Raw genomic sequence first — 128,171 nt, 5'->3', positions numbered from 1 at the left:
AATGTTTCAAATCACACTGTGCTCTTTGGCCTCACACCCACACGCACGCACGCACACACACACATGCACACGCCCAGCAGAGGGGCCTGTCTGGCTTTCAGATGGACCCGACAAATGACAAAAGGAGAGGCGAGTACAGGGAAAGAGAATGCAGAGGATGAGAAACAAGAAGACAGTTGAAAGGAAAAGTGAACGAAATCAAGACAGTTATTGAAGGAACTTAGGAAGTGTGAATTTTAAAACAAGGAGGCGTCACTCAGGGCGAGTGGCGCTCTTTCATCATTTGCTGTATTGTGCCCTCGCTCCTTTCAACAGACTGCGAGAGATCTGTTTTCACATTTCAGGCGCAATTTTAACCAGGAAGGGTGAGTCAGGGCGCACATGCAAAAATCTTAAACAATCTTCTGTGCCGCGAGAACTTCTTCCTTTGACAGACTTCTTAAATTTGATACCTGCGATTCGACAGTTAATCCGAGTTAGAATTTAAATAGAAGCTAAATCATTGTCTTTTCCTTCCTTCCCATTCCTGCCTCAGTGATGTCGCCCAATCTCCCGCGCTCGCTCTCCCGCAGAAAAAGCCTGACCTCTGCGTTTTTTTGTCTCCTTCCTTAAGATTGGTTTTAAATACTCTGCAGATTAAAGCACAGGCATGAAAGCTCACATTAGCTATATATTCAAAAATCCCCCCTGGTCGATAATCCATGTATTTGTCAGAATCAAACACAGGGGAATAGAAAAGGGAAGCAATGACATGATGGGTAGCCAGAGCCAGACATATTGTGAAGGGGAATTAGAAGGAGCCAGAGATACATTGAGCAGAATGTGGCCCCAAGAATAAAATAAAATAAAAGTCCTTCAGGGTGATTATTGAAATTCACTCAACAATGCCTTCCTTGAACGTTTTGATGGAACCCCAAAAAGCACTGTGATGACCTCTGATGCCTTTCAGAAGCCCTTTTTTTTTTAGAGCACGAACACACACAGTTTATAGGGAAAAATGATGCATGCAGTATATGATGTGCATCTTTCACATACTCCAACATTTTGATGATACTTAAATGAGATGCTTTAACTCACTGTGGAGCGAGAGGATGAATTAATGTGTGTGAGACATGGTTTAAATGCATGCTACATCAAATGGAAATTCTTCAACGTCAAAAAAGGTGACTTGTAACTTTAATCAGTTGCATTTTTGGTCGTCTAAAGCTAAGAGATGAATAGGCCAGGACACAGAGAAGAAAGTCAATGGAAGTCTTTGCTGCTTTCAGGCCACCTATGCACATTCCCTAAGTGTCAATTCAGTGATCGTAAATTCCATATTGTAACTTTTACAAAAACATATACATATATATCAATTGCTTTTGATGATCTTAGACCTCCAAGGCTATGAAAGCTACTGGACATGAAGGTTTCTTTCCTTCTTTCTTTTTGTTCAAAAGAGAGCTGCAGTTTAACATGAGGTTACAAAACAGGCATCTGCAGTAAGTGTGGCAATAAATGAAGCTCGACAAAGAAAGAAAGAAAGAAAGAAATGTATTTTATTTTTAATGTCAACATACTAAAAGGACTAGTTGTGTGTGTGTGTTTTCCAACTCACCTCTCAAGTAGAGTAGGTGAAAGCACAGTGTTCCACAACTAGAGGAAAATAGTTTATTATCTAAAACAACATATTGTAAAAACATTTAGTAATAACACACATAGAATGTTTTGAATGAAACAGTTTGTGAAACATAAATAATTCATTGCGGCTTCCTTATGGTGTGACTACGCTCCTTGGCAGCATGTTTATACAGTCATGCGGACAATGACAAAGAGTTTCACAACCATTTTAAGTAGTAACTCAGTAAACTGCAGTAACATTAGTCATTTTGCACCGAGGATAAAGAATACATGCATCTGAGTATTGTGTTGTCTGTCTACATGTGTTGCTGCACCGTTGGTGTTCAAATATCTTGAGCTGCCACAAAGTCGCTATTTATAAACCAATCTATGGCATTTCCAATTATTTGTTAGCATAGAGCTAACTGACGTAGGTAATGTGATTTTTAAGTGTACAATGTGTAAGTCTCTTTTTTTCGGGCACCAGTGTATCATTTGTTCATCGAAGATGTATGCGATTGTTAAAATTCGAAAGGTTAACACATTTCAAGATATTTTTAGACTTCAAGTGGTGTTGCAACCAATCATCCTTACACCTTTATGAATTATCTTAAACATTGCAGTGCTGTAATAACTCTTTTTTTTTTAAAACAATGTATTTTCTGTATTCTGTTTAATTCTTGTTAAATCAAACAATCCTTCCTGCTATCCATCAACTCATCGCGAGTCTTGAGCTGGTTATTGTATCTGGGCTGTTATACATGTCGGCTTAAGACTGTTGGCCACACTAATGTGACACAGCTCTCAGGGTTACATCTCTTTCTGTTGGATTAAAAAAAAAAAAAAAAAAAAAACATCCGTCTGTTCACAATTCATCTTGTGAAACACGCACACATTCCCAAAAAGGTTAGTGAAGCCAGCCAGCCTCATCCTTATTCTCCCAATACTTGGCGGCCTCACACACGCCTTGAACCGGCACACAATGAAAAGGTAAAATCGTAGCGGTGTTTCTGTGTGTGTGAAGCTTTCGGAGACAAAGACCCCTGCTGTAGGGAGTCCTGTGGGAAAGACGTGCGGCCGGAAGATGTGAGCGCATTGGCGAGTGATAATGTCAGCTTGAGAGATACGGCGTGTCATTTTACACAAGCACGCATCAAAAGTGACAGTGTGTGTGGTGGTGGTGGAGGGGGGGGGGGGTCGACAGGAGAAGACAGCATGTCACTTGTTTGCTTTGATACAAGATCGCACAGGGGAGCGGACTACTGAGTTGCGCATCTTTGCGGGTCTCTACATTTAACCATACAAGCAACATCTAAAGTTTTGTTGGAAGGCACACGAAAACCGAGGTCACGCTGTGAGGCAGCCACCTGAGCAGCCGTGAAGGATTTTTTGAGATTTGAATGGCGGCCGATCCAGGCGTAGTCCGGCATGTCACTCAAGCGGTGACATTTTGTTTCAAGTTGTAAGATGAGGTACCACCGTACAGTAATTACTTTCTATGCACAATTTTTCTAAGGTAACACCCCCCCCCCTTCCAAAAATAAAAACAGGCCAGGCTCAAGCATTCATCCTGTGTACTCATCTGGCCCCTCCATCACTTGTAAATGTTTTCCATCACATTTAACCCAGATCAGTTTCAAGCCAAGCATCAAAGAGAAACTTTCATGGTGTATGTGAGCTTAACGGTATATGAAAACATGCACATATGGTTAAGGCATCGGGAACTGCACCAACCAAAAGCAAATCTGGTTGTTAATAAACAAATTCAAACATTGACTTTTTGAGAGAGTTGAATGAAAAAAAAGCAATGGTTTATATGTGTGACAATCAAAGTGTGTGTCAAATTTCTGTCTCTCGCCTCTGCAAGTCGTCACGCACAGCTTCAACTGTTGTGTTTGGGTGGGTGTGAGTGTGTGCCTGTCACGGATACACACACACGCACGCACACACACTCCTGCCTAGACTTTTTGGTCACAAGTGCCAAAAAATGAAGTGAGTCCTTGAGGTATTGAATGAGCCCCTCCCTCACTTTTCTTTGGCTCTCCTTGCCTGTCTGCATGCACATCTTGTCAGCACATCTATGACTTCCCTGGACCGGGACTCCCAATTATTCCGTCCTGTGGCCACTCACGTATTTTTGTGTTTAGTTGACAGAATAATTGAAAGCTGTTCTTGTCCTGTTTTGTTCACACTTCTTCCAAAGCCACATATGCATCCATGATTACTTTTGATTCGTACTTTCTCCTTTAAATCAACCTTAGCGTGATTTTGCATGGGTAGCTTGAGTTGTCGTTATTTATAAAACATGCACGTACAAATAGTTTGCTCTATTTTTTCAAATTTGTTCTACACTCTGCAGCGTCTTGCTTATTTATGTTTATCTTAGGCCTCTCCAGCTCTCAAGGCATTGTGGGACTTGTTTGTAAACATCGACAGCGGCAAATTGTGTCGTAGTGCCGCTTTGGTTTATTCCCAGAAGGCTGCTAAAGCTCACTGTTTGCTAATACCACACAAGCTGCCCGCCCTCTCCCTCCAACAACGCTTCTCAAACGCTTTTACTCTCATACGCAAACAAACAACACAACAAGGGGAACTGATTCAACAAGCGAACAGAAGCAGGGTGGAATTTGTCTTCGGAACTCATACTGGAGGGATCAGCGGCTCGGTGACACTTTGGGTGAACACTGCCATATTTTTCTTTCATTAAGTCTGGGGAGAAGAAAAGAAAATTGTAGTGGAGCCAAGCCAACTCATAAAACCACTTGTGTTTTAATTTAATTACCTGTCCACTTTGATAATTGTTCACCCTGATTAACATGGGGCAGAAAGGTAGCGGAATTCAAACAGGAAGATGAGAACGAGATTTATCAAGCTCTTCTCATCCAGTTACGCAGCCTGTTCTTGCCGAGGCGTCGTCACTTTACATCAATACATTTGAAAGGATTTATCATTGCACTGCAAAGTGTGCAAACCATTCAGTTGAGCAAAATTTCCACTGTGATTGAATAATTCTGATGGGCATGCCTAACACACTTTACACTAATATTGACCCATTAGCGACGTAGGTTGTTTCGCAGATATAAACATAATCAAAATCAAATTTACAGTGACAGCAGCAAATGAGTAAAGGATCCGGTTGGACACACTCCCACGAACAAACCCACACACATGACAGTATACATATTTTTAGCATTATTGATTATACTAATGAATGAGTTGCTGCCATCATTTTCCAATGGGAAAAGCTTCGAGAGAAAAGGTAAGAGACTAAATCCCCCATTGATAGCCCACGCCAAGTTATTCCAAGATTCTCCTTTGAGTTATAATGCACTTTTTTTTAAATTTCCTCCTCTAGCTTTTTTTTTTACCCGTCTTTTGCCGCGACAGGCATGATGTAATACCCAAATTTCTTCAGAGACAGTAATCTCAACACTGATTATTACTTCTCTGGTTCTTCTATATCAAACAAATTTGTTTTAGGTTCATTTACCTGACATGTTTCGGCGGAATCTTCCGCCTTCATCAGAGTGTCACTGATGTGTTTGTGACGCGTCTTTATCAGCTGATGGATGAAGGCGTGGCTCACCTGTCAGATTTGACAGGTGAGTCACGCCCTCTGCTGTCAGTTCACCTCTCCAAAACACTGTTCCAGGTTGTAGAGAGCATGTATGCTCCCTCGTCCCTGTTGATGGTCCTCGGGCCCCGCTTGCGGATCTCAATGGCCTCCCTGATCCAACGCTGATGTTTGTTTTCTTCAGTGCGGATGACTCTGGCCTTCTCCCAGTCCATGATGTGGTTTTCCCTTTTACAGTGGTCGGTGATGGCTGACTTGTAGTGTTCCTGTTCTGCTTGTAGTTTTAAGAAAAAACAAGATGAACCTAGTATCAACACTGATTATGCTGTCAATTAGTAAATGAATGAGGCAGTGCGGTGAGGAAGAAAAAAAGGTGGTAATAACTCTGCAAAAGGGGTTGTCAGGCTTCCAAAATACATCAAGGGCATCGTGAGCTATGCAGACAGTAAAAATTGTCCAATCACAATGTAGCTATTTGCAAGGAAAGCATATAAGAGCAGTGAACCCACTTAACCAGACTTCCCCCCCCCCCCCGTATTTGTGGAAGACTATTATTTAAAGACTGACATCAGTCCTTTACACTTAAATCAATATGCAGCGAGAGAGAATTTAAAGTTACGTTTTAGCTTCCTCTAATGCGTGCTCTCAAAATGCTGGCTGGCACCGCGTTGAGGCAATTATGTAGCAAATAGTGCCGGTGTGTCAGTGCGGAAAAGTAAGAAAAAAAATTGTTCACACAAGTGAAATGTTTGAATCTTTTTTTTTGTGGGAGTTGTTTTTCTGAGCTTCAGCACAGGCAAACCATCTGTTCTGTGACGACATAATGGCAAGACTCAGCCGGGATGCGAGGATGTCAAAAGGTCAGTCACTTCCCCTCATGCACACAGCAAGAAAAAGAACGTCATGCCAATGCTACTTTTAATCCATTTTCTAAGTACAAGAGAATCACAAAAGTTATTGTGCACTTCAATTTTTGTAAATGATTTCTAGATCTCAGTTTTCAATCCCAAGACCTCTTCATTAAAACATATTTTAGGTATTTGGACATTTTATGTTTTCTGCTCAATTGAACCCCTCAAAATTCCCCTTTGCCTCCCGAAAGAAACACACAAGTGTGTACTCGAGTGTGAACATCTGATTAAACATAATTTAAAAATGCTTAGTGACAAGAGAATAACAAGTCTCAAAGACATCACATAACTGACTGATGACCATTTTTGTTTTGAAACATCACATCCTGACAGATCAAATCTCTTATCCTAAAGGAGCACTTGGCCAAATGCCATTTGTCCCTTAAAGGGACAGTGTGTATCGTTTTCTGCCATCTTGTGGTGAACTGATAGAATGCAATGACCTAACAACTTGAAATTAAATTCCAGCAATGTCTATATAGCACCACTAGGTTACGTAAATGCTGCAGCTGAGATTCAAACCTGCAACCTCAAAACTCTAAGACAGACACGCTAACCTAACCAAAGGTAGTAGGCTACCTCGCAGGCAAGTTTTAGAATCTCGACTCCATTGTTCATTTTTATTACTTTAGTTGTGATTTTGTGTGCTTTGCGCATCATTGTTAAAGCAGAGATGCTTTTGACCTTTAAAAAACTCTTTACTAAACACTTTGGTGAAAACGAGCCGGTGAATAGACCATCTGTCGTTTTTGTTTTTGCATTAGCGATGAAGAATGCAATTGTTAAATTGGAGAAGACGCACGTAATCCCAAAGAGAAATACAGTCGTGCCGAAGGAGCGGGAGAGAGTTTCCTTTTCTAGGGGAGTTTTGAAAAGGCGCACCTGCTTTAGAGACATTACGGTAGCGCACAAACTGTCCCCGTTGCAGTGCGCACATACACACACGCGCGCGCACGCACGCCGCCCTGGTGATTCGAGGCTGATTTCCAGCGAGGGAGCGTCAGAGTGGATGGCAAAAAAAGAGCGGAGCGGCGGCGGACGAAGTTTGTGGCGCTGAAAAAAAGAAAGAAGCAATAGACAAAACGAGTGAGACTTTTTTTTATTTTATTTTTTGGACGAGATAGGGAGAGAGGGGAGCCAAGCAGAAGTTGCGCACGGTGGCACACTTTGAGCGGCGCATTTGTTGTGACTTGACTCCAGAAGCGCACAAAAGAAGCCAACAACAAGAAGAGGACTAATTCGCGAGCACGCTTTTGTCGTCTTCGCTTCTCTTCTTCCTGTCTTTATTTTATCCTCAATCGTTTTTTTTTTTGTTTTTTTTTTAGAAGTTTCCCATTTTGCCCCTGTGTGCATATCGCTCCCCTCCACCGGCGTGTGTGGCCTCTTTTTGTCGCCGAGAGAGCGAGGGGACGCGCGGGGGGCCGAGAGGAGCCGGAGCCGGAGCCGGGCTGCCCACATGCTCCAACCGCTGGCGTGAAAGTTGACTTCTTCCCAACACAAGAGAACAGGTTCATGCACAGCACACGCACGCGCACTCACCCTATCTAATGCACTGGCGCGTCCACGCTGCGAGAACGCACCGCTTTTGTCAACTTTTCTCCTTGTTTGTCAACTTTTAACTAAGTCAAACAAGCCAGGTGGAAAGGTGTCTCTTATTGGCTTCAAAGTGACCACTTTTACTCACTATCGCACGTGTCTGCAAACTTTTTCTTTTTAAATACACTCTAAAATGGAACTTTTCATTTTGTACTGCAATGGAAAATCCAAAAGGTCCCCTAACAGCTTCTCAAGCATAAAGACTTTTTAAAAATGTATATTTTTCAATTTTTTTATGTGTCTAAAAGTTATTTCTTCATAAGAATTAAGATGAACTCAAATCATCAACCCTCAGCGCTCAAGTAAGTCCAGATTTTATTTTTACGCAAATTGTAACGTCGCTTCTAATGAATCCCCACACGTCTTTTAACCATAAACGCTGACGTGAAGTTATGTGGTGATAATTTTACTACACAAGATCTTTAAAGTCCTCCTTTTTTCCCCCCAATACGAGTTATTTTTATTTAGTTATATCTCTGCATCATAACGTATTTTTAAAAGCGACCCTCAGTGATGATAATAAACGCATTGTGTTAAAAAGAAAGAGAGAAGAAGAAAAAAGCTCTCTCTAGCCAGAAGGTCAGAGAACAATGCTTTCTTTTCAAACCCGTTTTGACTTTTGGGAAATTTTAACCGTCGTGTGTGAGCTATCTGAGTTTCTTCTAAGTGATGATTTTGCGCTTGTTTTTTTTTTTTTTGCGCCGTCCATCATTTAAAACGAAATGCCTCAACACGGAGTAAAGTTGCGTCTCCACCGTTAATAGTCGAGCTGCGTTCTATTATATTGGAATGTTTTCTTGCATGCAAATAGAACAATTAAAATGCAGTCAATTATTTCAGAAAATTAGGTATTATTTTTGATTGTAGTAAAATAAAAAAGATTACTTATAAGGCTGCATACATTTTAACTGCATTTAACAACTTAGTTGCATTATGACATCCTGTTCCATGTAAAAACTTAAATTGAGTTATTATGCATGACATCAAATGGACAAAAAAGAGGGAAACATGAAACAACAATTAATTACAGTCGTTTGTTGTGTGACAACGTGATGGCCAACCTGACACCAACATCGTTGCCACTTGATTGATGGGCTTCCAGACATTTGTCAAAATTGATTTTATTTACCGTGTCATCCATCTCTCATTTTTTATCCCCTACTGTTTTGTTTCCATTTCATCTTCCGCGCTGGCATTTTTTTTTCTCTCTCTTCCAAGACACATTCTTAATTGCTCTTTGACAAAAGATGTAAAAGCTCTCAATCACGCTTTATGACCTTGTCACATTTGTGGTGTCGGACAGGCACTTTGTGGCGACTGCCTAGCATCAAATTGGAATTACATGTAGGTTGAAAAGAGGGGGAAAATGCACACATTTGCTGTCAAATGCACTTTTAAAAGTTGTACAAGTGAGATAGAAATTGTTAACTAAATTGCCATAGATTTGTGTTAATTACCTGCAGAATGTGTCAAAATTCAGCCATCTCGAAAGAAATATCAGGAATATTTTAGATGTTTTGAATCTATAAGGTGGATTCTGAAAGCTGACCATCAGTCACATTTCCGTACAAAACAGACATTAATTAGCATTTTTGATTTCACATAAAAAAAAATTGTGGATGTGATCGAGTCAAACGCCATGTATCAAACTTTAAAGATGAAGCTTTTCAGGTCTTTCTGTTTAATCACATTTTTGACATCTTTCGAAGGCAGGTACCAGCAATTTTTGAGGAGAAAAAAAAACTTTGAGGCTTACATTCTCTTGCCCATGTCCACTATTGTCTTTTTTTTCTTCTTCACATTTGCCCTCACACTTTTGCCTCTTTTCCCTTTCTCGTGTCATCTATTCCGACAGCTGTGCCTTTTCTGCGTCATGTTTGTCGTGCGCTGCCGGGCTGTACCTCTATCAGCCCGAGTGTGTGTCTGTCTGACATTCAGGCATTGTGTGTGTGTGACTTTGTGAGAGCTGTGAAAACAAATTGCAATGAATCTCATATGCGTCAAAAAAAAAAAAAAGCTTTAGCCAGATTAAAAGCCAGGCTGGCATGATTGTTTTAGTCCATAAACTCTCTCAGAGGGTCCTCTCACCTCCATCAGAAGAGCTGCTGATAAATGTGTAAATGAGGAGTGTGTACAAAAGTGCTTTTTTTTAATTCACCTGTGCTGCTCTATTGAAAATGGACACGATTTGAAGATTTAAATGTCCCGTGCGCCGGCTGTGTCCGTAATACGCTGCCCACAAGTCTGAGTGGGCTTTTGGATGCAAAGTGATGTTGAAGAGTGCCCATATGTGACATTGCAATGGTAAACATGGAAGCGTCGAGCAGCCGTAGACACTGGCAGCTTTTCTTTCGCCGGTGCCACAAAAAACTGAAATGGTAAAATTATCATTGAGGTTGGAGAGCATTAAAAATTGTTACCGTGCAGGCAGTTAAAACAAAAAAAAAAAACATTTCAAGTGTTGTCAGAACAACACTCTATTTCCATCATTGTGATTCCATCTGATCTTTTTTTCCCCTCAGCTATAAAATCATTCCAATTATTAAAACAATATAATTGACAAATTTGTTGAAGTGCAACAAGAGAATGTTCTCGTGATTGACGGCATGGTGAAACTGCCGCCACATTGCTTTTGACTGAGTCCTGATTATACATGTGGTTCAAATTGAGCTAGTTATTTAGGAGAAGTACGGAGCTCAATGCTCGTGTGTGTTTGTGTGAGCGTGCGCTTTTAATAAATCCCTGCACATTTTTCAAAGATGAGATGTGTTTTCCTGACGGGTCAGGAGGCAAGCGTTGTACTGTAAAGTTGCAGGAGAGTAAGGTGAGGAAGAACAAGGTGGGGTGAGGGGGGCACCCCGAGACACATCTTAAATAGATGCGAGCGAGGCGTGTGTTCGCTTTTGTCTTTTAAGAGAGCTGTCATTGCTTCAAACCTGTGTTTTGAGGATTATTCCTTTCAAATCTTTGATTAGAGTTAATTCAACAGATTGCTTTTTAATTGTCTTGACATGAGACATAATCCTAATTTTATCTGGGCCAGGCTTTTTTTTTTTTTACCAGCCCATTAACAGCTGATGGATGTGGGAAGGAGTGACCCAATAGTTCAAAGCGGAAGAGACAGTTTCCTATGAGCGGGTGGCGGTGAGGCGGGGGGTGAAAAGGGAAGTGAGGGACGGAGAGGAAGATAGAACATATGAGTGAAAAGGCTGGTAGGAGCGTCCAAGAGTTCTTGAGGCGTGGGTCATTACAGCTGAGGAAGCATTAGATCAGCCTCTCCAGGGTGCGTTTGGCACCTGAGGCCATGGTTGAAGCAAAGAGCTGGAACTGAAGGGGTGGGGCACGCTGGAGTGTGTGCGTGTACGCGTGTGTGTGTGTGTGTGTTTGGTGGTCGTGGTGTTGCTGTCAGTGTGAAGTCTGGAGGAATGAGAGCGAATCGGAAAGTAAAGAGGCGGCGGTAGGGGCTTTTCAAGTTTCGGCGACAGTGAAAAAGTCGCAAAGGAGCATGAGGTCAGAAGCACGCTCGGAGCTCCTCCTCTTGTAAACCAACGGGATTGGTCGATATCCATTCAAAACTAATGAAAGACTTTGAAGAGTAAAATGTACAGAAAATGATTTCGTTGAGTGGAGAGTGACATCGTTTGATTGACTGTCACTGTCCGAACCAAAATACTTTTTAGATTTTTTAAAAAGCAGCAATGAGCTGTTCGAACCAATAAGACACCTGAGAATCCATCGTGGATAATCAGAACTCCTGAATAAAGTTCGGCGCATGAAACGGTGAACAAGTTTCACCTTGTAACTCTTCACTGACCGAAAAGGCCATCGGAAGAAAAAACGACAAGCTGACAACGAGAAAATAACACACACTCCCGTTTACGGTTTGTGTTTCAAACATCGCATCCTGATGAACAATCACTCATTGGTCGTCGAATCTGCCGCTAACTCCGCATCGCCGCTGACAGCTTTATTTATGTTATGGATTTTCCTTCACTCTGTCCCGACTCCCTTTCCTCGCCTTCCTCTCCCCGTAGTCGTCTCCCCCTCGCCTCCGACCTTCTGACCTTTTTGTAAGCGTTTCATCAGAGAAGCCGTTGATGTTTTTCGAAAGCGCCGCGACAGACTGACAAGGGCGGCCGTCAAACCGAGCAGAGGAGCGAGGGAGCAGATCAGTGGAAAGCTTCACCGGCAACAACAATGTGACTCAACTTTTGCGCGCCGCCGCCACCGCCGCCGCCGCTTTAATGCGTAGCGAAGAGGATGGTAGCAAACGCTCGGTGACAGCTGCCAAGCTTTTCGAAAATGGTTTGACTGGAGAGACGATCACTTTCACGCTCATCTTCAGATTTAGTCTAATTAGTCTAATTGACATGTTTAAAGACACAATTATTTTTCTCTTTGCTCATTTATTTGACTGTGAGTCTGATTTACTGCATTGGTAGTTGCTCGGCATGGCACCGTTCCCCGTCATGGTGGACCGGTGAGGTAATAACCATTTCAATGCATCTTATTATGTCTTCTAATCCGTCAAGTATCGGGATGTTGGCGAACGCTGGTGAAAACGTCGCAGGGTAGCTCTTTTATGGTATTAGTATTTGTGGTATTAGTTCCGGTGGGGGGGCGAGGCACGGGGTGCCGACTTAAGCTATTAGCATGTGAGGCGCCGTGCGGGATGATCCATCCCTTGACAGGACGAGCTGTTAGCCAGTGTCGGACTAAATCACAATAGGCGGCCCGGCTTGACGGATTGACGGAGCTTTTGACACCCGTGTGGACCGCCCTTTTCCTTCCTTCTCTGCTGCTTGTAACCTCACATGGGAGATTAGGAGAGGCCAGTGCTTGGGAACTTGGAGGCTTTCTAAATAGTTTGCTTATCTCCTCTAGGGGGAAAAAAACAAAACAATGAAAGACTTTTTTTTTTTTTTACTCCTGCTTTGTGCGTGGTTTTGCTCCTCAAGGTAAAGACACTGGGAAGGATTTACTCGGTAGGGGGCTGCTTGAGCCACTATCAGGAGTCGAGGGGATGCTGTAGATACACTTATTGTGTGCGTGTGTGTGCGCGAGCACATTCAATTAACTGTCAATCACAGCGTGACCCCCCCCTGCCCCCCCTACACCCCGGACTGAATTCCTCTGGTTTTAGGTTCTGTTTTTCGAGCGGCTGTGACGGAGAAAAAAAAGCAAACAGGTCATCAGTTTTCTAAACTTGTATGTATTCTTTAGGGCACTTCATCACTGTGAGGAGATAGTCTTGTTATTTTTAAAGATGATTTCATCAGAGCTGCAGATGAGGTTTGAAGGCTTCATTGAAAGAGAGAGGATTGAGATCTTTGTCTGATTTTTTTTTTTCTCCACTTTGGTGTGCTTGTGCTTACACATGCGCGACCGTGTGCGATGGGCATTGTTGGCCGAGAGACATCTGCCACTAGATTATTCCCAGCTGTTATCTAAATAATTGTGTAATCCCCTCCTCCACCTTCCTTGCCCCCCCTTGTGTCCTCTTCGTCCACTTGATTGTGAATGGTTGAATGTTGACAGGCAACTGGCCTCTCTTCATTGCAACTGCTAAGAATATATCTTAAAAAAATATAAAAATAAATCCAATTCAGACACGAGTGGAATAGAGGAAGAAGAAATAATCTCTTGATTGTATCTCATTACATTGTGCAGGTGTTGCTGTTGTCACCGGTCATTTTCTGACATTTGGGTTGAAACACACTTGCACACCTGCCTGTGTCTTCACTCCGCCCCCTCCTACACTCACCCCTTGGCTCTCGGGGAAATAAAAGTATCCTAATCCCGGCAGATCAAGATTGCTGTCCGGCGCAGTTTTGCAAGCCTGTGAATTAGAGACAGCTCTCATGTTCCTAAGGAGGGAAGGCCATGTGTATTTGTGTGTGTCGCTGTGTGTGTGTGTTTGGGTTGGTAGGCTTTGAAGACTTTCGGGATTGAAAGGGGATGTGATAGGAGGGCTCTGGAAGGAAAGGAAAAAGAAAAAGGCAATTAAAAAATACGCGTAAATAAAATTGCACATGGTTCATTCCCCCTTTTTTTTTTAATTTCAACAATTCGTAGGTATTTATATTTATGTATTTATAACACAGCTCTTTAATAGCCAATTGTTTCCTGCTGATCTTATTGCTGGCCAAGCTCCGTCCGGTAGGCCACCTTCACGTTGAACATCCATCGCTCCCCTTTCCTCCTTTTCTCTCTCGGATTGGCTGTCAAGCCTGTTGTCTCTAATTATGGCGGCTCTGCGTTCCCTCCCAGCCTCTTCATTACATCCCGGCTGTCATCACAGTTTACTTCCAACATTTGCTAGCTCTCCTCACGCTTGTTCAATAGCAATCATTTAATTCTCTCGCAGTGATTTGACAGGAATGTGCCGCAAGGTCAATCAATCATACCCTTCAACAAATTCAACACAATGCAGCTGAACCATTCAAAAATGGAGACATTTCATACACATTCCTGTCCCGTTTGTTAACAAAATATTTTCATGCGCCGCCGTCACCACGGGTAAACACACATTTCTCATTTAGCTGCGGCGTAAACTCCTGTGTATGCTTTCATCGTATAAAAATTGCACAAATTGTGTTTGCTGGTCTGAATACACTGCGGGCTGAATGAACATTTTGTCACTACACCTGCTTGTCCCTGAAATAAATTAAACGGTGCGCTGACTATAGAGAAGAAAATCCGTTTTACTCCTCCTATTAAGTTTGTCGTCAGTAAGTAAAAGTGGAAAGCTGCCTTGAAATGCGCCCATTGGTTGGCGAAGGTCGGAGCTGCCGCGTACAATCTGTAGTCTGCCGCAATTTTGCGTTGTCTAAAAGGTCATTTAGGAACATTTTATCGGGGATGGAGAGTCGTTAAGAGCATCTCACAACTGACCCCCCCCTCATCCTTCTCTTTCTCATTCACTCTATTGCTGCATTTTGTGGTGTGAATTTGCGGAATTTCTTTGACCGATCAAATCACCTGGGCTACACTGAGTGCTCTTTGACCTCCAATGAAAAGGTCAAGATGGTTCCGTTGAGGTGTCATTCACTTCCTAAAGCGGAGAATGGTGAGAGGGTGAGGAGTGCCCCAAAATTTAAATGTCTCATCTCCTGACCCCCCACCACCCCACCACCCTCACACACACACCCTCCCACAGGGTTAATTGAAGGGGAAATTGATAGTTGTGTGCAGTAATTGTGGCTTTAAGAATTGTGCCGTCTCCCAGGGAGAAAGATGAGGACAGCTGGAGTAAAGAGAAAAAAAAAACGAGGGGGGGCGAAATCGGGACAGATGGAGGTACCGACAGCTCCACCCTGGAGCTTTAATGGGGGCCGACTAGCTGATGAGGGGGAGCGCCTTGATTGGTTAATCTGGAAATCTGGCCACATTCTAATATTCATTCCATTGATGATCCAATCACAGAAATATTCCATATTCCTCTCTTTTCGACTGATTCTTCCCTCTTATTCTCCTTCTCGTCACCCCCCTCCCCCAACCCTAACCCCCCCCCTCTTCTCCTCCCATCTTTCTTCGTCTCCCTGAGGAGGCCGGGATGGACAGATGAGCCGAGTGCGCGGTATCTGTTCGGTTCTGCTCTGCTGATCGCTGAAGTAGAGAGAGAACTTATCTTCGTCTGATGGCACTGAATGGACTTGCCCCCCTCCCCCCACGATAGGGGCTTTCCTTTGCCAGGGGCTGGCTGAGATTTTATAATTAGTATTCCTCCAGAAATAGAAAACCAGTTTTCTTAGGTGAAGTCGCCCTCTGATGAGTAAATCTAGCGGAAATGAAATCTATGTCAAGGAAGTCTATTTTTGGTGACTTCCCGTGTTTGCCAAACATATCGGCATCTATCGATTTAATCAATCGATCACTATGTCTATAATATGTTAAAACGTGATTTTATTGCTGCCATCGGCTCCCATTTCCCCCTCTGCCCCTTCTTCCCTCCACTGCCCCCTTTTCTCCCCTCCCCTCTCCTTTTGCTTTCTCTGTTCGTTAATGAGAATGTGTTAACGAGAAAGAAAGATCTATTGGGTGTAGCGCAATTTATCAGTACAGCGGAGGTTCGGAAGAGGGGAGAGAAAAAAAAAAAAAAAGACGTCGGCGGCGGGCCCTTCAAAGAAGTCCTATTCTTGTACTGGTGAATGTTTGATGAGACTGTGAAAAGTTCCCCCTCTAACGTCATGGTGTCTGAACAGAAGAGAACAGAACCGTTCTAATCATGCGGCACTGAAAAGAAAAAGAAGGGGAAAAAAAAAGACTTCTTACCCGATTTAATTAACTGATAAGAAATGGCTTCAAATTAATTTTTCAAGGATGTTAGATCGTGATTAAGAAAATACTCTGAAAAGAAACAGATGAATAATCAATTTTTCTAATCAACCTATATCAAATTTTAACTGGTTAATATGATAATTGTAGCAATTAAGGCAAATATTGTTGCATCCAGTTAATATATTCATATCAAATTATTTCAATCATTTTTATTTTTTTGTCTGTGCCTCTCAGTTGTACCTTCCTTTTTTTTTTTTTTTTTAATTCTATCCTTACATGATAAAGCGATAAGAAATGAGAAAGATGAAACTTTCCGAGATGTGAATGGGGCCTTTCATGCACCTTAGGAAAGGAACTTGCGCAGAATGACTTTATTTCTCTTGGTTTTACATTACAAGGCTGAGATGGATCTTTAGATTAACGTCGCTAATAGTCGCTAGCTTCACGATGTGTGCGTGCGCGTGCGTGCCCTCGCTCCCTCAGAAGCAGGCAAACGTACTCACCACTTCTAATCCGTAAAGTTTAAATCGTCTATTCAGTGAGAGGAAAGAGGATAATCGGATCCAGTTTGAATGAAAGATTGCGCTGTTGTTCACCTGCTAGTGGCCATCAAATGTGACACTGTGTATTGCTTCGGCAGTATAAAGGAGGTGAAGAGGGGCCAGTTAGAACCAGAGAAAGTGCTGGCAGGGGTTTGCGGGACTTTACAAGAGCTGCAAGTTCTTGACTTCAAAGATGTCTAATAGCCAGAGCAAACATAGACACACATGAGGTCCCTCTCTTTCCCTTCTCATGAGATGAGCATCCATCTCATCCTTGCTTCAGTGTGATCTTCGACTCAAGGGCAAAGTGTTTGCTGACTTTAATTACATGCTGCTCATATGATACACGCTGATTTCATTTGGCGACACTCACACAAGAAGGTGTTCCTGGCACAAACGACTGGATTGAGCATACATATTCAATTAGCCAAACTCATTACGAAAACTTGGCATTTGTTGTTGTTTTTTTACCCCCCCCCCCCCCCCTCCTTACGCCCGCTCCTTGCTGCGCAGAATTAATGGTTTTGATATGCTAATTAGTGGCTAATTTAATTTCAAAAGGCCTCAATTAACAGCAGCGTTGTGGACATGAGGAAGTTAAGCAGCGTAATCTAATTTGCATTAGTAACGAGCGGGGAGTAATTAGTTTCTAATTAGCCACTTCAGACAGCACTTGTGTTTACTTTCCTAATGAAGTGGAGGGCCTTTTTTTTTTCGAGGCAAGCTTGTGAGTAAGCAAGCGTCTTTATGAGGCGTTTGCATGGAGGTGTCAGTGTGTGGCTGGCGGGTGCTACCACACAGGAGCTCACTAAACACGCACATACATGCATAAACAAACACCGTCCATCAAATGAGCGCATGAGGATGAGCTCGCTTACACATGGCGCTATAGAGTGATGCGTGTGTTGGGTTTGGATGATGTTTGAGTGTTATGCAACAGATAGCGATGTCTACAAAATGCTGTCATCGGATATTTTGGCCATCATTAGTCAGCCACGCTATTTATTTGATGTGGTATTTTAATGGCCAAATATTCTATTTTACATTGAGTTTAAAGATTGTGCTAAACCCAGTCCATCGTCATACAGAGCCAAATTGCTTTTTTTTTTATAATGACCCTTTTCACCGCTGTCAATATGTCTCGCAAAACATTAACGAATAGGACACGATAAGTTTACTCAATGCAAAATCAACGTCCACAAAGGTTTGTTTAGAAATGGTGCGTGAAGGAATAACTAGTTACATTTCAACCTGTTGCCATCCATTTTGGTCATGGCCTGGATACGGGTTTATTTTTTTTTTACCATGTGAGACCATTATAAGGAGGCACACCCTTGAATTATACTGACAGCATCACTCTGGTATTCGTCTTCCATTAAACTCCTAACTAACGAACAGATGAACAAACAACCCAAATGCAAAGCCTGGAAGAATTGTTTTCTTTTGTCTTGATAGTTAAACATTAGTAAAGCTCGCTCTCCTTTGTGGCCTTTTAGTTTTATGGCATTGCTAAACCTTCAAAGTTAACAGTGGCCCAAGACCAAATGTTTGTCCATTCAATACATACTCGTATAACCTTCCAAAATGTTTGGATGATCTTGGCAAAGTCGAAAATGTATCTGGTAGCTCAAGAAAAACACTGGACACATTAAACATTTTTCTATCAGCAACGGTTTCAACTTTTCCATTCACAGACGCATCAATAAGAATTTGAAAACAACATATGTCCTGCTGGGCTTTATTTTTTTTTTTGCAAGGGAGCAGCATAGCAGACTTTTAAGAGAAGGGGGGCAGGGTAACCAGCAGCTGCCCTATTAGCCCAAAATCTGTTGTTCGGAGGAGGTGGGAGGAGGCGGAGCAACAAGGACTGAACGTTCACAAAGAGGAAGCACACAGCATTGGGCGTCTTTTAGTGTACTTTTTGGTCACACTTCCCCCCAACCCTAACCCCAATCCAACGCACAGGATTGGCTCTATTCTTGACAGAAAGGCGTTAGGGTTAGGCGTTTTTTTTCCTGGGAATAATGAGAGAGGTCAGAAAGCGAGGCAACTTCCTGCTCCAAAGTGCTGGGTCAGACCGCCGGTTGGCACAAGTAGAACACACACTAACACAAGCACACAAAAACAACACAACCCAAAGACATCAATAAATATGGAGGATGAAGTCGTCATTAATTAAGAGTCTGTTTTAGGACACTGACCTTGTCCAATAAGCAGCAATTTATAGCGGCAAACATCCACACAAATGTGCACCTACCTTTCCATATAAACACTCCAAACACATCCATAAATAGGCAACTGATTTACAAATGAGCTGACCTGTATGTTGGCCCTGCGCTCAGATAGGCCCACCCCCCCGCCGGGATGCATAAATCACAATGGAAATGCATATTCATGAGCATCTGAGGAGGTGGGGGATAAGTGTGTGTGCGTGTCTGTGTGTGTGTGTTGCGCACCATTGAGGCTTAGTTAAGTGCCTTTTATTTCATTGAGTTAAAGTTAAGGGCCGTGGACGGGCCTCACTCGGCCGTGTTGCTTTTGAATGGAAAGAAAGAGAAATAAAGAACTCTTAACTTTCACGTTTTAGTAGTATCCAGGGATGGCGGTAATGGAAGCGAGATGACGTTTCATGTCTCTTGTGTTTCTAGCAGAAGTGGTTTTGGTGTTGGACCTTTGCCTGCTGCGTGTGCGTATGATGTGAGCTGCTTTAACCTCCGCTTGTTTTATGGACTTATGCGAGGCTGTGGATGTGGCTGCTGCTAGATTAATTTACACAGCACTCACACTCGCTTGCCAAATCTCCCGCTTCTCTCTGCTGTCTGAAGACAGAGCAGATATTGCCCTGCGAGGTAAATAAATTACTTCCATCGATTGCTGTAGTTGTCAAGTGACTTTATCTCGGGCTGACTTGTCCAGATACGCATCGGCGTGTGACAGGGGTGTCTTTTTTTAAATAATGTGCCACTGTGTCTTCTTTTACATGTGTTTGTACGGGTGGCAGGGTAAAATCAGATCTTCCTGATGGCTATCTCGGCTTATTTAAAGCCTCCGCTAGAGTTACGTGAGTCTGGCTGTAGTTTAATGGAAACATTCCGACGTGTGCATTTTGGAAAGTCGGTGAATTGGGCGCAAAATATCACAGAGGGGTTTTGGGTACTCACCTTTTATCTCCGCATTGGTCACTATGACGACGTTGACACGCAGTCAATATTTGGGAATCGAATCGAGATCACCTCAATGTGTATTTTTATAGACTTTGACGACGACTATGCGGGAACGTTAGGGGACATTTTACCGCCCAAGCCCAGATGTGGCGGCGAAGGAAGAGGTTAGAAGTTCAGTGTTGAAAAGCAGAGGGTGTGCGTGTGCGTGTGTGTGTCGGCGAGCCGGGCCGGGCCGGGCCCACATGCGGTTTTAATAGACGCTATGCTGACATGACTGCAGAGGCCAAGAAGCCACCGTTAAAAAGTTTTGGAAAAAGTGTGAAAGTATGCCTCATCTGTTTAACAGTGGAACAACTGACCAGTGAGGGAGAGGCGCTTGTGCTCATTTAGTCATCACATTTTATTTCATACATGATCATTCTTGTGTTTGAGGTTGTGTGTGTGTGTGTTTTAGGAGGCTTTTTTTTTTTTTTAATGGTACCACAGTTTTGAAGCTATTTTAGTAGCTATTAGTCCATTAATCAAAATTCTCCGCACTGTAAAAAAATACAAGTTGTATTTTAGGGAGGCTGAAACAGTCATTTAAGATGGAAAAACTTTCAAATATGGATTATTGACATTTATGGTGACCATGTTAGTTAGCACAACAAAAATAAGAAAGTTGTTTGCTCATAACAATTTGGTGAGTTAGTTTTACTTGTAGCTTTAAGTTGGGGTACATAAAGTTGCAAATTCTTTGTTGAATTATTGATTTTCACAGCAGCAGAACTTCAAATTTGATCCAAGTGTGTTGCTTTGAACGTTTGAGTTCACCCAACTTTTTTTTTTCTACAGTGTGAGGTAATAGCAAGTCATTGTCTTTTTGTGTCTTCCACCAAAGTTATGTGGAAAAAAAAACATCATTCATCTCTGAATACGTTATTAATCCCAGACATATTTAATTTTGCATCAAAATGAAGAAAAAGTTTAAGATGGGTTAACTAAAATAAAGAATAAACAAGACAGCAACTTGATTTTGACAGGAGCTCAGCATTTCATGCTAATTATTCCTTTGTTTAATTTGATGAGATTCATCGAGATGAGAGCCGCATTAATTTCACATGATAACAGAGAGCAACAAATCGTGCTTTCTAAAGGAAATGTGTGGAAAAACATAAGGGTGTTGTTCAGCGAAAGCTAGCCGAAATGATTAATTGAATTGCATAAATAAGTGATGAAAAACATCATGAAACATAAACTCAATCTTAAGGGCTTGTTCGGCCTCCTTATTTATTTATTCTGTGCTTAACTTTTATTGCTCTGATAATGAAACTGGCCTAACCTGCATTTTTCACTTTAGATTTGCTTGATGGCCGCAGGGCGCTACGATGCAAATGAGTGGTGCGTAAGCAAGTGGAAAACATAAAAATGTAAAATAATGCTTAAGATGAAACAATAGTTGCATTTGAATGTTGTTCTAATTGGGGCAAATGGCTGACTAAATAAACTGACTTGAGTTGCTGGCTTGGTAGATCTTCTTCCTATCTGTGCTCTGGTTAAAAATTAAAATCCCAACCGGCATAAATCAGCGAGGAGAGAAAATTAATATACAGCGAGGAAGATTAATCAGATAGCTGCGCTTTCATTGTCATTTTCTCCTTTGTCCTCAAGTGTGACAAAAACATTATTGAACATCTTTACCTTCGCTTCGTTCAGCCACTCAGGCTCGGCGTGCTGGCTGTGAACCTAACAGTGTTTTAATATTCCCGCTTGTATATTCTAACCCTGACAGCACTTGAAATATAAGTCCTTTGCCTATTTGAAATCATGAATGTGAAATTGCATTAAGGCAGAAGTGTGTGGGCATGAAAGCTGGGATGTTAAATGGACATATGAATGCAGGGGTAAATCCGGACCTATTAAGCACTTTTCTTATTATTTCTGAAAGTGGAGCGTGATAATTAGTTTGGTAGAAATCCTATAGCGGGGTGGAGGTAAGGGTCTCAATAGTTGAGCCAAATTAATTTCTTCTGTCACCTTGAGCATACGCTCCTCTTAATAGGTTTAATCTATTTCACGGTGATTAACTTTTATTTTTATTTTACCACTCGACTGTGATGCCTTTTTTTTTTTTTCCTGCGGATTCCACTCTGCGGCTAAATGGTGTCTCGGTGCGGACACCCGATATAGACGCATGGCGTCATTACCGCTCGGCTCCCGACTCGGCGTGATCTGAGGGATGGCAATGGGCCGTTTTCCCAGGGGTCCTTGCAGCTGCGGCCCGGTTGTCATGTGATCCGAGCGTCTGGCCGGATCGCCCTTTTCTTCTCTTTTTTTTTTTTTTTTCCTCAGGAGTCACTCCAAGCCTTTTTAGTGCTAAAAGTTAACAATCATTCCTGATGTTAAATCCATCAGAAACCTTCATGTGCCACGAGGTTGCTTTAATAATCCCCCCTGTGTGTGTGTGCGCGTGTGTGTGTGAGTGTGTGCGTGTGTACGAGTAGAGGTTAGGGTGGGCCATGGGAAAGTGGAATACCTGAGGGGATTAGAACGATCCCAAAGACACTTTGTGTGGGACTCCAATCAAAAAGTCAGTCCGCATGAATTAAGATGTGTTTTGTATCAGCTCACATACGATGAAATCTTTAGCATACTCTGGCCATATGGCTGATTGTGTGTTTTGTCCACCGAAAAATATCGCCCGAAAAATGCTTTGTCTCAGTATGTATGCTTTATATTGTACTTTGCCGGAATGGCAACTTGGTTTCAACTTACACTGGTAAATTACACCCAGTCACTGAAATTACATCCTATAGACGAAGTGCGTGTGTGTGTGTTTCCCCTCATTGCTGACATCATCTCAAAGAGCTGTACTCCATGTCAGCTTTGATTAGCCTGAATGAAGTCCAACTGTTTTTGTGTTTTCGTCATTTAGGGGAAGAAAAATGGAAATGCAGCTGTTTTCGTGTGTGTGTACGTGTGTGTCGGAACGGATGGGTGTATGTGCTGGCGGGAATGGCTGAGTTGTGTGCAGCGCTGAGTGCGTAAGAGTGGTTGTCAACCAGGAATATTTAAGGTAAGGAAAGCTTGATGGGACAAAAGCCCCCCCCCCCCCCCACACACACACACACACACACACTCACACACAAAAAAGGGGAGGCTGTAGTTTGCCAATTAGCGCACCGCAAATGTGAGTTGTTGTTGGCTTGAGATCCGAACAAATAGTTGCAACACTGCGTGGACGTCGTCTACTGTGGTAGGTTGGAAACAACCACCATCTGGGACCAGTTGCTTTCTTCGATATTCTTCTGGTACCTGCAGTATTTTTCTAAGTTCTGTCTTTTGGTTGACTTTTTCTTTTTTTCTCAGCTTTTTGGAAATGTAAACACTCCTAAAATACATCCAGATGTTACCAGATGTGCCGCGCCACCACAAACACTGGGCAGGGAGCATATACGTGTGTGTGTGTGTTTTGTGTGTGTCCATGTGCCTCTTTGCCCAGCCATTCGCTTTTATGCCGACAAAATGATTGCCGGATTTTGCCACACATCTTTACTTTTCAAATAGTTTGTGTGCAGCCTGGTTGAATTAAATACGCTTTTAAGTGCAGGAGAGTCAACGTGTGACAAAGACAGCAATTTTGCAAAAATATTGACCCTAATGGCTGCTCAATTATCTGTCTCTGACACACACACACACACACTTTGGCATATCCTGTACATGCGCGCAAACATTAATGCAGCAAGGCAAACATTTTGTGTGGCAAAGCTCCATTTGGATTTGTCGCTACAAGAGGTTGGAGTGAGTTCAAGCGCTTTGTGTAGGCGAGGTTGAGAAGGCTGTAATTGTGGGGAAAATGCTCTAAGTGATTGTTTACCACGTGTCCACACACAAACACACACATACACATGCACAAAATAATATCATAACCATAATTAGGCTCCATTTCACTCACATGCACACATTTCTACCTTGCGATTTTTCAGCTGTCAGGATGCTATACACACTTGTACTATGTGTGTGTGTGTGTATTTGTTTACATACGATGGTCATGTCGAAAACCTTGCTCCTGGGGGAATAATTACCGATGAGGTTTTCTGGCCGTTTTTTCCTCATTAGTGTGAACGTGGTGAGAAATTGTGGAACTTCAGCTGGCATAAGCACATACACACCCACACACACACATGTTAGCGGCAGCTGATGCTACGACTGTACCAGATATACACGGTGTACTTGCCTCACCGCAAGTTTATTTTGTCCCGTGTGTGCGTGAGCAACATCTGGTCCTCTCCTTGGATTCAAACGTCACCTTGTTTGTTTGGCTTCGCCCTTACAAACACACCATTAGCGCCGCCCGACTATTCCCGGCCTCGGCCTTAGTTTAGCTCAGGCCTGCCGCCTGACTCACTGGAGGTCCCTGCAGGCAAACCTCAGTCCTACCAGAACCGAGGAAGAACCGAACCACAGCGCACCGCCCAACCGCCACAATGTAACCCTAGCCTGTATTTGAAGCTCCACTGTCTTGCAGTATGCGTGTGTCCTACGGCACCTCTGATCTGTAAAATCCACCTTGTCCGCTTGCAGACATACTAGTAGGCCCGGTTTATGGAAGGACATAAAAGCAGGAGACGTGAAGAAAGGAAGGCAAGCGGTGGTTGGAAGAGGGAGAAAGAAAACAACAAAGGTGGTCAGGAGTCAGGACAAAAGCAGTATTGTATCATTGCAATGACTTGTGAGTTGAAAGGCTGAAATGTCCTCCCCAGAGTTCGCTCATAAAGCCTGGAGGACGGGCTTGGCAGCCGAGTCCAAAGCCAGACAGTTTTGGCGCTCCAGTGCAGAGAGATTCCAGTAAGAGGAGATGTAAAAATCAATTTGCAGTGGGGAAGGTAAACAATCGCAAATGACAAAACGCGACGGTTCTTTCCATTGCGCGTTTGCTTTTCTTCTCCTCTCGCTACTTTCACGGTTATTAAATAAGACAAATGCAAAGGCGAAGCGAGTGACTAATCAGGAGTGTTGCGGGAAGGGAGCCCGGTTTGAGTTTTACCCCTTCAAATACCCGAAACAGATTTTCCGCCACTACGCACGCTCTGTATGCGGATCCTCTGAAGTTGGAAAAAAAAGGAATAAGCGCCAATTGAAACAATAATGTAAGTGGTATGAAATTTTAAAATATTTTGAAGTACAAATGAATTTTTGTTGTTGTTGTAAAGTCATTAGGACTTTACAGTGGTACATGCTAAATTGAATCGTTGAAAAAACGTGTTCGCCACCTTGGAGATGAAAAATTACGCTATTCTGTTTTTTTTTTGTTGCTCAAGAGTCAACCCGGTCGAGTTCCGAGGGCCCTCTGTGCTTTTGACAAACGAGGAAGTGTGGACGGTCCATTGAGGCTGAGGTCAATACAATTGTGTAGCTGTAGAAACAATGGAGGGATGACGGTGAAAGAGATTGAAAAGAGAACGGCAAAGCGAGTCCTTGGGGCCTGTTTGGTGGTTAGGGGCCATCGGGGCCCCAGCAGAGACCTCCATTAGTGGAACGATCTAACCCCGGGGGAGCCAGCGCCGTGGCGGACCTCTGCGGCGAGGGCCGTCTGTTTAGCAGCAGTTTGTCCGCATTGCTCATAACATCGATCGAGTGTGGCCGGCCGAAGCCGCGGGAAAGCTCTTTGCCGCTGAATAGGCCGAACGGCGGCGGCATCGATAAAGTCGAGTAGAGCGCTTCCGGGCCGTGCACCTCTTTGGTCATTTGGTGAAGACGGACACATCTTATTCAATACGTACGCCACATGGCTGCCTCAAGGCACGTTGAAGCTTTGGCTGTATATGAACACACTTGTGTGTGTGTGTGTAATGATTTGTGTCTTACACACTCTAATCCTCTTTACGTCCTCCTCTTGTGTGTCGGATGAACAGATCCGCTTTGACTGGCTGGGAACAATATGAAAGAGAAAAAGTGAGGAAACAAACATGTTTCCCAGGCTCACGTTATCCCTTCTTTCACTGACCCGGAGATCTGTTCTCTTGCCCTCCACATTCTCGTTTTGTACTCTCTGAAGTCACATTCCATAAAATCACCGACTGCCACGAATGGCGGTAATGAGAGATAGGACGGACGTTAAAACTATAATGCTGGTTTGCACGTAACAGCTTTGGAACCTTACCAAAGCCCTCCTTTTTTAAAAGTCGATTAATGACGATAATTGTAATAACGATACATTCCGTGTTTCAGACGAACACTGATATCATATTAAGGAAAGAAATAGGATGATATAACATATCAGAGTGCAGAATCTGTCTTCCTGCGCCCAGTACAAATTCACCAAAATCGCGCCACAACTTAGACCTGCTTTTACCTGGTCTAAAGTCTACTTTCTGTCACCAGATTGTCAGGTGCGCCCAGAAGGGCAAGATTCCCAAACACGGTAAATTAGATATGGCTCGAAAAGGAAAAACAACGTGGCGATTTTTACGCCAAATGGTCATGCGTATAGCTACGAAAATATCTGGACCTTCTGAAATTGAACAAAAAGAACTGTTTGACCAATTGACAGTCAGGGCGCTTTTATCGGCTGTATTCTGATCTCGTTCACAATTGGCGGCATTAAATACAGTCAGATATTTCGAGGAGATGTTCGATGTCCCCAGATGTGAATTGGTTATAAATATTGATATTCAAAATTGTTGGTTTTCTTATCAGAACAAATCCACACTTAACACACCTCAGACCAAAAGATGGGCTCATCTTATAAGGCATAACATAAATCGGTGGACCCGGCCTAACTTAATCCACTCTGTTTTTATTTATTTTTTTCTTGTGTGTGCTTTGTGGTTTTGTGTGTAAAGCATTACACTGGCAAACAAACCAGTTTAATGCTTTTGTACAGAAAGCATCAATTCTTAATGGGATAATAACATGCTAAGTGACTCGCAATAGCAGCAGCAGCTCTGTTTATTGACAAAGCCAAGCCACAAACAATAGGCACACATTAGCATTAGCCTTGATGCGCATCACGGAATATGACAGACACATATATCCAGCGAGTGTTTCGAATGTCGTTTGAAACCAGACTCCCTAATAAGACAAGAGCGCTGTCTGTGGCATTTCTGACTTTTCCACTGGAATCATCCATTCATCCAACCCGTTTCCTGCCCCAGGGTCTTCCTCTCAGCCCGGCCAGGCGATGAGAGGGAAACCTCTGTCTCCCGCTCGTCCACAGTCCCGCCCCTCCCCTCGCTCACCACATCCTTTTTCATCACTTTTCCTTTCCCTTCGCTCTGTTGGGGTCACTTCTGGTAGGGCGACTGGAGTCTCGTCTTTGCTGGATTTTGCTTGTCTGGCTCTGGAGCTGACACGGCGGGCACATGACTCACTGTGAGTCACACTTATTCAGGCTCTTTGCTGAGGAAACGTTGCTGAATAGGAAGAGAAGTGGCTTTCTCAGACTGGTACCGGAAAGCACAGTCATACATCTGAACAAATACCCGTGGATCAACTTTAAATAAAGTTTTGAGGGAGGAAAATAAATAAATAAATCACTTTAACCTTGAAACGTCCCCTCGCCCAGGCACAAGCTCCCTCTTTTTTTTTTTTTTTTCTTTTTCCTCATCTGTTAAATGTTTGAGTGTTTGATAGTTTGAGGTCTATAGCAGAACCCGCCCGGGAATTAATGTCATTCATATGCCCCGCGGAAATTACTTTTGAAATGCATATAATCTAAAACATGCAAATGAGGCTGACTTTGTGCACCCCTGTTTAATATGAATTATCATTTTCTGAATACCTATTATTACTGCGTACATTTCTCCAATTATATTGTTCCTTTTTGTCACTTTTGGATATTGACGCACATGTGCACATCAGGAACGCCGAAAGCATGCACATGCCCGGTCACTTGTGCTCACACACACGCGCACGTAGAATAATGTCTTTGTGAGAGTTGTATTTTAATGAGGAGTAATAAGGATGGTAATGACCCCGTCCACGTCTGCCTATCTCTCTTTCTCTGCATTTTTTTTTTTTTTACATTCTGCTATACAGCTTCATCTATTTTTATACAGGAGATCATTCTGGTTGAAAAGTAAAAAAATGCAATGCATTTTGCAGATTGTGCACAAACGTCCCAATCAAAAGTCCTTAAACAGCAAATGAAAATAACAAGGCAGGAAGTACAAGTGTTTCTCATCAATTTTTTACCAAGGAGTTGAAATATTGATGTGTTTTAAAAGTGAGCAGTGCGTGTTTAGTTTGTCGCTTCTTTTTCTGTTCTGGTGATAGAGCACTTATTAATGTCCTTGTCTGAGAGGCTGACTTTATTTTTTGTCTTAAATTGAACGGAAACCATCGCTTTTTTCAAACGAATTACTCTATTAATTTATTTATACAGCGCCATAAATTATTCTATTAATATTAGTATGTTCCAAATTAGTTCGACTACTCTCAGTGTTCCTTTTACTTTTTAATTAGGATGCTTGTCACTATATAACAAAGATTTTCTTTCCTTCCCATTCTGTGATGAATTATAAAGAAGTCATTTTTTTAATGCAATGAGAAACGGCTACGAAATTATTCATCTTATAATATAATGCAGTATAATATGTGCAATGTGAGACTAAAAAAAAGTGACGAAAAGAGCTAGAGGAGCAGAAAACTAACAAGTTATATTGAGTCGTCTTTAGTTGGTGTTGATTTTTACTTTCCATGCTTGTCTGAGACTGTTATTTGTGCACAGTGCGCGATATTATCTTGTTTTACTACTTTTGGATAGCATGTCAATTAATTACCTCAGCTTGGTCCAAGTTCAAAAGTAGTGAAATTCAATTAATTTGAAAAGTGGACATGCTATCATTTCCTCTCCATGTCTCCTTTTAACGTCTGGCCTGTTTTTCTTTTTTTTTTTTTTTTTACTGTGCTCTTATTCAATTATATTTGATTAAACTTGCTCTGATCCAATCTATTAATTAACTGAGAAATGCAAAGTGCCCCGACTTGAAAGCCCCGCGTATAATATTATATTATGTCCACTTTGATATTTATTTATTTATATACACCGCACTGTTTTAAATCCTTTGTAACACTTTATGACTGCCGTCGCCCCTGCGTAGGTGATATTAAATCTACTCGACTCATTGTCCTTGTAATGCAAATTCTGATCATAAATTGTGTCACCTAAAGGCAGGGAATGGGCCTCCTTGGCAAATAAAGTTCTTCTTTTTATCTCTTCCGCAATTTAATGCTTTCACGGAAGGAAATATGAATTTTCATATCTAATTTAAGTGTTCCTTTGTTCCGTGGGATTCATATAGCTCAGGTAGGAATCCATTTTTATGTTTAAAGTTTTGCAAAATAAATGATGGACTGCAGAACTTGGAGCAGTTGACTAAATTTCCTTGATTGGCATTTGTTTTAGTCATTTATTTTAGCTTTTTTTTTCAGAATGTTCTGAACTACTGCTTGCATGCAGTTGTGGTACGGAGCAGAAATGACCATTAAATAAATAAATTGGAGCAAAATTACCATTCAAAGATGGCATAAAGCTGAACAAGAAACGAACGTCACATGCAAGAAGTAATTCAAAAAAACATATATATCTTTTTAAATATTTGTATATTTTTTAATATTTTTTAAATATAAAAAATATTGAAATTGACTCTATAAGTGCAACTGAGACATTTATGTCATCTAGTGGTAATTGGTGGTATTACAACTAAAACCTATAGTCTACATATCCACCTACATATCCACAATTCAGTACCCGAGAATTCACATATTTGCATTTTTATTTTTTCATACTATGCAGAACATTCAATGACAATCTACAGAATTTTTAATGATCAATTCATCAATTATATTGACCATGTCTAGTGCTGTTGTTCAAAGATTGAAACGCATCTCTCCTAATGTCTTTCTTAGCCCACACTCCACCATTTCAACTTCTATATTCCTGAGTGGCCGAGTTTCATCAGAATTTCTTTTCCTCAGCCAACATCACCCCCTTCCCTTCGCTCTCCCTCCTTGCCTTCCTTCCATCACAGTTGAAGGTCATCCTAATAAAGCGCTCTCTCAGGACGCGGCGGCTAATTGCTCAGCTGCTTTCACATCCAAATAAAGGCACACGGCCTTTTTCTCAGCCCTTCATTCCTCCGCCGCCTCACCTTTCTTCCACCACTCTGAGCATGAACCTGACCTCCGTTTACTTCTCTGGTAAGATGAAGGGGAACTTTCTTTTTGTTTTTCCATTTTCATCCTCATGATCACTTTACACATGAACTTTACCTCTTTTGGAATGTGCAAAAACCTCAGATAAATGAGGTGTGCATGAAGTCCGTTCCTTCTACAAATATTTGTGTGTACCTTTGTTTCTGTAGTCACTGTTTTAAACCGACAGTGGCCGTCGAGCTGGTAAATCACTTACTGCTCTATGAAGGAAGGGCCCAAGAGTGTATGTTTGCCCCGGTCACACAAACATACACACACACGCCAAGCGATCTCATGGGTGCGGAATGCTCTGCGTGTTTACCTATGGCTCCAGAACCCACCTGACCGAGGGAGGCTAATCTTTATGGGCTCTGTAAACAGGGACTTTGTCTTCACAAAAATACACCATGCACACAAATGCACAGATAAAAGCCGCTTTCAGTCTGATTCAATTTTCATGACTTTTTTTTTTTTGCGTCTTAGTTGAGCACCCTAGTTCGGATTAAAGTCCAGGCCAGCTTCTGCCATACCTGACGTTGCACTTTGAAGCCATCCAGTCGCTGGCTCGCAGATATTGGCCCGCATGTGACGACGGGACTACGTGTGTGATAATAGCGCTCACCTGTTAGCACTGGAGCGAGGCCAGGGCAACCGCAGACATCCAGCCTGAGCTGTTCGATGTTTGCCAACCTGTTGGAACGTAGCCAGAGTGGCCCGGAGCACTGCCGTTAGCCTGTTAGCTTTAGTGTGCGTTTGAAGTTTACCTGCCTCGGGCATGCATAATTTGTGTTCACGACCAGATTCGGAGGAAGAAAGTGATGATATGGAGCCATGTGTGTGTGCACGCTTGAAAGAGTGTGTTATTGCTTCCTTCATGACCTCGTCACTCCTTATATCAAAACTAATAGTCTGCTCGGATATGCCGGCCAGATATTCCTTCTACCCTTGGTTGCTTTCAGTTTGTACTCCTTATGTATTGTGTTAGGCCGGATTTGAAATATTGAGCTATAGTATGTGTTTTTTACTTTAGTGGTCTAAATTGTCATTGGGAAAGTTTCTCTTGTGCTGCTAAATATTGCTCACTGTTCCTTTAATGTGGATTGGGATGAACTCGAAGCATACAAAAACGAAATAATGTGTAGTATTTTCATCGTTACATTTATTTTGGGTCACACCCTAAAAACGCATGAAACTAATCTGTATTTCTTTCAGTCATTATTGAAATAGTCAAATATCTTTAAGTAGCAGAATACACAGTACCGGAGGTCCGTCTCAAGCCCTGAAACCAGGATTATGCAAGCCTGCTTTGTTATTGGAACATTCATAGGTGCTTTGACACAAATGCAAATGTAGTCAAAAATCTTTTTAGTCAACAAGTTCAATGTGTGCTCTCGGCGTTTGGAGTTGCGTGTGTCACACTTGATATCATTGGACGAGCCAGACTTGATTGGTGGGTTTGTTTCTAGCGATTGGGGCAAGAACAGAATCCTCGAGGGAGTGGGCGAGGGCAGGTGTCGTCCGCGGTTTATTTAGTTGAGACTATGGGTGTGTAAAATATCTCTAAATGATGAGTTACAGGAAAACTGAGTTGGGATTTCCAGAAATCCTGAATGTGTCTTTTTTTCACGGAAAGACATTAGTGGACGCTGACAGCAAGCAGGATGCAAGAAAGAAACACCTGTCATCTTAACGGAATGGGAAACATGTATGCCGTACATTCAACGTCAACACAGACTCCTTCAATTTTGCACATTTCTTGTCTTACTTGCTCAGAAAAACAGATTGAGCAATGAAAGATTATACACGTAACCTATATGGATTCTATTTCAGGGGGAGAACTTTAATGTTTTCCAGGGTTGAACCTGCCACTAGTTACCGGGCGCAACCGCAGGCAGGGAAAGACAAATGATTCAAGAGTAGGATGAAAGTAGATTGGATGGAGTGCACATACTGGTACAGACATTTTCCCTCCCCCTTTACCTCCTCCGCTCTCACTCCCTCCCTCCCACACTTATTCCCTCACTTCTTTGCCTAATAAGCAGCGTTCCTGTGAGCTGATGCAAGGCGGAGGAAACAGAACAGGCGTTCTGGGACCGCTGGAAATATTCCCACATGAGGCATAACATGATAAAGACTTATTATCTCACTAAGCTGCTGTAAACACAGATGCGCGCATAAATACACACTGTACACAACTCTCTCAGTTGTGCCTTTGCTCTGACAACAAACTCGGAGTGAACTTGCTTTAGGAGTAGTGATGAGCGCTGACCAGGAGGAATCTGACAGAGCCAATCCCGCTAACAAAGCCACAGAGTGTAGCCGCTCGCTGGGCATTGAAGTTGTTTGAACCCCCCTTACCCAACACTCCCCCACACCACCACTCCCCCCCGGCAGCAGTGGGAAGGATCAGTCAAGAGTTTGGCTGATTATGAGGGCAATCTTTTCGGGAACATCTGAATAGGCAACGTGTCAAAACAGGACCGGTCTGTGTTCATCAATCACTGCAGTCACATCCGTATACACATATGCAACCCGGCTGTGAGCTAATCTATTACAGTACAAAAGCTAGGTGTCATCAGGAACATGTTGAGTCTTATTTTCTCAATCCCAATTAGACAGACCCCCCCCCGCCCCTTTTCTCTATCTCTCTGATCAGCCTTGCCTCATCTTTCCATCCCTCTCGCTGCGTCCCCTCAGGCTACGGTGGGAATGTCTCTTCCGCACACACTCTCAGGTCAGAGGTTCAAGCTCGAGGGGGTGGGATCTTATAGCGCGGTGAAGAAGACGACGACGCGCAGACAGAGTGCGCTCGGCACGTCCGGGCAGGCCTTTTTCACGAGCCGCTCCTAGTCGCTGCCAGAAGCACTTGAACCTCCAGTTATGTGCATGTCTGTGTGGGTGTGTGTGTGCATCATAGACCTAATCAAAGACTTCAGGCTAGATTTATGCCCCTGCCTTTTCCCCGACCTCCATTACACCAGCTTATATACACCCATTAACAGGATATGACAGAGTACACACCCTTTGGAGCGTCAGAGCACATTGACTGTACGTGTGTGTGTGTGAAAGACAGGTTATGTGCTCACTTCCCCATTAGGTCCCTGTCCACCTGTGAGCTCTATCTCCGCAGCATATTGCTAATGAGGTCAATGAGGAAGCGTTAGCAACAGATGGGCGTGCAGTACATTACGGCGCCGTGCGGGCCCGACTGGCGGCCCGGGTGATTCATGCTCAGTGAGACGCCTGATGACGCCAAGAGTTTTGTCGCTCGCTACAAAGTCAGTGGTGATCGCTCGTCACTATGCTTCGTATTACCTCGGGGAGGAGTTTGGCCGAGTAGGGGTTCGCGTAGAAGCGGGAGAGATGCTTGAGGTTGGAGATTAAGTGACTAGTTTTAAATGTCACAATAACGTTCGACGTCTTAGTTTTAACATCCCGGGCGGATGGGTGTCAGCAGCTGGAGGGGAGGGTTAGGAAGTGCCGCAGTCTTGATTTATGCTTTTCAAGTGACTGCTTATTAAAGAGGAATTCTTGACCAGACTGTTAGCACCTTGTTCTTCTCAACCGCGACATTACGAGAGCACATTTCTAAACAATTTTATTTCATTAACATTTGCAATTGTTTTAATAGACCACTACAATTCAAGCTACTTTTTGGGGGAAGTTTAGTTGATGGATTATTTAACACATCAGGTAATTCACAATGATATTTTAACAGATAATTTTACGCTTTTTAGTCACATTTGATAATTAAGGGATACGTTCAGATGGTAGAATTCAATTCAATTAAAATCAATAATTTGCAAATAAATGTATCTCGAAAACCTGAACCAACCATGCATTTGTCTGACATGGAAAGAAACTAGATTTTTTCAAAGATCTAATTGGTTGCAAGGTCTCTAAAGCAAGTTAGCCATCGTGGTAGCAAGAGAATGCACGGACAGCTGGAATGGTGACAACAATTCCAAATTGCAGTATCAGTTCACACATGTAGTTGGCATTGATCAACTTTCATTAAAAGCGTGACTGGTGACTTCATCTTGTGGTTACACAATCTGTCTGTAATTGAGCCTTTAATTTTTTCCTCAACAGATGTTGTAGTTGTTAAGCAGCATTATCGTCACCACAAAACTCCCGATCTGTTTCCATGGTCAAAAATCAGTTTTGACTATTTATCAAAAAATCCCAGTGCTGCTGTTGATCAGCAAGTATGACACGGCACAAGTAAAATCCAGTGTTTGGATAATACTATGTGGTTCTGCCACAAGATGGGAAAAAACTGAAAACGTTGACCCTTTCAACTTGCATCATTGCCACCTGCACAATAACACATTTAGGCCTCGGTCCCCCAGCAAGCAACTGGCAACATCCCCTTAATGGGGGCTGCTCGTGTGTTATCTTAACCTCACCTGCTGTCACACTTTCACAATGACAATGTGCGCACACAAACACACACAACACACACACACATTGCCTCAGAGGCAAAGAAAGTTGGAATCTCTGATGAAATGTCTTTTATTATTTCCACAGAAGGAACACCTTCCGCTGTTCTAAAAGCCGGCGCACAAACACACAATCCCACAGAGCTCGTTGGATAGAAAGTCTCCGTGGCATTTTGTGTACCCACAAAACGAGCGCATCTGAAGTTTCCATCTAACGCTCGTCTGCCGTGTGTTAATTTCTAAAAACTGCAGAAAGTAGAAAGGCGAGATTGAGCTTGTCATTAGGAGTTTGCAGCTAGCGTGCTTGCGTGAAGCTTTGTTTTGTTTTGTATTAGCCGCGTTGTGTGAGCTATACCGACGCGCTCGTGTGTGCGTGAGTGTGCGAGCGTGCGTCTCGGCACTCCCACGCTCGCGCTCCCTAACGATGGCAAATATGCCCCGTGTGTTTGCAAGGCGTTGTTTCTCAAAAACAACAACACATCCAGGAACGGCACGTTTTGTCTAGTTTTGTAGAAGGAGGGCGCTCTAATTAGAGAGGCCCTATGAAGGTGCTTCAAACAAGCCTTGTCAAAGAGCAACCTGCTCATGGCTCACACACGGCGCACACATGCCACCTCTGATTATTGGAGAAATGCGTGTTTTATTTAACTATATCGCAGGGTATTAGCAGCCTTGTCAGTTTAGATTTGCTGCCTGTCTGATCCTAATCCGCGCGTACGCTCCCAGACGCACACATCTACATGCAGACAAAAAGTCTTGCTTCAGGTGTCGCTTTGTGGCTACTTGTGCGTGGGTGGTTCATGACCAAAAAGCCCTTTTGCACAAAATGCACACGCACTCACATGAGCGCGCACACAATTCACTTGTCTATCTCGCCGTGTGTTTGCTTTAGCTTCCAGACTTGTTTACACTCTCAGATAGGAGTGTGATTTCTGTGGAAAACTGTCCAGGTTGCGTTTGTTTAATCCATATTGCCCCCCCCCCCCCACTCCCGTCCCATCCTGTCCTGTTTGTCCACCACCAGGTGCCAGTGATGATGGTGGAATCAGCCTCTGAGACCATTCGAACGACACCGTCCGGCCAGAACGGAGTCAGCAGCCTCAGCAGCCAATCAGACGGCGGAGGAGGGAGAGAGGGCGGGTCTAACGGCGACGTAAATGGAGAAATCAGCCCGGTCGATCTACTGCACCTGCAACAGCAACAGGTGTGTGCGTGCATTCCCCTACGCGTCTATCTAATCGTGATCGTCAAGTTAAAAGACGACCCACTTTTTGCGACATATGTACAGTATGAACACGGCAAGTTGTTACATAATGCACACACGGGGCAACTTGTGACAGCCCTTTCATCAGCTCATACTGTTCATTCCTCATTATGCAAATAGTTCCCAGTGAAGGCATTCTGAGACATGTTTTCCAGCGTTGAGAACCTCACAGTGCAACACACCCGTGTGCACAATAGTCGTGTGTCGAGGTTCTGTGTTCATTTGTTTTATTTTGTCCCTCGTGCATAAAGTGTTTGTCAGTGTTTGTGTGTATGACACATCCACATGATGTTTCTCCAGTTAGGTTGTTTGTTTTGTCTCCTGTGCGTCAGATGCGACTCATCCCCCCCCCCCCCCCCCCCCACACACACACACACGAAAAGGAAGTGTGCGTTTGGTTTAGGCTCCGCCATGACACCTGCTTATATTCCCGATGAGGCCCATGAAAATAATCTGCCTAATAATTATGATTTCGCCTCACCCGAGGCCTTTCGCTTCCCGTTCTGCCCCCCCTGCCCAATTCGTCCCCAGACTGCACCCTCACTCTGCTTCCTCAGCAACCTTCACCAAGGACACACATGCAGTTAAGCCCGAATGCACATACATAAACAGCCAACCTGTAGCGCACACACAAAGCGAGTCTTTCTTCTCTCAATGTTTTTGCACCTGTGTGTGTGTGTGTGTGTATGCTGGTATTTCCTCTCTTGAGTGAGTTACCAACCACAAACATGCCTCCTTCTCTCTTTCCATCTTTTTCTCTTCCTCTCACTCACTGAACCTTTTTTTTTTTGCTTCAGTCCACAGTAGACTGTGAAAGACAAGCACAACCTTTCCTCCAGTTTTTTACCCCACCGAAATAGTATGGCTGCTACATAGTAGTAATTGGGTTACCTTAATTTGTTATATTACACAAAGTACTAATTAGAGTCGGCATACACTGACTGAAAATTAAAAGTGATCTTGCTTTTGATTGGCCTATAAAAGTAATGGAAAATCTGATCATTAACCACTCTGTTGTTTAGTTCCAAAATTGCATAATGAGTCACCTGTAAATTATTTTGATTTTATTATTAGCAATCAAATGAACCCCTACTGCTAAATATGATATTAATTGACAAAGACAAAAACAAAGGAACATTTGACTATAATTGTCGTCAGTTTTACTTGCAGTTATTTGTATAAACTTTAGTCCGTTATTTTTTTATTTTTAATAATTTTTGTTTTTATTTTATTTGTTAACATTTTTTGTCAATCTTAGTTGGCCATAACATAAGGATACTGCTCACACCCAATATAATGAGATCCAGGAAGACCCATCAAAAGTTGTTTTGAGATAAGAGTCAAAGTTCATTTTGACATCTCATTGGATTGTGCAGGTGTATCTAAAGCTATGTTGAAGGTGGCACAAGAGATTGCTGAAACAGCCGCGCATGCTTTGAAGGTACCAGGAGGGGCAAAAGGGAAAGAGGGGAAGGCGCTGGTCACTGGTGGGGCCGAAGCGAAGGAATCGAGGGAGGAGTGTAGCGCTGAGACGTGTCAGAAAAAGGGCGCCTGGGCCCCCCTGTGGAATGCGGCCTGTCTGCCTCCCCAGAAAGAACAGAGCGGTGGAGAGAAAGGGAAGAGGGGGGGGGCAAAAAGCAGTTCTGCCCCATCATGTCAAGGAGAGGGAGGAGGGAAGCAACGAGAACAAAGAGCGGCGGGCGTCACAGGGCCAGGCTAAGGAGAGTTGGAAAAGTGAGAGTGTGTTGCACTTTGTTGAGGTGCACGGGTGTAGACATGCGATGATGCATAGCCGAGCAGAAATGTAAGCAGGATAAATCCTCGCATACCTCCAAACGGTATGTGCGTTCTGACGAGAACCAGGTGTCTTCACTGCTTTCCTTTTCCTTACATCTCTCACCCCCCACTCCCTCCATTTTTGCAGTAAACTACTACATTGCTGTCTCTTTTTTTTTCCCTCGCCATCAATTAATGGCTTCTTGTGTTCCAGCCGCCACAGTAGTAGTAGCAGCTGGCGATGACAGCAAAAAGAGAGGGGAGAGGAAGGAGAGCGAAATGGCGACAAAAAGGTGCCGTTTCCTTTTAGGAGTGCCACTCATCAGTTTGGGATTTCCCCCCCTTTCTCACTCTCTCTCTGCCTTGGCCTTAAGTTGCTCCAGCAGGCAAATAGAAAGTGAGAGGTGCATAGTAGTCATGCTCAGCCTTCCCCAAGGCTATCAAAGGCATATTGGCGGGGGGAAAAAAAAAGCAGTTTTACAAATTGGACCAGACCATTTGTCATGTTCTATTTTTTTCCATCCTTGTTGTAGCCCTCGACATGTACACTCACATCTAACGTCTTTGTAATGCCACAATACGTTCAATAATCCTTAACCATCTTTGTGAAGGGTCTTCATCTAACCCTTACCTGAGGTTGAACCCACATTTACAGTAGCCCGATGACCCTGGGGCCACCACATGACTGTGTAGGCCCACAAGAAGCTCACTGACGTCGGCCCGATTGGGCCAGTAAAAGTTTCATAATTAAACAGCACTTGCTTGCTTTTTTTTTTCTATGTCTGAAGTCTAATATTTAAGTTTTATTCACCTAAATTGATAAAAATCATATTGGATGTTTTTAGCACTTTGTGCACATTTCTATTATCTCCCCTTACCTGTAAAACCATATTTGAATCCTCATTCATCCCTATGAAATTGTCAAACTAAAATTGGTCCCCATGAAGCAAGCTGGACAAGTTTACATTATACATACATGTGCACCCTCACTCGTGCACATGGATGATGTGAGTTAATGAAGGGTGTAATTAAGTAGGCACAGTGATGGATGCTGAAGGGGCGGGGGGGTCTTGATACAGATCTCACATATACACAAACACTGATAATATGATAAGTGTTGCAGGCACGTGTGTGAGAGGACGGCAGATCAGTCCGAGGACAACCTCCTATGCTCCTCACATTCATAAATGGACGCTTAATGATTATGATTGGCTGCTTATGGGTGGAAGCGAAGATGACTTGCCAAGTAATGGGAGGTGAATGCTGGTCACTGGGACACTTATGTTCCATGTGACCTCCAGCTCTCCTCTACAGTTCACTTTCAGGTCAGGGGTGCGCAGGAGGTGGAGGTGACCGCTCAAAAGAAAGCAAGAGACATTTCCTGACAACACCTTCTGATTTCTTAGTGCAGTGGGATTTCATTTAATCACATTATGCTTGTGCATCTGCATTAGGAGTGCAGTCCTCTTGCACTTCCCTCACTAAGCGCGTGTGTGTGTGTGTATCTGAATGTGCACGCTTGTTTCCCACTCTCATACGCAGGCCACTAAATCAGTGGCGGGCCCCTCTCTCTCTCTCAGTGCTGTCACCTCCTAAAAGCGTTGCATTGGTCTCAGCCAGGCTGTCCTCTTTATGATTGAGGTCAATGCAGGTCAAAGGTCACCAGAGGCCAGGCTGGGTTGCCAAGCATCACAGAACACCCACTGCTGGATAGGCCATAGTACAAAGAAGACTATAGAACAGCAACTTCCTCCAAGAGTGCCCAAAGCTTCAGTAGGTTTTTTTGTTTTCTGACTTTTGCTCCCCTAAAGACACTCGAATAGGGCTACAATTCAGATATATGACATGACTCAAAAATATGAATACCTTTTTTCGCTGTTAGTTTATTGAGTCGAGAAGACTGAGCTCCTTCATTTGCTTCTTCGTACGTCTTGCGTGATTTTCTATGCATTACTGAGCTGATCATAGAGCGTTCGACTGGACCAAAAAGTGTATCAAATACACATGAAGTGGCTCGCTGTCTGTTGTGAGTCTACAATCCGGCGACAAGGCTACATGGATAAATTGTAGACGCGCTGAAGAATTGGTTCAGCGGGCCAGATAAGCTTGCATGGACACAGTCACGCTTGGTTGACCCAGTCAGCCAAGAGGCTTCGAGACAAGAAAAGACAGATAGCAACCCAGCTAAAAAGGATATGTGTGTGTGTGTGTGTGTGTGTTTCTGCCCCGTCTTTGTTGTGGAGACTGAGTTATACACACTTGCCTAGGCACCTGGAGTGCTGAGGTTGGCTTTGGTTGCCATGGAAGTGTTTAGAAGCACTTAAGCTCAGAGGGCCTGCCTGTGCTGTCAGGTAAATAACACACACACACACACACACACACACACACAAGCTGGGGCAGACTTAGCGAAAAGTCGGGTTTTTTTTGTTTTTTTTTTGGAGGGGGGAGTGAAATGTTGACTGTTCAGTTAATCTGCTAAGGACATCACCATAGTAACAGTTTCAGGGGTCAACGAGCATAGCCAGATTTTGTTGTGGTGTTAAGCAGGTGTAATAGGTAGTCGCTATTTGTTTTTGTTTTCACGAAGGAAAGCAACAGCCCACGTAGAAATCGTTTGACATACTTTTCTTTTTTTTTTTTTAACGTTTTTTTGCATACAAGTGTATTATATATATATATATATGTGTGTGTATATATATATATATGTGTGTGTGCGTGTGTGTGTGTGTATATGTTTGTGGTGTAGGGCTGGGTGTGAGGGTGTGTCCTTCCCCCAAGCCACAGCCAGGTGTAAAAACTCTCTGAACCAAAAACATAAAAAGTTTATTTCTATCAAGGCAGGCAGGCAATACTTTTACAGGCCACTGACAAGAACTGATTTTTTTTTTCTCTTCAATCACCAACACGCCTTTGTGTGTACATTTCTTCTTCCTGTGAGTGTGTGTGTATGTGTGTTCATGTGCACATGACAGACGGTGTCTGTTTACGTATAAGTGTGCTTTCAGTCTGTCTCCTGAGCCAGGTCTTGGCAGTTTCTTGCATGTGTTATTAGTTTAATTTTTTACTCTCTCCTTTTGGTTATTAATAATAACAGTTAAACAGCTTCCATATGTTCGGCCCGGGTGCCAGGCTGTAAGTATGCTCATCGTGGCTCGGCCCGCACAGCCTCTTGTAGGGGAGGAGGAGCGCTTTCAACTCTGGAGGTCAACCAAATAAGAGCAAAGTGGCCTTTTCGACCCTGGAGCATGACCAAGCTACTAAACTGTCCTAGCTTATACACCATGAGGGTGAACTAATACAAGGCTCAAAGTACGGCTGTGTGTGTTTGAGTGTGTGTGTTCCGCTGTGGGCTGAGTCTGTCTGGAGTGAGACCTTCCTGTCTTGCCAAACGAGCTGTTTTGAAAACCACAGGGAAACTGCATATGTCCATATAATGTAGGACGCGTGTGTGTGTGTGTGTGTGTGTGTGTGTGTGTGTGTGTATAGGCCTATTTGCCTTCAATTAGCCGCTTGGACTGCAATGAGGCTCAGAGTACAGTGGAAACCCCTTTTATATTGTCAGGAAGGGAGTTTCTCTATTTCTGGGTCTTCTCACCTCATTGGAGTCTGTAAATGCTGAGAAACCATTTAGAGTTACTACGTTTTACCATTTGACATGTGATTGTGATGCTAAATTATGTAATGATATAAAGCAGTCCTGGGTATTCAGTCATCGAGCATTTATGACTCGGTCTATACCCTTGCGAATTAATAGAAACGTTAGACGAGTGTCGGGAAGGGGAGGTTTTCTCATTCCACCGCACGGTTTTGCACTGAAGAGAACCATCTGGAAAACAACGTCCTTCCTGGATTTTCAAACAGGTCGCTTTTGTGAAAATAGGATGAGGAAAAAAAAAAAGAAATCACAAATCGGCAAGCATTACAGCATATTTTGATGTTCCTTTTGGAGTTTTTATTGCCTTGGCTCTAGAGCACGGTCTTTCCTCTCTTTAATGGTCAGTCTGAGCCCAAAGGAGCGGCCATTTTAAAACCTCAGCTCTCTAACTGAGACTTTATATTGCGGAAACATCACATTAAAAAAAAAATGTTGCTCGTGCTTGGTTGATGTCGGTGTGTCCCAGATAGCAAAAGATTGAGGTGCCACTCTCGGGCAACCGGTTTGAAGTCGCTCTGAGTGGAAACAAATGGTTGCAAAGCCGGTGAGGGAGATGATTAATTCCAGAGAAAGCGAAGCCCTGTGTGATGACGACTCAGACGAACGGGGCAAAAACTTGGCGCGGCATCGCCTGTTTGTAACTCGCTGTAAAATTGGGAGGCTTTAGCAAGATTTGACTCCGTCTGCACCCCACTTATGTTTACCTCCAGGAAACGATGATCCGCTCGCCGTTTCCCGAGGCGTTTGCGCTGCAGTAACAATAACAATATAAAATTCAACTTGGACAGCAATGGCCTGTCAATCAAAATGGATTTGATTTGAAGGCGCACAAGTGATGATGCCTAGTGGACAGGGGATAGCCGGGATCACGGGGGTGACCCAGGAGGAAGGGCAGCTTTGACCAGCTTTAGCTGGGCTTTCAGCTTCAATAACAGCCCCCCGAAAAAGATTGGGTAGAAAATAAGCCCCGCCCCTCCCCTGTGAAGCTGTGTCTCCTGCCGATCCAAAATCAGAAAGCATGCAGGCCTGTAGAGAAGCAGCTGGGTGTGACGGGCCTTTCTCTGCATCTTCACCCGCTGTACCCATCCCCTTTTGCCTGCGTCCCCCCCTGGGGGAGGAGGAGGAGGAGGAGGAGGAGATCTATATGGATAAAAATACGTTCCAGCCTCTTTTCCCTTCAACTTTACTGTGCTTGCGGTGCGATTTGCGCACTTTCTCACTTTAGCTGGGTCATGAAACAACAGGCCTCTCACTTCTTGTTTTCCCCGCAAATTCCTCTTGCTCAAAGTGAAGAAATGTGATCCCACCTGCCTCCTCCTTCTCCCCATAGGACAGCAACCCCTTGCTCGCCCCGGGGACTGTTTACCGATGAAGGAGGGAGGGGTGAAGAGTGGATGGTTGAGGGGGCGGGGGGGGCACGTTTGTTTCGTTTTGGCCATCAACAATGGACCTCAGTTAGTGCTGATGGATTACTCCAACATATGGTACCCACCTGTCTTTTCCCTCCCTATTCTAGACTTCACTCTGTTTAGATTACTTTGCTTCTCTCTCCCTGTCTCACCCAAACACACTGGATGGATTAGAGACCAGATTCATCACACACACACACATGTGCACACGCACGCACACACACGTGCACGTGCACACCCAGACCTGTTTGCTTTAGCAACCTGAACCAGACGCACACGGACATCACACGCACACACAGTCTAATGGAGTGAAAAAGAGATCAACCGAGGATTTTTCTTGTGCGTGATAGCTAAAATATTCACATAAACGCTATAAAGTAGCAATGTCAAATTCTTGGCCGCACAGGTTGTTATAGTTCACAAAAGATAACAAATTAACTAACAGTAACATTTGAAATACCGTAATTTTTGGACTATAAGTCGCGTTTTTTTTTTCCATAGTTTTGGTGGGGGGGGGGGGGGGGGGGGGGTTGACTTTTTCACTTTTTTGGGCATTTTATGGCTGGTGTGACTTGTACTCCGGTGCGACTTATAGTCCGAAAATTACGGTAATAGTTTTGTTACTATTGCTAAAATGTTAAAACATTAAAAAAAAAAGAAAAAAAACTTGCTTTAAAAACAACTTAGAACTAACTGAATTAAAAAAAAGAGCCAAAACAAAATGAAAACTGATTAAAAATCCCAATTTCCAGCAGTCACCCACTGAAAGATCATCATTGACTTGACACGCACACACGTGCACTGCTAAATGAAACGTCTCCTTTTTTCAAAATGGATCTTCTTTACAGACCCTCTTTCACGTCCTTGTTAAGAACAAATGTATTCGTCAGATGTTTTTCCCGAAACCTTGTTGCAAGGTGAGACTGGTCCTCGCCATGTGCATGTGTATGTGGGTGACCCTGCTAAATTAAAAAAATGCACTGTTATTAAAGGCTGTGTCAGAGGCGATGATTTACAGAAGGGAGCGATGACAAGTCAGAAGAACACGCGCACACACACACACACACTCGGGCTGTGTGCTCTCAGGCCTCCAAGCTGAGCGCTGACCTCGTCACCCCTCTTCCCCTTCCTCCTCCTCCTCCTCCTCCTACCTCTCTCACTCTCATAAAACCTGTCTGACACCATTGATGTGTGTGTGTGTGTGTGCGTACGTGCACGCTTCTCGGCAGCACAAAGACTCTGTTGTTGGGCCTCCCTCTTAGGCCTCTCTCATATTTTCTTTAAAGGTGCAGTGCGCCCCCAGGAATGCCACAGGGGGAACAGAGAGTTGGGTTTGGGGGTGGGGGTGAGGGGTTGGGCGTTTAGGAGGAGGTGGTTGTGTGTGTCTGTGTGTGTGTGCGCGTATGCGTTACAATGCTACAGCTCACCCAAGTCACAGAGAGAAAAAGAGAGGGTGAAGATGAGATGATGAATGAGGTAGGAGGCCCAACAATGAGGAAGGTATTTTCCTTGGAAATTGTAGCTGTTTTCCAAGCGGTGTAGGGTCTTGAAATTTGAGCATAATTTTCACTAAGGGTACAAAAACAAACAAAAAATGTCTAAAACGTCCTAAAGGTTAAAAAGACATTGCATTTGTGTGTACGCAATCAGCCCCATCCATGGCCTCTTAATAAGTCACCGAGCAGTGCGTCATTGTACTGTTTGCCAACACTAAAAGTGTAGACATATCCACTATAGATCTACAGCCAACTTGTGTTTACTCTTAACACCTACACAACTGTGGAATTTGGCAAATACAGACTCTAGCTTCAATTTTTTTTTTCATCTTTCCTTCCCATTTTGTGTGGAAATGTGAGTCGAGCAATACTTTATTTGGCAAATAATTATCTTGAATAATAATAATAATATATTTTATAAAGACCTTTGACTTGTGAATAAGCTTCAGATATGCGACCGCTCGAGTAAGGTGAAAAGAAAAACCTTCAGGCGCAACATACAAAAACTATGAAAGTCTATTTTTTACATAACACAATGCTATTTTTTTCCTTATCAAGAAATTTTGTGTGGCTGCTGAAACAGGTTCATACCATGTCACTTCATTTCAATAGGGTAAATTGATTTGATATAACTGCAAGAAAAATTAGTCTGATATATTATTTTTATTTGATGTTTTTATTACCTAGTCACGGAATAAATGACACTTGTGAATCAAGGCAGCGTTACATTTAAGTTGCGGGGCATTTACATCAACCTCTACATAAATCCACTCGACCTTAATGCTGTTTGAGTTTTTTTTTGTTGTTGTAATTATCACATGCTTTCCAGAAAGGCACCCATGAATAGAGGCGTAGAAGAGGAGACAGGCATCAGCTCTGCTCTGTTCGAGCGTTTATGAAAGCCATAAATGCTTCTTTAATATAGTGGTAATCAGGGTGGTAATTTGGGTGGAATTGTCCTTTATTGTTGCCAGACATGGCTTCCCAACTCCTGCCAACACACACACACGCATAGACACACATAGAGACAAAAAGCGCACAGCCGCTCTCGGGCAGACATGGTGTTCAAGGCCTAATTCACACCACATGCCAACAAACTGGGCGGTTGTGTGTATATGTGTCTGTGTGTCTGTGCTTGTTTTAATGCTGAGGTCAAACCAGTAAATGGGAGGGGGTTCCCGAGATTTTGGTTCAAGTGTTAAAATTCATGCGTGTGTGTACGTATACAGGCGTGTCCACGGCCACATCTGTGTATGTGTGTTTTAATTGCGGTCTCAGCAAAAGTCGCAAGTGCGCTCCATCCAGATGGTTTCCATCATGGTGACTGCACAGAGCATTTCTGTCTTTTTCAGTTTGCCTTTAATCTCTCGCTCTGTTTCTGCAATTAGACGTTACAAGTGTCTAATTTGACAATTCATTAAATAGGTGACATTATACAGTAACACCGTGCTGCACTCTTTCACCAAAACGTTCTTCTCCCTCTCGTTGTCAAATCGGAACTCGGCTTTGGCCGCGGGCGCTTTGCCTACGCCGAAGAACATCCCGAATCGCGGCGGTTAATTTGCGGCGTCGGCACGTGCACACGCAGACTTTCATAAATCAATATTTACTAAGCAACCTTTCCCCTTTGAGTCAGAGGAAGCAAATGTGCATCCTGCTGTCTCCCCTGGCTAACCCTCCATCACGAGGTTTGTTTGTGTCTGTGTGTGTCAGTGTGTGTGCGCAGCTCTTGTGTTTTGAAATGGGTGTTTTCTTATTTTGTTTTCTGCACGGTTCAGACATTCCTGCAAAAAGACCTCTGCCTCTGGAACTGATTTGTCTTGACAATAGCACGTTATAGGGAGATTTTAACACGACAAACGACCATATTTATAATAATGTGAATATTTGCATGTGGACAAATAAGTTGAGGAAAGGAAGTTTGGAGGTTGGACTGGCCATCACTGCAGGGCAGGGAAGTGGAAGAGGAGGAATCGTGGCGAGTCGCATGGCTCTTCAATGTGCATCGGGGTCGCCGTACATCACTCTGACACATAAACACCGTGCAAGTGACACACATGACCATATCCTGACACACTTCTGCCTCAGAGGATGTGGACAACCCAATTGGAACAGCGAGACACCAGAAGAGGAGGGGGGGGGGTTGTTGCAAGAGAGTGAGACAGGCCCAGATATTGGAAATAGGACATTTGTAATGAGTTTGAGGAGATAAGTCACTTCAAGAGACAGTCGAGTACGTCGTAGAAAGGAGCCGCCGGTATTAGACTGCATTTTCTTATGTCAGAAGTTTTGGTTTGTATACGTGGACACGCTTAAAGAACAAGATCACAGCATCATGTGCGAATGAATTCTAAAAGCCAAATGGTATGCCCTTAAAACATTCAACCTTTATGCTCCACCATTTATCCCCCCATGTGTACATGTTGCCATCATGTCTGCTCTCCTTCTTGCAGGCTCTTCAGGCAGCCAGACAGTTCCTCCTCCAGCAGGCCTCTGGACTCAACTCCCCCGGCAGCAACGAGGTCAAACAGAGCCCCGTGCAGGTCAGAACATACTTGGAGACACTCACTAGCACACAGATGTACAGAGGTCTGTGTCCATGTCAACTACACAGTGTGATATAGGCGCATATCTTTCCTTCCTTATTGCTCGGGCTTCCTTCTTTTTATCACCTTTGTCACATTGGGGCAGTTTGATTTGTAGCCATCATTCACGTTAGGGTTTCCAGACTGTTAAGTGAAGAGAAAGCAGTTCGAACTAGGAAAATGTCATCTAAAAAAAATATAATAATTGAACATTATCATCAAACTTGAATGCATTTGAATTTCTTATAGTAAATGATTGTCATTGTTTTTTTTTACAAATTAAGCCACATGATATAAAATGAAATCCTCGTCAGGTAAAAGTATAAATACAATAAAATACACAGAGCCAATAATCATCAGGATTGAAACAATGTTATTCCAAATGTATTACTTTCTGTCGTTCAGACACAAAAGTGATGTCAATAACCTGAAATGACACTTTTGGATGAAAAACATGGATGGAACACACGTTGACTTGACCTGCCTCATGTGCACATTCTGATGTGGGGTGTTACCTTCCACTTCCTTCCCTCGCTTTTTCTCCTAACACACACACATACACTCGCACGCACACACACACTAAAAGCTCCTCCTCCCCTCTCTCCATCTCTGTCTTGTTTGTCTTGTTTGTTGGTGCCTGGCCTGTTAGCCTCCCTGCACTATCCAGGGCACCCGAGCTACATCTCTGTTGTCTCAGCTGTCAGCTCAAATGGTCACACACATCCTGCCAATGCACTCTAGGATGTGTGTTGGCAGGGTATGTGTGTGTATGTGTGTATCCTTAGTGAGCAAAAACAAGGTACATAAAAAAAAAAAAATGGCGCTATTTACTAGGCACCACAGCAAACTGGACTTCCAAGGTTGTAATTTGTTTTAGGCGTGGTTTTTGTAAACAGACAAACCCTGGGAAAAAGATTTTTTAGCATTCAGCCATCCGGTACGTTCGAACGTACTTGCAAATACGTTCAAATGTATTTACCAGTCAAACAATTGCAGTTCCACACTTGCGTCAAATGCCTGTAAATTAAATTGTATCAGGGTGGCCAGGCACAAAATGGCCGCCCTCACGTTGTTCCTGGGGTGCTCTCTCACATGCAAATGAGTGTCAGACAATAATTAGATCTTTAGGAGCCTGATAATTAGATTCCCCCCCCCCTCCCTTCTCTCAGAGGGACAGAGAAAGGGGGGAAGACTTCTTGTGTCTTGACTTCTCTGAAGTCATGGTTTATGCTGACAACAATTCTAATATAAGCCCCCCACCCCTTAGATGTGGCCCCCACCCATTCTCCATCACATTTCTCCTCTTTTTCTTCATTTGTAATGGAAGGGAGGACCTGGACTGCGAGCGAAAGAAACTCACAAAGATCCTATCTGCTCTATGATTGGTTGTTCTGAGATGGTCTTTGTGTTTGACTGCTTGTGTGAGATATTATCAATCCACTCGGCGCGTGCGTGCGTGCGTGCGCGCGCGTGTCACTGTCTTGTGTCGCAGCCACGAGGAACTTGACAATAGCTTACGTCTCTCGACAGGCAATTGCGAGAACAATTGATGGTGTCCGACGGCAGTGCGGTTCAAGTACAATAGTGTGATTTCAGGTTTGAAGAGGATAAAATTAAATTAATAATACAATCAGCGCATTGTGCTGCCAGTTTGGATGCAGACTTTGCTCTATGAGTTATAATTTAAGACACTTCTAGTTGTGTTAATAAATGACAAGTTTGAAATGCTGACACAGCTTAAAAACAGATCACGGCGTCGCTGTTGGCCTTGAGTGTCGCCGTTATCGTAATTGCCCGTGGCACGAGTGGGCGGGAGCCCAATTGGCTGACACAGTAGCAACTGGCGGCATGATGCTTGGCGCTCGCTCATATGGCGGGTGCACATATACCCACTTGGCACGGCTCGCCAGGGCACACTTAACACGCTGCCACTTGGCATGCACACATACAGATTAGCGCCCATACGTGTGTAATTGAATAGCGAGGTGTCCTGTTTTCATGTATTATTGAGGAGCGTGTTTAATTAGGAGAAAATGTGAAAACACTCATTAGAGGAATGTTAATGAGTGGCGCTCTGAAGAGGCCTGGAAGCAGCACAGCAGGTTGCGAGGAAGTGAGTCATGTTTGTCCAAAGCTAAGATTTAACTTGTTTCTGATCATCTGTGTTGCTCCCGCTTTGCACCAATGCACATGTGTGAGAAACTCAAGCACACATTGTCGGATAGTCTTTATAGTAACCAACAAAAGTATGTGAAAAGATGAGTGCTTTGCCTCTCAGAGTGGGACTCAAGCAGCCTTTCTTTCCCATTATTTCCTTTTAAAGTGTTTTCCCCAAAGCACTCCTTTTGTCCACTCACTGAAAGTGTTTAGTCGACAAGTTTCTCTCATTTGATGTTCGGGGGGAATTGCAAGGGTGCGGATGTGTGTGCGTCTGCGTCAGACAGGCGGGGACAGAACAAAGCTGGGGGTGGGCGGGGTCCTGACAGTTTGTGGGAAGAGGTTGGGATCGGACTCGGCTCTGGCCGGGATGGAGTTGAAGGGTCTGCTTGTGAGCGTTGGAGTGTGAAACTCTTATTTTGTGATTTGAAACATGAGTGAAATCAATAATGAAATGTGGTCAATAACAGCCACTCCTCACACTTCCCAACCAAGCGGCCCGAGTGTGTGTTTGCCTGTGTGTGTTTCTGTAACTGTGTTGTCATTTTTATTCTGAGGCACTGGGGCGTTAGATGGACGGTAGGGGAGGGGAGGGGCTCGATTTTCCACTTGAACTTGATGCTCTGTTACTATCCTCTGAAGTTTCTTTGATTTTCATTTTGCCCGTGCCGTGTCAAGGAGACTATTTGGCACGAGTGCGTGTCTACATGTGTACGACCAGAGCATAGCGTTCACCTCCCAGCTCGTTAATAGGCCGCCGGAGCCCCGATTGGAGCTCCTCGCACCCCTCCCCTATCTGTTCATCCATGTGATCCACTTCTCCACCATCTTCAAGTTCTTTGTTGCTCTCAGTGGTCTTCCTATAGAGAGTCTTTCACACCCGTGTGTCTTTTAATAGTGACAGATGTGGCATATTTTATTAGGACTATGTGAAAGCTAAATAACTCACATGACATCGTATGACACATACCTGCCACCTATGAGCAATATGCCAATTCAAGAGAACTATCGCCAACATGAAAAGTTTCTCGGGACATTTCTTCAACCCCCCAACATCATATACACAATTTGATGCACTTTGAACTATCATTATTACTGATGCTAATTAAACAGTATCCTCCTTAGGGATACTTATTTGGCTTCCCGCCAGTATGAGTTGTTTGTGTCCTCCTGAGGGAAATAAAATTTCCAGATCCAAGGAGGCGGGGTGATCAGAACATGCCTGTCTCTGCTCACCTTAACTTTGCTCATCAGTCTCCCCCTCCCCAGACTAATGTGACCCCTGGCCCCACTGTGGATTAGTGTGTAGGGGTACTCACCGCACACAATGGAAGGCTTTTTAATTCCAGCAGCGGTCTGACCCTGAGCTCCAAACACTCTTTACACAGTAGGGACTCCTTCAGTTACTTCTTTTCCCCCTCATCGCCTTTCTACTTCAGTCTGCACTTGTCGAGCCCTTTTTGCTTTCAAAAAGCCTGTCACCCCTCCTCTTCTAACTTAGCGAGAGGGAGGGGGGGGGGGGGACAGGTTGTTTACCTGGGGAAGGATAGCGTTTGTAGAAACAAGTCCAAGTTCAAGAAGAAACATAGAGCTTCAGCACACAACCAGCTTTGTGTGGAGACTTGATTTGGAACGGAGGCAGAACCCCCCCTTCCCTTGCGAGTATCCCCTCCGTGACAGAGAAGGGTCATGCATGCATGCAAACAACACAAGATTCCATGTTGTATGCACAAGTCAGGCTTTCAGCGACATCAAGGTTTGTGTGTGACAGCGAGAGTAACAGAGAGGGGAGAGGTGGTAATGCTCGGTGACAGGGATAAACAGCATTGCTGGGGGGCAGGGTGGGGAGGGGGGGGGTCTCCTAGCAGGGGAGCAAGAGGGGAAGGAGGCGGTGTGTGTCAGCCTCTTTCTTCCTCCCCCCCTTGTCATTTTTTCAATTATCCCTCTCTCCTGTGTGCCCCTGTAGACCCAGAGGCAAGGTGCACATCATTTAGAGTGAGCGCCTGTTTGGATGGTGATTATGGCACCTCTGCTTGACTCAGATTTCCCTTTTATTATTATTTCTTTTTGCATGTTCAATAGCTGCGATGTAGACAATCGTCTAATTGAATAAATAACTTGTATTACATTTGCTTCACTTTTGGTGCAAGCAGCAGAAGGTTCAGTTCACATGAGTTTGTGCCCTGACTGACTGGCAACAAGTCCAGAGTGCAAGATGGCTAGAATAGGCTCAGTGGACCCATTTGGCAAAGTTGAGCTTTTGGGTGTTTGTTAATACATCCAAGAAACCCCAATCAGATGAAAGGTGAAGACGATATCCAAAGTTCAGCCCTTCCTAGGAGATATTGCAGCCTGTCTGTATATAAACATGGAGCCCGCTTTTTAATATCAGACGGTCGTCCTCGCCATCTTCCGAGGTTTCATCCGAGATGTAAAGTGGGGCTTTCCCTCATTCTTGTTTGAATGGAAAGTCATCAAGGGAGAAGAGGAGAGAAGGATGGTTCCCTCATTGAAATGCAAGCAACATCCCCCCTTTTCTCCTCTCTCCTCGGGGGACTCCCTGCCTTTCTCCTCCTTTCTGTTTCCCATCTTTCAGACGCTCCCTCTCTTCCTTTGTTAATCAGTTAAACTCCCTCTTCAAACAACCCCTCTAATTACTCCTCCACTCTCTGTAAACGACAGGGCTGTCTCTTGCATCTCGTCTCCATCCCTCCCTCGCTGCCCCCCCCCAGCTCCCGCTCGCTACGGCAGGGGTTGACCTCTGTCAGCCACCAGTCGGCCCTCAGCAGTGTGCTCCTGTGCACGTGGATGACTGATTCCTGTATGTTAATGAAAGGCGCGATTCACTACGGTGTTTTTATCTCAGTGTTGGCACAGTCACATGCCTAGAATTTACCGTTGGGGGAAAAAAAAGCTTGTCTCTAACATAATAAAACTAAATAAAAAAAGAAGGCGAGATGACACTTTCCTCATTGAGTACCTGTTGGCTGCACTTTGTTTTACTTGATGAGGGATTTCTTCATTTTTCAGCCCTCATTTTCTCCCACTGCCACCCAGCCCCACCTTTCTGGCACTAATCTACACACACATCTCCCTCTTTTAAATTAACACGCAACAAGAAAAAGGGGGGAGTGGGCAGAAGGGGGGAAAATTAAAGGCATTTAATAAACGGCTGACTTCAAATCGCCCGGCTTTTCAGCCTCCCCCTATTCAACAGCCCCAATGAAAGGGAAGAAATCATTCAGTGGGAGAGACAAAGCCGAATGAAAATATAATTCTGCATTGTGAGGTCCTTTTGTCCCGGCCCGTCAAATCGTTAATGGCAGGGCTTTTGTTTTGAGTCGTCGCTTACCGCCTGGCGGTGTCGTATGGCGGTGGCATCGCGTGGCCCCATAATCACCGCGCTTTGTGATATTAGATTATAGGGGCAATTAATGGCATCAAACCGTAACTACTCAGCATTCAGGTTGTCACACACTCATTCAGCCTTCTGTACATCCTCACACATGAGTTCCGTATATCAGCGCCATTAGCCAGCATGGGGAAAAGGTGCAATAATTATTATGAAAACGTCAATGGCGGTGTGCATAAAATACAATGTAGGAGTTGTCAACATGAAAGAAAAGGATGCGCAAGAGCAATTAATTACAGCTTTTCATTTGGCAGTCTGCAATGACAAGACTCGGCGAAGGAGGCGCGCTGGCAAATGATGCCAAATGGCGGCCAACATGGCTTCCACCTTGCTTCCCCCGCCTCTCCTCCTGCGCCTTTTACTTTTCCAACTGCCACCACCCCAGCCCTCCGTTATTAATGCCGCCTGCCCCTGAGCTCAATCACAAATTTCCTAACACAGCTTATTCATGCAAGTTGAGTTCAACTCTGCATGTGACCTACAAGAACAAACAAAAAAAAACAAAAAACTGCCCATACAGGTGAGTTAAGGCTGCCAAGAAATGGGTCGATAGGTTAGTTAATGCTGGTACTTCATGTTAGGCTGAATATGTAATGTCATGCAAAAGTAAAAAGAAGTCAACCACTGGAAGGGATTAAAAAAAAAAAAAAAAAAAGAAAAGGGCAAAATAAACTCTTCCTTAACTTGAATGCCACATCACACTTTATGGGGTCACATAATGTTATGATTCTATTATGATTCTATCCAAAAAGTCCAAAGTAGCTCTTCACCGATCTGGCATTCTTGTGACGGTTGAGCTGTTTGACTGTGATGGTGACAAATAATTCTCCGCGGAGTGGATGTAGATAAATGGCCAGTTTGTGAGGTGATAAGTCATCCTTGTATTTCTCTATTAAAGTGCCATCACTGCTTAACAGGCAGGATTATTTGTATTGCTAAGGCAGCAGTATAGTTTATTGACGTGTAGGCAGTGAAGGAAACGTGATTCATCCCTCAGCCTGTTAGGAGAGACTCGACACCCACTTTGGCAGTCACTAAAATCTGATTTGTCTTTATTTCCCTTAATTGTTTCCGCTATCATCTGTCTTTTCATTTAATATGTAAAGCTGTTTTTTTTACACATTAATTTAGCATCTCTGCTCAGCCCTCATGTCTGACTGAATTATGTGATTCGTTTTTTTTCTTCAGTTGTAATCAGATCAGCGCTGCCTATCTATTTTGCACGCTGTTTTTTTCTCCTTGCTGTGTCTTTGCTTGCCTGCCGCATGCTCTGATGAGATAGACATCTCACGGTGACAGCTGAGATGTTGTTGTATGCCTTTCCATAGCCAGGCTTGTATATACGGGAAGTAAATTGCAAGCAACCGTAATCATGTGTTTATGGCGGGAGATAAGATGTATTTATTATTTTGGAGATGAAGATTACCTATCGGAGCATGTATTTCTGCTGCTGTTCCATAAATTGTCTCGATTATTTTTAACAACGCTAGCGCAGTGAAGGAACGTGGCAAGAAAATATGTGTGATCTAGAACTAACCTTTTGTATTTTTCCTTCCTGTCTCAATTTAGAATATTTATTTTATATTTAATACTAAATGTTGTTCCTGTAGGTCCCTGTATCCATGGCTATGATGAGCCCCCAGATGATCACTCCGCAGCAGATGCAACAGATCTTGTCGCCCCCTCAGCTCCAGGCCCTGCTGCAGCAACAGCAGGCGCTCATGCTTCAGCAGGTGAAACACATGTGCCAAAGTGCACACATGCACACACACGCACACACACACACAGGTGGTGTCTGGTTGGACTCACTCCCACAGCAGCATGTTTAGATGTGTCTGATGTTTCATTGTGCAATGACACAAACTTGGTGCGCCTGCATCTCATTTCATGCTGTGAGCTCATTGAGGGTAAACAAAGGCAAACATTCTGACTCATGCACATTTTTTTTTGTTGCTCCTCCTTAATATTATTACTACTGTGGATGATGTTATTATAACTAAGCATGACCCCACCTGTAGGCACACACATGCACTAACTATTTTAAGAATGCCTCATGTATTCAGCGCTGCCATGACAACAGCCAGCCAACAAATAAACACTACTCATCTGCAAAAGATCTCTAAAAAATTCAGACACAAGATGTGAGTTGTGATTCAGAAGTGTTTGTGCCAATGGAGCGGCGCACTAAGCCCTCCATTTACAATCTTATCGGATCGTTCACTGTAATATCCTTCATCTGCATCATTTTCAGTTGCTAAAGGACATCTACAAATCACATGATTTGTGAGCATAATGGTGGCCAAGAACCTTCTCCCCTCGTCTCTGACAGAGAAGTCAGGCTAATAAAACCATCGCGTTTAACATCATTCTCCCCCTTAATTAACCGCAGAATGGACTTGCTTCGAATCTATATTTGCAAGCTAGCACTTTGCCGCCGACTCACACGCACACACAGAAACACACAGTACGAGACAATCAGCTGACATATCACTCAACAGAGCGTTAAATTCCATAACCCCGTGGCAGTACAGCAATGTATAAAAGTGGTTTACGGTCCGCTACCACATCATATTTGTGTGTATATGTGTGTAAATTAACCTTTAAATTTCTACATTGCTACAACTGCTCTGCTGGTTTGTTCACGAAGGCAAGGTCATGGTAATAGGCTGAAGAGGTGAGTGCCTCACTTCCATACTCTTAATGCATAGAGCCACTGAATCAAATCATTAAAAGACCTTAATTATCACTTAATTATTCCCTCAACTCACCATTCGGCAGTCGAGTGCGTGCGTGCATGCGTGTGTGCGTGTGCACGCGCTCACTTGCGTGTGCATTTGCATGTGTGACGAGGAGAGGGATCAGGACAAGTGAGGCAGAAAAGAGATATTAACCCCGCCTGAGGAAGAATAAAAGAGCAGCAAGAAAGAAAGAATGAAAAGTACTGCGTCTTCCAAGTAAGCAAATTAAAGATAAGAACGTACGTCATTGTTGAAATGCAAAGTAAATTATGCAAAATTCAAGCTATGGCCGGGATAAGACTCAAACTGGGAAATGTAAAAATGGCGTATCGCAACACAAAAGGAAAAGGAACATTACGGTTAGGATGTGCACCGGTGTCTAGTCGGCCGCATGGCGGGTCAGACGTATGAGAGACGGACGGCGGCAACTGCCGCTGTGTGAAGTCATTCTCTTGTGAGAAGCCTCTTTGAACATTTGATGCACCATGAAACAAAGACAAACTGCAGAGGCAGAGGCGATCTCAAGAGGATAACCTCCCTTGCACACTTAAGCGCACACTGTGGTCAGACTTTCCCTGCTCGCCTGGTGTGCGAGATTGTAATCTTAATGGAGCGGCCTGCCTAAATGACTGATTACTAACACAAATGCACAGACAGGCTGTGGTCAGTCAGGGGAGACAATGCTTGGGTGTTTGCAAAGTGTATTTTTTAAATGAAAGGATGGTCCCAGCGGATGGGTCTGTGGTGGTGATAGTGCCGAACAGAGCTGACTTTTGTGCAGCTGGCGCGAGATCAATTCCCACTCAGGGTCGTCTGGATGTTTGCATAATATACTTTCTTTTTTTTTTAGTGGCTTTTTTATTATCTCTCCATTCCGCTTCTGTGCAGTAAATGTGAAGCTTTGGCGTCATGGTGACATGAGTGACGAAACAAGTAAATGTCCTATTCACAAGTTTTAATTATGATTGTTTAATGACAAGATGTTTTTTTTTTTCCTGCCAAAAACGAGTTATTTTGCTTTTTTGTGTTATCCTTTAGATTCAAAAAGTGTCAATTTAATTAATGAAAGATACAAAATATACCCAGCAATATACATAAAAACAATTTCAAAACAAATTTACTGAATTCAAGTTCAGTAGTAGCAATTATTTAGCTGATGTAAAATATCCTGCAGCAAGTAGGAAAGTTGTGTATTGATGAGTTCTGTCTCTGATAATGTGCTTTGCCTTAGTGACACTAAAAAAAATGCTGTTGAATTTTATTTCATGAATTTGTTGCTTGCATCCAGATCCAAATGATTATATTTTTCCAACCATAAAATTGCGTAAATTCAACACATATGAAGAGATAGTCCAAATAGTTCCCCTACCCAAAGAATGAATTATTTTAAACGAGTAGCAGTAGTTTCAGTAGGAACTTGAAGTTCAGTGCTTAAGTAAACATGTAGTGGAGTCCCACCTCTCAGCAGTGTCATCTGGGATCGCCTGCAACCCCTTGCGTTGATCTCATGAATAAGTGGTGTAGATAATGACTATCTGTGTGTAATTCCCTCAGAGGGATGTGGCCCTGCTCAATGTTATAGACCCTCTGGAAGTATGTAGAAAAATGAAAGAAAGACATCTGCCACCTTCAAAACGTTTTGCCCTCACAGTGGCGTGCGTGCAGGCGCATTTCCCGCCACCGTCGGACCCTCGGATTCAATGTTTAATAATTGCCTTGCAACAAGTCAACACACGTTATTTTATAGCAGCTCTGCCATGTATGCGGTTTGTCGTTGGACCACACGCTGCCAGGATAATTAACGAAAGCAACTTCGGCATGCCGATGATTCTTGCATTGTTGACGTTTGCTCGTCTCGTCTTTGGTCTTCTCCTTGCAGCTACAGGAGTACTACAAGAAGCAGCAGGAGCAGTTGCATCTGCAGCTCCTGACTCAGCAGCAACAGCAGCAGCAGCAGCAACAACAACAACAACAGCAGCAGCAGCAGCAGCAGCAACAGCAGGCCGGAAAGCAAGCAGCAAAAGAGGTGGACACAAAGTGCACACTCATTTCATTCAAGTACACTTTGAAATATACAAGTGGCCTTAAACGCATCAAAAAGTGGTTGAAACGAGAGCTTGCAGAAAGGGAAAAAAAATCCATCAAGTGTCTAACGTATTGACTGTGCGGTAGGCTACATATGTTGGCCCGTCGTCATCTTCGTTCCTCGTCTTCCTTTGTGGTTTGCGGTCAGCTCATCTCCAGGCGAGCATTAGCGAACGCACGCTGTCATTTTCTCCGCCATGTCGGAGCGGCGTAGGAGTGCCGTGCCAAAGCCCTCATTTACATGCCTTCGACGGTGGGCCCGAGGTGAAATCTCCATGTAGGAGGGGTCTTACTCTCTTTTAATTGTCAATTAACCCCGCCAAACGCCGGAGGCCTTGCCTGCTTTCTCGCTCTTCTTCCTTTTTGCTTAGATAAATACAAACGCGCTGCTTTAACCACAGCTGCAAATCACTTCTGAGGATCATGTCACGCCCGATCAAAAAGATTTCCTCTTCATGGGACAAGATTGCATTGAACTGCGCTCTTTGTCTATTTTTCCAGCTTCAAAACAAAAAAATAAAAACATGCCAAATATTTTGGAGAGAAAAATGATACATTCATGCAAAAATCCAGAGACTGAACTTAGTGCCACATACGACATCTGCTCTTTTTGTCCTACATACCAGAAAAGCAGCAGTGACTCCAAAGAGGAAAAATGTCATCAGGATCATAGAAGCAATAATGTAGCATATTCGAAAATGAGGAAAGTGGTGCATTCATGCTTATTCTGGCTGCTCGATATAATAAGCTAAGTTGGCAATAAGTCGCTAACGATAATAGCAGAAGAGAAACAGAATGCACATCGGAAAGTATTCACCATCTACGCTGTAATCTTCCCTCTCTCTTGTCACATTTCATTGAAGTTATGGCTTTAATATTTCGAGCTGTGGTTAACTTTTTTTAAAATACATCCTTCCTGACATCATCCGAGCATTTCTCTTCTTCCCCATACGAGACAGGAACACATTTTACTAGTCCCTGACTAACAGCGGTGAAATTTGTCGACTTAAATCAAAATTGTGCCTGCGTATTAAATAATGTATGTTATACGAGAGCTAAAGTTGATGGATTATGGAAAAAAACACTCATAATCCACATTTTGACTAGCAGGCTTGAACTGAATTTTAGAAGTTGAAAAGGAGGAGTTGACGAATTAGGAAGCATCGTGCAAATCACATGGTCACCATCTTGCCCCTCAATTTGCTAATTTAACAAACCTAAAAACAAGTGGCGGCAAAGAGGCATAAATTAACGTGAGACTTTCTGACAAAACCACCAGAAGACACGTCCTATATTCCATTTCTTCTCCCAAAGGACTCAAACCGGCACACCTCGCCGACAGCGGCCAACCACGTCGAGCGTGACCAAAGCAAAGCAGTTGTGCTCAACTGCCATGTTTGCTCTTGCATTCTCCCCCCTCTTCCCAGCCACTGTCCCACTTTTCACTTTTTTTGTTGTTGTCCTGTAACAACTCGACAATCACTGGTCGTCCACGTATACACTTGATGTGTGCTGGGTCACTGCACAAACGCATCTACTGGCGAGAGGATGCACGTTGCAAGTAACAACAAGCATTTACTTCAACAGAGCATGGCCTATGTGTGGAAAAGGAATTTATAAAGGCTAACAAGAAGATAGTAGGAGGCGGAGAAGCGCGAGCAGAGGGAGGATAAAACCTTTAATCACTGCAGCTCAAGTGGTGTTGACTTCTTGACCTTTTCCCTATTTTTTTGCTCGCCTTTTTTACGCATGGAAGTGCTGCATTCCAAGACGATGGAAGTGTCGGTGTTTTTGTGCGTGCGCGCATTTGGGACTGGTCAGGAGTCAGCTTAATGAAGTGACTCTGAGCATCGCAGGAGATGTGTGCGTCTGTCGGTGACCGTCCATTTGTGTGTGCGTGTGTGTGTTTGTGTGTGCATCTGTGTGACTGGCAGGCTCAGACAGTGTGTGATGTGCTCATAAATCACATTGACAGCCTGTTACAGCGCTAGCTTTGACCACTCAGCCACAGCTAATGTAAACAGAACACAGACACACACACACACACGTGCGCACAAATGCACACACGCAACGTGCGCTTTAAAGAAGGACATATCTCAGGAGAGAGTGAGGGACAGAGGGGGGGCAGAGGAGCAAATGAAATGGACAGACATGGAAAAAAAAAAGAGGGGCAGTAGAGCTGGACAGAAAAGAAAAGAGCGGAAGGAGTTTGCTTATGGAAAAAGCATGCCGCCGTTGAATATAGGAAGTAAATGTATTTATTACAAAACAAAAGTTGCACGTTTCTTATTGTCCTTCCATAACTTCACATGCAGTCACACATTCCCTCGCCAGGCTCCAGTCTGAAAGGAAGTGACCTAGCTGCCCTTCCTGTGAGTTGCTCTCTGTTCATGCTGCCAACTCACTCTCTGCCCCACACAGGCACAGGGGCACACAATAAGCAGGTCCTCAAGCCATTTTTTTTTTCTCCCCGCAAGTTATCTGTGAGAGATAAAGCTCATCACTCTGGGCTTGGCCTGCAGGGACTTCAAACGGCTCAGCACAGTGCCGCTCAAGTCTAGCCTGGGAGAGCAGGAAGGAGGACATTTATCACTCTAACACACACACACATGACCTTTGCCTCAGTCTATTTTTCCCCTCTTCATCATTATGGCCATTTGATGACATGACAAAATAAAATCTCTTTGCTCAATATGCCTTTCCTTGAATTAAGTCCTAAAAGCAGGAAACTGGAGTTTTAATTTTTTCTTTCTTTCTTCCTCTTCCCACGGCGTGCAACAGCTCAGCAGCAAGCAGCTGGCCTTCCAGCAGCAGCTGATCCAGATGCAGCAGCTTCAGCAGCAGCACATCCTTAACCTCCAGAGACAAGGCCTGGTTCCCCTGCAGCCCACCGCCGCCATGCAGTCTCTGCAGCAAGGTACGCCGACGCAACCCTTGCAGGCCTCTTGTGAAGCCTGCTAAGTTCATCAGGCTGTAAAAGTTCAAAAGCCTATTGGTGGCTTTTGGGAAGGTACTCATAATAGGGCAGATATGCTACTAATTCCACAGTGCGAGCGAGGTGTGCGCACTTGTCATTAAAATTAGCCAAGGATATCATCAGAATGCTATTTTTATCCCACAGTTCCTTCAATTTGTCAGCTGATAAAAGTTGGCTGCTCCAACCACATCGACCACATTCATTCATTCACATATTGCTCATAAATGAGAATTTTTTTACCTTTTATCTTACCCACAATTTCCTGCTCAATTTTTATGACGTTACAAGTTAAATGAAAAAAATAAAACTTGGTGTTCTTTTATATCCAATTACTAGGAGTAATTAGGATGATATAAAAGACACTTTGCACTTAAGAGGGTCTTTTTTTACAACACTGCATTTTGGTATCTCCCTCTCTTGTGCTTTCCCTGCGTATCCAAAGTGGAATTTCCCTGCAGTGTGAAAGAGCCGGCCCATTGTGACGGCTCAGCCAGGCGTGAACCGAAGCATTCCTCGGACCAGCCATGCCACACAAACACACACACACACACACATGCATACACACGCAGAAACGCTTGAGCACAAAAGCGAATAATTAAACACTCACACACAAATGAACACACTAGTGGACTGCCTCAAAAGGCTGTTGTGTCCGGCTGGTAAGTGGGGGCGGGGGGGTGGGGGGCAAGAGGGCATCTCAAGAGCTGCAATAAGACAGAAAAGCTGCTCATATGGCGTAACTGTACCAAAAAAAAAAAAAAAAAACGCTCATCACATTGTGGTTAAGCCAGCAAGGATACTGGTATTGAATATAAAAGGCATAAATTGCAGGTTGTTGTCTGGAATTTAAAAAAATATTTTCATATTTTGAAGCATATCTTGTCTTATCTTCAACATAAATGTCTCAGTTCACTGAGTATGTTGAAGCGACGCCACTAAATAATTGAAGCGACTTACTGCCAAGTATTTCCGTTTCAAATATACTGTGACAGTGGAGGGGATATATTTAATAATAATAAATAATCATAAGAATTATGAACAGCAGCAATATGAGGTTGGAATGTTTCGGTTCCCGCCCCTACTGGAAGGCAGATGCATTTCTGATCTTATTTGTGTATTCATTCTTACTGTTTATTTCCACAAATGTCTTAAGTGCTCAGCTATGAATGTGTTAACGTGCTCTTCACTCATCAATAGCTCACTTGGCGTGTTTTCTGTTTTCACAAAGCGGTTGTTTAAAGTTTTTGGGCCGGCTCGATAAGTTAAACAGAAGGAAACGCTCTGCATTTTTTACAGTGAGGGTGTATCCATAGATTGATCGGGTTTCTCGGGGTAATAAGTGCTCACACTGAGAACTCTATAGCAACAAGAGGCCTCATTCCTCAACAGTGAGAACTTTTGTTTTGGCGGGAGCGCTGGAGAATGCATTCAAAGCAGACATAATATTTGTATTGCTGCAAGGTCGCTATGTGCCGACACGTATGTGTGCGGCGCCGGGTTACATTGGAGTGACCTATGGCATTTTAAGCATCTCTCTTGCTTTGAAATTGAAGCAGAAATAACAAATCTGTGCTCAAAGGGTACCTCGACCCAGTTGAGACAAACAGTGCCAGCGACAAGCTCGAATCGCCATTAGCGCTGGGGACGCATGTATAAATTAGCTTTTGGTTAGCTTGGGCTGCCGCTATTGTCCTCTCGCAATAAATCTCAGGGGCCCGAACGGCCGCATTGTGATTTTAATGAGTAGAAATTAGAAAGGGCTGTCTCTCTCTCATCAATATCATATTACCCGCATTTCTTCTCAATTCAGGTCTCTCATACGCATACATTTCATTTAAATAACCTCATTGTGATCGTCTTCATTGTCTTCGTTGGGCAGCCATGTGTCCGTCGGACCTCCAGCAGCTGTGGAAGGAGGTGTCGGGCGTGCCGAGCAGCGACGAGGCCTTGAAGCAAGCCGAGGGCCTGGACTTGAGTACCAACAGCTCTAATTCTACCTCAGCCTTCCCTAAAGCGGCCAGCGCTCACATGCCGCTGCACAGCCTGCCCAATGGACAGAGCCACACCCCAAAGAGAGACAGGTACAAGATGCGTTGACGTATAACGCTGACTAGACACAAGATTAGGTACACCTGCACAATGCAACTGTTGTTTATCATAAAAAGAAAATCTGTTGGAAGAATAACAATTGTATGTATCAAAAATACTAGTAGTATTTGGTATCGGTATTGGTAACTACTCAAGTTGTGCTTTGTGTAGAGGTAAAATATCTCCCTTTTGATTGACAGCTTCAAAGTCGTATTCATTTCACAACATCTTGATTATTACGCTTGAAGCCATCCAAAATTAGATTCGGTGGGTGTACCCGATGGCGTGGCTGGTCAGTGTTAGTGTCCTTCCACTGTGTGAGCTGTCGTCTTTCTAATTCACACTCTCCCTATATTTCAATTTCCTGCCTTCCTTTCCACTTTTTAGCCATTCTTCCCTTGCGACACATGCAACACACCGCACGGCACCAGCGTGTTAACTCATTTGATAGAGAGTGTGGCTTAAGTTATGTATGTAGTGTCGGTATGCCGTCAACCAAATGCTAATATAGGAGAGGATGAACGGAAGGAAGGAAAGACGTGGTATGGTGCAAAGATCGAGATTGATAGATGGATCTGTTTTTGCTGGCAGTTTGCCGACGAATGAACACACACATGATATTGGGGTGATGTGGTCCCATGGCTTGCTCATGGGGTTGTCTCCATTTTTAAGAGCCAGACTGTTTGAGTGGATATCCTCCTTCACCAAGGCGGACAGTGGCGATGACCATGCCCCCCCATACTCCAAAGGCAGCCAACCCCCCATCAGCCAGTGAGTAGCATGCACGCACCACTCACACATGCGCACGGCCCACACCCAGGAAGTCACTTTGGATGGCGGTTCCAAGAGTGATCAAGATGAGTGAGATGCGGGGAAATTTTGCTCTCATTGTATCTAAACAATGGATGCAGAAGCAGGCAGCGTTTGTCGTTTAGCCTGCTAAGCTAATGCATGGCTGATGTGGAGGAAAATGTGGTTGCCAGCAGTTTGTCACGGCTGCTGTCTGAGCAGCTTCTGAGTTGACTCAACCACAGCCAACACACACACACGCACGCACGCACACACACACACACACACCACCCCAACCCCTGCATGCACATTAGATCAGGAAGAGGTGAAAAAGAAAAAAGGGAGAAGGACGGAGACATGTTTCCATCTGCGAAACAAATGTTTTTTGTTAGACGACCTCATGATGTTGATTTGGACGGATCCTCATTCCAGTCCTCACACACACACACACATGCACACGCGCGTACACAATCCTCATGTACGTATATGCAGAGATGACAGTTGCCAGAGAAAGTTTAGATCCACATCTGCTCCACACCAATATGCACACACATTCTACTCTACAGTATGTCGTGTTTGTTTTACTACCACGCGCTAAAGCCAAGCTGGCCCAGTTACAGCAAGCACACGAGCGCTTACCAGAATAACCATCGTTCGATGGCGGCCGCTGCTAATCAGTCTCGGAACGAGTTGGGCCCCGTGCCGACTCTGCGTCAAGACCTGAAACACAAGAACCGACAGCAAAACGAACACACTGGCGCACACACGTGCGCCGCATGCACGCCAAGGACAAACAAGACGGGTCATGGATTTGAAAATATGCTTCTGAGGTTGCTGGAGCGATCGCCTTCTTCTTCGCCTGGCTTCTGTAACTGACCCCACTCTGTTCTATCACGCTTTTCGCCGCACTTGGCTCGGCGAGCGGCACAAGCTAACCACACTCAGATGGCGGTGTTGTTGCTACTGCCGCAAACAGTTATTCATGTGTGGTCGGTTGACACTTTCCTGCTCTCCGTTCTCGCCTTTATTGAGCGCGTGTTGTGTCGCGAGACCTAACCGAGCTCTCTACCCGCAGCCACGAGGAGCATGCCGGCTCCCATCCTCTCTACGGCCATGGAGAGTGTAAGTGGCCCGGCTGTGAAGCACTGTGTGAGGACATGGGACAGTTCATCAAGTAAGTGTCTGGAAGTTCTTCTTCAACCAATTGATTTAGATTTCAGGCACTGATGTCTCCTTCCAACTATTCTTGCTTGTTTTCTTCCAATTTGGCAGTCGCTCATTTCTTTTCTCATTAACCACAAACTTTGGACCACATCAAAACAGTCTTCAATTCCATCTTGAATTGTAACACGTTGCCTGTCATTTAGAAGGGACTCGATTTGATCCCATGTATTAAAAGAAACATGACTTCTTATCAGATTGAGACTGTAGAAAGATGAAATAAAGCCCCGGTGGAATGTTGAACGTCACTCACTGATGTATTTTAGCACCTCTGAGTCTTCAGTTGCCATTGATTGCATCATATTCAATGTTAGTCTAACATAAGCCGTACACGTGTATACATTGACACCGTAAAACTTTACTCAATTAACTAGCAGTAAAAAAAAAAAAATGTGGGTGGTGGGGGTCGCAAAAGCTCATGCTGTCCAGATAATTCCATTTCCTTTAATGCCATAAAAGGGACTATCTAAAGTTGTCATTCATTTTCTGATCACAAGAATATTAATGGAGGCCAAAGCAGACAAAAAAAAAACAACAGATAACAATTGTGTTGATGTGGATATTGAAAATTTGTATTTCTACAGCTTTTTTTTCATCAGTGTTGTGGTCCAGTCCCTCCTGTTGCTTGTTATTAGCCAGCATGAAGTCAATTGAGGATGCTGAGTCCGGCCTTGACACGCTGTTACTTCCTCCTCACACAGCGGACTTCCCGTAGCACTAACAAGCTCTTAACGAAGCCCCCCCACCTAAAACAAACTCACCCTCATTATGTTTTCATGGAACTATTAAACTATTTGAAAAAGCGTGAGGGATGATATAAATCAGCCAAGGTGATGAAATCGGCCTTATCGTGAAAGTGTGATCGCGATGGCATCGGACAAGCAGATCAAAGCTCGGAGGCAGGCTGGGAAAGTTCGAAGAGGAAAGCTGTTGTTTGGTGTCTCATTTCACGTAGCCTCGGGCAGATGGAAGGAAAGGGAGGAGAGGGGGGGGGGGGGCTGAGTGAAAGTGTGCAAGAGAGAGAGTTGAAGATGAGAAAAAAGAGCCGGTGACAGATAATGCCCGTAAGTCCGAAAACGCTCCCCCCTTCCAGCCAGCTTTTGTCATCGCCCCATGAGGGTAGCGGCAAGAGCAGAGGAGGAAGACGCCCCCCTATTTCAGCCCCCCTTGTCAAAGTTCTCTGGTCTAGCATTCAAAGTGTGCTTGATGGGCCTGGGTATGAAGTGGGTTAAAGTCTCGTCTGCCGGGAGTAAACAGAGCCTCTTTGTGGGCCACATCCAAAAAGAAAATCTGCTACTGTTTATGTCCCATGGACAGACAGAAGGGATTTTTTATTTTTTTTTTGCTTAGAATGAGACTGAATCATTGGCATTTAGGGAGACGTGGGAGGGGGGGAGAGTGGACGGAAGAGTGAGGAGAGTAAAAAAAAGGGGGGAGAGAAGTGAGATCATGTTTTTTGTTATTATTATCGTGCACTTGTGTTGAGCCTTGGATTAGCCATGCCATGACATCATTGTTTTTGTTTCATTTCAAGCCTCACTCTGATATTGCCTAACTTTCCGAGGTCTAAGTCAGAGACTCCACACGCACGCACATGATCATTTACCCAAAAACAGTGAGAGGAGTGCTTCCTTCGGATTAACACCACATGATATCATAAAAAGTCCCTCTGGAGCACGGGCACACACTTGACGGATATGCGCTGGCACAAACACGCAGTGGGCGGGCGGACGGGCGGCAGCAACCTGTGAATAACCTTGGTGATGACAGAGGAGAGAAAGGGATGGAGGAAGGGAGACAGGGAGGGGTGCAGTGGGAAAGATCAGAAGGTCCCAGGTCCTCCCACAGCGGAGGAAACAAACAGCACCGGCGCTCAGCTCAGTCACATCCGAAAAGGCATTCATATGAAGTGGAGTGAAGTTAAGCAAGAAGCGCGTCTGAAGATAAGCTCTCGGGCGATAACGCATGAGCTCATATCCAGGTGGTCGTCTCGGAACACGGCTCACTTAGCACCAGTCGAGTATACGCACATACAACACAGCTGCTGCGTCTTTCGGCAGACAAAATAAACCACCAGAGCATTTCGGAGACAGTTCGTAACGCTTAGCTAAATAAATCGTGATAGCTCTCCAAAGTCTTTGCCGATCAAGAGCGGCTTTTGCTTTCCTTCCAGATATGACCTAACCCCGTCCAATCTTCTTTAGGCACTTGAACAACGAGCACGCCCTGGATGACCGCAGCACCGCTCAGTGCCGAGTCCAGATGCAGGTGGTCCAGCAACTGGAGATACAGGTGGGCCTCTCGCTCGCTCGCTCTCACGCACGCATGCGTTTCATTGTCACCGCTTCCCAAACAAAAGCCCGACCCGACTCTTTCCGAGCCGGTCGATGCCGCTAACTCGTCTGAGCCCGAGAAGCCGTGTTTATGGAGAGCAGCGGAGCTTGTAATTTAAAAGGAGCAGTCGGCGGGGAAGCTGCCATCGGCCGCTCCAATTATAAAGCTGCTCTGGTCACCGACGAGAGCGAGCGAGGCGCTGAAGGAGCGGAAGGAAAAGCAAAAAAGAGAGGGAAAAAAACACATAAGCGAGAAAGCAAAGGGGCATGGAGCATGGCCTCTCTTCACCTCCAAATGGTTCATTCATGCCACAATCTTGACACCACTGAAGGCACCAGCAAAGGCTGACATACAATTAAAATAAAAATAAAAATCATGTTCATATGCGCTGTCTGAACAAAAATACTCATTCATGAAATAAAAACGACACAAGTTGCAGCTGCCTCTAAATACATTGGGACAAAAAATGTCTTTGTTTTCTTTTCAATATATTATCAGACACGACTGAGAATGTAACTCATGCAATATTAGCTACATTTCATGACTGACAAGATTGCATTACACGCACGCGCACACACACGCACACACACAAACAGTGACTCCCAACACCGACGGTAAACATTCTTTCTTTGAGCCGCTGAGACCTTCACTGGGGAATACAAAGTGACAGAGGAGCAGGCGGCGTCACATCACATTGGAATGTCCATCTTTATCTCACTGACATGTCACTTCATCCCTCGACAGTCACACACACGTGCACACACACTTGGGCCCAATGTAGACATTTGAAATATTCACACGTCATTGCAGTGTGTGTTAATAGTGCTAAAACTACATCAAGCAGCAACACTTGGAAACCACCACCACCACCACCACACACACACACACGCACACACACACACTAAAAGAATATCCAGAGGCTATAATGGTACCCATTTAAAGGCAGTCAACAATGTCAAATGGGAACAAGTGTTTCTGCAGGCTAGTGGAAAGCATGAGAGTGCTCCGCTTGCTCTCGTGATTCTCTGCTCAGGTTGTACTTCCATCCGTAATATTGTGTCAATAAAGGTTTGTATTTATTTGTGAGTAAAAGTGGATAACCTGCATGGTGTTTCTCACAGCTGGCAAAAGAGAGCGAGCGACTCCAAGCTATGATGACCCACCTGCACATGCGCCCATCAGAGCCAAAGCCTTTTAACCAACCCGTGAGTTCACACCTGCACATGCTGATTATTATGATGACAGTTTCCTTCACCATCTTTCATTCACCAATTTATAGGGTATTTGATCTTTGAAGCTTTCTCGGATACCAAAATGCTGACATGTAGTAGCTCACCATTTGCGCCCTCTGTTGACCATTGAGGGTCAATGATCAGTCTGGTACTCCTCAGTTTTGTTCTTTGTTTTTAACTTCGTCATTATTTTTATGCAATATTTAAATCTGGTCTGAGAGAGAAATAGCAAAGCAGGTTGATGAGACCTCAAAATTAGATGTGTGTGTGCGCGTTTGACCATAGTGCTTGGCACACTTGTTATTAGTCATCTGTCTAATGAATATTTCATTATTCAGATTTACGAAGAGTCCTATTAAAATATGAAGATGTTGAAATTAATTGTCAATTAGAGGAAGAGTGTCATAATTTGACTTGATGTAAATGGTGCAGCTGAGTGGCGCACGTGTGTGTGTGTGCGTGCGCGTGTGTGTCTGACGGGTTGTTGGCAGGGGGGATCAGCCGCCATTATCATCTAATGGGAAATCAGGAAGAGGCGTGTTCTGTCGCCGCTGGAGCCGAGCCTCCGGGTCAGGGATTGGAGAAGGAGGGGCAAGGGCGGGGCGTCGGGAATGGAAACAGAGCTTGGCCTCAATTAACAGGGTTCGACTGTTGCCGTGGTGATTTGGAAGGGTTGGAGCGTTAATGAAGTACCTGTTAAACAGTCCCGCCCCCCTCGAGTCGGCTTAAATGGTGGCGAGAGGGAACAGAGGAAAGCCGAGGAAATTCACCCCACACACACACATGCAGAGGTTTTAATTAGTCCTAAACTAGTCGTTCTAACCTCTGTTCCAGAGAGACGCGGATGTGGTTTTATATATATATATATATATGTGTGTGCGTGCAAGGCCCTAATTGGACTGTATTCTTCCGTGAAGACTTGGCCACCGCAGCGGTGTTTCTGTTTGTGTTCTTTACAAACATGCTGGTGTGTGGTTTTGTTTTTGCAAGCAAGGTTAATTGCAGGAGTGTTTTATGAATAAATGTGACTGTGGCTTGTGTGTGCATGTGTGTGTGGCCAGGGATTTCAAACTAGTAGAAGAAGCTGCTGTGTGACACTCGACTTATATGATGGCTTCCTTGTTAGACGGATTTGAGGTCAGGGTTCTGCACAGGATCTCTCACAACAAACGCCTTGCTTGATTTACTGAATTGCAAACAATGCAGGAATCCAAGATGGTTGATTTCTGAATCGATTCTGCCGAGCGGTTCACATAGGTGACCTCACCTCCATCTTTGCAGTTGAACCTGGCTTCCAGCGGCTCTCTTCTAAAGCGTGACAGCGATGTCTACCCGGACGGTCTTCCTCACCCTCCCACCTCAGCGGCAACCCCCATCACTCCACTGCGCCAGGGACCCTCGGTGATCAGCTCCTCCAGCCTTCACACACACTCCCACGCGCACGGCGTCGGGCCCATCCGCAGGCGCAACTCCGACAAATACTGCACCCCCATCGCCTCGGGTAGGTCGACGACCTTCGCTCGTGTCTTTACATCAATACAATTTCTAATGTTTCTCGACCGGGTTACTAATCCCAACCCAGAGCTGGCTCAGAACTGTGAGTTCTACAAGAACGCCGATGTCAGGCCTCCCTTCACATACGCCTCTCTTATACGTCATGTAAGTCTCCTCGCTTCTCCTCTTCCTCCTATCCATCTGCCATCTTAATTTTCAACCGTCTGTCCGTGCCTACAGGCCATTCTGGAGTCACCCGACAGACAGTTGACTCTGAACGAGATCTACAACTGGTTTACACGAAAGTTTGCCTACTTCAGGAGAAACACAGCCACGTGGAAGGTAAACCTTCTCCAACTAAATGTAGTGGGGAATTTGAGTGGCAGCTCCTCCAGAGAGAGTGAGAATATGACCGTGAGGTAGGGGGCACATAGAGACCCTGACCTGCTCCCTCACAGTCCCAAAACCGAGGCGAGAAGGTGCAAGCGATGAGGGTAAAGAAATGGAATATCATCTTTAAATGTAGCCTTCATAAATATATAGACTTTAAAATTTGACTCCTCTTTGGCTTTATGGATTTATACAGCAGCTCGGTGAGTCAAACAGGGAGGCCAAGATGTATGTCCCTTAATAAGCCGTTAAATTTCATGAGGGGAGCAGCGGTGTCAAGTGAGTGGAAGTCATTGATCAGAGGAAAGAAGGACCAGAGAAAGAGCAAGGAGGGATAGTGAGTGAGAGAAATGAGGGGAAAAAAGCTTTTATCCAATAATTGTTACATTTGAGGCACAATTCAAAATGTTGAAAAAAACAAATCCTGTCTGATTACATCTCATTAAATTGAACACAAGACTCAGACATAGACAGGGGAAGGTTATTGTATTATACACAATTGAATGTTTATTTTATTTTATTTTTTTAAATTAGGCCTCCCCGAGCCTGATGGATGAGTGACATGAGTGTTGTGACCCGCTCTAAATGACTTCTAATATTTTAACTGGGAGAATCAGGCTTTCATCACGGAGACAAATGCAAATATCGCCTTTATAGCACCGTGTGTGTGTGAGTGTTTGTGTGAGTGTGCGTGGGTCTGTGTTTCCCCGTGTGTGTGTTTGAATGAGAGTGCGTCGTCAGGGTGGCAGGCGGAGATTGGGGTCAGACTCATTTACAAAACTTAGCATGGTGGCTCAGGGGTTGAAGGGATGCGGGGGAGAGCGGGTTCCTGCGCTGATTATGGCTTGTGTAATTATGTGTGTTTGTGTGAATGTGTGTGTGAATGTGTGTGTAATTACGGCAACGAGTGATGCACGCCTGGCCTGTCCCTCCCTCTCGGCTTAGAACAGCATGTCAGAGAGAATATGCAGGATTTAATTATAGACGAATTAAAATTGGTAATGAAATTGGGCATGAACACACTACAAATGGCAGATGAAAAGGGAGGCCTGTCCCTGGGGGGGGCGGACCCAGATAGCCGCGTGTCTGCTTCAGTGTGTGTGTGTGGGTGTGTGTGTGTGCCGATGCTTGATGATGACGGATAAGAAAACTCTGAGATAAAATAATGCTGCCTCGCACACATTATTCCAAGCACGCTGCTGCAGTTTGTGTATAAAAAGAGATTTTCAAAATGATCTCATGTTCTCATACATGTAACTTGAATATAATATTGACGTTTGTATTTAATACAGTTTGAGGAATCGTTGCAAAATGTGTTTTTGGACTGTTGTGATTTTGTTCATTATTAACGTAATGTGACCTTATTTTATAATGATGTGATGGTGATGATAATATATTTTAAGGGAGACAATGTGACACAACATAGATTTTCTTTCACATAATTCACCTGTATTTTATGAATGTGGATCATTTTATTTTTATATACCATATGTACATCAATTTGAGGAAAGTGACTTTGGAAAAAATAAAAATATACAGGGCAAGGTTTGGCCTGCACTTGAAAACATTTCATTTCAAACATTGTGTATGATTTTCTTGCAAATGTAGAAACAGTTTAAATTAAAAAATCCTTCAAAATGAAATACAATATAATGTGTTTTCTCTTTTCTTCTTTCCCAGAATGCTGTGCGCCACAACCTAAGTCTGCACAAATGTTTTGTTCGTGTGGAGAACGTGAAAGGAGCCGTGTGGACCGTGGACGAAGTTGAATACCAAAAGAGGAGACCACCAAAGATGACCGGGCAAGTACACACGTGAGCACACACACACGCACACATGTGCTCTCCTACACTTTTTCCTTGGCACACTCGAGGTTGATGTGAGCATGAGCTTATGGGTGCTGGCGTGATGATTGCCTAAATGGAACTACATTTACTATATGTGCGGGGTATGTGTGCGTGTGCGTGCATGTGTGTGTTCCTTGTTAGTCAACACCATTAGCAAGCAGCTGCATGTGTGAGATGCACGGGAGTAACCAACCTTGTTAGTGAATGCAAACAGATGTTCTCTCCAATTGCCAGAAAAACCGGGGTTAATTAAATGCGCACACACAAACGCACACCTGCACATCAGCTAGCAGACAGTCTGCTATTGTGTGTGTTTAAGCATCAGTTTACAGTGTGTGTATGTTTCTACTGAGATTGATTCTAAGCTTTGGATGAGGTGGTGACATTTCCACATATGTGCTCAATCTGGCATCCTCATGGTTCTTTTTTTTTTTTTTTCCTCTATGTGTGTGTGCGCGTGTGTTTAGGAGTCCCACTCTTGTGAAAAACATGATTTCAGGCCTGGGCTTTGGATCCCTCAACGCCAGCTACCAGGTAAGGAATGTCCTCCTACTCCATCTTTCTCTTGCTGTGCCGCATGCACACACACCAGCCAATCCCAATCAAGGACACTAATATCAATTCCCTTTTATAATTAGCAGATTCCCTAACGACATTCGCACCACCTCCCTCGTCTCCCTCATGAACCTCACCTCCCACCTCCCTCGCTCACACAGGCGCCACCCCCACTTCCACGCACACACAGCACGGCAGTTTTGCACAAGGCGTCAAGTAGTAGTCAATTAAGGTTACTGCATAAAATTATGGCCCGTGGCAGCAGCAGCAAAAAAAAAAAAAAACATCCCTAAGCTGATGAGAGTTGCCCACATCTTTTGTGTGCGTGTTGCCGGGTGGCTGTGAGGTCCGAGTTGTCTTCTCCAGCAGTAGCTGGATGATGATGATGCCAGTGTGCGCTGACAGACGCTGCCCTCTGTTGGGGGCACTTGTTCCCGCGCTCTGAAGTTGACGCTTCACGTTTTTGTGCGTGTGTTTATGTTGAGGTTGTGGCTCAGTCTCCCTCAACATGCCTGTTGAGACTCTCGGGTTCAACTCGCAGACTTTTGACAGCCTTCTCCGTGCGCTTCGTGTGGAATGTACTGTGTCGAAGTGCCCCCTAGTGGTTTGCCAAAGCATCATTTAGAGATGATCCAGTACACGGGTATCTAAGTTGTTACTTCAAGGGCTACATTTGGAAAATAAAAGTTGAAGGTCCACAATTTTTTACCTTTGATTCATTTAAACAAACCCGATTAAGCAAAAAGTCAAGGATTTTCTGTGGGAACACCAAATTGAGCATTTTAATTGTTTCCAATGAAGTGAAGCTATGTGGATGATATATAAGCTTCTTTTTTTTTTTTTTTTGTGGGTGCAGGCGGCCCTGGCAGAGAGCAGCCTGGCTCTGCTCAACAGCCCTCCCCTGGTGACCCCTCCATCTGCAGCCAGCCTCAACATGCTGCACGTGGGCCATGATGATGTCAGCTCCACAGTGGAGCAGGTCAACAGCAACGGCAGCTGCAGTCCCACCCTCAGCCCTCAGCAGTACAGGTACACACACACACAGTGACACTCCAGTGTGATCAATAATGAGCGTGTAGCTGTCAATTGCTAACATGCCCCCACACCGGCAGCCACGCGGTGCACGTGAAGGAGGAGCCCACCGAGATCGAGGAGGACTGTCGGCCCGTCTCCCTCCTGGCCGGCATCACACACAACATGTCCTTGCCGAGCGACGACCGTGACCTGGAGGACGACCTCCCCGCCGACGACCTGGAGTAAGACGGCTCCGCCGGACGGGATCGAAGGGGCGTGGCTTAGTCAGAAGAAACGATAGCAAGAAGAGAAAAAAAAGAAAACGAGAATGTTTTTTATTTTTATTTGTCGTTCTGGGCAAGCAACCCGAGGATGACATTGAGAAACTCCAAACAGGGTTTGAAGACCTCCGTTACTTTAAGTCTGTGGAGCACTGCTTTAACTTCACATCTCTTTCCACAAACACACACCTACACACACACGTATACACGCACACACTGGCGCACTCCTTCACTAGTGGAAGCCTCCTTCAGCTTCGTGGAGACCCCAAGAGCTCTTTTTCCTCCTCACTCAGGCGGCCCGGCGAGTCGCGCAGGCCCACAACTGTACATGCGCGTGCGACCATGTGTATATATCCGTAGATCCGGAGCATTCGCCAAGGGAGGGGAGTGCAGTATACCTCTCCATCTACCAAACACACTTTGGAGTCAATCTTTCATCAGACCCAAACGTTTGGCTTTCAGGATGGGAAGTGAGGAAAGATGCTTTCAAAGAAGAATACCTCGAACTGCGCCAACCCAACACATCGTCTCGACATTTGTGACCGGGAGGAGGCGTGGCCCCTCTTTGCTTGTGAGATATAAAAAAAAAAATAAAGAAGAATAAGAAAACATTGTCCCAGCCACCCCAAAAGACTGCAAGAAAAGGAACATCCATTGCCGTCTCTTCTCCTTCGTTTGGGATGTCGAGATGAGTTTGGAACACTCATAGAAGAAAATAGCCGGGAAGTGTCTATAGAAATATTGTGACTTAAAAAAAAGGAACCTGTCAATGACATGGAAAAAAACATGTGGTAGCTTTATCATTTCCTTTTTTTTTTTAATTGATGTTATTAGTTGTCTTTATTTTTGAGGAGCATTATTCCCATGGTGGTGTTTCTTTTTCCGTGTATCTTTTCTGCCGATGCTGGTTTAGTTTTGTATTGATTTTGTGTTCAATTTGTTTTTCACACCATTTCCAAAATGTATGGGGAAGAAAAAAAAAAGAGAACCCACAGTATTGTACCCCCCCCCCCCCCTCCCTTTCACTCCCAATTGTAGCAGGCTAGAAATTTGGAAATAGCACTTAAAAGTTACCATTATCCAAACAAATTATTTAACAGCATTTATTTTTATTATCATTTTGCATTCTGTCTCATTCATTTATTTTTGGTTGTGTATTTAGTTGAGAGATAATGCTTTAAGAAAAAAAGATCTATAAAAATATATATTAATGCAGTTAGAGAATACCTCATCCTACAAAGGTTCCGATTTGAAAAAGAAACAAGGGGGGACTTCTTTGCGCCGGAAACCAAAACGTGGCTCCATTCAAAGTTCTGTGCTGGTGATTCGTTACCGTGTCGACGCTGATTCAATGTGTGAGGATGTGTTAAAGGAATATCACGTGAGATGTTTTCTCTTTTTTTTTTGTATTTGCAGGTTTGCTTTCTCCATAGTGCCATACCAAATTTAACATTTGTCATTTTTCAAATCTATTACCTGCTTCTTACTCCCGTCTTATTTTTGTTACAGGTAACCAAAGAAATGTTTAGAAAACCAAAAACCCTGTAGTTTGTTTCACCCCCTTCCTTTTTTTTTTTAATTATTGTTATTTCAGCCTCCTTTTTGTTCTTAAAAAAAAAGACAACAAACCAGGAGTTTGAGCATTTTTTGTTTCTTTTTTTTTGTTTGATGTATTGTTTGACGGTTGAACAGGATTTACAGTGCTTACCATTCCCGCAAACCAAAGTATGAGACTACAAATTTGAAGTAAAAGCTTTTTTTTCCAGTTCCAAACTGCTCCTATTAGGTATGAGGCCAAATATACAAAGGAGTATTAAAGCCACACCAAAAAGGAAAAAAATACCAGGGGGAAAAAAAAATACCATTTTTGTTTTGTGTGTCATTTTAAGAATTGAACATTAGTTAATATTTGTTAAATTACTTCTGCTTCACAACAGAACAAAAATGACTTTTCCAACAAAACAAAACAAAAAGACTTAAACATTTCACAGTAAACTTTGTCTTGACATCCTGATGATGTGACAATTCATTTGTGTCAACGTTTTCCTCTTAACATTCTACAATTTTTTCCCCTTAATTTTAGTGTGGCCTTAATACTCCTCGGTACAAATACATAAGTATTAACATGCACAGTTCCTCTTACTAAGGCAAAAAAAAAAAAAGCACTTAGAGGTGACAGTGTGACTCTGCCATGCTCAGGCTAACGTGTGTTCCAAACACAATGCGCAGGACTAAGTCATTCCAAAAATGTGTAGCGAGGAATCTTTCCATTAAGAGGGAACCAATAACACTAAAACGATTCCAGCGTAAGAGGACAACAACTAAGGGACGTCATCTTTAAAAAAATTCACATTTTCATTCTTAACTTTTGCACTTGACACCATTTTCTTATTTAATTGAAGAAGCAACTTATTTCTTACAAAAAAAAGACAGACCAAAAAGAACACTACCTCCTTTTGGAACTCTCGTCTATACCCCCCCCCCCCCCCCTCCCTCCCTTCCCCTGACATTATTCCTCACTAATAACAACATGTGGACTCCCCTGTCACATACGTGTGCTTCAGCCCAAAAACAAACAAGACGGACTGTAAAGACTACCTCGCCTTAGCTGCGACCTGAAGCGCTCTCTGCAGCTCCTACGTGTCACTGGCATGATGGAGAACCCCCTGATTGGGCCAATGTACTGTTGCAGGGAAACTGTTATCAGATGTGATGATAGGCAGAATTTAACATACACATACACACACATGGGTGGCACAGAAGCAGGGCTACATGGGTTTGTGCAAACAGCGGCTCTGACCAAATATCCAAAGACCCCCCCCACCAAAAAAAAAAAAAAAAAAAGCAATGACTACTCCACAAGAGGACACACACACACAAATACACATCATGGCTCCTTCAGTCCAAACAAGAGGAACTGCTGCATTCAGTGGAATATGTAGATGATCTTGTGCTTTAAGGTACACCTGTAAACAAGGCGCTTTTATAAAGATTGTTGACAGGTCACCGCGTAACATTTCTTGGCATAACAAAATGTATTCTTGTATATTAATGATTGACTTATCTCTCCGGGGCATTCTTTCCTTTTGTTTGCGCTTGTTCATTTTCGGTGTGTGTTTCCTGCACCTGTTTAGCTATTGTAAAGCTCACAGCTCTGGTTCCTATACTGTACTGCTAATGCTGAACTATATGTATTTATCATATTAAGTACTGCAGGTATCTTGGTTTTGATAGTTTTCTTTTTGTTTCCATGTTTTCAGATCTTCATACAAACGTCTGGGACGATTTAGTTTTTTTTTAAGTGTATTATCGCGAAAAAAAAAGGTTAAAAGAGTAAAATTTAGAGCAGTGGTTTTAGGTAAGATTTGTTTGTATATTTATCTTAGCTAGGTCTATTTTGATACTTTTTTGTCTCTGTACTGCATTTATGCGTTTTTAAGGAAAAAAAACACAAATGGATGAACTAAAAAATTTACGTTATGATGTATTGATACCTCAGAAGGACTTCTTTTTTTTTTTTCTCTTCTCAATGACAGGACCAAAACTTTTGAAAAGAAAATGAGTGTAAGAATATTTAGCCTCTCTCCTGCTTTACACAAATGTGGACTGTCCGTTGGTCCTTTCAGGTGCCAATATTGTATCCCTCTGACCCCTGACCCTTGTGATTCCTTCGCTGACCTCTGGCCTGCAGAGCTGTCAATCATTCGCGGGCGGGAGGGGGGGGGGGTTGCCAAGTCACACACTTCCTCTTTTAATACCGCAAAGGGTTAGGGTTGCTTGCATTGTTGATGCTCATCCTCCCTTTTTTTTTTTTTTTTTTAATATATATTTGGCGTGGTCACGGTACCATAAGGTAGACCGGCGCTCCGAGATGCAGCTCTCCGTCTGACTACCAAAGTCCAAAACTCCTGAAGTGTAACCAAACTGATACCTTAAACCAAACCGAAAGCGAGCTACTTCCAAAAGTCTCTATCGACGTCACAGATCACCTTCACTGATAGCTGTTCTCTCTCGTACGTGTGTGATGTCGGCCTCGGTGGCTTAAGCGGAGCCCCAATTTGTCACGTGTGATTGGACGCTCTCAGTCTTTTAAAAGGAGGGGGGGGTGGGATTGGGTTGGGTGAGGTGGACTGTCCAAGTGGAGTATACTAAACAAGTCCGAATGACCACTTCAGCTCTCCTCTGGTTAAACCTTAGGAATGTGTGTACATTTTCAGCAGTGACTCTTCAGTGTGTTGTGATTTAATTTCACTTTATTGCTTTGCTTAATTTTGTTGCTATTTTTTATTTTTTTTTGCAAGTGTCACCAGACTTAGAGGCGGGGGCTGGGTGCAGGTGGCTTTAAGACATAGTGAAGCCTCCATGCCGGGTAGCCATGTCGATGCCAGTCACTGCCCTTTCTTTCATGCTGTATAAAACACACACACACACACACACATGCATATATCTGTGTATTTGTAACCTGAATCTTCTTGTGTCTGTCCATGCAGACAATAAAAAACTGTACAGTAGGTCTAGTTGCATGTAATCTGTACTAATTATTGACAATGGCATTATAAAATGCAATAAAATACTTATTACACTGTCCCATTTGGAGTCTTTGTTACTTTAAGGATTAATAATTAATCATATGGATAGACTAAAAGTATCAGGTAATTATATTTTATCAAAAAAAAATAATTAATCATTTTAATTTAATTTTATATTCTAGGCAACAACTGCTTTTTTTTCGCTTTATCTTGGTCATAGCTGTGTGTCTAAATCATTCTCATTTATGATTTACACACAGCAGTATTAAAACATTTCCTTCTTATAATGTAGTTTATATATTAAAGGTAATTTATTGATTTACCACATCAACAAATTTACCCAGTTTAATGAGTCATGCAAGTAAAAACATGCCTTGAGATGAGTCGCTAGCAAACGCTGAGTCAAGGAGAGTGTGTTGTGATACAAAGAGCAGCCGCCAGGAGGAGTAAACAAACCGGACAACACAAGCAGCATATCACAAACATGCATTCTGCGACAAACAGTCACTGACAGCATCCTGCCAACAGGGTGAGCCAGAGAGTTCACAACGGCATGTGAACGAGCTGGCAAGGTGAGCTCCTGCACACTTTGAGACAATGCTGGGAAAGTTCAATTTCTCGCAAACTAATTCAAAGTTCAGTTCACGGATTTTAAAATGAACTTGTTCAGTTCATGATTTATGAACTAAGTTTATCATTCCAAAAATGAAGAGCTCATAGTTCTTTTCTTCTCACAATTTAAAAAAAAAAAAAACTTTTGACATTTTGGCTGTAGGGTTAGTTTATTAAATAAATTAAAATAAATCATTATAAATTAAATAAAAATAAAATTACTAAAACAACAGAAACAATCTCATTGAATAATTAGTGGAAATTTTCTAAAATTCCCAAATTCTCAAGGGATGATACCTAATCATTGCCATTGGTCTTGCCCAAGGACATGTGACTCGGTCAGAGCTGGGTTTGAACCGCCTACCTTCCAGTTTCTGAACAGCCTGAGCCACTTGCGGTTGGAGTTATCAAATCCTTTTCCCCCGTCATCTCGTTTACAGTGTGTTTAGCAAGGTTTTAGTTTGAAGTCTAAGAGAAAAGCTGGCATCCTTGAACCAAATTGAACTGCCATTCAAAATCGTTCATTTGTCCAAATAATAAACGAGTTCAGGTACAACACTGCTTTGCGATGGAGTAACAGTGACAAGCAGGTGAGATGATATGATGGAGGTGTTTATGTTTCAACCTACTGTAGTTCTCATCACCTTGCTATTGACTTCCTTTCTTTCCTTGTGCTTTCTCTTGCTGCAAGTTTGGCACATGCCCTCTAGCTTATCTTTGAACCTCGGCACTGCACTCTGCATACGTTGCCACAGGGAGAAGGGGAAAAATGGCTGCATGTTTTTTTTTTTTAGGTTAAGTTGAAACTTGTTTTACTTTTAGGAACTTCTTTAAGTCATCTGGGAGGAAATCCACTCATCCCTGGCACTGAAATGCAGGCAACTTTGACTTTTGGGAGAAGTCTGTTAAGGACGTGCGTGCAAACACGTATACGGGACACCATGAGGATATATTCTTGCACAAGGTGAGCCAGGGTGCAAAGCAACATAAAGAGGTTGTTCTTGGCATGTCACGCTGATGTTTGGCCGTGTTGCTCTGGCTTTCTTTCGGAACGCTCATCTGGACTGAGTAAATATTAGGTGCAAGGCTATTGCATTTTAGATACATTTCAGCCATGATGCCCGGGCCCAGCATCACGCAGAGCACTGAGGTCCAGGCAGACCCGATGAGTCACTAAATACATTGAGTGTAGTGTACATAGAAGCGTGCTGACATCTTTTCTCTCTCTTTTTACTCACCCTGTCGTCCACTCCTTTCCCCTTCTCTCTGTGTCTGTGGTGTGCCACAGAGGGCTGGCCTCCAAACATGTTGACTCACTAAAAACAACACAACATAGCGAGTTGAACTACAACTGCAGGCGTCCGCAGGTTTCTCTCTCTCTAATAAACTCCATTCAGTATACTGTATATTAAAAATCAGGTTTGACGTTCAACCGAGTACTTTTTTTTTTTTTTTTTTACCAATGTATTGTGGTCCGGAAAAGGATACAACTAAATGAAACGAGAACAAAAGCAGTTTTGAAAAATGGAGCGGGTTACAACAAAGAAAGGATTTTTGTGTTCCTTGTTTTGTCCTTTGTTGAAATCAGTAGCAAGGTACATCCTTCTGGGCTAGAGGCTATCGTTTGAGGATACACGATCATTTCAAATCCACTGTCTACATACAATTCCTTTTATGAATGACATTCAGAATGCTCAGACGTTATTAATAACATCTCCACCTCTCAGTGTATTTAACAATATTGTGCTAAAAGAAATAAAATAGTAACAAATGCAAAGACTGCCTCTTCGGCAATGTATGTATGTTATTCAGATTTACAGTCAGAAACACAAAGACACGAAAAGGATAGATAGACTTCTAATACGGTGTGAACCCAATGTTTTAATAAACATTGGCGAGCTGCCCTCTGCTCATGTGATGTCATTTTCAGTCGACAGCGAATGGCAAAGTGTGTTTTTAAATGTCTTATATGTTCATATAAGATAATGATGTTATCAGTTAACTGCTAATATTTTACTGCTCAAAATGATGAAATACGCGCACTTTCCATTAAAAAAAAGACTAAACGTGATGCCTGCACTAGAGGGGCTTGGATTTTTTTCCTAGGTGTTCCAAGCAAATTTCTAGGGGTGGCAGTGCCCCCGCGGCCCTCCCCATCTAGCCCCACCAATACGTATATGGTAAAAAAATGAAATTAAAAAAATCTCACATAAATCTGTGCTAAAGCAGGGGGTTGAAAAAGCACTTCATTGGTTCTCGTAAAGGTTTTGAAGGGGGAAAAAAAGCACATCATACGAGGGGTCAAGAAATGGAGAAGACAGATTCATGCAAATACACATTGACCATTTTAGAGAGGGAGAGGGAGAAGACCACAGCTGCAGAACAAAAGCATCTTTGTGAGTGATTGGAACCACATTTTCAACCTACTCCTCCTTCTTCTCCTCCTCTCTCCCATCCGACCACTTTAAACGACTGTTACAATCCACGTCTAAAGTTTATAATCATTATGCGTGCGGCCATGTAGCTGCAGTTTGACTTGTTTGCACACAAACAAACCTTGTGTCAGTCAGTTCTTGCGCTAGTGAAGCAGTAGGGCAGTGGAGCAGCTCAGTCCACCTCCTGGTGAGATGAACTTCCTTTCTCCCAATCTGTCGCTCTGCTGGCTTTTAGCATAGTGGAAAGCCTCAGGAGAAGCGTCGCAGGCCCAAGCCAAACAACGAGCACGTCAGCGTCTCGTGTGAAAGGTAGAATGGCTTTAAATATACACGAGCGTGGCACGGCTTCCTTTGTGAGGACAACGTGCCCTTGTACGCAACGCAGTAGGGAGTAAACGATCTTCTCTTTTTTATGCATCTGTGCTTAAGAGCCACCAAGAAATGTTAATTTAAGTTTAAATTGTAGGTTATTTTTAGAATAAACAAGATTTGGACATTATGACAAGCTATCATGTGACTTTGAATCTTTGAGTGTTTTCATGTATGTTGTTTTGAACTCACAGGATTTTGTGTACTGAAGACGCACTTGTGTAAATTAAAAAAATGCTTGCTGTGATAGCAGTTGGCCCTGATTCATAATTGCAGGCTGATTTGATAGAAGTGATAGAGGTGAGGAATGTGGAATGATACTGTCATATTTGCCTGCTTGGTGCGCTCGGCCTCTGACTGCCCCCCCAGAAGCAGCCCACCTCTGCATTTAATTGCTCTGCCTGTCATTACTTTGCTGGCATATACTGTAGAGATGACGCTAAATATTTTTTAGACAAATATCGTGAAATTGGATCATTTCCCTCAGCACACCAAATCTTTCACGAAACTCTAAAGACAAAATGGTTGGGTATGTTTAAACAAAACAAACCAGTAAACACTTCACTGTCAAAAGCTTTACAGGCTCAAATGAGTGATTGAGAAGCTATATTGAAAAGGAGGCCAATAGGTTGTTAAGAAAAATGGAAGCTGTCTAAAAGGCCTCCAAAGACTTACCGCAGCACATTACCCTCCCCTCCCTTCGCACATCAATCCAACAATGCAGGTTCATCAGTGTCAGGCGTTGACACGAGCGACTTGCTTGTTTGTTTAATCTCCTGTGCGGGCCTGTGCTGCAAATATGTGCAACAAATTGTCCTGCAAAACAAACCCAAAGAACACGTCTTGCTGTTGTTCTCATCTTATACAAACTTGTATGTGTGATGTCACAGTATATCACAGCTGTCATGTATTTGTCAGCTCTCAACAAACTGTTGACTTTTAAAATGACGTTGTAAGTCAACTTGACAGCTGTTTTTCTGTTTTAAAACACGTCAACTTATTCAACTTGTGTTTTTGGTACAGAGCATGTCAGCACTGACCATTAGTAACACGTACCAAGCATGACTAAGCGCTGGCAAATGCTTAGTGATGCTGTGAAACCAGCGATTGTTTATGACCTTTTACTGGAATGAGCGAGGAAGATTCCCAAAGGGAATTGCAACAGATTGTGAGCTCAAAAGAGCAACTATGTGCCTTTAGTATCTTTACTATACAGCTCCAGCTCCAACGCCCCAAAAGTGGACAAACCAGTTGACCGTGTCTAACTTTTTAGATTTGAGGGGGAAAAATAAATATCACAGCAATGACTCATACCATCACTTCTGTTGACTATCATGGACACAAAGCTATTGCTGAATTGTATCCCTGTATTGCTACCTGTGTTGTTGGCATCAGTGCCAAAGTCTATTATTAATGTGAAAACATGTGGTTACCGGCCTCGTAATTCTCTGGCATGAAAGCTAACCCGTAGTGCGAGCTGTCTGCTTTGGGTTAAGAGGTAATTATATGTAGAGCTCAGCCCAAGCAGTTTGTAGCCCGGAGGAAGCACAATCACTGCTGCTGACTCCACAGCAGTTTCCTGCCCCCAAAAGCTGCGCGCCACACTGAAAGGAGCGCACGGGACAGACACGAATAGTCCGACTTGCACTCGCGTGAGAGCGAGAAAAACTGCACTCCCAACTTTTTTCTCTCTCAACTTTTTTTTTCTCCCAGCAAGCTGCCAAAAGCGTCGCAACATCTGGAGGACGAGGAGCGAGAAGGAGAACGTTTTCAGGGAGGCGGAGAGCAAGAGGGGAATCTCGAGCGGAGAAAAATGCACTGAAAAGTTTTTTGGGGGGGCGAAGGGGGGTGTGCACGTACCCGGCGTGCAGTGGATAAGATCCGTGGAAGTGTATAGATAAGAGTGGAGGGGGAGGCGAGGAGGGGGGGAAGGAGGTCTCGGAGGGGGAGAGAAGTCCACCTGGAGAGGACAGAGAATGAATTAGCCGAAAGCTCGGATATTCCGCAACCCATCCGCACACAAGGTGAGTTTGTGTCTTTGTTGTCGCAGTTGTGCAAAACGACTTTCTATAACGTGCTGATGAAAAGTTCTTCCCTGTCAAGTCCTCCGCGTGCAGGGACTCGTTAAGCACAGTGTTTACCTCGCAACTATCGTGATAACACGGCAAAAGTTGCTCGAGTTTCAAAATTTTCTCTGTGACTGGAGTCTTTTGTGGGGTTGAAACTTTGAGAAACAGTTTCACTTGCCCCATTGAACTTTCTGATGAATTTTTGTGTGCATACTCTGAATGCGATCACGTTCGTTCGGCTGTTTTGGGGCAAAAAGTTGTCAAGGTAGTGAAACAGCGGGAGCGCGCAAACAGCTGGCCAGATGAGCGGCACGCGCGCGCTCCAAGCGCACTGGCACGTGATTGAACGTGATCTAAAGAACGTGATCGAACACTATCTATTTGTCAGATCAGTCTGCAAAAAAATCGATTATTTTGCCCCCATAACCGTTCTTGATGCGTATCCGGCTGAAGAAACTTAATTTATAAGTCATCTGTTTGCTCGGTCATACAATACAATGTTTGCGCTCACTTGAAATATTTTCAATAGATATTTGACCTACTTGTTTGAAATTACTGATATTAAGTGACTAAAAGTTAACATAATGAATGAGTGTTCTGATGACTCAAATGTGCTGACCCAGCATTCTCTCCTTATCATTGTCAAAACACCAAACCTACTGACTCAAGACCTGTTTGTCATTTGTTGTAATTCCTTTCTCCAAAATGTTCAATAGCTCATGTACTATTTTAATGAACAATCTCATTTTATTCTTCATTTGAACGACCCTCTAAACAATCTTTTCAGAAATGTCGCTCATCTCAGATTTATAGATTTTGGAAACAAGTGTTTTATATGATACCTTTGACTATCTCCAGGCGAGCTCCTGGGCCCCTCCACCTTCTCAGAAAAGAGCCAGGCCTACGCCCATGGATGAGGAGAGGAGCGCTCCTGCCATCTCCCCAGAGCCACCCGATGATGGGGACCCCTGTCCCGCAGCCTACCTGCCCAGTTTACATGTAAATGCTAACGTAGAGATTGAAAATAGAACCTTCATCCCAGCAACAAGTCGAGGTAAGGGAAAGGACTCTGCCCTTTGACGAGTTTGAGTATAAGCGGATTTTTCACAAATGTATAAACATTATAAGACATCACAGTTGATTTGTGGTTAGCACATCTGCCTCACATAAAAATCAAGTTGTGGCCATGATGGGGATTTTTTTTAGGGGGTGGGGGGGAGTAGTAGCTACTCCTCATAGATGCTACACGTTAGTGGCAACAGTAGGTTGCAGATGGGTCTGTATTTCCTTGGCTGGCATGGAGGTTCTCGGAACACAGATGGTCGAAGTTGGGGAAATTTGAAAGGGTGCTTTGCCTTCTGTGTGATTGGTCCTGGGGGGCATGGTTGGTGATGTCTCCTCATATTGAGTTGTTGTGCACAAGCAGGTCGAACAGTTAAAATTTAAATGTCATGTTGCCATGACATCCCACAACAAAACTATTCGTTGAAAGCCTTTTTTGTTTTACTCTTACATTACCATTCCTATTTGCTCATTTTGTACTGGATCTTTCTGTCTCGTATTCTTACTGTGGGATTAGGGAGATTATAATCTTTGATGATAATACCTCAAGGAAGTTTTTTTTTTTTGATTATTAAAAAAGTAGGAGGGTTGCCTCAACATGTTCTTGGAGTTAAGCCGCCTTCAACTGTGCAAACTCAGGAATCCAACGCAAAGCAGAACTGGGCTTCTTCTATTGAAGTCGGTGTGCCAGTCTGCCTGACTGCTTGTGTGCATGTGTGAGTTGAGGGCACGTAGGTGAGCCAGAGCGGGGTGGAGACGACTGGTCAGGCTACCACAGAGGGCAACAAGGGCTTGCTTTCACTAAACCCCACCCCTCCCATCTAGAGACCGCTGGACTCTGGGGCAAGACAACATGCACGACTACAGTGAAAAACACATCTGACAGCACACACCAGCAAACATTTTTTTGTGTGTGTTTGCGTGAATAGCTCATGGCACATGACAGTGCGTCTCTTTGACTTCCTAAGCGGTGAAAGATTTGTTCACCCGTTGCGCTGATGTCATACTCAAAGATGCAAATAGAACAAGGCCAAGAATCAGTCTTCTTTTAGTGCCACACAATTTGAGAACTAAAATGAGACATTTTAAACCAAAGTGTCCACAACTTAATGACAAATGTGACCAAGCATGCACGACAGAGTGCAGAGAGATCTCTTTGAGCTATCTAGTCGTTGCTCGAATTGTAAGTCAAGCTCCTCTCAGCAGCTCCAAGGCCACGCAACGGTGCTGTGTTTTGACAGATGTGGGCTCCTCACTGTTGGGAATCTTGCTCTGCCTCAGACATGAAGATGCAATGAGGCTATCTGTTTATGTAGGAAAGCCTCAGCTCCATATGCTAAGCCCTCTTTTTTTTTTTTACCACTGGCATCTCTTTTTCTTTCTTTCTTGCCTCCTCTTCAGTGTTTTTGACCTACTTTTCTCAAGTTGTTTTATCTTTATCCGAACCCACTAATGACTTGATTTGTGTATATATAGCCGATGAGCGTGTTGTTTTCAATATAAAGGAAGTCCAACTGCGTCATTCTTTTAGGAGTCAGCACCAGTGAATTTTATTGCTTCCTCTTCTTGTTTGTAGACGAGTGGTTGACATGCTCAAATTTCAGTTTGCAAGAGTTTTGGTAAACTTTTTAGAAAAAAAAAACCTGACCAGCAGACAGTGATCACAACAACCAACTTGGCCTAAATCATCGGTGTCAAACTCCAGGCCTGGGGGCCATGTACAGCCCGCCACATGAATTTATGTGGCCCGCAAAGACAAATTGTGCATCGACTTTGTGTCATTAGTAAAATTACAAATTGGGTTCACTTTTAAAAAAATTGAGATATTGCTCGCAATTTTTATTACCATTCGTCTTGTTAAAATATTTGAAGTTTTACTAGTCTCTGATTTGAAAACTAGTTATTCATCAGTTTGTTTTGTATGCTGAGAAACTCAATTACTTGCCTGTATTCCATCATAACATTAGAACTTACAATCATTGTGACAATAAATAATTTCCTTACTGGCATTTGATCTTGTTTGGCCATTCACCGCAGTCTATCCGGTGTTCTGTAAACAAGAGCAGATTTGGAAGCAGCTTTTGCACTCGTCTGTTGTGGAGTCATCAACATTTAGGTAGTGTTCCATTGATAATATTTATTCAGCTATTATTTAGTATTTGTCTTTCCAGAAACAAGCTGCAGTTTAAATATTATATTATTTAGTATAGTATATTTTGTTTGATCGACTCGTGTTTGTTCCAAATCGCACTAAAGTACAGTACGTCTCTCCTCTCCTGTGTTGGAATGCAACTATGTGCCCGCTCGTCTCATTTTAGTCACAGAGGTTCATTGAGGCCAATGTCTAATTTAGTTTCCCACTGAGATTGAAAATAACCAAGGTGCAATTTGGGGCATTTTTACAGGATATTTGAAGTAAAGTTCCCCACCCCCCTCATCTCCGCACCACCTCGCAAACGTTTGAGAAAGTGTTGCTCACATTCACAAGGACACGAACACACATTTACCGATGACAGACTGTGTCAACAGGGTGTGAAAGGCCAAAAGCCAGCCTTTCATGTGAAAAGCACTCACTGCTAGAATTTGAATTCATTTTCACTGAAGCAAGTAAGATTTGAATGTGAATGGTTAGGTGGTACCCATGCTGACAGCGGCTATCTGGATTCTCGTGGCTAATTCAGGATAGGGGAACTGCAGCTCAACCTCCTCGAAGAGCACTGCCAGGACAATTGAGGGCTCCTTTCGGCAGCCCTCTGCTGTGACATGGACATCCACTTTTTATTTAATTGATTTTCATGTTGTATCATTTGTGCCCTCTCTGCATCCATTTCAACCTGGTGATCCTGAAAGGGGGATCCTTCCATCTGTGGTCCCTTCTCAAGGTTTCTCATTTTCCCCCTGCTAGGGGTTTTTAAGTTTTTCCTTGCCCTTTTGGGAGCTTAAGATCAGGGGATGCTTTGAGAATAATTGTCAATTTCTGTCTATGTGAAGCCCTTTGAGACTGCTTGTGATTTAGGGCTATACAAATAAACTTGACTTGACTTGATGTGAAGGGGAATCCAATCAATAATTGTAGAAGTCCGGGAAAAGAATAATTGTCAGGTATTTAACGGTGAAAAGTTACATTTTCTGTTGAGAACATGAATGGAAGTTTTCCACGTTGCATTTCCCGTTCATCAACTTAACGGATCTGTGAGTGAAGGGAGTCAGTGAGTGAGTGATTTGCATTTCCAGTTCATCGCGAGAATGGATCAGTGATGGAGCGAACCTTTTGAATGAACTGATTCTAAATATTCAGTTCACCTAAAATAACTGGAATGCACATCACTAGTTGCTGTGTGCTTTTACGAACAGTGACACTATGACGGATGTGGTGCGTTTTCGGTCCGATGGAAATCAGAGCATGTAGTTCAACGGGAGAACCTGGATTGTTCATTTGTCACCAACGTAAAAGACACCGTCAAGTCGAGACACCTCGACTGTGATAGTCACTCAGCCACAGCAGAGCTTCTTTGAAAGTGACTTTGTTCTTAATGTTGCAATATTTTACAGAGCTAGTCTAAAACAGTAAACAAAGCCATATTGATTCTTTTGGATTTTGATCACAATCACTTTCAATAGTTTATTCCTTACACTGTCTAAAACCTTTTTTTCAAAAACTGTCACTTTCATTTACAAAAGAAATACAATTTAAAGAATATTTAGTATTTATTTTTATTCAATTATTCGACTCCCCATACATATATAGGAATAGAACTTTACGTCTTTTGTTGTCATATAAATGATTTTAATATAGAAGCTGGTGTGACACTTAACAGATTTTTGTTGGTGGTGTGCCTCGAGATTTTTTCCAATGAAAAGGTGTGCCGTGAATGAAGAGGTTGGGAAACAATGCTTTAACACATTCAAGAAATGTTACAGGAAAACAGTGGTCAAGGTGCTGGTTGGTTGTGTCTCTTTATGATAGCCATTCCGATCTTCTATTCTTTTACGTGCTATACTTATAAAGCCATTTTGTGTAGCCCTTTCTAATTGACTAGGTCCTAGTGGGCATTTTGTTTTTCCTCATCTTGATGCCACGTCTCTAACGACTTGTCGAAATGAGCAAAAATATCTAAAATGTAATGAGTTCAATCAAGTGCGACAGTGTAACGCTTATTAGAGAGTAGGAAAGAGACAAATCTCTGGGACACTGTAACACAATTAACGTTTAAGAGCAGACAGTTTTTGTTTTTAATGAGCTACTATCAGTGTCATTCTTTTAAGGTGTAGTCTTTCCTTTTGGACATATTCCAGTCATTTGCATGTCTGTGTGTGTCTATGTGTGTGTGTCAGCCAGATTGCACTTAAACAATTAGTTCCACTATTCTATTCATTGTGCATGTGCTCCTGCATGGATTTGTTTTTGTTTGTTGTTGGATGGAGATAAAACCGTCCCCACCAGAGTTATGTGTTGCCTCTTGTTACGCTCCTTCTGGTCAAAAGGCTCCGACTTCGTGTGTGGTTTCAATCAGTTCCAGTTGTTACCGCCGACCAGGCAGATTCTACATTGCAGTCCTACTATTTCGACGCTACTAAACATCTCTGCTTTGATACTCTCCACCGCTTTCCAGTATCTTTGCGTCTTCTCTCTCTCACTGTATTTTTTTAAGCTGTTAAAATGCATGGGAAGCTGATCATTTAAAATATTATTTGCATTAGCTCAGACAGTAACCTCTGTGTGTATATATATGTGTGTGTGTGTGTCATCCATATGCTTTTGCTTTTGTCGCTGTGTTTACCAGAAAAGCAAAATTCCTCTGCGTTGCCTTTCAGGGACACACACGCAAGTGCATTGTAAGCGCACACATAAACACAATATGCGAACAAACAAACGTCCATAATATTCCCCAAAACACATGTAAGCACACAAGCCGGGTCTCTTCAGACTTTCTTGATTGCTCTGGTCTGATTCGAATTAGAGGCTCATCATTCTTAGATCTCACTAATGGCTCTGAGGTCGGGCGGTTTGGCGGTTTGATGCCGGTGCCAATGAATAATTGGTTGAGGGCCTGCTTGGATGGCACAAAGGGCTTTGGTGGGAATGTGTTTAGTTGTCAGGAACTCCAAAACAAGGCCTGCACACTTTTAACCCATAATACTCTTTTGGCGGCACGACTCGAAATGAGTCAGTAGGCTGGCTGCACACGCTCACAATGAATCGGCTGACCAGATGATTGACATACATGATAAACTGTAATGTCCAGATGTTATTCTGAAATTCAGAAAGCAGGTGGATACACTCACTGGTCAAGTCATTAAGATGAGAGCTTATGTCACCATTTGGCAGTGTTTAGGATCCGAGTGCAGGGGAAAAAAAAGGGAATTGAATTTCAAAGGAAGTGCAACCGTTGGACTGCTTCAGCGAGTGTTGATTCTAGCTACAGTAGGTCTGACATGGGCAACTAGCGACCCATGGGCCGTATCCTCGCCATCAATCGGTTCATGGTGGTGGTGATGCGGCGGATCCAATGTGAGTGTGATCCGAACTTGTAATGATTCAAATCACTGTTTTAGACACACTTAACAGCTACCACAGTTGAGGGGCAGGATACCATTTTGGCAGCCATTCAAACTGTTTCGTTGGCCTAGAGTGACTCTTTGTCCTATTGTTTTCAACAAGGCTAACGTTATATCCGATCCGTACGTTTACTTGTCAGATTTGTACCCGCGTTAGGAGGAGGCCTGCTCTACATCTGAGAATATCCAGTATAATGACCCGCATTCAAATTGTGCCACTTGGGAGCCAAAAAACTGGAAGGAGTTTGTCTGTCATTTTACATCACGTCTTTTCTAGCACTTCTCTTTTGCAGCTCAAACTGAGATCCCTTTGCAAAGACTTGACAGAAGTGTGAACTTATTTCTAAGGCCATGCCAGCTATTAGAGGGACTGTATTTGAAGTCAGTATGGAGGGAATGTGAATATGCGGGTGAGAGGCCGGGGACAGAGACGGGAAAACAGATAGAGAAGTGAGCGAGAATTGCTAAAATAAATAAACAGCACCGGGAAGTGTTGAGTCCATGCGCACGACGTGGTTTGGCTTGTGTGCACATATATGCATGCGTGTATGTGTGTGTCTATCAAACCCAGCTGGCAGTCATTTGCCTCGGAATGAATCCGCACCTCTCGGAGGCCCAAGCTTGCCCTGCTTTGAAGGCCTCTGTGTGTTGTACACATATATGTGCATGTATATGAGTGTATGGGTGTGTACATAACAGCTTCATTAAAGCAGCCTGTGGTGTCAGAGAACTCATAAAACCCCCAGAAATGCTCTGTTTATTTATTTATTTTATATTACATGTCTATTATACGCTCCTCTCTTAAATGTTTTTGACGCATATATACTCTCACGCGCATACTTAGAGAGCCACAAGATTTCAGGTTACGCAAGCGTGCACATAGACCCCCGAAAAGTCCCAGGGGAGCTGAGTATAACGACTTCCAGATGCAGGTTGAGCGCAAAAAACACACCAACGCAGACACACAGACCAATCTTCTGCTTTGGTGAAGTCAGCAGAACTGCTTTTGAAATTATTGAAGTGCGTGTGGATGTGAGCAACAACGAGAGTTGACATGTTTACACAGAGGGATTACGGCTCGGTCAAATATTCATACAGGAAATGATGGAGTGGAAATTCATTTCAAAATAAAGTTCACCGTATGGTCGCAGATTATACATTTTTTAATGTTACCTAAAGCGCTTGTGTCGTTTTTTTCCAGATGTGGCCAACACCTACACTGAGCCCCTCATATTGAGGTCAGATGTCATCCCTGAGAGGACGCAAGATGACGACGCAGGCCAAAACCAAAGCAGCCTCTCGCACGCCGAGCTCACAACACTCAGCAGGAATATCACATGTGAGTAAATAGCACACTCTCACGCACACGTTCGCACACGGACACACAAACGCAGGGAGAATCGTGTTTCCATTACATATCACCAGGCCGGATGAGTCACATTGTCCTGACCTTTAACGAATAGGCCTAGAAAGAAAATCCACATTTTCAGCCAAGTAGGTTGCGTTCTTGATTTTTGAACACAAGCAAGCCCGGGTCCAAAAAAGCAGAGTTGAAACTCTCTCTCTCTTCTGCTTCTTGTCATGAGGAGAAAATGAGTAGTGCCATTACTTTGACGACACCGGCTGCTACTGTGAAATTTGCTTCCATTTGTCAATCTCATTTAATTGTTCACGGGACATGATGTTATCAGTCAAATCAATAAGAATACTAATGAAATATTAGATTTAATCAGTTGAAAGCCACACGGTCTCATGTCACATTCTCTGCAAGCAGCCTCTAAAACCTTTTTTGTCAACCTTTCTAAAGAAGACACTGTGACTATGCATGCTGCTTTCCTTGTTAATTTGAATGGTGCATAGCTAAAAAGAAAAAAAAATCTTTTTGAGCCGTGCTCGGGACTTTCCTTAGTTGTCTGGACTAAAACAACGAAAAAAATAAAAAAAAATAAACTGTGATATCAGAAAGATGTGTTGAATATCAAACGGTGGACAACTTGTGTGGACAAATGGGAATGCACCAAAGAACCCGTCTTTTCCATTGCAGGACTTTTAGAGCGTTCTCCAACCTACCTTGTTTGGTCCGAACCAAAATAGCCGGTGTGAAAAGTGTCTGAGACAGCATGTCTGGACCAAAGAGCCAAAATTTGATCCGACTAAAAGAAGTGGTTTGGGGTTGGATCAAATTGTGTTACAGTCCGGTCAGCTTCATCTGCAATTGAATAACAAGTTTTTCTGAACTTTTTCTGACCTTTAATGGCTTCATCCGCACACATTTTAGCTACATCCCTGAAATTGATACTTGTCCTATTCTGGGTTCTTCCACTAGCACCTCTCCACCCCTGCCTGTCTATAACACCTGGAAATCCCTTTTCTTGAGTCATATCGTTATCAGCCGACACCACGCACTTCCCTCCCTCATATTTTATGTCCGACGTGTCAGCCAAAGAGTCTGTCTCTCACTCTTTTTGTCTGGAGCTCAGTTACGCCCCAACTGTAACAAAGCCAAAGTTGCACAATTATACCACCATCAATTTGTGCGACAGTTGGAAATAAGGCAAACATTAACCCGATTGTGCCATTTAGAAAGTAGCGGAGCCACAAAGTCCCCTGATGATCGCACTCGTGGTAGTTTCACATTGTCTAAAATCGGCATTTCCTGACGTTTCGTAACAATGACCGAAAAAAGCAAATGAGGAGTGGGAAGACCGTTGCGCAAATTGTCATATGAGCTTGTGTTAGAGAACTTGGAGCGTTTGTTTCCTGGAATCCAGTAACGGGTGACGTGCACATGCAAACCTGCCCATTGCTAATAGCTACTTTGTGGCAACGGACTGACCCGCAGCTCAGTTAGAAAGCAGAGAAGTAGGTGAATGGTGAGTGGGTGAGTGGGTGTGTGAACGTCTGCCGTGTCTGTCTGTCTGTGGTTTTGATTCTCTACCTGTTCTGTCTGCCATATTTGTGTGTCTGTATTCAGGCCCACAAAGGTGATAGTTTGAATCATGTGCTTTCTTCCTCCCCCTGTTGGGTTTTATATGGCTGTAAAATCTATGGAAGCCGCTGACTCCATATGGTAGGCAGAGAGTTATGCAACATGGGTTTAGTTGGAAGCTTTTACCATTCTTCACACGTCACTGTCTTTAATACTCTTAGGTTGTTCAACTATGACACAAATACAAATTAAGTCAATCAGGCTGGTTTTTGGACCAATTTTGAGAAACAAATATGTCACTATCTAATATTTTCAGAATCGATTATTGATTATACCGTCAATTAATTTCATAATCGGCTAGTTTTATTTCAGTGAAAGCATGTCAAAAAACACATTTCCCTTGAGTTATTATTTTGTTTATTTGGTATGATTCAGTGATTTAAAAAAACACTGTTAAGCAATACCACATAAGTAGGATTGAGGCTCTTTGTTGTCTAAAGTAAAAACAGATGTTTGCAAAAATCTTATTTCAATTAAATCTGTCCTCTTTCATGAAGAGCTAGAGAAACCAAAACAATACTAATGAAACCAGAGCCTGAAATCAGAAGATTTAGACAATCTTTAGTTTAAAATGGTCTCTTAAAGATGACTTAAAATGCAAGGCGATTAATCTCAGAATCGATTTGTTGCCAATTAATCCATTGTTATCGATTAATTAAGATTCCCAAGAATTGTGAATAATACAATGTGATCAAAAACTGTCATAAATTCAGACAACGTTTCAGATTTGATAACTCCTTCCATGTGCACCCGGCCTAAAACACATAAAATGACTCAAGATGTGTGCTGAGCTCATGTCTTTGTGAGATCCGCTTATTCGTGTGTGTTTGTGTGTGTTATTTGCCCGGAGTGTGAAGAAACAGAAGCCAAAACAGAAGGTTTCTAAACCCCGACGTTGTGATGACATTGTAGCACAAGCATGCGCCTGGCGCTGGGCCTATGACGAGCCGTCTGAGCACAACACGTCCCGAGAGCTGTTAATGTGTGTGCGCTTTGGCGCGAGTTGGACTCAGTCTTCATCAATGATGTCATCAACCTGCCGCTGTCTTTGACGTCAGGGTCGCAGCGGGATCTGCTTCCTTAACGGCCATGCCTCACCAAACACTTGGCATTCATCAGAGACTGTGTTTACGACACAACTTCATAATGTTCGGTTTTGGTTCCGCTACGATTTTGGTTCCTCCCTGACTCGTGTTATACTTTTGCAAGACGTTTTTGTGCACTTGTTTTGACAGCCCAACAAACAGATGGCCTTGGAAGTATGATGTCTTTAACAAAGATGACATCAAGTTATCTTTTCTTTTGTTTTATGCATCTTGTCATCTCGGGGTGTGCAATGTGTCATTATTGATGAAAGATTTAGCAGTACAGTGATAAACTGCACTCAAGGGGGCTGCAATCGCTCAATTTAATGAGTTCCAATACATGAACATTCTGCCTTTTCCAAAGATGAGCTGCTTTACGTCTACTTTATTTAACTTGCATTATTTGCTATTGAATTAATATGTTACCCTTTCACTATGATGTCCTCAAAATCTTTTTATCGTATGATTTTAAAATCACTCGGTTAATAGCTAATAAATGCATCGCAAAACCAAGAACGAGTTTTCACAATTGTGTGTTCAGGTTGTTTGGAATACTTAAACTGTTCATTCAAAAACCTGATTTAATTATGTATTGATAGTTTTTTGGGTCACTTACAAATATGATCATAAACAATCGAATCTTTCATTAGATTCTCCGCCAAGCCGTAGCAGTGAAGAGGAAACCTGGTGGCTCACACCATCAGAGGAAAGTAGAAAGGAGGTGGGAGTTGTGGGTGAGGAGGGGATCGGCTGTGACTCATATTTAATTGCACATTTGACTTAATAATATGCGTCATAATATATGTGCATCTTTTGGAGGATTGGGAACGACAAACACTGCAGTTTCCCAGTCTCAACGTGTCAACTACACACATTGCCCCGATTTTGCTGTTATATTTAACCAGTGCTGAATCATTGCGCGTATGAGTCACCTCGGCGCAAGTTCCTCCCGCTCCAAATATCTAACGTACAAACGTCGACCTACTTATTTTGCTTTCCTTCTCTCTCACGTTCAGCCCATCCCATTTCTTTACATTCTCAAGCTCAAACAAAGAGAGCTTGTCTTTTCTTTTTTTTTTCGGGACTGAGGCCTTCACGTGTTCATGCATGCATGCATATATTTGTGTACACAAGTGGGTCTAACCTCAAGCTCTCTCTGGAGACAGTCCTGACTCCTGAGCTCTCAGGGTTCGTCTGTTTGCGTGCCAGATTCGACTATAATCGTGCTCTCCTAAACACATGCTACACATGCACTAACTCGGGAAAACTGCAATAATTTGAGGACAATGCAAACCTCCATGCAGCAACATCCTGGTCAACGTGTGGTGTTAAAAGTACTATTTTAAAAACAGACACAGAGAAGTGTTGTTGGCGGGGGCGCGAGATGAATCAAGGGGGGGTGTTGAAAGCGGAAGGGACGAGTTGAGCGGTCCTTGCTGACTTTCGCAATCGTTTATAGACGTTCCTTCTAGCTAGCTACATGCGCACACTGGCTGCGTGACTTGCCAAACATCTGGAGCAAAGTTAGAAAACGCTGAATGAAAAGAATCTTAAATAACAGCGGATTGGTTGCGCGACGCCGGACGTGAGCCAATTCAAACAGTCCTCGTTGGGTTATCTGTCTGGGAGTGGTTATCGAACAGACGCTTTTATTGCTGGTCGTGTTCCTTAGCCAGAGTTTAAGACCACACTCTCAGCGTGTGTGCGTGTATGAGGTGCAGAGCAATACTTTGATTTCGCTTTCTCTCTTAGTCTGCCGCTGTGTCTCGTCAGGCCTCACTGTGTCTTTAGACAACATCTGCTTTATGGTCAAGAAAATGTTCAAACCTTTAAAAGACGCTATGAAACGCTGCCATTAAACCGAAGCTTCGACTTGATTCTTCTTTTTCACTTGTGTTTGGCTTGGCAGCAAAGGTGTGTTTTCTCACCTCCTTGCCGCTTCAGAAATGAAACAGACCAAATCCTAATTGGAAAAAGTTGGCGCAGAATGTTAGGTTTAATCAAAACAGTGATTAGTACTTTGGATTTGACTGTTGTTTTAGTTTGACATATATATACAGACAGTCCTGGTGGATTTGCATGGATGCTTTTGTGGTGTGTTAGCATCAGTTAGCTCAAAGTTAGCTGGGGTAGGCTCCAGCTCACCCACAATCCTGGTGAGGCTAAGTGCTACAGAAAAAACAATGGATCCAGTTGTTCCAGTTGTTGACGTTGGTCCTTGTTTTGCAAAAAATGTACAACTCCAAAGAAAAAATACAAAGAGTTCATCGTGGCTACACTCGGCTCTCAAGTTTTGCTGATGTAACGTTGTCATTCATGACTGTGGTTTAGTTTAGTTTGGCTTTAGAGACCTATTTCTCATGAATATTTATGACAAAATCTGAATTGTCCACTTCAGAAATCCCACTATATACTTATTTCTTCATCTCTTATTCTTCTTTCATCAAAAGCATGTCAACTGTTGTTAAAAGTAAATACACTGCTTAAGAGAGAGCTTCTAAAATAAAAATGAATTGTGTGTCTTGAGACAAAATACGATCTTGACTGGGGAGAGGTCGGGACTGCAGTCCAGCAAACTCTCCTCCCGCAACCACACATTGGACCAACGCACACAGTGTGGTTTTGTATTGTTGAAATATTCATGGCCACTTGTACTTTTTGGCATTAATGGAGTCGTCGCAGTTGGTCCAAGTTACTGACACAGTCTTACGACACGACAGAAGCTTGGCTTTTGACTACGTAGCTGACTAGAAGCCACAGTGTCCACACCGAAATCAACTGACCACAACACATAATTCTACCGCACGATGGTCCAGCCCAGTTGCTTGACGTTACTTCTTGACTCAGTTGAAATTTGACTTCGCTTTGAAGCGGAGGAGTTTAATTTGGCAAAGGTAGATATAAGTATGTATTGTTCTGTTTGATAAAGTGTTGCCAAAGTAATCTTGGAGGCCCATGCGCTTCTATTGGCAATTGATGAATAACTGCTCTTGATGAAGTGAAGTGGTGTCTTAAGGACCGTACGTCACGAGGGTTCTATTTAAGCTCGACTCCTTTGCCTTTGTAGACTGAAATTATCTACATATAATGAATCGCTTAATTCAATTATGCACAATAGAGCGGGGCAGATTCAAAGCCCATCTTAGTACATTTCTTTGGATGAACATTGGAATCAGTCTAATTTAACAGAATGCGTCTTTCAGAAAAACTGATGATCCTTTGCTCCTGAAGGACAAGATTTGTTTCTGCGATGTTTGACACCTGTTTTGTCAAGTGAAGTCGTTACCATTAAAACTAGATAATTGTTCAACAGGCGAGTCAAGGTTCGTCTTATGCTGAAGTAGAAGCGTACTCAGAGACAAATAAGATATTCAGCTACTGAAGTAAAATCTCTGTTGCCTTTGTGCTTGCTTTTAAATAAACTTTAGAGGTGCTGTCCATGTGCACGTATTCTAAGATAAAATACAAAAATTGGACCGCACATGCACAATCCAAATATTAAAATCACATGCCTGTAATAACAGCAAAGTCGTTATCTCGTAGCTTCATGATATGAGGTCAGTATCAGCTAACAGTAACTCTTTTGTTTCTTTACAGGTCAACCAGCAGCCAGATCCACACCCATCCACCCCACCCAGCCATGTCGGACGCAACCCGGCAGCCAACTACGCAACGGAACCAAACCCCACGTTCACACACACTCCCCTCAGTGTGCGCATCCCACGCCTCACACACACTCACTCCAGTCTGGCGGGGACAGGAACGGGTGCCCTCATCCAAAACTGGGCTCCCTCCCAAGAGGAGGCTCATCCACCTCCTCCTCCTCTTCGGCAGGGCCTAGGAACAGCAAGAAGTTGCAGTCTAACCCTTCCATCACCTCCCAGAGCAGCAAGAGGAGCAAAGGCAGCTCCAAAAGTAGCTCAAAGAGCAACAGCTCCAAGAGCAACAGCTCCCAGATTCCCACAGAAGCACAGGATGGTAAGATGCACACACCAGCGAGAATCTTAATCATAATAATAATAACAATACGTGCAGCAACATGATTCTAAGTTGTACCACACTTTGGCAATGACAACTTTTAATAGTTAAGAATTAACTCGGTGCATATGCAACATTTACGTAATGACAAACTGCAGGACTACGGCATTTATCATCATAACATAAAGGAAGAAGGTTGCATTTTCCTGGCAGCGCAGTGCGCTAGTGGTTAGTGCTGTGGCCTGGCAGCTATATGTTTCTCAATCTTTTATTAAGACTATGCATTGACTTCATGGATACTACATGATTTCATACAACAATAATAAAAGGTATCTTGAATACATTGACAACTTAAACCATCTTGTGAATGGTGAAGAATAAACTATTGTGGTTAGTCTGACATGTTCCAAGTTAGTTCAAGATGTGACTAAATCGTACCATGTAGAATTTGGTCTTGTGGGCAGAAATGAATTCATTACTTGTTCAGTTTGTTCTTAGGCACGTAAGAACAGACTGAACTAGGACGGTCTGTGTTTTCTAACCCCCAAACCATGACTTGGTTGTAGAATACAAGAAATGTTTTCTGGCTTGGTTCAATGCACGCTGTACAAATTATACTGAACGTTTACACTGTCCAGCTCGTCGCCATGCTAGCAGATTGGCACCAGGTAGATTTTTTTAACTCACTTTTGGGGGTCTTTGACATAATACAGTAGGTCAACTGGAAAAATCCCAATATTATTGTTGGCCACGGTACAGCGATGATTGCTAAAACGTGATCTGGTTTGTTTTATTGTAGGGCGTGAAGGTGGAGAGGGAGATAGCATCAGCTACATAAATAGTGTGACATCATAGAAGCGAGACGTAATGCATACAGTGTGTCATTATCCAATTAATGCAGGAAGGAAATATAAACACAAAACAGCACACCGCTGCTTAGTAACATTATCCATAAATAAGCAGACACCAATCTGTTGCAATCGACAATATTTAAACATTGTTTTTTGTAGTCCACTGCTGTAATATTTATCTTTCCACCAATTCATGGACAACAGTTTGTTTAGCTCCTCCCCACTCAAGAGATATAGCCATTGTGCCAGATTTAAAGGGAATGAAAGAAACAGCTTTGATTGAAGATGATTCAAATGTTCACGCCCACATAGGCGCAGACCTTCTTTTGCATAGGCCTAAACAATTCCCAAAACTCAGTCACTGCCCATCGTGCCAAATTTACGCCAATAACAAAAACTGTATATTTAAACACCTAACTGTACTAAGTGTTTATAGTAAGAAAGACCTCACATGAACCAACATAAATTCATGTAATCTTAGAGTAATTAGAAACCTTCTAATAACGGCTCACAAATTTGGAGCAGCATCACATACAATCATTGCAAACAATAACCTCATTCAGATATTCTCTGTGATCTGTGGCAACAACAACAATTTCCAACTTGCACGTAATTAAGCTCCATCTTTTCCAATAGACCTCATTCCTGCCCCACAAAATGATTCTAAAGGGTGAACTTTGTTTCTCCTCAGACTGCTGCGTTCACTGCATCTTGGCCTGCCTCTTTTGTGAATTCCTGACGCTGTGTAACATCGTGCTGGACTGCGCCACCTGCGGCTCGTGCGCCGGCGACGATTCATGTTTCTGCTGCTGCTGCGCGTCCGAGGAGTGCGGCGATTGTGAACTGCCGTGCGACATGGACTGCGGCATCATCGACGCCTGCTGTGAGTCCGCAGACTGTTTGGAAATCTGCATGGAGTGCTGCAGCCTTTGCTTCTCCTCCTGAGGTCACGATGCCCATACTCGTCTCCATCGTATTGCCGCAGGAGCGACTTCAATCAGCGTCTTGTCAAAGCTGCAAAGTGCTGCATTCAGTCTTTGTTGTCAAAGCTTGGCCAGGACTCTGCGGCTCTCACTATATTGGCTCCATCATACAATAAGTCTCTAACAAAAGACTCTGAGAGCAGTCAATGGTGAATTCCTCCCTCTTTTATGGCTCAAACCAGACAACAGCAGCCCCTCCTGCTTTGTGCTGGCCGTTGGGCCGGAGTTTCAGCCGTCGTCCACTAGCGTGCGCAAGACTGGATTGTTCCGACGGAGCCCCTCTTGCGGTCTAAGCGACCGGAGTTCTCCGAGCATGAAAAATGACCTCCAAAGGCAAATGAGAAAATGGATCCATTTAACCGGATTTTAGTGTTTCTGTTGATAAGAGCAGCGGCGTAATGGAAAAATTGAAGCTCAGCTCTCTGTAGAACCGTCTGAGTCTGTCCTTGGCAAGGTTAACGTCTTCCAGTTTGATTGCCTGCCGTGGCCTTTGCGACACGCGCAGCCCGAGAGGCTGATGTTGGATCCATTGATGTCTTTGTCCACGGAGAAAAGTAGAAAACAGAGAATAATGGTGGCTTGTGGCAATATTACAGACGCCTTTCCTTTGTTCGTAAAGTCTCTCATTTAACGGAATCATGAGAGACTCATTCATCAGCTTGCAGATGGAGCGAATCAAATCAGGAGCATTAGCGATGGACATCAGCGGGCAACGCTTGATGGCATTTCTAATGGTCACATTCTCCACTTAACATGTGAAGGAGAGTTGGCAATCAAACATCTCTCTTCATTTCAGAGTTCACGTCGTGTTTACTTTTACATTGATTTGAGGAGCTTCGGCTTTGTCCGCTGAAGTCTTCCTCGTCCAAAAATGGAGTCAATGATAGGCAGAATCTTTCTTGAATACATTTCACGTGAACAAATGGCCTTCTCGGCTTAGCTCACCGCCTGCGTTTCCGAGTAGATTCCAAATCTCTATTAATCCTTTAAAAATAAATTTAGAGGTGAGGAGTGGGTAGATTTTAGTTAAGATATTTGCATTTCTCTTCCAATGTGAAAATCACATTTCTGTGTTATCAGGTTTGGCCAAGCTAGCTGTAGAGCTGGAACTGCCGAACATCTAATTGAATTCCGCCAGTGACAATCTCATACGGCATTATGCTAAGTTGGATCCACCCGTCTGTAGTATGAATGGTACGCTTTTGATAACAGGCCTCAACTCTCAGACCATCACACGTACACACTTTTGTCCGAGCCAATATTTTGTGCTTTATAAATGACGTGATCCATATCTCTCTCTCTCTGTCATGCAGCCTCATATTTTGTGCAATTTTGTTTCATAAAAATATCAAAGTTTATTTTGACTGGAACGTAGTTTCTTGATTCCTAAACGTGTATGTAGTATGTAAATAGAAGGGTTGGTTTTATGTTTCATTATGTTGGATTCAAACCCTATTTTAGGGGCTGAGATTGTTACGACTACACAAAAGTGAGGAAAATCAAGTTAATAGCAGCAACGCATGAATGCAAGTTACTGGAAATGAACAAGTGGAACTGGGGAAGGTTTTATCACTAAGATTGTCTCAAATTTTCCAACATGTTGAAAATGATAATCCTGGAAAGAGATTTACGAAGGGACAACTGGATCGTAGAATAATACAGACAAATGGATTACAATCTCATGTTTGGGGTAAGATAAAAAATATTAAAGCACTTTAATTGGGAACGGTTGCTCTGTCGCCAGACCAACCATATCACAAGAACCGGTTACGGACAACGCTAAAACCAAAGGAAAATAAGTATCAGACTTTTTTATTCTGTTAGGACTGGTTGGTTGGTCTGGAAATAGAGAAGTCAATCTGGAAGTGGATAACAACTTAGAAAATGTCATATGGATAAACATAGTATATTCTAGCTATTATTACTGGAAAGAAATTTTATGTACCATATCATTTATTCTCTGGTATTCGGACCATGTTCCATTATTCCCATTTGTTTTTCCCAAACATTGTGTAATTTTGTGGATTTATAATTATGCGATACATTTTTTTTTTTCTAAAGTGATTTATATATGAGTTTCCCCTCTCTGGTAAGTAGTTTTAAGCCTATCACAGTTCAGATGAAATGTTACTTGACTGTTGTCCACAATAATGTCAATTTGTTTACAACAAAGCAACTTTATGTTCATTTCAATTGCTGTCTTGGAAGTCGCATTCAACTTTTTGTTATTACTGAATAAACAATGTGAACTCCAGAAAATATGGAACTTATTTTACTTTCATAACACCAACATAGCTATCCAACCATCTCCTCACATGCAAACAGCTCAATGCTCATATCTTTCCTCGCTTTCTCTCTCTCTCTCTCTCTCGCTCTCTCTCTCGCCCGCTCTCTCTTTCCAATAGTATGTTTTCAAAAAACATCTTTTAGTATCTGGAGGTTTTCCCGTAACCCCGGCAGATTAGTTGTCTCTTCAGTTGACAGAAAGAGGAGAGAAATGTCAGAAATACGAGAAACGCCGCAACAACTGGCCTCGTGCGGAACCGAATCCTTTAATGTGTTGTTTTTTAACGGCTTGCCAAAGTCGTTGAGGAGGAATGTGTGCTCAGGCCAAGATATTAATGTGTGTGGATAAGTTCAGGGGACATTGGTTTTTACAGCTTTTTTTTTTTTTTTTTTTGCCTTAATCCTTCCTTCATTTAACTGTGGTCTGTTGCATCCCGTCAGGAGCCAGCAGTTGTGTCTGGTGAAGAAAGAAAAAAAAAAGCACACTGTGCTCTATGGTTGTGTGTTGATGTGCGTGTGTGCAGACCTTTTGCTGTGCATTAATATGAGGCGTTGCAACATCATCACTTCGAAAAGATCTTTTGTAAAGTTCAGAATAGAAATGATGGAAAGTGGTCTGCTACTGTTTATTGATGTTTGTGTATTTGTGTGTGTAGACAAAAGTGTAACTAAGGCAATGACATAGAAGAGGAATGAAGTCAAATCAATGGCAATAGAGATGCAGAGGACATCTTTGGACATCTGCAAATGTTTTGCAGGAAGCCGTGCTGCAGTCAGCCCTCATTTCCTTTTCCATGTACACACACGCACACACACAAACTCAAAAATGATACACATCCCATGCCGAAATTTCACATGCGCAAAGCGGGCACAGGGGACAAGTGGCTATTGAATATTAACCATGAAATTACAAAAGCTGCATTCTAATGAAGGTGATGAGGTCAGACGCTGGGATGGGAATCATAAATTAATACTCCTCTCATGACAAGTCACCCGCCCTTGGCTCACACCAAATACCCCCCCCCCCCCCACCTCTTCGTCTTACTGGATTCGAAAAAGACACCTCGAGGAAGAAATGGCCGATTCATTATTAATATCAGGTCACGGCGGCCATCGAATATCCCTGATAGTCGTCACACGTGACTCTTGTATGTGATGACAACAATGTCACCTCTGTGTGTAGCAGCAGCGTTGTTTTAAAGGGACCTCTATTAGAGTGTCAACTATTTTGCAAGCGTCTTAATTTATTCGTCTGCGCTATCATTGCTTTGCTGACATAGTGAAGATGATTGGAAGCGACTTTTGAGGCCCGCATACATACGTGTGTGTGGTACCTCATGCGGTGACTGATGCGGACCATATGTTTAACGATTAACATGGTATATACATCCATGCCTTGAGATAGGAGATATTTTTATACTTGTCTGAGACAAACGATAATTCAATTAAAACACAACTTGTCAAGGTTTTATCGTAAATATTTTCAAACGATTCCACATTCAAACACACATTACGAATTTGACCTTAAAAGCTCTAGCATGTTGCGTCAATTGGATAACGCCAATTCGAGGTCAGAATAATTATGTTCATTTGACCCCAAAATGTTTGCAAATGTTTAATTGCATGCTAGTCAGAGTTTGGCGTGCCAGGCTATGAGTCAACCCTTACAAAGAAACACTTCTTTTCTCTTTCATGGCTTTATGTCAGCCAGAGGAAACAGGAGATTGTGGTTGCAAACTACACTTTATCATTACTTTTGTAGTTCACATCCAAATCTGTATGCCAAACAAAGGATGTATTCAGATAATCATTTTGTTTGGGTTAGATCTCATGAAATGCATTTTCCTCCACGTGAACTCAATACAATCAACTTTCTGACACATTTCGCCTTCCCGATGATGCTCGATGGCTTTTTACAAGCCGAAGCGGAACTAAATCACGGCTAGCAGACAAGCTTGGATGGATGACAAAAATGTGTGTTTACTGTATCGAGTTACTGCTGCTGCAGAGCTACTGAGGCAACCGCAAGCCAGTGGCTTTTCATGAAAAGCACACACATACACAAAGTGTACAGACGCACGGGCAGCGGGCCCGAGAGTGGGCGAAGCGACCCAGATGACCGTTTGCGTGTGTGAGTAAAAAGTATCAAATGGCATCTGATGTGCGTTTGACGCAGGAAGAATGAAAAAGCTTTCTACAGCTGGCTGTGGAGGAGAGAGCGTGTATATTTTGACTAGGGAGTAGCTCCTCCCTCCAATTATGTTGCAAATATCTAATCCCTGCAAGGTTGAACAAAAACCTTACGGGACAGTGACCGATAGATTCAGGCCGATTATGTGAGAGCATCTGTTGATAATGAATCAGTGATAAAAGATTTTCCAGAATAAAGTCATTTTAATATCCAGGCTTCGGAGGTAGCAGAGAAATTTGTGATGCTGATCTCGGGTCAGTGGGTTCATTTCCCTGCAGGTGTTGCTTTATCTTACATTGTAGGAAATAAAAACTATATCTGTGGTCATAGAAGTGATCTGAATTGTATCTGGAAGGCGAAAAGAGCTTTCGGGGTCAAAGTAAACGTCACCGATGTGAATGATATGGTTAAAAAAATCAATTCCGACTCCAGTGTGTCTTTTGTGACAAACTGAAGCGGAACTTTATCCAAATCAAAGCTGAGTGAAACCATCACTAGAATGCTTGATCCATCCCAGACGCTTGAGAATGCCGAACAAAATCGCGACCAAGGCAAACAATAAAAAGCAGAAAGTGAACGATGTTGAGAGCTAACTCTTCCTCGACTCTATAATGACAAACACACATATATGTCAGACTTGGGAGGTGCACACTGAGCAGACACTGCCACTTAAGAATTGACTTTCATCTGTGTGGGTGGGAGATGCCAAACACACCGAGTCCGCCAGAGCACTGCCCAAAATCTGCATTCTGCATGTGCTGAGGCTGCGAATTGAGTATTTTTGAACAGATGACTCACACATGGACTTGCAAGTTGCAAATCTACTGCTTCAACAACAACCACTGCTGGTGCTGTCTATTGGTTCATGTTCATGACCATGTTGATTTGAAAGACATTCAATTTTTTTTATTACGAGCGCACTCAAAAACAAATGTTTTTCCAGTGAAGAAAAATATCACTCGACAATATGACCCTTTATAAAAGAATACAGTAGTCTTATGGTTAAAGAGAATTAAAAAGTATAAAATAGTTTTGCTGTTCCGGCCTTGGCCACCTGGGGGCAGTATAAGACATACAAAGACAACTCAGCTCCTCAGTACAGCACTCATTTTAGTTTTTTCTTCCCAGAAGATGACTATTACTTGTTATCTTACCTTTCTAAACGTGCTTCTGAACACTTTCTGTTGCATAAAGATATCAACATAAATACTATTTGTTAGCCAGTCGATGGAGTTTCTCCATGATGTAATATCATTGATTTAGCGGCCCTTAAGACAAAGTGATGTGGTTGTGTTAATTAAATGAATGAACTTGGTTATCATTGAAGGTACAGCACTAAAAATGTCAAGATTTAATCAACATGGAGGTGAGAAACATTTGGAATGACATGACCTCATGGTCGGTTTTAAGGGCCCGGTTATGCATCTGGCAGTCATCCAAACCCTGGTGGAGTCTCGTAAGCGCAGTGTATCAGGGATAGCAACTCAGAGTAACTACTGAGTATCAACTGGGACGTATATACATTTTTCCACGGTCATGACATCATGACCCCCTTTTAATAGAAGTCAAACCAAGCACGTCCATTTGAAAAATTGATATTCTTTAACAACTCTTTAGCTTCTTGAGACGTCAACAATCAATTGCACTTTATATCCTGGATACAAGCTCATTCCATGTGCTAAGGCATATCGCTGTGCTGTTGACTTTTGTACACGATGCTTGAAAACCCCAATTCAAATCTAAAATATAAACGTAAACAGAATGTATTTACTTTGGCTGGAAACAGGAGATCAGAGAATGACAGAGGCAAAAATGCTGCTTGCAATCATCGGGGGAATCAAAAGGCAGTTTAGCGCGGTACAGAGATGTTGACTTGTGGCTAGGTGTGTGTGTGTGCATGCGTGTGTGTGTGCGCATGTGTGTGTGTTCGACAGGCTGTTGGCGCGTCACACAAAAACAGAGCCCCTGTTTTTGATTCGAGCTGACTCATGCCACCTTGAGCAAACAGGGAGCACAGACCAGAGCCTTGTCCACACACACGAACACACTATCACACACACACGCACACGCACACACACACACGCACACACTTTTTCTGCATGTCAATTTGGCAAAACTGGAGACCCTTTGCAAGCCACCAGTTTAACACTCTAGCAGAACCTAAAATTGTGCAAGACAAAATAAACATGTCCCAATTATAGTGAAACTGCCCAACAAAACTTCATTGTTCCTAAATAGCCAGTAAATGTGGGGGAAGGGAGTGACATATTTTGAGGCTTTGAGAAAAGGACTATTTTTTTATGGTATTTACAGTCAGCCCTAAAAACCGACAAAGAACCTGAGCGCTGGCACAGGAAGAGGCGCCCTGTCCATATAAATACTTACATCCTGCCCCGTGTCTGACCAAGCGGCCGTGACCCTTGTGTGTATCATACATGTAAGCGTGAGCGCAAGCCTCAGAGGAAACACACAGCGGCACGGCGGTTACACTTCAAAAGGACATTGTCCAAGTGACCTAAACGCCTGACCTGCAACCCAGTGAGGCAGCGGGCGGCCAGCAGGAGTCCTACTATTGGCCCCGCCCCTATTAAAGCACTCTTGTTACCATGACAACCTTAAAAGCTATTCACCTTTGTGTGGTTTTCCACCTGCATGTGGACCTGTGAGGAAAACGCAGCACATCAGTAATTCATATAACACCCTCCTAGAAGCATGGTGGGGTGTCAGCAAAGATTGCTGCGGCCGGTGGACAAGTGGATGATGTCCTTTCACGCGCATCAGTCTGCAGGTAATGGCTGCCGAGCGGCCGCAGCGTCGTATGAGGTGGAGCAGAATAATTGGCGCAACAACGGACTGCCTTGTCATCTCCTTCTGATTCTTGGCCGGCGCGCTCATCTCACTGTAACGTGTAGCTCATTTCACACTGTGGTTCTTTCTCCGCTATCCAGACCTGCTAGCTACCAGATTGAGTTGAAAAGAATAGGATCCAATTTGTGGTAGGATTGGATCGGTTTGTCTCTGCTGTTTGCAATTGGTGTCACGTTAAATCAAACTTGAAACAATATGGCGGCATAATTAGGATGACCACGTCCTCTTTTCAAAGGACATATCTTATTTTCAGCACAGGAAAAAAAAAAAAAGGACGGCAGCTAGGATTTTTTTTAACTGATAACGACTCTCCACCTGTCATTGTTCTTAAGTGTGCACAGAGATGCAATGTCAGCTGCTTCATGCATGAGGACATTTTTCAGGCCTGATAGGCATATCGCTCAATTACACAGCTCCGCTACTCATGTACTACTAACCACAGACGGACTGCTCGAATGGAGATATTTTAAGTGTCCACACGCGCACACACATACATGCACTTTGCTTTGCACATCAAGACTTTGGTTCAACCTGTCTGCCTCTTTGTCGTGGAGTGTGAGTGTTTCTGGATGCGTGTGTATGTGTTCCCTCAGTTTGGCGTCGCGGTGGCCAGTGCTGACCCGCTAAGGAGGAGAGAGGAAGCGAGAGAGAGCGGGTAAAGCCAATTAAAAGAAAGATCACTTGTGTGTCTGCTGGAGTGTCTCTGAGAGACTCTCACGGTTAACCTTTCCAGCTACTGGAGTGAACAAACGAGTGAGAGGATGGAGAGGAAAGGCGGCTGGGGAGATCAGGCGTTTCGACTTTAATGGTCCCTCAGTGTTGGAGTGAGGCGGCTTAATTTGCCTCCCTTCTTGTGGTGCTTCCAGGCTTTTTTTTTTTTTTTGCTTCTGTCAGATCGGCATTCTGCAAGAAACTTACGCATGAATAATAGAGGCCACTTCTTGGATGGTGTGCGTGTGTGTTAGCGAGAAAGATACTCTGGGAGAAAACTGCTTTCTTTTGCAGTTGGCTAATTTCGTTTGAAACTTTTACCTGTTAGATGACACATTTTGGGGGGGAATGACGTCAAATCACGCACGGGTTGTGCGAGTCGGTTGTGAATGTGTGTGCGCGCCTTACGTGCCGTGCATCAGAGCAGGCTGAGACAATACAAATTGGGCTAAATTAATGGATATGTGCGAATGTGTGCGCATGTGATTGCAGGGGCAGGGTGGCGACTGACAGTGTGTGGCGGCATAAATTGGGGTTAGATTAATGCAATGCAGATCTGCCTCTGTGCTCTGACCCTCATCAGGGCAGAGATGAGCTTTGTGTCTCAATTAACCTTGGCAGAACACGCACGCATACAAATACACACACGCACACGCGCATCAAGATGCTGCATTTAACAGTACAGTACAAATGCAGAGAATCAGACGCAATCAAGGAAGATCCTGACGGGCAGCAAGAGAACAGACTGCTGACACACAAGAGAGACTTTGAATAAGACAGAGCATCGGTGCGCGTTTTATCCATCATCCCCATTGTCTCGGGGCTTAAATGGCTTCATCGACCCGATGAAACAAGGAAGCGATGATCATAACTCCAAAATCCCAAAGGTGGGCCTTCTGTATTTATATGTTTCATTATCTGAGAGGGCAGATGGAATTAAAAGTGCAGCGGAAGGAAAACCTGTGTTCAAAGCAGTGATAAAGTCCAAAGAGATGAAGTATGGCACAGAGGTCAAAGTCAAGGCTCGGGGGCCAGATTTGGTCTGACGCATCATTCAACGGGGCCCGTGAAAGCAAACTCTGTCCGTCAACTTCCATGACCCTGTACTAGAATGTAGCAATGCTTGGATGTTCCCTACCACGTAGCTCCGACCTATGAAGACAGACAGCAGGAATTGTTCACACATGTACTAAACAGCCAGTACTTTCCAGAAATTACTACAAACCCTTAAATGTTTCAGTCAGCCTCTTGGAAACCTCCCTGACCAGTTTGCTTCTCGTCTTTTCAGCAATTTTTGGAAGGACATCTGGTTGTTGTTGTTAAGTTTTGCCATATTTTCTCCACTCGTGACTGTCTTCACTGTGCTGCATGTTGTCCACTGATTCCTTTGAACCAATGAGAGTGCTCTGATGCTACAGAAGCTCTCTCTGCACACTATGGCTTGCAAACTTATTTTTATTTATATTATATATACTTATTTATATTATATTTATATTTTATATTTATTTTTACTCACCCATCCGAATAACCTTATTTTTTTTTATCCGTGTTTTCTCATTAATAGTGGACAAAAGTTTTGGAATTATTTTCCTCGGCCTCACATTTTTACATCACAAAAAAACCTAGCCTTTGAACAGGGGTGTGCAGACTTTTCATATCCATTATACATCTTACAAATGCACGCACACACGCATAAGCCCAGCCTTCCGCAGCCCTCATTTTGAACAGTCTTTTAGCCATAATCATTTTCATATAATTCACTTTCATACAATTCCTTCTCCTAATCATTATCAGGCCCACTAACGTCTTAATGACTTCATAAATTTAAGCTATAAAAAGTAATGGAGAAAGACAAATGAGATAATTAGGAATAAATCTTAGTGGAAAGCCATTTATCAAAACATGGAGAGGCCCGGAATATTCCCCACCATTAGGCGCTGCTGTAATTAACACGAGCTCTCAGTTATGAAGGAAACCTGGTAGCAGAGATATTAAGATCCAAAAGCCTCACTGTTATTAAATTGACCGATGAATCTGCGACGTATAATATGATGTGGATTATTAGGATCCTTTTTAATTAAAAAGAGCGTTACCATTTTTTTTAATACATATATATATATTTAATTTTTTAACGCTTTAATGGTGGCTTGAACTCATCTCTGTGGTTATGGTCCAATGAGACGGAGAGAGAAAGAAATAAGCAAAGAGAAAGAAAAGGAGCGACCGAGCGTGTGAATGTGTGTGTGTGTTATATGTTTCTTTTTTTGCTGGAAATTGTATTCTGATTCAGCCATCAAATGCATACACCGAACAGATATTATTAATTCTAATTATCGTGTAAAATGTGATGTAATGCTTTCCTCTGATTAATAAGAGTCCCATTCAGCATTTTAGAGTTTTCATTATTAAGAATATACTGTACTTTTGAAAACACACACACACACACACGCACACTTTCACACATCTTCTCCTTTGTCCTCCAAGAACACTAAGCCTCCACACGTTCAATAGGATGTCATCAAAAAGTCCGAGATTTTCTATTATATTTCTTGACCTTCAATCTGGTTCTGGTTCAGCAACAATGGGCGCCTTTAAGACTCATCAGGTCTCCATTGATGTTCATTTTCATCTGTTCAAACTGCGACTTACTCGAGAATGATAATAAGAATGTGCCATACTTCAGAGAATAAAAACGCGTTCATTGTGTTCTTCGGCCCATTCAAAATGAAGACAAATTTTTAATATATGAGGCTCCGCATCTAACTTTTTTTTTCCAGAATTGCAAATGCATGCATGGTTCCATTTTTAAAGGATGCTCATGTTGAAGCACTTTGAGGGATAAGATAAGGACGACGTCTTAGCTTCGGCATGGAGATTGTGTGAGATGCTTTTGAGATGCAAGTAAATGCAAATTATCTTCCTATAAATGACATGCCAACCTCCAATCGCTGACCAATTAATGACCTTGGGGGGGCATCTTGTGACACATCAGCTGCACTAATTTATACTTGACAGCTCCCCTGGTGCGTGGCGCCATATGTATGTGTGCATGAGTGTCGAAGGTCCCCCTGCAACAGTTGAGCTCATTACCATGGAAACCAGAAGTGTGGGTGTTTGTCACCGGGGGCCTCGTCACGACACGCTAGAGGTGTGTTCCTAATTCAGTTATCGCTCTTTACATTTTGTTTGCGGGGTTACTATAATGCCCATGCTCTTCCCTGAGTGCACTTTTGTCTCCACAAGCTTTTAGAACTCATCGGTCACTCTCAGTGTAACGTTCGTGTGTGTGTTTTCAGACTCACTCGCCACTAGCTCTAGTTAAGCCATTAATTGAAAAAAAAAAAAAAAAAAAAAAAAAAGAGTAATTAATCCTGAGAGGAAGCACTACAGGACTGCGTGGCCTGAGAGAAAGCAGCACAGTTGTGGACCAAGGGCTGTCTGTTTAATGTGACCCAATACTGCCCCCTGTTGATGCTTTACAAAGCCCCCCCGCACCTCAGCATGAATCAAGCCATCGTCGTGCAGAATCTACACTGCAATTGAAAACTCGGTCAATATTTTTCCGTATTTCATTTTTCCATCGCACAAACCGGCAATTAGACGTTTTAAATACAGTAAATTATATGAAATATATACAATTATATATACAGAACGATAATTTTGCCACATGCTTGGATGTCATCTTAGTTTGTGCTTTCTTTCAGATTTGAGATTATGCTAAATAAATAAATATATTAATAACAATATTGATCATCATAACCTGATGACAAACACATATCCTCAATCAAAATACGCCTTCGCCTATTTTTGTGATTTTTATTTAACTAGTTCCTTGTCAAAGAGACTTTTGTGGTTTCAGAAGCTCAGAAAGTAATTTAAAATTTGAAAGAAGGTGAAGAAGCAGACTAAGATCAGAAAAGGTAGGGGGCCTGGCTCTGCTCCCATGGTGCCCCCTGTGGCGAAAAGGACAATGAAGATAGGCACCGGGCCCACTCTATTATTCTAATCCGTGGTTGTGTCTCGGTGACCTTTACAGGGATGATTGTTTCTCATTTAGAAGTGTAAGGTGTGATCTTCCCACCCGTTTGATCCCACTCACCTGACCTTTGTAAATTGCCTGTTAAGCATATCGCACCTTGACCCTCGTGTCTCACACATTGCCTATTAATACACACTGGCCTCAGAAGTATTTAGACACTTTGAAACACTCATACACACTGCCCACGCCCGCACACAAATTTCAAATGTTTGCCGGTGAGATTCAAATTGATGTTTGTGTGTTTTTCGATGGGGCATTTAGACACAATTAGTTACACTTGAACAACCTTACACTGTTTATTGTAGCGCTCCTTCATATTGAAGTGTTTCCATTGTTTTGCTTAATTTAATTTTTTTATTATTACAAATAGTTTATTGATATGAAAAGTAAGCATTATATTTGTAAATCATTTTTAAAAATGATTATTACTCAATCTCATTGAATGTGCAAGTGTTGGCCGAAGTGGGTGCGGCACAGCATATGGTTCCAGATTGATGCACACACATAATCTTGCCTTCATAAAGAAAAATGGGGGTGAAAGGAATGGCAAAAAAAAAAGAATATGTAATTGTCCATTGTGCCCAGTACCTTTGTAGGCTTGCTTTTAATGAGGGCCAGAGCTGAATGCAGCAAGGTTGATGAGAAGAGAATTAAACGCCCTCAGCTTGGTGTCTGCAGCACCATTACACAAAGAAGGTCTAAATTCATTTGGCCTGGCCACCATTCTAATTAACAAGTCAATGCCACATAGGAAAAGGGAGAGGGAGCATAGCGTGGTTTCAGCCTAGTGGAAAAATGTCAAAAAGATTGGGCAAATTCATCTTTAATCACACAGTGTGGCGTGCAATTTGCAGCTGCTCCTTTTCCCCTTTCGCAGTCTTTGTGTTTGTGCCTCCTAGAACTTCTCTCGGGCCGTGTTGCCCGCCGCCGCTGCCGTGTCCCGCGGCTCTCTAAAGCCGTGGGCTTACCAGGGACATTTCCCCGGATTAAAAAGATGATTTCATTAGCCTCCTCTGGTGTCAGGTTTCATTCCAGGGATTAAATTCTGCAGATTAGAAACTGAGGCTATTCTCCGGCATCTCATTAATATCTAATAGTGTAGAAGATGTCATTTGGAAAGCCGGCCTTTCTGATTACTAAGCAAATGTATGTTTTGTCATTTAAAAGCATCAGTTGGGCCGAGATCAGTGCGTCTGCACAGGGGTTGGCTCACATCCCCGGAAAGAAGCACAGAGGGAGCACAAGTCCTCAAAGTATGTATGTGCTACAACTTTTAGCTCCGTGCAGCCGTTCATTGTCTCAAAAGAGATAGCAATTTTAAAAAATTACAAAATTGCCCATCTTTATTTTGCTAGTTTCATCAGGTCTCACCTGATCACCAGAGAAAGCCCCCCCCCCCTTCTCCTGTCAAATGGAGAACACGACGAACCTCGTCACACCGGGCCAGGTCGGGTCGGTCCCCACAGAAGAGCGCTCGGAGCGCTTGTGCGCCTCCTGTCAGTCACCGTGGCCCTCAGCTGCCTTCCTCCCTGATGGAGTGTGGACAATGGGAACAAGGTGGGCGCGAGGGGAGGCCGCTGACTTAATGAGACAATTTCTCAGATAATAAGATTGCTAGATATGCTAATATTTCTACCTTAAGGAGATAATTATGATGTAGAAGATAGAATATTTTAACTTAAAGGGACAGTGGTGGTCCCAAAACTCTGCAGATTTTTTTTTTTTCTTCAAATGTATGGCATGAGTGGAGGGGAGGTGGGGGTGAGGCAGAGTGATGCTCAGTTTTGGAGCTGTGGGACAGTAGCAAAACAATGCCAGCAGAGCCTGAAATGCTTTCAGTGTGTTTTTGGGGCTGACGCTTTGATCATGCTGAGCATTTGACACAAGCAGGAGAGGCAGGGGACTTTCAGCCTTCATAAATATTTATCTCATTACTGCGGGCCAAAAATCACAGAAGAAAGGATGAGTGATCTTTATTGTTAATTGAACCAATAGTGTACTCATTTGACGTTTTTTTTTTAATGGGAGCAACAAAAACATTGTCCCGTGTCTCTTGTGTCTTGCAAACTTGGTCTTCCCTCCTCGGGGTCTTGTAATAATAGTTTGGATTAGAATCATTTTGTTTTGGTCTTTGGAACGTTGTTATTGACAAGCCTGCAGTTCCTCAAACGCAACACGTGCTGCCATCTTGCTTTCAATAACTGGAGATGAAATGATAAAAATGTGCTCTTGAAGAATAAGCCTGGTGATTGTGGACTCGACTCAACAGCCAATTGGGGGGGAGGGGCATTTGGGGGGGCCGCGAAAGACCTTAAGAGGAAGATTGCCCAAAGTCTCTGTCACTTTCTTTCCTTGATTGCTCTCTCTCTCTCCCTCTCTCCCTCTCTCTCTCCCTCTCTCTCTCTCTCTCTCACACTCTCTCTCGCTCTCTCTCATTACGTTTTACCACTTTAATTAGGCCACAGCGAGCTCAATCATGTAATTAAGAGCTCAGATGGACCAGAAAACAAGTCAGCCATCAGCGACGACCAACCCAGATTATCCAGAGCAGCTGCTAAGCGCACACACATGCACACGCAAGCACACACCTGTCACCAAAATAAAAAGAGAATTCTTTTTATCCATAAATCTTAACTTTCTCAACTGAAGGAGAATGTCTTCGATCTCACTTGTGTTTTGGGGAGAAATTTCAATGTCAGCGGCAGTGACAGGGGTCCCCTTGATGTTTTTAGCTCTAAAAAGTCAAAAAGAGAGCATGATGGAGTGGAGCTTTTATTTTTGTGCAGATCCACAATTTACCAATCTCGTCATCAAATCACGTTTTCTGTGTGCAAAGCAGCCTTTGCCATTTTGTGGGACACAGATTTCAAACATGGAAGTGGAAAAAGTGGAATAGATTAATGTTGCAAGCTACTGTTTGTAAAATTAAAAAAAATGTTTAGAAATTTGGGATTCAGAATGTAATGAGGCTTTGGCATAAGTTAAGGATTTTTGTTGTTTTTTTCAATACATGGAATATTTGTCAAGTATGGATGGGGCAGAAAAGAATTCCTACCATAGTAGTAAATGAAAAATAAAATAATTTATGCTCACTGATGATTTAATTTCAGTTTGACATGTCATTTAACTGCTAGTACAGCTAACTGAGGTCTCACATGCGACAAATGCTTCACTTTACATTAACCTGTGTGAAATTTTGAAATATTGGGGAAACTTGGGATGTTCAACTGCATCTGTAAAGATTCTTGCATCCCATAACTGCATAATCTGCCTCACATCCCCTCTTCAAATGCAGTTGATTTAGTTAGAGCCCATTCAGAGCCTCTCGTGTAAGCTATCATGTTGCACTGGCGTGTGAACAACTATTTCATATTCACAGAAGCCCTGTCTGGGGGGAGTTGTCAATTGCACTCTGGCTGCACGCCACATTACAATGCAAACAAGGTTAGTTTTCAAACGGCTCATTTGAATACGCTCAACAAGGAAACATATCAGGTGGCGCTGCTTCAATGGACTTTGTATTGCTTCCAGGAGAGGCGAGGGGAATGGAGACGCGGGGAGGCGGGCGTCTTGACGCGATACCGGGGGCCGATAGCGGCGGAGGAATGGCAGTTCATTTGAATATGGCACCCCGAGCCACAATGATTATTATCATCACCAAATCAGGCAGATAAATGCGAAGAGGGGCTCCAAAAATAGCGTTGAGAGCCTTTTGTGCATAGCAGGTAGGCCCGGTGGGGAAGGGGAGGGGGCGGAGGGTGTGCGCTTGCTCATTATCCAGAGCTGGGCAGAGGGAACGGAGGGATCGAAAAAGAAATTGCATTAATGTGACCATGGACAGTCTTGTCATAAGCGCACACACATACGCACACACATTCTATATGTCTCCTATATGGGCCGTTTAATTTGACTAGCAGCGGGAGGTAATTTAGCCGCACCGCTGTCACCCGCGACGAGGCCGCAGATAGAGGCGGGAATGGTGAGAACAGATTGAAACTAGTGAGGCTTGAGACCTTTCCCACCATTCTAACCCTGCACACCTTTGTCTTGTCACGTCTCTCCTTCCTCGATTTGCTCACCGGCACACAGTAGAGGCGCCTTTTTCTCTCTTAACTGTCACATCCTGCAACCATCTTGTGTCTTCCTACTTTTGTCACTTGGCAGTTTGCTACTGCTGCTGCTGCTGGTGGTGGTGAGTCATCCCCGCAACTCATTCGATTCATGCAGCTCCAGGCTCTCGTCTCCCCGGAGAAATTACCAGTCATTTTAATCGGACCTACGTCTCTAATTCATTACACAACTGCTGTCCTGACACACACACACACACCTGCACGTAGTCACCTCCATTTTTGGTGTCAAATGCCACTTAACATGGCTGTCATTCACAGGGAGTCAGAGGAGAGCTGAAGGAGAGACTGAGAGGGCCAAATGGAGGCTATTTAGCTTCCAAGTAATATCTCATCACTTTAGCACACCAACTATCCATTCTCCACTCTGTCAGTGGACCTCCCCGCTACACTACTGCTCTAGTCTCAAGTATGGAATAATATTCAGGTTCTTTCTTCAAACCAGGGGTCAGCAACCTTTTTGAAACTGAGAGCTACTTCATGCGAAGGGCTGATACACACTTTTGAAATAACACCTTTGCTCCAAATGGTGTTAATTGTGCGATTATTCGTGATTAATAATGATCATCTATGTGAAGGTACTGAGCAAGTCAATGATTTCTCACATTAATGACATTGGTCAATAGCAAATTTTATTCAAAAGTGGATTAATATGTAGATAAAGTTTTTTTTGTCGCCAATCTGTCTTTTTCTGTTTTTAAGTTTGACCTATAAAAGCTTTTGGGTGTACAGATTTGACCATACATTGTAATTTATAGACCTTTGAGGTCTTTTTCTGAACCTAACCCTTAATTAATAAACATTATTATTATTATTATTGTTATTATTATTATAATTATTAAAACCTGATGTGTCAGACAAAAACAAGCTCAGATTTGGAATCAGCGCAAAAAAAAAATCATCTCCAAAGGTTTACTTGCAGTGTGGATTAAAAAAATACCATTATTTGGCCGGTGTTATCAACAATGACATAAAAAAGGGATGAAATAAAAAAATATCACTATGGAACGCGATAAACTCTGCAAGCATTCACATCTTCAATTATTGCATTACAAAGGCAACAAATGAACATCAACATCGTGCAGGTAAACACGACAGTACCAGACATCCACAGGACAAAAATTTCCCTCACGATAACTTGTTGTCTCTCTGCCAACGATTTACAGACATCCTGCTAACACAGGTCACTGAGTTCACTACGGGGATTTTTAATTTCCAGACGCTTTGCCAGCTGTTTGAGTCTAGACTCCTTTTTCAGTAGAATACCATTAGAGTACACTATTTTGCAGAACAAACACTCTTTAGTTCACTACTCTTGAAAAACTCAAACCAAAACTCCATCCTTCCACCTTCTCGTTTAAAGATTCCTTAAGAGCAAAAGCAAGGTACAGCATTGACAGCAGGCTCTAGTGATTAAGTGCTTTCATTGGTTAATTAGCCCCTACAGCGAGGCAAACAACCACTGACTCACCAAGTGATCAAAGACACAGCCTGTCAAGAGGCTCCAACTCTTGCAGTACCTGTGGGACACTCACACACATAAACTTGCACCTGTGGGACGGCGTCTCTGCTGCACACAAGCGCAGTCATGTCTTTTTACCTGTGGGAGATTCCCCCTGCGCCTCCTCCTGAGGTGGAGTGCTGCACAGTCGCACGCAGGGTGACACACTTAAAGACAGACATGCGATGTTGGGGAGTTCACACCAACACAGAACTTGTGAAGGGAAAGAGACAACAAAAAAACAGAATCAAAGTGGGAGGTTTGCCAGTTGGGAGATTGCATGGCCTCTTTAAAGCAGGGTGAGCATACAAGGTTCACCACGGTGCTTGCAAAGGGCACCAAATAAATAGTTTTAAATTAGTTATGAATTTGGTCTTAGCACCAAAATGTCCTTTTCCACCAAAGATAGGTTCTCCAAAAATTCTGCAACAGGCAAATTTACAAGTCCCAGACAGCAAGATGGGCTCCTATTTCTTAAAGTAGCACATTGGTTAAGTTTTAATCTTTTTTTAAATTATTTGTCCTATTGGTGCTTGCCAGTATGGCAGATCTGGTGGACAAAAAAACAAAAAACAAAATATGACTAATTATACAACCAAAGTTGGAGGTAGGAAATGACAAATATGTCTATGGAAACTTTTGGAGTTAGTTTGGATTGTTGTTTAAGTAAATTGTTAATTTTGAAACAAAGGTGATTCTGGTCAGTAGCACTAAAGAGCAGAAATGGTTCCAATTCCAATAAAGAGAAAATCCAAGGTCACACTGTGAACTTCCTCACCGTCAGAAAACCACAAAGACTGTCTGGGAGAGTGCATAATATCCTCACAGCTATTTTTACCCTCAAATTAAAATCTATGACATGTTGAAATGAGTGCAGTGAGCAAAAGGGGTATTCAAAGCAGACACTAATGGCGCTTATTAATGGCATGAATGAAGTCTTGACAGGTCGTGTGTCATTCTGCAGGCAATGCTCCACTGGCATAATGGCTAATGTAAGTGGGGATAATTATATATATTATACCCTGTCTTGTGGTATTTTGGCAGGAGTATGAGGAGCCAGGCAGTTAGAGAAGAAGAGTGAAAGTACTTGCTCCTTTTAAGATATGCACGTGTGTTTGTGGATGGGCTTCGGCTTCATTCAGCCAGGTAATGAATAATTGTGAGACAACAGCACCAAACTGTGGCTGAACGAAATGCTTGCAATGTGGATGAAAAAGAAAAAAAAAATCATTGTGCTTAATGGGGAAGACATAGGGGAAGATTAAAATGAATAAAGAAATGCATTTTAGATATTTAGAGATTCAAATTAGAAGATTAAAATTGAGTGAGACATTTTAGATGTTTATCACCTTCATGTGTGGGAAATGTATGTTGGCTGTGTGCGTGTGTAGATTTGCTTCGGCTTCCTCCCACTTTACAGAAACTTGCACGTTAAGTGAATTCTAAATGATCTATAGGTGTGAACGTGAACGTTTGTTCATCTAAATACACCTTGCAATTGCGACCTGCCAAAAAATCAGATTTATCCAAAAAGTTACTTAAGAAAACGTAAAGAAGCAAGTGGTTGTCACTGTGGGGATGGTAGAGGTGATGTTAATGGTGGGTGTGGTGGTGGTGGGGCGGGGGGTCCTACAGTAAGCATGCCTGGGTGGATTTTGAAGTCTCCTGTCTCCGCTTGTGGCAGCGGAGAGGCGACTAATTGGAGGCCCGGTGGTAAAATATGTTCATTAATGCCACTGCCTTCAAATACCTTCCTTCATTTATCTGCGTATTTATCCAGTTCCCCCCCCCCAAAGCCACCACAGGACATGGGAGCAGGTTCAAGGCCAAATAAGAGTAAGAATGAGAGCCATGCGTGGAGGGGGGGGCTAACGTATGCTCAGTGGGAATTAACAAAGCACGGAGTAATTAAATCTAAATTGACATTCAGGTAATTAGCCCCTTGATTAGGAGCAATAAGACAATTAGCCAACTAGTCTTTGCTAATTGTTAATTAGTATAAGCAAAGTTATTGTGTTAGTGCAAGAGGGAGGCATGTAAAAGAACAAATGTTAATCTGTCTCTCTTTCAACAGCCTTTCTGGCTATTGAGCTGGCAGGCAGCTTCATTGTCTTTGTCTCTATTCACAGGCAAGCGCCGGTTAATTAGCTGAAAGTCTTATCCAGGATGTGATCAGAGAGCAGGCTGGCACATCTCCACTTCTACTTCCTACCCGTACGCCTGTCCCGCGCCCGCGCCCGAGCCCGAGCCCGTCGATGTATCACACGGAGGCCGTTTGTTCCGAAGTGATGACGATGTGATGTGGATTAACTACAATCAGAAAGGCAAGCGGAGGGAGCCACTGTGCTGCGGATCAATCTGAAGGAGATGTAATTCATCTAAAAAGGCTTTAGTTGATGGGGGAGAGGAACAGAGTGACTTATTAAAGGACGCAGGGAACTAGATGGAGGGATATTAAAGACACGGCAGGAAGTTAGTAGATTTACTTTGGCCACAGGTGAGATATGGCCATGTTTTTTTCACAAGGATGGCTCAGCAAGGTATTAAACTCATGAAAGGAATGAGGCAATTTGACCAAAGTAAGAATTAAAATATATCTGATCAAGTATGTGGAAATGTAACTGATATGCTGAATCTTCGTTTATGCATATTAAACAGAAAACAAAGGACTATAGTATACTTTAAATAGAAGTTTTCATGTTAAATTAGAACCTCTGCTCCTTCTTTATCCATAAAAACAAATTCAGGTGTTGTCTCATAAAAGCTTTTTTTTAATAAATGTCATTATTATTAAAATACTGTACCACTATTATAAAAAGATGACTTTGAATTAAGATACAGTACCTCCACTCCTTTAGGCAGCATACTTCCAATCGGATTAATTGCTCCCTTTGTTGGCTGTGGCCAAGACTTGCATTTTGCTCCCATTTTACCTTTAGACATTCAGTACCTGGGAACCAAACATAGCATTAGTAATCTAAACATGAAACATTTCTAACAAGAAATTCTTCCGATTGGGCCAACTGAGAGAAAAAGCTGGAGGGCAAAACTAGGCGCTACCCAAAAAGAAACTAATAACATTATTGTGGAAGATTAGACGTAAACTCAAATGGGAGTGAGTGTGTACATTCAAACTCTCAATTTCTTCCTTAATGAAATTTTTTGAACGAATATAAAAATGACCAAATGTGACGGTGTGTGTATGTGTGTAGGTGTTATAAAGCCTGTCTTGTGGTGGCTCCTGCCGTGTCCCACCCAGTGTGCCTCTAATTGGATCCTTATTACCAGGCCAGCCTCCATCTGAGGAATGATGGATTCATACCACGCAGAATTCCATTAATCATTTCTTTTTCTCAGTCCACTCGGAGAAGAGGGCAAATTCATTTCTTTGCCGCGCCGAGCGGGTCTGCATAATGAATATTCATGAAAGGAAATTTGGGGTCATGCCTAATAAGGGAGGTAATTTGTAATTTGTCCTGTTCCCGCTTGGGTCTTGTTCGGGAGGTTAACCTAAGGAATAGTCACAGCCATGCAAATAGGTGCTGTTGGAAAAATGCATACATATTCTTGCTCTGCCACTTCACAGTGTGCACAACAGGCGGCTGTTTACTCTTGTATTTTTTTTAAATAGCATAATAGAAGTAAGACTTTGTGATGGATGTCAACATTCCAAATATAAATAAGTCTTGTGACCATTTTCATCTCAGCTCAATGAAGCCGCTATCCACATTCAAATGATAGTCATCAGCTCTGCCTCTATGAATCACGTCGCAAACCAAAACAGCAGCACCTACCGTGACACCTAAAACAAGTTTTACCGCATGTTGTAATTAGTTTCTTGTGCAGTATTAAGGTGTATTTCAAGGCTCACCTTTATCCTGGGTTTGCTCATGTGACGTTCACAAGCTGAGCCCGAAGGCACTGTGATTTTAGTCGACAGCAAGTGGCAGTGCAAGACAAAATGGCCGCCACCTGTCAAAAATAAAAACAGGTGTATTTCTCTGCTGAATTCATGTACCACAAAACATCATTTTAATTGGAACACGGTATGCAGAGTCCATAAAACTTGTGATGAACATTTTTAGACCCCTTTAAGGCATAATTTTTAAAAAAGGGGACAAAATTAGACCTGTGAGACACTCTTAAACACTCAAGTGTCATGGCATCACCCCTGAAAAATCATTACTTAAAGCATCACTTAAAGTCACTTAATTAATAATTAATCAGTATATTTGGAGTGATTAAAATTCATGACTTGGAAGTGAATCATGCCCCCAGTACCCTCAGGGTGTCCAATCAGTGCATGGTGTACGTTAGATCTGGAATGAATTCTTAATTGTACCTGGACGGTTAGAGAGGTCAGGTAACTCCTCTGGTGTGTGTGCAGGTTAAGTGAGGTGGCTCGTGCGCACACACTTTCCGTCAGCCAGTCATAATTTGTCTGTCACCCTGTCATCACCTCCTTGTCATCGTTGCCCTTCCTCTTTGTCTCCATCATCCACCTTTGCTGGAGACACAAAGAATCATTAAGTCATCATGATTGAGACGTCGTGTCCAAGCTCTGTCAGTCACACACACACACACACGCTCAGTCTGCCATGTATGTTCAAAGAAAGAAAATTATAATTAATTCATGTATAGGACACATCACTCGTATATGGTTCGTATAAACTCCTATTGATGCTGATTATAATGGCACATAATTAAGTATAAAATGCTCCAAACGTTTATTGTTATTCAAATGATGTTAGAGACATTAATTAAATGATTAATCAATTGTGCGCAATTGTTTTGTTGTATTTACTTAAATTGTATGAGGTCAGGCAACATTAACTTCATATTGTTTTGAAATAATACAACATAATTGCATGCAAATTTAATACTTATGAAATAAAAATAATCAGCATGCGGTTCCATTTTTTGGATCCCTTTTTTTAAGATATAATTGTTATTTAACTCACAAAATCAATTATATAAAAATAATTGTGTATAATAGTTCCCGATATAATCCCTATAAAAGTAACTATAACAGGATAATGGGATTTATCCATTTAAATATGTATTATTTATGTTAAAGCTTGGCCCTGCACGGATGACCTAAACATTAAAACGCTTCATCATCAATAATTTAAGGGTCCTTGAGAAGGACTAGTCTCCATAATGCATGTTTTCACTTAATGTAATGCCGCCCCAAGCACATGTTAGTAGTGTTAACTCCTATTTTTGTTACACGTTGAGCATTGGGAGACAAAAGCTGCAAAAACAAACTGCGTGCATATTACACCAAGCACCAACCTGTATCTAAAGACACCAGAGATGTAATATGACCAACACACCAAGGTCTAAACATGGACCACAATGCAGAGGTGAGCAAAGTGGCCAGCGGTGCTCTGTCCTCTCATGTATTAAACATCTCTCTTTGTGCCCCCCTCCCTCAAGGTTCACAAGCCCCCAGCACCCCCAGAGACCAGCGCACTCTTTTAAAGATATGTGCTCACTTAATCACTGAAGAAAAGGGCCCCAGAGCTAGCCTAATATTATAATGAATTAATTCGACCAAAAAGGGGGTATTAAATTTCCTGCCTCTTAGGATAGCGTGTTGAATACATTGACCTTTGTAGAAAAGCCTCTCACTCAAATCACGCTCACACACACACACACACAACTTGTTTCCTTTACTTCCATTTCCAAGTCAGTCAATCAAGCTACCGTATACTCAACACTAATGGTTTTTTTTCTGCATCTGACTTTTGATAGCTGTTTTGAAAATGATTTTAGGTGCAGTGTGTATCAAGTATGCACTTCAGTAATATGCAAGAGAAACTGACTCGAGACGTTCAATGTCTATCCTAGTGTAGGAATTTCTATAATCCATGAAAACATTCAATTTCAACTGTTGGGCAAGGGATGGGGTCAACCCTTGGAACTTGTCACCAACCAATCACAGTTGTAAAGACAACCATTTATATTCACATAGGGATTTACGATTAAATTTGAATAATTAAAAACGCCAACTCCGATCAGAAGGGCCCAAACAAAAATTTGAACAGGTGTCCCAATACCACAAAATGTTTATGTGAACTGGTGTAAAAGTGTGTGTGATCTCCAAGCGCACACAAGAAGAGAAAGTTTTCTTATTAGTGGAGAAAGTGGGGAAATAGCAGTCAGCTAAGTCGGCGTCTATCTCGACTCCCCAGTGTACTCTCAGTCTTCACTAACTCTGACTGAAGTTCAGAGGGGTTAGCTGGTATACTCAGGAGGGGGGGAGACAAAAGGGAGGAGGCGGAAGGAGGGGGGTTAAGTAGGATTGGAACAGTGGCAGTTTTAAAACACAACTTTAAATCTCCACCTACGAGAGGATGGGATGGGATGGGGGGGGGGGGACAATGGCGTCATGTGGCGCGTCGTTATCTTCGGGGAGACGGTGGTATGAGACTAAAGAAGAAGCTTGAAGAAGGGCATAAATGTGATAACAGCTGTAGGCTGTATAAACCTCTTCTCATTGGGTGATGCGGATAAAAAATAAAAAAAAATCTAATCTTTGCGACCTTCACATCATAAATTCACTGAAACATACTCTTACAATCTCAACATTGCAATTGAATTTGCAAGATGGATGAATGAGTGGCTGGCGGGGAGAAACAAATAGCAATAGAACAAATAGATGTTAATAAGGAGCTTACAGGCTAGAATAAATCCTCTGTGCCACACCATTAGCTTGCACTCTTCCATCAAGGACAATGAAATTAGCCATCATTTAGCCAGTCTTTGTCTCGTACATAAATTTATTGGCGGAAGAAGGCTGCAATCAGGAAAAGGTGCGGTAAGAATACATCTTTCTCAACAGCCGCAGAAAAGATGGCGTCTGTAACCTTCAAAAGGAGACAAATTCTGCCAGATGCATTATTTATCTTCATAATGACGAGCTGAAATTAGGAGCTGGCACAAAACTAAAATGATGGCGGTATATTTGTGTTCCCTCATTGATCATTCGAACAAATCAAGCCGGAGGAATACGATGACTTGCTTTTACAGAGGATGATACTTTTCTTCCCAGCAACATATATTAACATATTTGTAACCTTTACTGAGCCAAGACATATCATGTTTTACAGAAGAAAAACAATAAAAGTCAAAACGGTTCTTTCTGCCATCTTGTAAAAGTGCATTAAATTTTTCTGATTATCACTGTTATGTTGCTGGCATAGCTAGATCAACAAATCATCTGGATGGGGACAAATAAATAGATCAACCTGGATTATTTGCAATGCTACACCTTTTCATCATTCCCTGCACATTAATTTGTCAAAGAATCAAGAGGCCCTCCACAAATTCTTCCAAACAAAACTCATCTAAGCAGGCCTTGCTTGAGGTTCTGGGACACAAAACGGACTTCGCTAAATTGCTCCCAAAGAACTGTCCAAAACATTTTTGGGAATGATAAAGATTTAAATTCTCAAGAGAAAAGACTAATTGTAAATGTTTGTCAATTGCTGTCACAACAACCACAACGTTAATCAGGCCTCGTTTATCATCTCCTCAATGGGGTTGGCTTCTGTTGTGGACCACTAACGTCCCCTACTGGGTATGAAAAGTAAAACACCATGGTACAAACTCGAGAATGCATGAAGTTCATTTTGGTGCAAAAAAAAAAAGCTATGCAAAGAGAAGATATATATTCGCTTCAATTTTCAGCACCGGATAGCTCCCTTAACATGTCAGCACACGTCAGCTCACTAAACAAGGAGAAGAGACTGACCACTATCAGAACGGCTCATCTCATCACCTGCACACACATGAAAAGAGCAACCCTTTCCTTAGCCACTTTTAATGACGGGGACATTATTCATCTCTCCAGCCAATTTGAGTTCCTTTTTCTTTCAGCAATGGAAGCAACGGAGGTTGAGGGGAGTCAGTGAAGAGTATTAAATATGTAGAAGAAGATGGACAAAAGGAGCGGCAGAATAAAGAGGGCAGCGGAGGTGGGGATGAAGAAGGGCGGGAGGTGTGCGGCGTTGGTGTCGAGGTAGTTACAGTGAGAGAATGTCAAGACGGCAGAAAGAAAAGAGAAGACGCTTCGCCTCTGTGACGGGTGGCTTCATGTGCTCTCAGTTTTGACCTTTCAAAAAAGGACACTTCTTCCACATTTAAATGTAGACCCAATGAAGCTCAAATGAGGAGGGCTCAAAAGTGACAATGGCAAATGTGGAACCTCCAAGGTCGAACACGATAGAAGAAATTCACGTAAAAAAATTCAAACATTTTGTGTCAAGGAAGTGATTGAGCTCAGAGTTTCATTTAGACAAAAATAGTGCTTTGATGACTCTTTTGCACCATCTTAGTGTCAAGGAACTATGTTGATGTGAGTTGAAGAGTTTCATTAAGACAAAAATAACAATTTGCTGTCATCTGGTGGCACTTCCAGGCAATTCTAAACTTTTTTAGGGATTTCAAAGATTCACTAACTAAACTGGCAAATGGTGCCATGTCATGCATGACGACAGTTTGACCTAGGAGGTTTTACGCTACTTCATTTGAATTTAAACTCCCGCAGCAATTAACCAACCCTGGAAACTTCAATCCAACATTGGTGATGAAGGATGGCTCTCAAATCAATTTTGCGTCACTTTCTTTGGCTCCACGACAATGTACGGTCGAGAAGCCATAAATTGTGTCTCCAATCTTCATCCATTATTTTTTTTGTTGCCCAGGAGAATCTTCCCAATGTGGGGGAGATCGTAAAACTGGCCTTGATTGACGGCAACTTAATGGAGGAGGATGAATCAATGAGTAATATCAGCATGGCAACACACATAAACCTCTATCAACTTCACAATGTCACTCATAAAAGTTTGCTTTACATCCCTTAAGACTAAAAAGAGATAAATCCATCAAAAAAAAGTCTTCCCAGTTTTTATAGTCCTCCTTTCCTTCCTTTCATCAATCCTCCTCATCTCCATTTTGATGTGTGTCTATTAGCAGGAGGTGAGGCCTTGCCTGCTCTCACATCCAGGGGCTAAATTAGCTCAATCAGCCCCCTTTCACCTCTCTCGCTTGGGCTTCCAGCAAAGTGACACACTGCTCCCCTGAGAAGAAAGGAGGGAGATAGGGAGGTGGAGGAAGAAACATCAAGCCCAGTGGCCAGAGGAAGACGACTGAGCAAATGTTAGAGGGATGAAGAATTTTAATTTTGTGATGCTAAAACCTGCTTGAGGCCAAGGCATTAGAAAATGACATTTTCAACCATTTGCTGCAAGCGTAGGACCACACACGCACACACACACACACACACACACACACTCACCGAGTGCAACTAGAGTGCCAACGTCTCTTAAGTTGCTGCTTCATGTTTGATTTGTCTCAACCTTTCCCCTCGCCTCTTCTTACTAAACAGCCTCCCAAGTATCAATGGAAGTGCAAGGCAGGCACTTCTGCCACAAGTAATAGCGGCGTGTGAATGTGTGTGTGCCGGAGGGAGATCGGAGGTGGTGGTCGGAGTGAGCCATAAGATCTACTCCGCGCGGCTCTACAGGGATTTATTAGACCGGGGAGTACATTAGCATCATAAAGACCCTGGAGAATGGGTTTGCGGATGGGCTGCACACACGACACTCATGTGCTCTCAGTGCAGCCGTGTGTGTGTGTGTGTCTATGTGAGGATTAGAAATAAGATTACCTGTATTTAAATTAAGAAGGACTATTAAATAGTTTATGGTTCATCCTGAGGAAGACTTGGACTAATACATCACAAGAAGATTGAGGGCAAAAGGGACAAAAGGTGGTGGAGGGGATGTAGCTTTTTTCTTTTGGAGGGTTCACTCATTGGTTGTAATGTCCCACTGCAACATTTTTATTTTAACTGGTTGGCACAAAACATATTTACCGATACTTCAAACAATTAGGGGTGGTATATTCGAGCATTAATCACACTGTGCGTCTCAAAATAATCACTCAATAGTTCATGGTCTTCAACAAACCATAGACCTCTAGTGTCATCTCGTGGATATTATTATAATGACATGAATCAGAAGGTCTCTAAAATTGGTTTTAGATACAAATGACTTTACAAGCTCTTTGAAGTCATTTATAAGCTATTTTAAAAGACCTAACACAAGTTAGCACTGAGTGCTGGCTCACTATTTGGCGAATTTACATTCTTGATATGCATTTATGTAAAATAACGGAATTTGAGTCTTATCTGTCGCTCTCAACCTGTGCACTCGATTAAACACACACCACAGTAAATCTTTCACCGTCAATCAAACAAATGTAGACAAATGCCCATCCCTATTTAGAATCCAAAATATCCCCAACGAGATTTCTTTCCCATCCATAATGCTCAGGCTGTCATGATAACAAAATGGACCAATCTGCAGCGTGCATTACCTTTCGTATAGTGGGCCTCGCTTAATGACGCTGAAGGTCTGCATAATCCTGTTTGCAGCTTTTCACGAAGACTGGAGCAAAGTAAAAACGGGACAAATTGAAACGTCTTCCGATCAAAGTCAGCAAAGGGCCGATTTTTTTTAAATTAATATTTCTCTCAACTATTAATCTGAGCGATTAATTTTTGGGGGAGTGTGGTCGGATTGTTTTTTTCCCCTCGGAATAGAGACTGTCAAAATGAATTTGGGCCAAACCATGGTTGCACATAAATTAGAGGCCAACGAGCTGTGTTTAGTATTTTTGTGTATCGGAAATCACAATTAGGAAGACACAAAGGTGTGCAAAAAACCGCAATGACGCATCCAAATAAAATAAATTCGCCTCTTGCACTTTGTCTTCTTCTACCACGCATTACCTGTTGTTGTTTTTTATATATATATATATTTTTTTTTTTTACC

At 43.0% G+C, this 128,171-nt stretch overlaps 2 protein-coding genes and 1 long non-coding RNA gene across 9 annotated transcripts; 2 read left to right on the top strand and 1 right to left on the bottom strand.

Annotated features, from left to right (window-relative positions):
- The first annotated feature begins 7,044 nt into the window (after positions 1-7,044).
- foxp4 (forkhead box P4) lies at positions 7,045-77,670 on the top strand. 7 transcript variants are annotated; one of them, XM_061291409.1, is made up of 18 exons: positions 7,045-7,592; positions 35,309-35,488; positions 46,338-46,427; positions 53,649-53,771; positions 56,656-56,802; positions 59,643-59,778; positions 61,718-61,919; positions 62,599-62,697; positions 63,791-63,889; positions 66,141-66,228; positions 67,392-67,475; positions 68,784-69,003; positions 69,085-69,161; positions 69,237-69,338; positions 71,067-71,188; positions 71,701-71,767; positions 72,645-72,817; positions 72,901-77,670. In XM_061291409.1, the coding sequence occupies exons 2-18, from the start codon at positions 35,318-35,320 to the stop codon at positions 73,046-73,048; spliced, it is 2,148 nt and encodes a 715-aa protein (XP_061147393.1). In that variant the 5' UTR covers positions 7,045-7,592; positions 35,309-35,317; the 3' UTR covers positions 73,049-77,670. The 7 variants fall into 7 exon arrangements, with proteins under 7 accessions (XP_061147393.1, XP_061147392.1, XP_061147391.1 ...); XM_061291408.1 differs by having other exon boundaries at positions 72,636-72,817; XM_061291407.1 differs by having other exon boundaries at positions 71,067-71,200.
- A 1,099-nt stretch (positions 77,671-78,769) lies between these two features.
- Positions 78,770-92,383, bottom strand: LOC133162361 (uncharacterized). The gene is made up of 3 exons (XR_009716211.1): positions 91,789-92,383; positions 86,164-86,209; positions 78,770-79,540 (listed from the first exon to the last, which is right to left on the bottom strand). It is a non-coding gene; the product is annotated as an uncharacterized LOC133162361 (long non-coding RNA).
- mdfi (MyoD family inhibitor) lies at positions 82,346-101,863 on the top strand. Its single transcript, XM_061291495.1, has 5 exons — positions 82,346-83,052; positions 83,956-84,151; positions 90,920-91,057; positions 97,390-97,770; positions 99,313-101,863. Exons 2-5 carry the CDS (start codon positions 84,007-84,009, stop codon positions 99,564-99,566), a joined length of 918 nt encoding a protein of 305 aa, XP_061147479.1. The 5' UTR covers positions 82,346-83,052; positions 83,956-84,006; the 3' UTR covers positions 99,567-101,863.
- Positions 101,864-128,171: the final 26,308 nt, after the last annotated feature.

This window comes from Syngnathus typhle, linkage group LG11 (genome assembly GCF_033458585.1).
Source record: "Syngnathus typhle isolate RoL2023-S1 ecotype Sweden linkage group LG11, RoL_Styp_1.0, whole genome shotgun sequence".
Taxonomy (NCBI): Eukaryota; Metazoa; Chordata; class Actinopteri; order Syngnathiformes; family Syngnathidae; genus Syngnathus; species Syngnathus typhle.
This window is presented reverse-complemented; position numbering and strand designations above follow the sequence as displayed.

Coding starts and splice junctions, on each gene's coding strand:
- foxp4 (XM_061291404.1), top strand. CDS start 35,318: ATGATGGTGGAATCAGCCTCTGAGACCATTCGAACGACACCGTCCGGC. Junction 46,428..53,648: donor TCAAACAGAGCCCCGTGCAG/GTCAGAACATAC, acceptor TTGTTCCTGTAG/GTCCCTGTATCCATGGCTAT. Junction 62,698..63,790: donor AGCCAACCCCCCATCAGCCA/GTGAGTAGCATG, acceptor CTCTACCCGCAG/CCACGAGGAGCATGCCGGCT.
- mdfi (XM_061291495.1), top strand. CDS start 84,007: ATGGATGAGGAGAGGAGCGCTCCTGCCATCTCCCCAGAGCCACCCGAT. Junction 91,058..97,389: donor ACTCAGCAGGAATATCACAT/GTGAGTAAATAG, acceptor GTTTCTTTACAG/GTCAACCAGCAGCCAGATCC. Junction 97,771..99,312: donor TCCCACAGAAGCACAGGATG/GTAAGATGCACA, acceptor GTTTCTCCTCAG/ACTGCTGCGTTCACTGCATC.